Source organism: Pseudopodoces humilis, chromosome 5, assembly GCF_049639895.1.
Source record: "Pseudopodoces humilis isolate 2021_Gansu_Grassland_sample_001 chromosome 5, ASM4963989v1, whole genome shotgun sequence".
Lineage (NCBI taxonomy): Eukaryota > Metazoa > Chordata > Aves > Passeriformes > Paridae > Pseudopodoces > Pseudopodoces humilis.
The window spans coordinates 29,430,800-29,552,695 of record NC_142204.1 but is presented as its reverse complement, the minus strand read 5'-3'; the positions used below and the strand labels follow the sequence as shown (position 1 = coordinate 29,552,695).

General features: G+C 39.3%; 1 protein-coding gene across 2 annotated transcripts; it reads right to left on the bottom strand.

The window, feature by feature from the left end:
* Positions 1-273: 273 nt before the first annotated feature.
* Positions 274-90,062, bottom strand: TMCC3 (transmembrane and coiled-coil domain family 3). 2 transcript variants are annotated; one of them, XM_014249022.2, is made up of 4 exons: positions 89,989-90,062; positions 9,898-10,796; positions 8,263-8,398; positions 274-5,587 (listed from the first exon to the last, which is right to left on the bottom strand). In XM_014249022.2, the coding sequence occupies exons 1-4, from the start codon at positions 89,995-89,997 to the stop codon at positions 5,285-5,287; spliced, it is 1,347 nt and encodes a 448-aa protein (XP_014104497.1). In that variant the 5' UTR covers positions 89,998-90,062; the 3' UTR covers positions 274-5,284. The 2 variants fall into 2 exon arrangements, with proteins under 2 accessions (XP_014104497.1, XP_005519487.1); XM_005519430.3 differs by lacking the exon at positions 89,989-90,062 and adding an exon at positions 44,435-44,607.
* Between the last annotated feature and the right edge of the window lie 31,834 nt (positions 90,063-121,896).

Below are 121,896 nucleotides of genomic sequence, written 5' to 3'. Positions count from 1 at the left end.
ACAATAGCACAACATTTGCATAGCAAATTTCACACAGGCTTTGGATAAAAACAATGATGATACCTAGTTTGATGTTTGCAGTTTTGCCATGTCACAACTGTAATTGAAACTCAACAGGCTTTGGTCAAAATTGCAGCAGAGCAGAATGCTCAGATTTAACTGGGCCTTGTGCTCAACGGGTTAAATTTATCACTGTCAAATGAATAATTTGTTACTGAGAAAGGAAAACTGATAGGGGTTTGAATGATCAGACAGAAAGTTTAAGAGACAATATTCATCACCAAATAAATGTAAATATTTTTATTTTAAAAAATGTTAATGGCACCTTAGAGGCAGTCATGACTACACAACCAAATATACAAAAATTACATTTTCATAATTGAATCTTTCCACAGTGCTGCACAAAATGGAAACAGTATGAGAAACATTGCATGTCACACTCCAAGACAATTAACTTTAGTTCATAAAAGCAGACGATTTTTGGTACACCTCGATACTACCAGACCCAGGTTCCCTGGGTAAAAAGGAAAGGTGGCTTTGTGCAAAACTTTCCAACAACACTACAATTTAATATGCTAAACCTACAGCAAATCAACTGTACAAGACAAGTTGACTTGGTCTCATGCAGTCCTTATATACATCATCATCTCAATTGGGTTTTTCAGGGAGAATAAGCACTTTCATTGACTAAAATAAATATTTTCTAAACTCTTTCACTGTTGCAATGCAAAAATGTCTGATGCTTTGTGCAGAATTAGCATCAGAGAGATAATTCCAACTTTATCTGAAAACAAGCCCTTTATAATCTCTGGTACTTAAAGGCCATGTTCTGGCATGATAGTGAATGAAGAAAGCAGACATATATTTGGTTGATTAAAAATAGTGGAGAATAAATTTGCCTGAATGCTAGTCCTAGATGGACTTTCAGAAGGGATTAAATTCTGCTATCAAAATTAAAGTGTTTAATTACATTAATCTCTGTTTATCTTCTGTTGTATCATTGAATACAGCAGTAAAATGTCTCTATCACAGTGGAAAGGGATTTTGTTCCCCAAACAAAAACAACTAAACAAGAAAATTGGCTCTCGTACCTTCTAAATTAACTACAAGCTTCTGTGTTTTCTTGTTCCTTTCCTGGATTTCTTCAATGATTTTGATTTCAGAAAGCACTAGTTGTTAGTATACAGTTAACTTTGTATCAAACATAAGCCTGAACTAATTCAACTTCAAATGTTGGAGTCCTTGTTTATTATGTCACTCAGTAGCTAATAATTAGCTGGTAGCCCTTATGATTGCAAAACTGAACCTTATGCTTACACTGGATTTGTCTAGCTTCAGCTTCTGGTGAGTGGATCATGTATCTTTCCTACAGCAAATTGTCTTCACCTTTCACATTACTATTCCCCAGATAAGCAGTCATGATTTGTTTAAAGAAAAAGCCATTGGCTTTTAAATATCCTTCCCAGAGTGCAGACATCAGATCTATATTGATAGGTGTCCTGCAGCAGAGGTACTGCACAATACAAACATTTTGATATTAAACTAAAATGCAGTGAAATTTTTTAGTTCCTCTCTAAGAATTCAGAGAAAATAGACATCACAGGAGTGCAATAAAGTGAGAAGTTGCATGAATGCATATAACATAAACCAGAAAGAAGAAGGAATTTAAACTGGGTCTCGATCAGTCCTGCCGATCACTAATTGGACTTCCAACAATAATGGAGTTATAGCTGAAGCTAGCAAAGGGATCCATTAGACAATTTTTAGAGGAAACCTCATTTAGTCTTGAATGCTGAAATGGAGAAATCAGGAAAACTGTACTGACTTTCATAAGAAACTAAATCTCCAGAAACCTCGGAACAAAAAGCTGCCAAAAGCCTATAGAACAGGTTTTAACAACTGAAGGGCTTTTCCATCAGAGAATTACTACTGAAGTGAAGTGAAATACTTGCCTACCAGGTAGCACCAAGCAGAAAAGACACTGTCTGGCAACTTTTTGTTAAGTGGGAGTGTTTTAGAGGCTCATGATGAGTAGGTGTAAGAAGTATCCTAAGATTGTGTGGTGTGCTGTATGAGAATATAAAATGCTATCCTGACAGAAGACGGTTAATTGACTAAGAAGCTGAACAGAGTACTCATTAGGAGAACTGCAATTCTTTGGGTTGGCCTAGGCATACTTTCACAGGAAGCAGAGCTCAGACTGCAGGCCAGATACACACACTAATATGTAAAATACATAATCACAGTCTAAAGGGGAGAAGTGATGCCCATACTGAAGCTAATGGCAGAGGCATCAGCCCTGTCTAGCTCAGGCACCAGCCTTCTCTTGATCCCGAGTATAGACACAACTGGCTAGCCTGTCCCACCACATGCTGGGGCTGCTTGTATATATTCCTGTAGGAAAAAGATAGAAAGAACTTTTCTACACTGAAGCTGCCCCAATAATCTGCAAACCTGGAGCCCAGTTTTAGGGATAGCTAATGATTCAATGCAACAAGAAGAAAAAAGCTCATCTCCCTTAAAATCCCAGTTTCATACTCATGAGACCTTTTTACCAGCCCTTTAAGTCTAGATGTGGAGAACCATCTACCTCTTTCACCAGGTTTTTCTTCCAGTCTAGTGAGTTAACATGGCACATGGAAGACTTCACCACATACCAGTGTTAGCACAAGGTAGGAAATGAGAGGGTGAAGACCTCCCTCTTTGGGTGGCCTTCTACACGGCTCAGCTCCTAGCACTGCAGTCTCACTCTGTGCAAAATTACAAGTTTCACTCAAAAGCAGAATTTTGCCCTTCACTTTATATTTTTTATTATTTTTTTGACGTGTGTCACATCCTCCAGTGATTTAAGCCCAGCAGAGAAAATAACCTAAAAACCAATTAGGTTGTTTTAATTTACATAACTAACATTATGCAGCCTTTATAGCTTTTTCTGTGTCCTCTGCCAGAGATAAAGCAAATATGGAAATGCAAGACCTTCCTGTTTCCAATTTATAATTTAGGCCCAGTCAGATTCTATCAAGACAGTGAGCAATCTTTTGTAGAGCCATCGATTCTAAATCCTACCCTCATTTTGCACTGAGGTCATCTTCCAGAATTGTAATAGGATGCCCTTGGAACAGAAGCCTTCACATTCCCAGGTTGTACCACACCAACATCCTTCGTTGTAAAAAAAACACTAACTTTTTCCTGCCTGTCCTTGAGGCTACCTGATGTAACATTTCAACTACATAAAATAGCACTGGGACAATTATATAAATGTAAAATCATGCAATAGGCAAAGGAGTTTTTCTCAGGTAAACATTATTAACACCTTATTCCTCTCTTGCATGTCTACCCTTCTGAACCCATTTAACAAAATGCTAAACTGACTGTTTTCTCAAGAGGCCAATGCAGAAGTTGGCTGTGCCAGCTGAATAGAAGGAGATTATAAGAGAGATGGCAAGAAAACACCATGAAGAGTCACAACATTCTTAGGATCAGAAACAGTTGTTGGTCTTGTTTGGGTTCTTGTTTGTTTGCTTTTGGATTCCACTTGACTTCCCTCTTGAGATGAGGTAGGGCTGGGCTAGGATAACATGGGTGTGCCTGATCTGAGCCATTTACAGTGACTGCAAACCAGCACAGTCCTTCCTGATTCTCTGTTCAAAGACTTAGCACATATAAAGAATTCTTTAAATATTTGTAAGCATTTAAATTGAATTTTCTAAATGCTGAGTTATGTCATTATTTATTAAGTGAATTATGTCCTTTCTTCACTTCCTGAAGTTACAAATAGTAACTGTTTATCTGACTGTGGTAGAATGTCAAAGTTCTTCTCTGCCTTCCCCTCACCCACTCCCTTTCCTCACATTAAAGTCTTCACAACTTCTATACCAACTATTGCACTTGATTAAAAAGAAATATACACATCAAACTATGCCCTCCCTCCCACCCTCCCATAATACCAGCATAAAAAATACTGCAACTGAAAAGAAAATATGTCATGACAATTATTTTCACAGTTACTAACACTGAACATCAAATAATTGGAGACACTTTTTTCACTTCATGGAGAGTGGAGAAGAATTCTGTTTGTGGTGGTTTGTTTTGTGGTGTTTTTTGTTTGTTTATTTTTAATAAAGATCTTGTTTTACATCATGGCTGAAAGCCAAGCTGATTTCAAGTTATTTGCAGTTCTTAAATCACACAAAATAAATTCCAGTGGGAAAACAAACCCAACCCTGTCTCCTAGTAGTGGTACTGCATGTTAATCCATTATTTTCAGGAATGTTTGTTGAGAGTGTCTATAGTTCCTATATATACAGAAGTTTAACTCCCTGCTCCCCCTAAGAAGCTGTTCCCTCATGTTTCTGCCACATTCTTTAATCTGAAAGAAGAAAGAAATCCACTGTACCCAGGGTCCCACCACCTGTATGCTTTGCATTCAGTTAGAACACCCCAACAATTCAGTGCTAACAAAGGCTAACCTCCATGTTGCCTTTCTGTGTACTTCTTTCCCCTTGCAGGTTGCAGGGCTTGAACAAGTGAGTGCTTTGGTGTGGATGACAACTTTCTTACCAGTTACTTGCTTCTTAAGTCCTTTACAAAGTTGCCTGGGGATCTTATAATTCAATTCAATTCCTCTTTGGAAGTCTTACGCCACATGTATGTGTTTCCTGAATGTGATAAGGAACAGTGCCAGGACAGAACAACTGACTGGTCAATAGTCATGACTGGTCTTATTTACAAACAATAAATCCTGTGCAAAAAATTACTAGCAGAAGCATCAAGTTTTGTTAGTCTTGAAAACTCAAAATCTCATGTAATATTACGCATTGATTTAGAATTTAGAGCTACTGATACACACGACTGCATAGTTTGGCTTATCACTCTAGTTGGATTCAGAGAGAAAATTAACTATCAGTCCAACTAGCTGATACACATTATGGCACTCCCTCCTGATCACACTCTTTGCACTCCAGCCTAGTTAAAAGCACACCTGACCAGCAACTTGGAGTTGCTGGGATCCCTCCCAGACCATCATACCATCTTTTGTGGGTATGGGTTTGGAAAGTGGAAAACCTTTTGGATTAAGGCAGAAGACTGACTTAAGTGAGCAGTTCATCACGGATACAGCCAGTTAGACAAAATCGAATTGAACAGGCAACTGACTGCCAACAAGTATACTTTTATATATTTTCACCAGAATTTGTATACACATAGTGCATAAAAAACCGGGAGGGGAAGAAAAGAGGTGGGGGGGGAAAAAAGAAAAAGGAAAAAAACAGACAGTCCAACAGCTTCATCTTGGTATAATCATTCTTTCTATAGCACAAATGATATGATCCCAGTTTTTACAAAATATTGCCAGCAGCGTCACTGCAAAAAAAGTGCAAATGATATGAAAACGGCTCTTCATCATAGGAGCAATGAACTTCGCAATAGTAGAAACGCACACTAAGATGACAGTCATGAAGGCCAGGATAACATTTATGCATTTCCCCAGGAGCACTTTGGCATTGACTGTTTCAGACTGCTGTGCTTGCTGTTCTTGCTGATGGAGTTCCAGTTTGGAAACCCGGGTCTGGCATGATTCCAAGGCTTCCTGTAGACAGAAAACAAGAATTAGAGCAGCCATATTTCCATTCAACGTTTCTTCACATTTTAGCTGCTGAGCCATCCATCAGCTATATTAGAAGTGTAATTTATTATAGCCTGCTGAAATTTCAATGAACCACCAACTTTTAAAAAAATAAATGCACATGTATGTCTGCATGAGTGTGTCACTGTTTGCTCAGACATAATCAAGTCTAACAACACTGCCCAAAATGTAGGTTTGTTCTTTTTTCATGCTTGAGAAAAAGTATCATAACTTTAATGTTCATGACAGTTGTTTCCTATAGATACTGTTGATACAAAGTACTAGTGAAGCTGTTGCCATAGCAACTATCATTGCATCAAAACAGCAAGAAAATTAGTTTCTTTGCATATTCTATAGAAAACATTAGTGTGGGCTTGTTATGATAATAATTAAATCTACTTTGCAACATGTAGCATTTGGTTTACACTGCCTCTGTGGCCTACGTTAATTTTGCTCTCAAAGCTCCCCATCCTACAATGTTGGGCTTGAGTCCCCTGTGAGATCTGGCCTTCTCCCTCTGTCAGTGTGAAGATAGTGGAACAACCTGTGGAGATACTTTTATGGGATTCTCTCTCACATGATCTATTCCGGTTCACAATTTGTTTTAAAGAAATCAGACCTTTCTTTTTTATTTGAGAATGGAATAAAGGCGATCTTTGAGTAAAATGCTTCCTAAAGACACTATCTCCATGCTTAAGCCCTCACAAAGCAAAATACAGAAAAACTTCCAACTGCTTCACTTATTTTCCAAAATGCCAGCTTTTTGCTGGAGTTGGGATTTGGAAACCACTGTGTAACATGGTGCAAAGCTATCATTTAATGAGATTCAGCAACTTGACATAATCTTTTACCACTGTATGGCAAAGAAAACCAACACTCCAGCATCCCTACTTTCTTCTCCACTCTCAAACTCCAGATATTTTCCTTGCAATAGCAAGACTGCTCACCTGATCACACAGTAAGTTGTTTCAAACCAAACCTCTGTGTATAAACACCCAGAGAGCTAACAGCTTTCCCTTGCTGTGTCAGTTCTTCATTGTTTCAGCATGTTGAACTGGCTTACCAAGTGACTGGCCAGGCACCAAGGTCACCACAGAGAGTGTGGCACAGTGCCTTACACAAGACTGCTTCCTTTCACTGCTCTAGGAATTAATAATATAGAAGACAGTTCTTAATGTGTGGCACAAAAGTCTGTTATGGTTCAGGCATGTTCTCCACTACACACTAATGAACTTCCCTTGTCCTTCTTCTACTCTGACTGTAAGTTATCCTCAAATTGTCTTGTGCTGCTTTAGAGAAAGTCCAGCTGCAAAAGTCTGATACCTGCAGCTCTGCATTGAGAGGCTGAACATGTCTTTAAAACTATCTGCACACCCTTTAGCAACAGAGTTAGGCTGTTACTCAAAATATTCAGAGCTTAAATCCTTTTACTCTATTTTAGCTAATTTTCCAAAGCCCCAAAGAGATAGGTTTAAATGGGCCCAACTGTACAGATAAAAGAAGTAAGGTTGTATCAATATAACACTTCAATTAGGAGTCTCTGACACCCCTCCAGGAATCTTTTAAAAGTCTCTGACACCCTTCCAGGATTCTGCTAATGAGTTAGGAAATACTTCACAGTCCTTCTGTTGGACAACTCAGTTTCATTTTGTTTTTACATCCTCAAGATGCCTTCACAGAAAGGAGTCCTCTTTTCTTTAAATCTGTGATAGACCCCTCTTGTTTAAACCTACAACAAAACCTATGATATGCTTAGATTCAGTACTGTCCCTTTCCAACTCTGTTCCCAGGAGCTTCCTAACTCACATTTAGGAAACTGTGATCATTCTGCTGCCTGCACTCTCTCTGTTTAGAAATGTGAGCACAAGTGTATACAGGTCAGGTTTTAGGTTCTTTGCCCATCTGAGCCAATATGAAGATAGTCTTTGAGCATTCTTCACTTGTTCATGAATAGGTAAGGCATAACTGTGTTTTCACCATTTTTCACCACTTCCTCAGGCTTTGAGTGGAAATATTATGCATTATGTAAGTGCTTGTAATGTATATAAATATTCAAGTACATACAGTAACTATATTCAGGACATACTTGTAGATATTATTACTGGCATATGACTGAAATCAGACATGACTACAGCTGACCACTAAGGTGAACACACCCCACAGCTTTGATTACAGAGGTTGTTGTGACCATGGCTTAAAACTCTTTAATTATAACTGGCAAATCTACAAGTCGATTTATAAATCAGTTCTCTTTCTACCCTAAGCTCAATTTATAATTAACCTTGCCAGTAATGAAACTACATATTGGAGAAAGTCTGAGAAAGAAGTTTGTGTCAGGACATTGTCAGAAGCAACGCAATTCCTTCCTCCTCTGTGAAAGAAATTAAAACAGGCCATTCTTCAACCACAAGTGTGCCTAAGCCATATCATCAGTTCCAGCAGAAAAAATCCTGAATCCAGAGAAACAAATGGAGACAGTCACTGATTCAATGTGCTGGGTTTTCAACTTAAAACAGAGAAAACATGGGCTTAAATATTTTCACAGAATCCTTGTTTAAAAATGTGTAGAAAAATGCAAATGTTTCATGGTACAAGATTTCTATAACACATCTGAAAATTATGATAAGGAAAATAAGTACCTGAACATCTCGTGATCGCTCGTAGGCCTGATATGCCACCTTCTCCTCTATGCTGGCTAGCTCTTGTTTCAAGTTTGCTGTCTCATTTTGATGAAGGTCAGTGAGGTCATTTAACTGGTCTTCCAATCTTTCGTATCTTATTAGGAAAAGAAGTCTAGATTTAGTGCCTTCCATTCAAGTAATGTCAAATCACGAAAACAGTTGCACATTTTAAAAGGTAAAACATAAAAATTTCTCAGCATACAATGAATTCATCTGACTGGCACATATAGAAACCAGTAAAAACTTTGCAAACATTCCACTAACATTTATTCAGCAATCTGAAAGCCTTTTTTTAGTGTTTCTTGCTGGCAGTAGGTGCTAAAAAGCAAATATTTGTACATCATTGGCAAATTATATGAAATATAAACAGTGCCTAAGGATATCCAACTCACATCTTTCACTCTTCATTTAGCCAAGAAGATACGGCTTTATAAGTAAGTTTGAGCCAGTTAATAGCTTGCTAGTAATGACAGGAAAAATATGCTCTCTCTTGTACACAACTGCAGGGTTCTGCCATTTATGTACAGTCTGTTCTAGCATGCTTTTACATGGTAAAGCAGTTCAAGTAAATCACCAGCAAACTAGAATTTTTTTTGTGAGTTTGTCACTTAATTTAACACACAAAGAGGCAAACACTGCAGTCAGCACAAAAATGATGGGGGCAAAATTGTCTAGAAATGGGTAGCAGGAGGCTTGAGATTTTATTGGCAGAGAGCTGTCAGAAAAGGCCACTCTGCCTTCTCCTGAAACCAAGTCATGAGTTCAGTAGGCCACTTTCATTGCTCTTTCCTCCCTATATGACCACATGATATCAAGCCTTTCATTATATTTCAAGAACTATAAGCAAGAGAAATAGCAACATGAAATATTGCCCTTCATATCAAGATTTTGCCCACTGGCGCAGCAAAGGCTTCAAGAATTGACTGTCACTTTAACAGGCCATAGGAAAAATGGGATGCAGATACAGCAGGTGAAAGCCCTCTTAGATAGAACATATCATCCACTTCTTACAGAGGATGATAAAGGAATTGATTGTCAAGTAACAAATGCAAGATGAAGTTGTGCCACAGCACTTAAAACTACATCTCCCAGCTGTGTGTTGTACCAGGGTACAAGATGACATTGCATCCACTACATAGCACTGTGTGTGGGAAGTATTTGGACAAGGTACTCAGGAGTCAAGGGTATACTTATCAGCTGCCAGTCAGTTCTGCTACGCCACAGACTGATTAGCTTTTTTGAATCACATTAGATGAGAATCCTTCCACCAGCTACAAAACTATTGGCATCACCTACATGCAGTACTCACATAATTCATATAAAAATATGACAGAGGAGAGGGTTTTCTGATCAGCATTTGGCAAAGGCAAAGGGCACTACCCCATTTGATAGGAAATATAAATATTCTATAATAAATAGTCTATGTGTATTTTCAGTTGCTGGAACCAGATATTTTCATGTTGGTATCATATATTGATTGGAATTATTTTTATCTCTTGCTTCTGAAATTTCTCTCTCTCACACATACACACTTTCCAAATAGTTTCTATATCCATTCAAAAGTCTTTCCAAGAGAACAGTTAAAAAAAATACCTATATCTTTCCTCTTGTAGCATCTGAGAAATAAAGCCATAGTCTCTTTTAAATTGGGTTTTTAAATTCTCAATATCATCAGCTAATTGGGACTGTGTCTCCTTGATTTCCCTTAGTTCTTCCAAAATCATGGAAAGCTTTCCTTGGCTGTCCAGGGTACTTGCCACAGCAGGACTAAAGGAGGTATTCCCGTTGCTATCTGCTGATCCAGAGGTCCCACTTGAGCATTCATCATCACTAACGTATTTTGGTTTGGCAACAATGGTGGCACTTCCCCCATAGGTTCTAGAACTCGTTTCTGGCCGAAATTCATCCAGAGTATTTTTGAGATGAGCAATGTTGTCCGCACTACCAAATTTGTTTCGGATCAAGTTGGCAAACTCTCTGGACTTGCTGAAAACAAAGACAGGTGGTGTCAAAGATACACCCGGCACACCCGACTTGCTGCTCTCCGTTCCGTGCCCAGTGCTACGAGACTTTCCATGTTGAACATCTTTCAAGTTATCTTTGGAAGTATCCTTGGTAGCTTTGGAAGATCCATTTTGTTCAATATCCTTGAGCTTTTTGTGATACTGTTCCAATTTCTTCTGCAGCTGGGCAATGGAGTGGGCAGATTTCTGGTTCTTTTTCTCAAAGACTTGCTTAATGCGCCCAGCCTGTTGCTTGTCTGCACTGTTGACCAGTTTCAAATACTCAGCCACGTTTCCATCTCGAGCTGTTTGTTCAACCTTGATTTGCTCCGTAACCTTGAGGATTTTCTGTTTCAAGCTATCTGCATTGAGTTTGACTTTGTGAAATTCTAGGACCCCATCTGGTACATCAAAGTTCAGGTTGGTATCAGAACCTCCACGGCGGATGTTAAGTGGTAAACTCAGGGTATTCATGTCATGTCTTTCCACCTGAGAGAAAAGAAAAAGAGGGAAATAGAATTTGAATTCTGTTTTTTTAAATCAAACATCCAGTTTACTTTTCCACATATATCAAGTACACAGTATAAAGTAGCTCTTATTAGTAAAGCATAATAAGCTTTTCTTTGAAATTAAGCAGCATTTTTCTTGAATTCTGCAGGTTAATAAACAGTCTAAGGAGCTGCTTGTCTCTCTTAAAGATGAATTACAGAGAAGATTATTCAGAATAGCTTACAGAATCACTGTAAGCTTTTCAGAATCACTTCCAGTTTTCCACAAAATAAGAATAACGCCTAGTTAGAAAAGGTTCCTAAATATATTGTTTATTATTAAGAGTTTCAAAGAGATCATGGCTGATAATCACTCAGATTTTTCTCTTAGAAGTTGTCAAACATCAATGGAGATGTAAGCAGATTTTTCCCTCTACAGCAGTGCTATACTGTTCACTATATTTTCCCTGGTTTAATGCCTTTTTTGATACATCCCATTCAAATTCCTCCCACAATTCAAAGGTTTTGCAAAACTATCTCAAAGAAAGCTCTTGAAAATTTTGTGTATGTAGCAAGCTGGAAGCATTTTGGGTTTTTTTTTGAAGCAGAGAGCATAGAGAAAGAATTGGCCTGTATTTGACTTTCCAGCTTGATGAAGGTGCTCAACAACTTGATCTGCTGTGCTAATTCTATTTTAATAGGAGGTTCACTGAATGAGATTTACAGAAAGAAACTCGGGAAAGAAAACTGCATTCAGTTAAGCATAGGATCTGGACACCTTAAATGCACTCTGGAAGCACAACAAAAATAATTAGGCAACTCAGTCACAACACTGACCACAACAGATCATTTTATCTTTCTCAACAGAAAGGCAAGATAGTCTGATACAAAACATTAAAAGTGTTTCCCTATATAAAGTCAAAGTTATGGGGGAGGCATAAGAAGAATGATCTAAACAAAATGGCTTCATCCCTATTATCATCTTGGTTTAGCCTGTGTGACAAACAAAGTGGATTTTGTTGCAACTGCCACAGTGACATGTCTGTAGAGACTGCTTAACAAATGCTCTAGCCATAGCGGGTTTTCAGAGCTTTAATACATGGGGGAACCAATATAATTCCTCAGGCAAGACTATTGCAGATACAAGGCAGAAACTATATTAAAGTATCTCTTAAAGATGCATTTGTGAAATGCTTTAACTACTTTTTTCTTCAAAATGTCTGAGATACTATGTTAAAAGTTTGATTTCCAAATAGAGTGTTTATTATTATGTATAATACTGAAGATCATGCAGCCGGACCTATATGTACATGTCCAGTGATCACCATTCAATCTTTTTCTTGAGTAAAAAATCATAAGCCCATCCTTGTACAGTTTTGGCAGGTTTTTTGGAAATTCACTCCAGGATTCTTGTATTGTCCTTAAAATACAAGCTCAGTAACCAGATAAAGTGTCCTACTGTTAATGCCATGCATTGTGCACAGCTTGATCAGGAGAACTACTCTGTCTCTACCATGCTGGGGTACAAACACAGAGTGGGTGATGCACCTATAAATCTGGATCTGACCATCTCAGAGACAAGATCATCTCTGCTACTTTATATGGTTTTCCTTATAGATTACCAAGGATTACAGCGGGGATTTTTCTTGATTTTTCTTTTGCTACTGCACCACTCAGGGCACAAACCCGGTAACATAAAAATTCACATTCACCAATACCTAAAAAAAAGGCACTTAAAAAATGCATACCAAAAGAGTTCTGGAGTCGACAATTTCTTTTGGAGAATATTGGTCAATGATGGTTAATGCTTTAAGATTCAGACTCTATCCTGGGCTGTGACCTAATAGATCTACACTTTACCAGTTTGTTAAAAGCTATTGATATTGATCCAAATGCTCAGTGCAAAACAATAATTTATTGAAACAACCTATGATATTTTTTAATTAGCTTTGGCACAAAAATGATACTGTAATTAGTCACAGAATTGTATACACACACAAAACAGATCCATCATTGAAGTCACTCAGGACAAGCTGTACATAACTTTCAGGAATGGGTGGGTCTATATCTAACCTTTACACAGCAGTAAGTGTTTACTTCCTCAGTAAAAAATAGTCTAGAAATGTATTGTAATAATTGGATACAAGCCCAAACCAGATCCCCTCTCCCTTATGTCCTCTCCCTCACTGGGCTCTTTATTGGTCAGATTTCTCTGCCTTCCTGAAACCTCAAGGTCACAAAAGCAATACAGATAAAAAGAACAATAGCATTGAAGAAATACATCTGCTGAATGCTGCTGTGCTTTTGGCCATGAGGAAATCTGTTAGCATGGGACAAATCTGCTCCTGAATAAAACCAATCAGAGTCAGTTCAAATTCAGTAAAATTTATAAAATAATTGTGTTTAAGTTCCCAAAGCACTGCTAACAGTAGGATTTTTTACTTGCTGGATTGAGACCTCACTAATGGACAAAAAAATCACATATTTCTCTGTCTGATTGTATTTGGACAAAAATGGCAGGCATCCTCTGCCATCATGTTGCAAGGCTGGGTCAAGCAACATGATGGTTCTTGAAATCCTCTGCTGATGTATTACACCTTTTAGTTGGGAGGGGATGTGTAGTGTGGGGTGGAGTTACTCCTTTTTTAGATGGGGGGGTGGTTGGTTGGGTGTTGTGGGGTTTAGGTTTATTGGGGATTTTTGGTTTGGTTATTTTAAATCAGAAGCAAGCAGACAGTGTGGGAGTCAGGTATGTCTAGACAAGTGGTCTGTCACCTTCCTTCTACCTTGATGATCCATTTGTGACCGGTTTATAGCTCAGCACTAATGCTGATGAGCTGATGCCCCAAGACATCAGATTTCCATCTTCAAATCCTACCCCAAACTCTTCTTGCTGTAAGTCTCATCTCATGATGAGAAGAATTAGGTTCAGTTCCTGCTGTATCGAATGTCTCATTCTTTATACTGAGTACAAGGCTGCCAGTAGGAGTCTGAGATGCTTCCTCGTCCCTGCAGGGACTAGTGCCCTCTCCTGGGATGCAGGCTGAAATCCTCCCAGTGCACGAGACTGAATGCACATCTCCTTCTAAGTGTGTGAGTGCTCTTCCATCTATGCTATAGGAAGAAATTAGGAATGCCATCCATGCCTTCCTTTTGGAAGCACTTTAAGAAAAAAGAGTCATCATACCTATCTTATATTATGGTAATTAATAGGGAGCTGGGCAATAGCAGTAGATAGCAAGCAGCAGTCCTGAGACATGTGGTACCACCACGTAAACAGGAAGTCAAAGCACTAGCTCACAGCCTGAGGAAATACCAGAGACATGCCCTCAATCTATCTTCTAGGAAAAAACAGGGAAAAAACCAATTTGCATATGGTCCTGGGATAGCTGTAGCTGATGTTAGCCTGAAGAAAGAAACCTGGGCCTTGGAGAGACCACTGCACTTTATGCAGCAATTCACATACACACTTTGCTACAACCCAGTTGAGAACTAATAGTAATGTTTGTGCTGCAGAAATACAAGCTTCTAAGAACTGTGATTTAGGCAAGTAGAGCAATCCAGGCTCCCTGCCAGCATCAGAGCCTAGTACCACAGACGACTAGGTAACTCACAGAGATAAAGCCCCAGTCCCCATTTTTCCAAGAAGCCAAGCAGATGTCCAGCTGCCTGACCATGCTATCCATGCAACCCATCCCAAGCCAAAGGCCAGAGCTTCAGAATGGGCAGGAAAATCACTGCTTGGTGCAATGAGCACAGGTGCTCTGCTAGGAGCCCTTCACTGCACATGAATTGTCAGGTTAACTTTCTGTGTTAAATGTAAAGTGGAAGGCTGGGTAACAGGCAGCCTGCCATTCCAAAAGAAGCATTCAGAGCACAACAGTGATTTGAAAACCCGATCATGGGAGCAAGGATAGGGATTTCATTGGCATCATAATAATGCAAATGTTTCTTCACTTACTGTCTGCAAAAGCAGCACAAAGGTCAGACTTGCAGGCCATGCTATCAATGATCCCAGAGCACAGTAGGACCCACGTTCCCCAGTGCCACAGGCAAGACTACTGGAAAGGGATTCCACATGGACAGAATCTGCTGAACAGGTGAAAATATGTTTAATGGCCTATAGAGATTGGTCATTGTATCCTCTTATTGGAAAATATAAAGCAGACCTAGAAGACCTCATTTCTTCCCCAAAGAGTCTGGGTGGGATCCATCTGGGAGAAAAAAATCCATAGTGAAAAGAGCACAAAGGGCAAGCAGCCCACCCTAGTGCAACCCACATCCTACAGGAATTACATCCTGTGTTCCACTGATTGTGCCAATGGCTCTCCACTGACAAGTGAGAATAAGCCCCCTGTGTTTAAGGTATCAAACTGAGATCTACTCTTTAGGTCACAGATTTCTTTTCAGTTCTTTTAGAAAGTATCTAGCATAGAGAAAAAAGCATTTACAAGACAGATGCATATATGCAACAGGCTCCAGAAAGCCCACACCTTTGGGTTGCCTCACTAACAGAAAGAAATCATGAAGACATGAAATGATCTACTTATTTAAATAGGCTCAGTTTACAGGTGTTTCCTTATTTTTCTTTCTCTAAACAACCTCATTACCATCACCAGTCATAGCTGTGCAAGTTAAACAAAAGCTTATGATGACAATTTAAGTCTATCTTGAAAGAGTTTCTGATGAATGCTTAGAAACAGAATCCTATAAGGAACATACAAAATAGGATTAAGGCAGCTTTAAATCTCTTAGAATTTGGTAATAACAACAAAAATCAATAGGAACAATTATCTTTTTATCAGAAATATGCATATGCCAGAAGCACAGGTGTTCCAATGGGTAAAAGAATATGCAGAGGGGGTTTTAATAAGTTTTCAGTATAGCCAAAGCAGAAATGTACTTTGAGAGAGACTTTTACCATGCCTTTCAAGTTCACTGTTCCTTCTAAAATCCACATGAGAATCCTTCATGGAAGTTTTAAAATAGAGCTAAATCATCATAAAACTTTTTAAGTTATGTAAAATTACAACATTTTTGTGCAGTATATTACAGCAAAACACCTTCAGCTTGCATCCTTTTACAGAGCTACTTAATATCTAGAAATACTTATACTCAGAATACCATGCTAATAATCATGCAGAGGGTTGAGAGTATACAGGAATGGAGGAAGTCAGCAAAACTTGTTTCTGCTTTTTACTGGGGTAATGGAAGATCCTGGGTGATTTGTCTGAGATCACCTGGCAAATACTGATGGAGTCAAATAACTGAAGGTTTTTCTTTCACCATCAACAATTCCTCTATTACCTATAAACTTTCCGCTTCCCCTCAAAAAATCAATGAAGCTGTAAGGCATCTCACTAGCACACATTAGGTGTTTATTCCAGGTAGGTGTCAAAGGTAATCCCAGATGCCCTTTGGCAAGTATCTGCTCTACAATATTCAAAGGCTGGAAAACTTCAAGGCTGTTCCATGAGTAAGGCATCATACAGGGGCAAAGTAGGCTGCAGAGATTTGAATCCTTTTGCAAATTTTCTGCATTATGCCAACATGGTCTGGTAGTTATAAAAATTCAGTTGTTCTACTAAGCAACTCCAGCAAGTTATCAGATATAGACTAAACTACTAAGCATACTAGGCAAGACATCAGATGTTGAATCCAGTCCCTCTCAGGGTCAGTTTGATCACCTATCTTTCCCTCCATTTTAATTCATTAGCACCACAGAGCTGAGACTGTAATCACAGCCACCTTAAGGATGAACTTGCAATTTTAGTTTAATTTAAAAAAACTCCCAAAATGAAAAGAAAAACACCTAAAGTTGAAAATGCTATAAAACAAACTGTGTAGAAAGCAATTGCAAGAAAGCACATGCACTGAAGCTCTGGTGTGACACGAAATACAGCTTTTACTCTCTTGATCTAATCTGGTCAAGGCTGAATACTCATGCATAACCTGTGACCCAAACAGTCAACTTCACACCAAAGTTGTTTTGTCTCAAATCCTATAGGCATGCTCAGTTCAAACCAGAAATACCCCAGAAAGAACCTTTTCCCTAGTTTCTATTTCAAGGACTGAACTAAAGCCAAATTTTCTAGGTCACAGCTTGTATGTAAATAAGTATTTAGGTATGGTACTATTTCAAATTAGATCAATGGGAGAAAAGAACAATGTGGGAAAGAGGCAGTTTTCTCCTTCACTTGTAACACCAGCTCCTTCAGAACCCAAGAACATCCCCTGAAAAGTCTCCAATGTCATAACTCACACTCAGCCCAGTTCTAAGTTTTGACATAAGCAAACAATACAAACACAAACACAAAATGCCTGGACACTGAAATCTGAAAACAACTCTATAAAAGTAAGCAAGTTACTTTCCATTTACTGTTCAGCAGTCAAGTGAAGAAAAAAAGAATAAAAATCACTGTCCTGGCTAGAGAAAAAATGCAGTGATGAGCTAATACTCACATTAACTAAGCTTCAGTTTCTTAAGCAGGCAAAAGGTAGATTCCACACCCCTTGGTTAAACATTTTGCTTCAGATAAGTCCTCCTCTTTAGATAAGCACCAATAATTAAAAACAAGTAAATAAAATACCTTCTCCTTACTCAGATCAAAATAAATGTAACTCACGTGCATGTTCCTTCTGTCTCAGGTGTACACAGCAACATAAGGAAACTAAGGAGCTCCAGGTGCTAAATGGGTGGTTCCATCAAGCAGTGCTTTTAAGAAGCCTGCATTCTTATTCCCCATGAAGGAGAGTGCCTTTCCCATGACACAAATCCCTCAAAGTACTAACACTATGAAACAGTGTGGGGGTAAAATAGTTTTGAAGAGTGATGCCAAACATTTTGTACCCCTTCTAGATTAATTGTTCAAATTACTTTCAGTGTTTCTAATAAGTGCTCTCCCTTCTTCCTTCCCAGCTTTTACGGATTTTTCTTCTCCTTCCATTCAGTAATAAGCTTTCTTTTACTAAAGATGTCCAAATAGATAGCAGTAATGAAATTTTCCAGACTACAGTGAAACGTTCTGTGAAAAGTCAGCCTGCTACACATTTTCAATTACTAAATCTTTTTCCATGAATGAGAATTTGATAAAAAGCCAGCTACATACCTTCTATGACTAATCACTTCTCATAGTTACAGCATATGCTTCTGATCTCTCGCCACTTGTGATTTAGAGTATGATTTCCTTTGTTTCACTGATTTGTATAACTTCTCATCACAAACTATTCCACACTGATAAAGTTGCAGCAGGTCACCTTCTCCTTCTACCTGGTTCTTTCTGTTTCACAGTCAACTCTTAATTGCATTGCGATTCAGATAGTCTAAACATTTTCTGAAATCCCAGCTCCTGGAACTATACAATCATATAAGAGAATTCCAGGAAATATTACAAAGTTTCTTGCCTTCAGTTACAGAGAAATAACTGTCACATCAAACTTCATAGTCAACAATTAACCAAGTCCTCCTTGCCCTGAAACAAAGATAACTTTAAGGAAATTTTAAATATGTCATTTACAGACCTACAAAAATCAACCCCACAGCTCAGTGATGATTTTAGTCTAATTAATGACTTTTATTGCTTTGAGCTGGCAACATTACATAAAATCTATTTTGTAACAGGAACATTAAGTAGCACGGAATTTTGAAAGTATTACTACCACTGCGAGACAAAACACTCTAAATCCATATAGACTGGCCATCACTTGCAAAAGACTCAAGACTTGGGGATTTTGTTTGTTTAAACCATGGCAAAACTTCTGTCTATAAACAAGAGAACAATAGCTCCATCAGGCATAGGATCTTTTCATTTGCGTTAATGCTGCAGCCGCACATCCTGAGCATATAAACAATCACATCTTGTCCTGTACGTGAACTGAGTCGCTTACTTAAAAGAGCCTGCCTGCTTCTTCCTTTGCCCCTTGCCCTGCATCTCTCAGTGCTGGGCTGAAAAAGTCAAATCTCAAAAATACATATCTGTTATACCAGTAGTTCTGCCTATACTGAGGAGTTTTAGTTAATTTTTTTAAATAAAAAATCTTTTGATTTTTTAATCAAAAGATGGGGTCTGCTTTACTACATGACATGACTAAGCAGCTTATTTACCTCTCCACAATAACTTGGACATCTCTTGACAAAGCACCTTTATTTTATCAAACTTTCATTACTTACATACACAAGTACACTTTCACTATTTGCCACATTACAAATATGAGTGCATGTTTTGGCTCCACACCTGATATCCAAGGCTTGTATTTGTACACAAATCACAAATAACCCCAAAGGCAGATAAATGCATGAAGACTGAGCCACCAAAAATCAAAAACTTCGGCCATACTTCATGATCTACAAAAACTGAAAGAAACAGAACAAAACAAAATACAACAACAAAAAAAGAAGCCCAGACAAGAGAGAGGAAGCACTTTATTTGAAAGACTACTTAAAAAAACCCCTTATTTCATTGGGCAAAATAAAGACAATTAAAATTTGAATCACACAGATGCATATTATGCAGGTCATTTGTTATTCAATACCACTGCTGCAACAGTGATATTTTAAGCCACTATACACAACTGATTAACACTGCTCTGACTTAACTCTGGAGAAAACATCCTAATTGCAGTGCATTAAGAACCAAAATTCTCTGCAGAGTCAATAGTTTTAATTTCCTGTGGATCACAACAACACAACTTTAAAGCATTTTATTATTTAAATTTATGTTTTAAATAGCAAAAATATTTTCCTTTCTTTTATCTGAAGGGGCAACAAAAAGCATTAGGTAGCAGAACCACAGTTTCCTGCTCTTTGCATATCTTCCTCCTGGAAGAAAATGTAATGTTTCCCCCAAGTTAATATAAATAATGTTGTTTTGAAAAGCAGAAACTATGCTGTGACTATGACATTAAAGTGGGTCACAAGTGATGCTTCCCATTTATGAATAGATCTAGAGTTGTCCTCATTGTGGAGAAAGTCTTCAAATATTATTTGTATATTCACTATGTTGTTATTTACATAAATATACAAGTGTAAAGATACACTTTGAAAGGTATTTTGTAAAATATACATAAAGTTATTGTTATTATAACTGAGTATTAGCCCACAGAAAATCTCATATCCATGCAGTGTTTCAGCTGCTGTGCACCTTCTGGTGAACCTGCTCTTGCCGTGGTATTTTAAGGTTACACCCTAACAATCAACTTAAATAGTTACAATCAAATCTGATTTCACAAAAAAAGATAACTTCTCCAGTAAAAAGACCCAAATAGAACACTTTATGAAGATGAGTGGGCCTCTACAAGCAGATGTCCCTGAATCCTCCTTAAAGAGGCTCCATGTGCACATTATAACAATACATCAAAGTAGCACTTCAGCCAGTGCTTTGTGCACCCTCTAGAAAAATATTCTCTTGTGCACACGATGCTGAAGTTTCCCATATAACCTTTCTAAATGTTTATGAGGTGGTACTAGCATGAATCACTCATTGGAAGTATGTCTTTTAAAAAATATAAGAAACTTTTCTGTCAGTCTATTCTCTCTGAACAAAATTCAGCTAAGACTGTTGTATTGATTTTATAGAATTAATCCACTATTTAGTAGTAGTCATGAGTCATCTTTATATTCCATTTTTCCTTTCAATTTTTTGTATACACTGTACACTTCAAACACTAATACACATCACACAAATATCTCAACCCATAAAACTCTGTTGTAGAGAAGTTCTGTAAGTAACATAACATGTATTAACCAAAAACCCAGACTTCGAAAGGCTTGTCTAACTGAAAAGAACATCAATGAGATTCACCCAATTAGTGAGAAATAAAGCCCTACAGTAAAATTTTTATCTAGTCTTCAAAATATTCCTATTCCGAGTACACACTTCCCCAGTTAGTGAGTTTTATTAAACTGAATTACTTTGAGAAACCAATTCAGATGATTTTGGAAGACAAATTAGGTTAAATTACTATTCTTATGTCAACATATTACATGTAATGAGAGTGTTAAATCACATTTTTTAAAATTTTATGGATAAAGAAAAGAACTATTTTTAGACAACTGCCTTTAATGAGGAGTCACTAAATTTTTACTGTATGGTACAAATCCTCTGATGTAATTTTGAAGATGCCTGTGTAGCAGCCATTATGTTTTGCCACAGTAGTACTAGCAAATGAAAGCAGACTTTTCCCCTAAGAGATGTTTACAAAACTGAAAATACATTTATTTCTGTTTTGCCAGAACTAAAATGTCAAGGATAGAATGAACTCCTGCAGAAGGAAGTCCTGCTGATTGTAAAAGCTCATTACAAAGCTCACTGCCCTCTACTCTTAACTACAGGGCACATTTGGTGAATATCTCCTCATGTAGTGTAAATATATAGGAGAATGTGTATTATGCATAAAATCTTAGTCATAAATTCAGTTCTTATAAGCTGAATAAATAAACAAAATAATCCAAAATGAAATAAAACCCCCACTCCTTTCTCTCTGCCATCCAACACAAAAACCATTCTCAAAGCCAGGACTGCAAGATGAGAAGCACAGGCAAGACACAGTAGTGACTTTGTTTAGCAGGCTAATGGAAAGTGCTCAGAAACTGTACAGTTGCACAGCACATTAAATTGCTTAAAATATAATAGATTCAGTAGGAAAAATTGTTTTCAATTTGATATTTCCTAATCTGTTAAAACAATGTTGCTAATATAAAAGTAATTTAATGCAGGAAAATTAAGCCTGCTTCTGTTGCCTGCTATCTGTTGTAATTGAGAGGCTATATAAAATATTATAGACCAACTTCATGTAACTTCTTTGCTTCACTAATATGTTTATGCAAAATTTAATTCAATTTGGAACAGATATAGTAAAGACCTATCTCAGGAGATAGCAGGGCTGAAAAGGCAACACCAACAATGCACCAGCAACAGTAAGACTCACATAAGAAAATGGTAATAAAAGACGGCTTTGCAGCCTGTGTTGCTCCAACTGCATTTTCTTGCCTTTGGATAAGTATCCTTCATATCCAAGGCTCTTAGGGTTTTTGATTTTGTTCAAATTCTCCCTAGGAGGACAGAGGGGATTAAAACCTTTATAATGCTTTTAGAGTCACAATTTAATTTGGATCTTAACATCATTATCTTAGGCCTTTCATTCTAGCACTACAAAGGATGCGATGGTGTCACAGGGATTATTTATTTAATTGCATAGGGCAATATAAAAGATGTTTGATGGGGATAATGCCTCACAGGAAATTATAAAATTACTCTTCAAATAACATTTGTAGAAACATGATTAAGTGGTTTATTTGACCAAGATGTTTGTATGGCCAGATGCCACAATTTAGACTAAAGACAAAATATGTAAATTCTTCTCATTAAGAACCACTAAGATTTTTTTGTGAGAGGAAACCTTAATATTTTCATCAGAATATTGTAGTACAGTTAACTTTACATAAACAAAAACATGCATAGCTTGCTACAGAAATAGTATCTACATTAATAATTATGTGCTTATTCATACTCTTTGCACTTTTTTCTTTTTTGTATCTTTCCTCTTTTTGCAATTGCTCAACTAACAGTAGCAACTGCATCTTTTAATCTTAAATTGGTTTGATCATGTTTTTTTATCTGGGGTATATTTTACCTGGTAGAATACTTGCCATGATTTGCAGAAATTGTCAATCTGTGTATTAATACAGCTTAATTTCATGTGTCTCCTTCTATAAGGCTCTTAAGGCTATCCCAGAACAATTTTTCTTTTTAAATAATAGTGATAATTTATATTACATGACACAAACAATGACTGTTTAGTCTGGATACTGTGAACTCTAAAGCACATGATTTTATGGAATCGATACATTTCAGTTTACATGGATACTTGACACAACAACTGATAATGCTTAATTATTAAAATACAATCTTAGAACTGCTACATCTTCAGTAACATCCGTTATTAAATCCATAATGATGATAAACCAACTGCTATAAACACATAAGATAAACCCCACCATCCTCAAGTTAGGTATTAATACACACCTGTTTTACTCAAGAATCTCAGCACTGCTGGCAAGATTCATATGCTATGAAGAAACATAAAGCTACTTATATGGTCTGAACAGAGATGGTAATGGAAGTAATTCATGTCATATCTAACAAAAACTTCATTAAGCCCATAGGTATTTCAGATTCTTATACAGCTGTAATCCATAATAGCTACACCAGGGCAGCATTTCTGAAACAGGAGCTCACGCTACTGCTTTTCTGCTTGGTCAAGCTGTCACACACTCACCATCCGTGCCTGAAGTGTCCTGCAAGCTGAGTCACAGAGCTCACGCGCCAACTTCCGTGCCAAGTGTATGAAAACAATAGATGTTTCAGAGCATTTTTAAGAGTTATTTTCAGCTTGTTGAAAGCCATTGCCTCTCTTACCTAACCACAGGGAAATGGGAGAGCCTCTATCAAGCCATGGTCAAACTGTTGCTCTTATCTCTTTGTAAATTTTTTGTATGAAGCAACAGGCTGCCCAACCTAAGTCAGTTTGTTCCCCATGTTCTTTGGCCATTACAGCACAACAAAACTATTTAAAGCAGAATACAGAAGTTCCCCATATAATTTTATTACACCATAATACAACAATATTACAATAATTACAACAATATTACAATAATTACAACAATAAACCTGATGGTCTTTTTAAAGCACCTTGTAATCTTAATTCAGAGTGTTTAAAAAAATTATCAACAGAAAATGGCATTTGTTGATCTTACATTCAAGCTAAACAAACAGTTTCTTCAGAAGTACAGACATAAATGCTAGTTGCCAATTTTCTCTTAATGCCAGTTCCTACATATTAAACTCATATTAGATTTTTCTATTTTTAGAGTTGTGGTGATGTTAGAGGCCTATTCACCAATATGATTTGATTAGAATGAAACTGAAATCAATATTCTGCTCCTAGTCTGCCTGCCTGCCTCCCTCCCTCCCTCCCTCTCCTTTGAACTTTATAAATTGATTCTTTTTTTTTTTCCTCTCTTAAGTTTCTATTGAAATAGTCAAGAGGATATGCTATATCACATGGTTGGGTGTAAAAGACTTATAAACATATTACCATATTCAGTCATAGCAACAGCACAGATAAAAAGGAACAAAGCAGAATTCAGTAGGAAAGGAAGCAGATAAGAGTCATGCTGTCCTTGGAGTCCAACCATGGTTACTGGCTCTGCCCTGAGCAGGGAGCTGTGTTTGGCTACGGGCTCCAGAATCCTGTTGTAAACAACCTAACATTCGACACAAGAGATCTCATTCCATGACAGTGGAAAGGCAAAGCAAAACCCAAACCACAGTACTCATTTTGATCAAGGCATTAGAAAATTGTCTAAATAATTTTTCCCTTTATCTCCCTCAGTCATATACTTAGAATAATTTTAACCTAAATAAAATACCATTAATAAATCTGATTTTTGGAGGTCACAACAGACAGATGAAGATCTATATCCATTATTAAACCCTCAAAAACATACCCTTTGTGAGATTACGCCAAATGATCTTAGCCTAATTACACACAGCAAATTAATATTCTAAACAGTGTTACGTGTTGAAAAATCATTTTCCAGACTCTCTTCCTAAAGAAACAGACTGAGAAATACTCTCACTTTCTGCAGTCAGTTACTTGACAGGTTTGAGAAACAAACAAATCACTTCAAGAAATCATAATGCAAACTGCAAAGAAAATTACTTTAGCTTAAGTCCACTAGGTCTTGGTTTTTATGTTACAAAGTAGTCCGCCTGCAGGTAAGCAAGTGGAAGAAACACATAAATTTGGGCAGAAATTGACCTTAAAAATTAGCTCCTGTAGACTTAACTTTACTAATAATAAAACAAAAGTTTGAGGGGGGGTGGAAAAAGCAGGTAGTAAACTAAAGCCAAAATTACCTAATTTTTCTGCAACTCAAAATGGCCTGAATGTCTTTTATTCTATTTCAGCTAGAGAAGAAGTCATTAGATATGCACACATTCAATGAATGCTCTGGGAAACTTTAATGAATTGCAGTGATTTGCACTGGACAAAAACCTTCCATGCAAATATGACTATATGGAACTCTGACCTCTCTGAACTGGAAGAGTAAATCACAGCTTTTATCGCTCTGCTCTCCGGATTCAGATTTTAAGTCTGTCCCTATATATGCTTCTGGTACTAACCAGGAAACACTGCAACATTTTAACTTTATGGAATAAAATGACATACTTCCTTATTCATCCCATTTGGTCTGTAGGCTTTTGACGTGCTTTTTATTATCTTTCTTGTTTATTTACTGCTTTAACAAGAGTGTTATAAAAATAAAGGTCAGTACAGAAATAAATGCACCAGGTGTTATGTTCCTCTGCACAATTTAAAAATATTTAGACAATAGTCATATAGTCAGAAAGCTGTATGTTATAAGATATTGAAAAAGCCTGTTAGGGCTGTTTGTTACCTGAAAGCCAGAGATTCACCAAAATAAATCCATATTTATTCAAACATTTTCAGATGCTTAGCCACAGATACTGGGACCACTGTAGGGTAGTACATCCATGTAACAACTCATAAGCAAATTGAAAAGTTAAAAACACTACTAAAAGTAATTAAAAATAGACTAGTAAAACAGACTGAAAATTGACTAGTAAAGCCAATGATTTGTTATTTATTTGGCTTTTCACTGAAAAGCTGGTTTAGGTCCCTTTAATGTGATAAAAGTGATATTTAGTTTCTGGTACTAATTTCCCAATACAGGTCTGAAAAGAGTCATGCACAATGCTCTGAATGCCTCCTTGTTTAGAGTGCAGAGCTGGTGTGGGGGTTAGTAGCATGTAAATAACTGAAAATACTTATGATGTGGTATAATAAAAATTTCATACCATTTTAACACTGGTTTTTCAAATTCTTTAAATGGCTTCTGGGTCACATAAGGTAGTAGATAATAGAAGTTCTTACTATGTTTAAACTATCACAATATTGTGATATTTGACTATCTAATGTATGAAACTTGTGTCAGAACTGATCACAAGTTTCATAAAGTATTACTGTTATCTGTAGGGAAAAGAAAGGAATTATCCTGGAAGTACTTACTGGAAAGAGCATTGTTTCAGAAGGTTTATAGTTTCCTTGTACATAGCAACAACCAGGGAAATTAAGTTACTGCCTTGAATCCTGAGACCCAGCTACAAGCAGTTGTCTTGCTGTCAGACAAAATCTCACAGTGTAACTCAAAGACAATGCAAGGGATTCAGTAGATTCACTAACAGACTGGTCTTCTAACAGACTACTACATATGAATGTACATAAAATCACTCCCACAGACTTGGCAGCCTGCCAGTATTACAGTGAACAAGTCTAGCAAGGTCAAAATATTTTTAGAGTAGTATTTTCAGAGTTGGGGTATTTTGAGTCTATTATCTCCTTTTGAAGAGTTAACATAGTTCCCAGTGGAATTTAAAAGTAATAACTGGTAGTTCTAGATACCTGTCTCTGGCACAATGATTTGAGTTGTACTTCTGTGCTGCAAAAAGGTAAATCCTAGAAAAACTCTACTAGTTGCAAGAGAAGCTCCAGTGAAAAACTGTCTCAAAGCCTGCATTGAGAAAATCATGCCAGGTGTATTCAATGATCTGTTCCACAGAAAACTGACTTTCTCCCCACCGCCAAAGCATGTAGACACACAGACAGGCAATATGAGCTAGAGATGAAATAACAAAATCAAATCATCACATTGGTTACTTCAAACCAATTATGAGTTCTAAGTATTAGAACATGATTTACTTATTTCCCTTTTGGTCAGTGTTTCCTCCTGAACATGCTTTGAGGGTGGGGAGAGAGTCCAAATCAGCATAAATTCTTAAGATGAAGACTTTGCGATCACCTGTCCACAGAATAGCAAGTTCCACAACTTCTTCCATGTTGAAACATCCAAAGACTCATGATGGGTCAAAAGTAAGCAGTGTGTCTTTGACAACCACAGATACTTGATCTGTGTTTACATTTAGATACCACATAGCTCATGCAGCCACTTCAGGTGAAATTTCATCCCCAGTCTGATACCACAGCAATCTAACACCTTGCATATAACGATTCTGCTACCTAAAAATCATAACCTATTCTCTTATGTCTTCACTGTATCTTATGCATGACACAGCTGGCATCCATCAGTGATGATGGTAGCCACTTTGATAGGTGAAAGCTGAACTAGTCACTATTTTGGGTGAAGCAGGAAGGCTTCACCCAAATTTTTCTAAGTGTTAAGATCAGGGAGGACACTGTAGGACCTGTTATGCTCCTTCTTTAAGGATGGAAGGATGCCACATACAGGGACTTTGCTTCAAATCACGGCTTATTGGCTAAATAAAAGGCTTTGAATTTTATTCATGTGAGCAGAAGTTCATGTGAGATTTTGCCTCACATGAGTTCAGGCTTTCCCCTTACCCTTTCCCTCCCTTCCTCTAACTCTCTACCTTTTTGTGAACTCTTCAGTTCTCAGTTCCTTCTCTGCAACTGCTTGCCTCTCATTTTTCTATTAACATACCTTGTAATAGGTGAGTACCTTCCCCTCACCCAGAACTTCTGTACAATCTACTTACACCCAAAAATTTCTTGACTCAATTTAGATTTTTCTCACCTCAGAGACAAGGGGTTTTGAAGATAGGATCTAATGTTCTAGCAGAACCATGTAATTTCTCATTAGTGGTAAAACTTCCTGTAAATCATATCACTATCCATTGACATTGGGAAATTTGAAGAAAAGAATCTCCCTATCCAAGCACAATCTTTCTAGTAGGTCATTCTTAGTCTCTCAAAAGATGCCTTATCAAATGTAAAGACACACTTTAGGTTACACAACTTTACAAGGAAAGGAAGAGCAGCTCTAGGAGTCTAACACTAAGTTAACTGCAGCAATGCAATGCAGCTGCAGGAATATTAGCCAATGCAAAAGCAGAACAAGCACCTCCAAAAGCTGTGTAACAAGCTCTGCCACTCAGCAATCCTCACAAGCCTGGGAGAAACTTTCCTCTCTAAGCTCTTGTGTCTGTGCCTTTGCTTCTCAGAAACACATAAAAGTATGAAAGGGATCATATATAAAACCAAAACAAACCCCAAACAAACACAGGCCAGTACTGAAAGCTGAAGTGCTAAATTATTATCAGACACAATCTACTTTTGAGGCTATCCAGGCTGCCACTTGCCTGTCAAGCAAAAACAGCATCTGCTTTAAGTTACCACTGCACCATGCTATAGACACTGAGGGACAGGGATGTTATTGTACTATATATAAAATATACTTCCCTCTTTTTCTGGCCAAACGTTTAACTTGTTTTTAGGTTTACAGAAGTTAATAGAATAAATTAAAGGACTGTGATACCTATATAATGAAAAAAATTACCAACATCTTTTTTTGTCTCTCTTTTGTGACACTCAAATAACAAAGATTGGAAAGATGGTAAGTCATACTTCAAAAGCATTTTTAGCTGATTGAAACAGAACCATGATTCTAAACAACCTACAAGAGAACTACCACAGGTAGTCTGAAGACTTTGTACTAAAATAAATGTCACTTTGCCAAGTGAGATGCATTTAGTAATTTCCTGATTTATTTTTCCTCTATTTCACATATTTTAAAATGTGTGTTCCTGAATAATTTGTTCCTTTCCTCCAGAGATTCCTTTGCAATGACTCCATAATACTCCACTAATAAGGGCACTGGTACCACAGTCTCTCGCCAGGTCAATCAATTCAGATGCAAAATGTATCTTAACTTCACTGCAGAAATCAGTGGAGAAGAAATACTTATTCACAGATGAATTACATGTTCAGCTGTATGTGCAAAAGGCATGGGGGAAGTAGATTTACTTATCAGCCGAGATTGTCCATCAGGAAATGAACAGTTGGATTCTAGGTTCTCTTCAGCTGAAGATACATCCAAACTCACAGCCCCAAGGCAGACATGCCAACCACAAAACTGACAGCTATGACAATGACATTCCTCTGCTTCTCCAGAAGAATTAGGGCCCCTGGACCCCGAGATTTGTGGAGAGATTACAAAAGATAGTAAGACAGCAAGGACGTGCCCCAGGAAGGGGAAAGCTGTCCTCACACCACCAGATGTGTTTTGAAGAAATGCAGGAGGACACACTAGCATGTTGCCTTGCATCCTCGGGCTTGCTTTTTTTTATTCTTCAGCAGTGAACTTGCTGCCCTGATCCCATACAGTGCTGAGGCCAACTGGCCTAAGGAGGGACAGAGGCCTCAGTCAAATTTCCACACTTCAGAAATGCAGGTTCCCATGGAGCTCAGCAAACAAGATGGTACAGAATACTCAAGGTCCAACAGACTCCTTTCCTTTAATTCAGCAGCAGCTTACTTATGCTGCAGCACTTCCATGACACATGTTAAGTCTAGTTTTTGTCCTATTCCTGCAAAAAATTAATTTTTTCCGTACATTATTTATCAGCAGTGTCCAAGCCACACATCTCTCCCATTAAAAGAGCAACTTTCTGTAATATTCCACCAGCCATGATCTGAATGGAGCTTATAAAAAAAAAATCTATAACTACTCAATATTGACAATAACCTGGAAAACAGTCCTGCATGCAAACTAGAGCATTTAAATGGACTGCAGCCACAACCTGCTTTTCATATGTTGTTCTTACATCTTTAGCAAACATATAATAGAACCAATGCCATCTAGTTACCTCTAAAATCATGGTAGACTGAACTGGTTTATATACCTGAATAATTTAGCACTGAAGAGAGGTGATGGCCAGTTTGACTAGTTTGAAATCAAGCCATGAGAGCCTGTAACTGCTGAGATTCTCTGGGTATGTCCAGACATTTAAGAACTTGAGCTTTGGTTACAACAATTTTAACTGTTCTGGTTGAACACTTTCTTTTATGACTCTACTGATTTTTTTTTCCTATTAAATATACTCATGAAAGAGATTTTCAGCAACTAGACAGAGCACAGCAAGTAACTGCACGATATAGGTTACATCCTTTGGTACATCTTATTGGACAAGCCTGCTATGTATTGGAAAAGTTAATAGGAAAATTCTCAAAAAAATATTCCTAATTCATCTGCAGCTTCAGTTCTTCTGGTTATGAATCTTAATATGGAAGTCTAAAGTTTGGCAAGCAAAAAATGAAATAGAGCTAAAAAATCACCTGCAGTATCCAGCCTTGTATGCAGCAAAGTCCAATATGTATTCAGTTGTATTTTATTTTTTTAATTGAAAATGCATGAAGTATAGGCAAGCCATTAAAACACCTAATATTTGGTAAGATACTACACAACAATCCATTAAAAAAAAAAAAAGCAAAATTTTTTATTTTTTATGAAGGTCATGATTTTCTTGTTTCAGTGGTCATGAAAATGAAGTATTAATGTCATGCACAGGAATGAAAACTCTGCCAAGACCTCTAGATCAAGAGTTTCAGAAGCAGCAACCAGAGTTACTTCAGTAAAGGCCATTCTTCCACACCGTGTGGCAGCTAAGCAGTGCAAAAAGTGATTTCAAATATTTGACCAACATCAATTGCTGTTTGTGTTCACAAGCATGGATGAATCCAGATTCTCAAAAAAATTATCAGGAACATCACTATACTATGCACCTGAAGATACTGAAACACTGTCAAACAGAATTAAGTGCATCTACTGCCAGAAAAAAAAAACCCAAATCAAACAAATCACTAGGCAGCAATGAATACAATGTATTCTTGGATAGAGAATTTAAAATATAGATTGACAAGAATTTTCCATTTATCCCCCTACAAGATGAAACGTTTGCCCAAATTTAGTTAACTCTAGTCTTCTGTGATTCTTAAATTAGCTCATGAAACATGGATGGAGAAAATGAAGACGAGCAATTGTTTAAAACTAAAGACTAAGGTTTTAGTTTCAAATAAGAAACGCTACCATGGAAATGGTCAAAAAGACAAAAATAAAGACAAAAAAAAAGAAAGAAAAAAAAAAAAGGAACTAATCCAACTAAAATTTCAAAGATGCAGTCTATGTGTATCCACACAAGCACTTCCTACAGCTCTTGTTCTCAATGAAGAGAGCAATGACTTGGTAAGAAAAGAGGCACATCAAAATGGAGTGGATACAGGATTAACTCTGCACATCAATTGTGGCAGGAAGCACTTTGAGTAACACCAAGCACCACACCAGAACAAAGCGCTCTGCTGTCAATATCCGCTTCTTCACTTGACACGTTATGCCTTCCCAAAGGCACAAATGTCTCATTCTGAAGGCACCTACAGTGCTTTCACAGTGCTTTCTCTGGCCACCTGTTTGCTGCAAAGAGCACAAGAGTTGGTTGGGATATTATATTCATATCAAAATTGCCTTCCCTATGTTCCTAAGGAATTCTCTTTCTTTCCACACTCCAGCATGAGATGCTAAGGGTGCTAGAACACCTTCACCCATGCACTTTGGGAAGATCATTAATCAAGTTTTCACTATTAATATATTTTTGTCAATTCATCACTACCTTGATGATATGGAAGTTTCATTCAAATTAAGAGTATAAAGCTGTCTTTTGTGCCAGAGCTCCATGGCACAGACAGAGACCCTATCAGGCAATTCAGGGCCAGGCTGCACAGGGCATTGAGCAACCTGGGCTAGTGAAAGGTTCCCTGCCCATGGCAGGAGGGTTGGAAGTAGGTGATCTTCAATGTCCCTTCCAAACCAAGCCAATCTATGATTCTGTGATCAGAGGGCACACATTACACCTGGTCAGTGGCTGAACAGATCTTACTTAGAGATCTGAGCCTTAGCCCAGCCTGAACAGCAGAATAGAGCAATTGCTGTAGTCCCTTGGACACATGTGAATTGCTAAAGAAGAGGCAGGGACAGTCTCCTGTAATCTCTCACAAACCCACAGAAACATTAGTTCAGCAAAAACAATGGAATGTGGTAACATATGGCCCTTGGATTTATTTCTTAAAGCAACAAAACCAGCAGCACCTTCTCAGATCTCCTCACCTCACCCCTCAGATTCTTTTATGCCCTTAAAACACTATAGAGTATTTTCTGCTTGCTCCAGTGCTCTTAATTGTCCTTTATAATGGCTTCAACTTCAATAGTGTCCCTCACAAAACCTTTCTGGCCCAACAAATGGGCAAGAAAGCATATTCTCTGGATAATCGTAAATTCCCTATGGGAATGGAGAGGTTCCTGGTGAGAACACATGAGTATCATTTTCATAACATGTCTGGGCTCATAGCCATTGAAGCCCCTACTCTCCTGTCATATTTACTAGGCAGAATATAATTCACTTAAAAGAATCTGAATGAGAAAAAAGCCTCAGGAAACATGTAAAAAAATTTCCAAGAGAGAAACAAAGGACTTAAAGGAAATTCCTTCCTCCTAACATTGAATTACATTCATAAACTTAATAGGCTTCCTTTTACAAAGCAGTAATGTGTTTTTGCTGTTCCTCAAGTTTGGAAAGTAATTTGAAAATAACCATGAATAAAAATTTTATCTTCATTTATTCTCTTTACCTGCAGTTAGATCTTTGTCTTCTACACCCAACTGCTCCTCCTTGTTATTGGCACATAGGTGATATACATTACGAACATACAAAATATTTATATCCTTTCCATATTTTATTTCTATGCAACTTTTATTTTCGTTTTACAAAAATGAGCACAAACAGAAAGGAAGGATGAATACTGTATTTATCTCAGAAAATCTAACTAATCTTTTCCTCCAATATTTTGTTTGTGGGAAAAAAATATTGCTAAATTATACCACGTGAAATATGTAGAATGCTGTTCTTTTTCTTTTTCTCTGGGACCTACATTTCATACCAGTCCCTGCAGTTTTCCATCTCTGGGCAAATTTTTACAGCTATTTGTAGTTTATCAACATCATCATGAAAGGACAAAATTGGCAGAACAGAGATAAGGGCTATGAAGATTAGGAAGTCGCTGCTAGTAATTCTTCATCTATGAGCTACCACATTGATACTGGCTCAGGACATATCCCCTCTTTTGGGATTTAATGACCAGTGTGTATTACAATAGTAACATGTATTATTTTTATTCAAAATGTTAGTATTTCAGTGGCTAAAGGGATTCTACTCCTGCATGATTTTAGCCAGAAGTCTTATAAATTGAATTGCCTACGGTGCTTGCAGTGCTGGCAGTAGAAAGCTGAGCATAGTGTTAGCCTAAGGAATACTTCTGAGCATTCACCATACATAAAAAACAAGCACATCTGTTGTGAAAATGCCAAGGGATTTTTACATTTGGAAATGAGCTGTTGAGTGGACAACGCTTTGTACCTTTGTTAACATGACAGTCTCCTAAATCTTATTGCTGTTGCAAAGATAATGACAACAGGTAGACCTGTCTTCTCCAGGAATAAAAAACATTTAGAGAGCAATGCAAGTTTATCACAGAAGCCTTAGAACTGGATCTTGATAATATGTTAAAAACAACAGTGAATGGTACGAGGCATTACACTCTAAAATCAAAGCTTCCCCAAATTTAGCAAAGAGTAATTATTACAGTTATTAAAGATATGGCTTCATGTGTTGGCTAGTAAAATACATGGGAAGTTCACTGCTCCTTACATTGGAATTTCAGAAGCTCAGTTAAAATAGAATATTTCCAAGGTGCTCTGCAACCTTAAACCACACTGATACAATGGCTCAGTATATTATGACATGAGACTGATCAAAATAATACTGGAAGGAGAATTTCTTTCCATTTTCAATTCACCAACCCTATCTTCACTAAAGGATGTATTTATCAGTCCATCAGACTGCTAGTCACCAAAACAGCCACATCATAGGCAACATATTTGGCCCTAGATAGAAACACACAGTGATAAATTTTAAATAAGAATTCAGACACAGCTATTAAAATTTTGTCTCACTAAACCATGAGGAGTTCACAGCTCTAAAATTAGCAAATTATACTGGATGAAATCAGAGAAAAAAATTTCCTCTTAAAAACAGAAATTAAGGCACTTATTGCAATATGCAAGGGATATAAATAAAGTGAATTTAACTCTATGTGACTGTGCTGGTTTTGGCTGGGGTAATTTTCTTCCCAGTTGGCTGGTATGGGGCTGTATTTTGGGTTTGTGCTGAACACAGGGTCGATAATGTGGAGATGTTTTTGTTATTGCTGAGCGGGGCTTACACAGAGCCAAGGCCTTTTCTGCTTTTTGCACTGGCAACGAGGCTGGGGTTGCACGAGAAATTGGAAGGAGATACAGCAAGGACAGCTGTCCCCAGCTGACCACAGGGATATTCCATTCCACATGGCATCATACTCGCTATGTAAAGGGGGGGGAAGAAGGCTGAAGAGGGGAGACATTCAGAGGGATGGTATTTGTCTTCCCAAGTAACTAGTAGGGCTCTGCTCTCCTGAAGATGGTTGAACACCTGTCTGTCAACTGGAAGCAGTGAATTAATTCCTTGCTCTATTTTGCCTGTGGGCAGCTTTTGCTTTCCCTATTGAACTGTCTTTATCTCAATCCATGAGTTTTCCAGCTTTTTTACCCTTCCAGTTCTCTCCCCAGTTCCACTGGAGGAGGAGTGAACAAGTGGCTGCCTGGGGTTAAGCCACAACAGAGATATTTTTAAGTCATTATATATATTATATATATAGTATCTTATCAGAGAGTCTACAAAACAATCATAGGCTTTTCTTTTCTTAAAATCAGACATCCTTGCAGTAACAATAAGGTAAATTTAAGAGTCTTCTCATTTTTTCCAAATCACATATCAGTATTTTTTCACCTTTCTTCCTTTATACATAAAAAAGCAATGGGAAGGGAAAGGTAACATCCTGTACTGCCAAATTTCTGAGCAGAGACCAATGATTTTTTTGCATAATGGCAAAGCTGGCAAAAAGACAGTGTTGGGTTTTTTTTTAAGTTTTCCTAAACAATTATGCATAAGTGAAATGAAAAATCAGTAATATTAAGAATGCACTATGTAAGAGGGAGAGCCAGAAAGTTCTTTCACTTTTCTGCCTAATAAAAAGAGTCTAAAGTCCCACTCAAAAGTAATTTGGCACAGATGTATAGATATTCAGTACACACATCCAGTTCTATAATGCATGAAAAATAGTTCCTTGGAGGAAAAAAACAAAACTATGGGTGCACAATTTTTTAAATTAAATTTATGCTGCAAGACATAATGATGTCCCTGAGACAGAAAAGCATTGAAACCAGTTTTTTAAATATCAGCAACAGAAATTTTTCTCAATAGGATTTCTTTTTGCACTAGAGAGAGGATAACATAGGAGTTAACACTGGAAAGACACAAAGGAATAACCTGATAATGACACATATACTTTTACGACTAGCAATAAGCATCTACCTCTTACAGGCAGTAATGCTCCTTCGTACTTCCCAAGACAAATTACTCATAACCACATGCATACAGTTTATGGGAACAAAATATGCAAGAGCCAACAAGTGCAGCCTCAGAATTTCTTCACACAGCTATTGGCAACCATAGGAGAAGCTCTCACTGATCATCAAACTTTTCACTGTCTTCACTATTATCCTTTTCTTAAATCTTTCTCAGGTCTTGTTCATAAATGCTCTCTCTCATCCCCAGTCTTCCCATGCCTCTGGTACTAAAGCCCACTAAATCCAAACCATCTGCACGTGACAGAAGGAGCATAACCCTTGTACAGACCACAGGCCCTCACCAGAACCAGCAACACCTGCTTGTGATGATGCCGTGTATCACATGGGCCTCAGTCACCCATCGCATTAATTCACATTGATTCAAAGAAGAAAGGGTTCCACTGTAGAGATCTGCACAGAAAGCTGATCAGAACAATAACCTAAGAGTATGGCAAACTTGCTGTAAGCCTTCTGTGGACACATTTTAGCAGACCAGAATCCTGGCAGCTTGAATCAGCCTGCTGACACTTACTATCTGGCTTTAAAAGAGACGACCAAGATATCCTTTTAACTCTTATTATAGGAGAAGGCTGTAATTCTTCTTTTTTCCATCAAGGTGAAACTTTAATTTGCTCCAAAAAAGGATTGGATACGGGTGACAAGATGTAGCCAGATTTCTTCCCTATGCTATGGCAGGAGAGGAGAATGAAAAAAGATAGCCTCTTTCCCTGGATATGGCAGGGATGGGAGAAGAAAGAAATTAGAAACCTGATAAAGTGAAGAGATACTTTACTGTTCTGACAAAACATACCAGGGACAACCACGACACAGGATTATGTTACTCCCGCCAAAAGCTCTAGTAAAATGAGGATTCCTAACATAGGAAGAGCCACACAATCCCATATTATGCACGTGTATCAATAGCTGCAGTAATACCAAATACTGAAACATTTTGTTTTGAAGTCATCTGTGTGACCTAAGAAGAGGAAAAAGAAAATTACACCTGGCCTTTGGAGGGGGTTCTGTTCTGGGCAGTGACTCCATTTTAGGCTGAGCACATTAAATCCCACCTCTATTCCTCTCTTCATCATGTTTCCCTGCTATCTCTCCATTCCTTGCTATTGCCCTGAACATGTCCCAAGCTGCTGAGAGCTGCCCAGTCACACCCACACTTCCCCTGCCCCTCAGACCCAGTACAGCGAGTGAGGGAGCATGGCCCTGGGCCGGGTGCAGTATCTGTAAGCACAGTACGACCTCAGGGAGGGTGAAGGAGCCCCTAGGGTGTCCCTAATGGACTTGGCACAAGACAGCTCTGAGCAGCTTGAGAAAAGCTGTCAGGGCAAAGGCAGCACCCTGCAGTGCTGCCGACTAGAGAAGCAGCCATGAATGAGTGAAAAGTCAAGTCTTTGGTCTTTCTTGGGTAAGAAAGGTCCTCACACCTGACCTATTAATTTAATTCTTCTAACACTATAATGTCTCTTTCAGATTAGTACTGGGTTTGATCCTACTAGGTTCCAAAGCTTCTACCTGTCCTTGCAAGCTTCAACCAAAGCTTCTTGTCTACAATAATCCAAAACTCAGTCAATGGCCATTGGAGTCCCACAGCCAGCTCCCATTTCATATGAATTAATTTCCTAGGAAGTGAGGGTGAAGCAGTGAATCTTAGTAAGTCCTCAGCACACCCAAAGTACAGTATGCCACTAAGCTGTACTGCCCTGAATTCGAAAAATGTTAAGAGTCAGTTGTAATTGCCCTGTCAGTTTGATCTTTGTACATCACTCACCTGTACAGACATGCTGGTATAAAGCAGCACATTTTCTGCATATTTATATCATTTTGCATTTGAACAATGAGCACTAGCTGAATTCTAATTTTTGTATTACATGTACTGGAATAACTTGGAATGAAGGGAGTGAATGCTGTAAAACCAGAGAAACCTGCCACATCAACTTACCCTAACAAGGCTTCTCTTCTTGCAAGAGCAATTCTTGTAGTCTATCACTTAAAGCCCACTTAGAAATTCCCTTATATTTAATAATCCCAAGACCCCAAAACCCTGACTCTTCATATTTCCTGTAAGCTGTGTTACTTGCTTTTTAGGTGGCCACAGGCAATATCAGGTTTGGTTTGTTTATTTAAGAATAGAAGTCTTGTACTTCCAGTAGCTCTACTTAGTGCTTTTCCTAAAATCAACACCTCTTCTTGTACATAAACTAAGTCCAGAGCATTGCCATCCTCCCTATCTTTAAAACACCAACTTTCATCATAATGCTTCATCTTCAACTGTAAAGGCTTGCTTTAAACAGGAGGAGCAAATCAATTAAAAAACAAAAATCTTGCTTAGTGCTTGAGAAGCCAGTCACGTCACAGCCTCTTTGAAAGCCAGATTTCTATTAACTTTAACAAAAAAACGAAACAAAAACAAACAAAAAACAACCAAAAAAATCACATTACATTAATAATTAGAGTGAATTACAGTGTTTAATTGCTGCTGTCCTTAGATGAACACACAGTGACTGCTCTTTTTATGACAGTCTTTGCCAGGAAACTAAATAGGTTTCCATACATTTTTAGCCAAACCCACTAAAAGACCATTTATTTACTTAGCAAAAACAAAGTTAAAAACCTACCTACACCATCCTGGCTTAATATCAACTGGAAGCAGCATCTTCCATCCTGTAAAGAACACTTATATAGAAAAGTTTCCATAAGTCTGTTCTAATTCATCTCAGATTTGTTCCATATGCCCCTGCTGTTAATCAAAAGTTTCCAATTAATTCAGCACTACCTGAATCACATTTTCATTTTAATTCAATAGCAGAGTGTCAATTCTTCACATCCCTAGCATAACTACTTCATCCAGAGATACTGAAACAAATATTTACAAAGGAAGGCAACTGTTACCTAAGCTGCACACAAAGGAAAAGCCAAGGAAAAGATGCCTACTATAGCAAAGGTTAACTGAGACTTATCAAGAATTGATGCTAAATACTTTATATCAAAGGTCCATTGAAATACGCTGTCCAATACAGAGGTAAGCAAGAAAATATTAGTACCAGTGGTTTCTGAAACTTCTGCCCTCTGGAATTTTATCCAGTTGCAACCCCTAAACAGAAAAATAATGAAGTGAGCAAGCTCTCAAGATTAAGCTTTTCCATAATTTTTTTGAAAACAAAAGGCCTCATTTCAGCTTTCTACAGTAACAGCATCACAGTTCACAATTTTTAGGTATTCTTTATACATCATCCGGTAGAGACATCCCTCCAGTCTCCTTGTCCCTAAATTAAAGCTTAGATTATGTATGATGCTATTAAAAAAATGTTTTAGAGGAGTTCTCACTTGATGAGTGTCTGGTAAGGTTCAAGGCATTCCAGTACATACTTGGTCTCGTATGTGAAGGCTTTAGATCAGCAGGTTAATTTTTGGCTTTGCATATTAATCCTCCCTCTTTCAGACTAAGGGAAGATCAGAAAACTTTCAGTAGTAAATACTGCAATGCTCTTTTGTGAAGTTTGTCCACCTGGATACATAAGTGAAAAGGGAGAATTTATGTTCCACCATTCCCCAGTGCTACACAGAAATTCATCGCCCACACAAGTCTTTCCCAAAATCATACTTACTGTGGGGGTAAAGATGAAAGCTGCACATTTGTTAATGTTCCCAAAAGAACCAAAATGGGACGATGTGCAGTGGGAATCTTTTTAGCTTGGACAAGATTCGATGTCAAATCCACCAAAACCTTGAAGGCTCAGCCTCTGTGCAGACCTTGTGCTCAGTGGTGCCTAGGGAAAGCCTTACCTATGGAGATGATGACAACAAGCAAGGCAGGGATCTAAAGCTCTTGCTATCCCCCAGCATCACTGCTGGCAATTTGACAGAAGAACAATTGCACGTCCTTCCAAAGGAAAGTAAATCAGAAGGCTGGCAATTTTCCCCCAGTGACTTTTTTCTACACATATACGTAACATTTAAAAGGTGATAAGAATTCCCCAGTCCTGTAAGCAATACAGGATGGATCAACAGCACAGCAAAGGAAAGAAGACTCTACAGTCTTCAGAGATGTGAATTTTCCTGGTGAAAACCAAAAATTATGAAAGGACTAAGATTCCAAACTTAAAATCAGTTTAAACCTTAAAAAGAGGATGCATCCCCCATTCTACTTATTGCTTAAAACTGTCTTCTTGGGTTAGGGAAAAGATGAATTGTGTGAGAACGTAACCTTATAGCCTACAAGTCTACCAAAGATGTTCACCTCCCAGGATCAGGGGAGTACAACAATGCTAAATTAAGCTGTACAGAAACAACTTCCCCTTTTGTTTCATTTTACCTAACCTTGCCTTTTAGCTTTTAGTTGTATTTAATCCCAAAACTAAAAAGAAAAAAAAAAAAAAAAGATACCAACTTTGGACACTTCCTAATATTCCTTTCTGGCACTAGGGAATAAAAAGTAAGAAGTTTTTTAAACAGTTCTAAATGGACAAAATAATCAATAGTTTACTGTTTTAAATGAACAACCAGGCTTTTATTCAGTTCTAACAAACTAGTCAGTCTTTTTGGGTTAATATTATAATTATGGCTTCTTTCTCTTATTTTCAATACCCCTGGATCATGCAGGTAACTCTTCAACAGGTCTCACACATCTCTAATTACACTGTGGATTTAAAACCAAAGCTTGGAGGTCCTAGCAAAACAGTCTCATCACATTACTTTTGTCTTATGTCCAAACCTGAGGGAACTGTGGGGAAAAGTGTGTGTAAGCTCTTAGAGCACAAAATATTGGGAGGTTTGGTTACAGTAGCCCAGAACAGGCATGTGTTCCACAGTGTATTTAAAAGAACACCAGGAGATTAAATCTCCCTGTCTCCTAAAACTGTGGGTGGAGTGTTTTTTTGTTTTGGTTAGACTTGGTGTGTTTTGTTGTTTGATTTGTTTGCTTTGGTGGGGTATTCTGTTTGGGGTTTTTATTTGTTTGTTTTTAATCCTTTTAGGTACCTTTATGTCATTTCCTTGAAACCTACTAAAGATTGTAGGAAATAAAGGGAATTCAAGGACAGATGATGAAAGCGATTAGAGGCTTAGAAAGACACACATATGAGGAGTGATTATTAAAGTCTGCCTTGCTTGTAGACGAGATGAATGGGAGGGATCATAAGATAGATACGGAAAATGAGAAGAGGCATTCCACAGAATGTTTTTTCATCAATAGAAAGCAAGTGAATTTCTGTTTGTTTTGTTTGGCTTTTTTTTATAGTGTAAACCTTTTGTATGTGAAAACATGAAAATTAAATCATCCAAAAAACTACTGATTCTGCTGCTAGTCTCACTAAGGCTGAAAGAACAAGAAGACTGAAATTAAGCTTCTCTATTAATTTTTAAATAAACTCCACCTGTTCCAGGTAAAGTTTTTGTGTTTGTTTGAAAAAGAAGGGATAGTAAGAAGATAGTAAGGGATAGAAGGATTCTTACTATTCTAAGTATGTTTTCCACTAATACAGAGAAAGTTCTGAATAGGCTCCAATGTCCAAGAAATCAACTGGGACTTCCTGTGTCTCTAATGCATCTGGTACTTGTTAAAAGCAAGCAGACTTCTACGTAGACTTCAGATGGGATGCAGTAAAGGAATTTGTGCTTTAGCTGTACTGGAAAAAGATTCTTCTCTTCCAAAGCCATACATATAAATTTATAATCCTGACAAAATACAAAGGATTCTTGTTCAGTAATGGGAAAGACATCAAGAGTAAAGAGCAATGTCCTGATCAGCAGATTAAAAAAGATAGCTTTAATAGACCCTTATAGAGCCTCGAAAGGCAGTCCTGACACAGTGCTCTTGAAGCAAAAGTCAACACAGCGAGGCATAGGTCAGCATAGCCAGGCTAGTTTGAGTATGAGGAAAGTTAACTATTGCAATTACATAGACTTCTGCTGGGATTTACTGAGCAAGAAATACAGTGTAGCCAGAACCTGAACATGCTAATCTTTCACAATGCTTACTGCAAAACCAAGTCCCTGAAGAAAGCACTATGACCCTTTTTAAACTATCATGCAAGCTACATTCCAGCAAGAGCAGTACTTTGTTCATGACAACTAAAAATGCAACTCCTGTTCCCAAATCTTGTCCTACTTCATATTTTACGTCCTGATTTTGAATGTTTTTCAAAGATTTGTATTTGAAGTGTTGCAGGAATCAGCTAGTAGTGGATGTTAAGCACAGTGAAGCTGCAGTAACTGCCATTAGCAAAGAGGACCAGAAACATTTTACATGGCTGCACTGTCCATGGATTCTACCAGCACCACTGGAGCAATTTGCAGTAATACAGATTATAATGAGCAGGTACTATTGGCAAGGAGAGGCAGGCAAAGTCTCCCAGATTAGCACCCCTCTTAAATCTGGAGATGGATGATTTTCCACAACTAAGGCAACCACATAGCTATTAATCTATACCCACCACGTAAAAGCACAACTGTAAGGCACTAATTCCACTACACTCCAAGTAATAGTGTTTTCATGCCCCACTTAGTACTGCCATACACATCATAGCTGGACTCTCTAGAGATTCATCCAAGGAAGAGAATATCTAAGAAGAGAGAACAGCCTCTCCCTCAAAATATTTGGCCTTCAGCAGCAGCAGTGACTTCCCTAAATTAAGAATACCTCAACTGTACTTCAATAAAGTATTTTCTCTCTTTCAGCCACTGGGCTGGACTTTCACACAAAAGGTGACATATGGAGAGTTATTAGCAAAACCCACAATATCTTATACTTCCAATGGCCTCAAAGGAGAAGGCATTAAACAGACCTGTTGCTGTACACTGAAGAAGCTTTTTGGCTGCAGCAAAAATGTTTAAATCCCCTCAGACTCTAGCATTTACAAACTCCAAAGGCTATATTCACAGCAAATGGTTCTAGCACTTCTGCAAACTGAATTTAATGATGCCTTCCTACAGTATATACAGTAGCACATTTAGAACTGTCATTTTACCTGTCCAGAAAAATGGTGTTGCTGTCTCACAAAGAAAATCCTTACATGGGCTTGAAAGACACATACAGTAACCTATAGGCTGGAGAATTCCTTTAAAACCCACCCACCTGAAAACTGGACTCTACCCTATGTTATACAGACTAGAAGATCCAGCTTCTACTTTGACACCTCTCTTCTCCCCAGACTTTATTAAATGGATCTCACTTTACTTATAACATGTCCTATGCTGCTACCAAATCCAGCTCCAAAGCATTCCTCATACAGCAGGTCTCCCTAGTCTGCTCAGGCTCTTGAGAACGCCCCTACCACTTCTATATTGTTGTGTTCATGCACTGCATTGTTCTTCTCCATCCATATTTGGGAATGGCAGCTTTAACTTCAGCTGCTTTGATGATTTTTATTCAGTCTAAATAAAAAACAGCATTATAATTTCTTGCCTTTTTTTTTGCATAATACTGCCGGTTCTTGCTGCTCTGGTGTGTGACCATTTCTACCCCTACAGCTAGGCAGTAAGAAAAATGTTGAAGTTGTCCAGGCAATTTACTCAGGAAAAATTCCAATTTGTCTAGACTAAGCACAAATAGATTTACTACAAGGTCTTACCATCACCTGGAACATACAACATGCTGCTACCATACCTAGCAATTATACTACAAGTTCTGTGATATCTGACACAACTTGTAAAGCCCACACCCTGGAGCATCACAATTACATACAACTCTAAACTTGTACAGAGTTGTATTTCTAGTCCTCATGGTCACAGGAAGGGAAGATGACACTAATTCTGATTAAAAAAAATCCAAAATCAGACAGAAGGTCAATGCTTTTATAAAATTAAAACATAAGATTATTTTTTTTAATTGTCAATACACAAGTACAATAAGCAACACAGCATTAGCCACAATACTTTATACTTTTAAGCAAATCAACTAGACGACAGAGTAGTGTTTAACCCTTAAATATGCCCAAAATTATGAAGATATGCAACTTTTCTCCATGGCCACACTTAGGTAGGTAGTACACTATTCTCACAGCAAGATCAGTGAAGGAGAAACTAATCAGTTCAACTTTCAACAGAGAAGAATAAAGGAAATGCATAAGATTGTTAACTCCAATATGACTAGCATGTGTGTCCATTTTATAGTGTGAAGAGCTTTAGTAGTAATGCTACAAATGGGTTACCCATTTTTAAAACATTTCATTATTCTGAAGCAATCTGAATCACACCAACTCATTTTCATCACTATGGGCTGGAGAGATGGAGAATACTGTTAATGCACAGTACAGGAAAAGAAAATCCCCAAACTCCAAAACCTTTACCTGAGTCAACCCCTAAAAAAGATCTTCCCTCACAAATAGTTGATCCTTACACCTCTCAAACCATAAAGTTAATTTGTTGTCAGACCCAAGATCTCAGCACAGAAAACAGTATTTCTGCCAATATCCCAAGTCAGCTAGAGCAACCTCATTTTTCCTTTCCTGCAGTGCCTGGGAAGAAAGGGCCACTTTTTTACACGTCTTTGAGCTGAGCATTTAGGTAAGAATTTTAAAGTAAAAAGCAAAGTGCCTTCATCAACAGAACACTTACCATAAAAGCCACTAAATACATGAAAGGATCACAAGCTTTGCCTATACATGTTTATGTTTATAAATATATATATGAAATAAACATAAAGAAAGATGAACTTGCCAGGAAAATAAAAACGATTTCATAAAGCCATACATCACAGATATATAATATATTCTTACTTTATCTCTGGAAACACACAGGTATACTTTTTCCGTCAAGTTCCATTCCTGCCACAGCCCTCTTTTAACTTCATAAAAGGAACCATAACAATTCTCTGCTGCCAGGTACAATCACCTGCTCCAGAGTTTATTAAACAAACCTTGAGAAACAGAACCAAACCCTAGGATTCACCACTATGATCGAGACAGAGTCATGGCATTAAATCATCGGCGCTGTTGACTCTGGTGAGTAAGTGTTCTATTACACTTGTATCCCTCTAGTTTCGATTGAGGGGATTCCTCGAACATTGGTTTCTATGAAGTCAATATCCAGCTTCATTTCATTTTCCTATACCATAAAGCGTTCAGAGTATGAACGTGAAAGAATCACGTAGGAGAAAACCTTCCCTTTAGATCGTCAGCCTAGCAAACGCGGAGACCTCACGGGGAACGTGCTGCAGGTTGGCGGCTGCCTGTCAGAGCTCGGGACCCAAATGGCCCGGGCAGCCCCCGCGGGCCGCCTGCTCTCACACGCCTTACCCTGGTCTTGCGGCGCCGGTGCCGCTCCGGGTCCGAGTACGTCCTGTCCACGGCGAGCGCCGTGTCGCTGCCCGGCATGCTTGTGCTTGTGCTGCTGCCCCGCGCCGGGCGCGGTGCCGCCCAGGGCCGCCCAAGCACCAGCCCTGCGGCCGCGGGACTGAGCGGGATCGGGATCGGGATCGGGAGCGGGATCGGGATCGGGATCGCGGCCGCCGCTCGGGAGCGCCGGGCACGCCCCGCCCGCACGGCCCCGCCCGCGGCGCGGCCGCTCCCCAGCCCGCACACACCCGGATCGGCCCCTCCGCGCTCCGGGTCCCGCCGCACGGACCCTGAGGGCGCCGCGGCTGGGGTGCCCCCTCCTTCCAAAAAGGAAGGACGCCTGAGACGGGATGAAGCGGGGAGAGCTTAGCCAGAGGGACTGGGCCAGACGTCCCTTCGTGTGTTTTATTTTCAAGGCCGTCGTCTCTGAGAGGAGAGCGGGAGCTGGGACACGATGATCACACGATGACACAGAGGAATGGCTGGACAGAGGGATGACAGTTCCTCCTGCTGACCGCCGCTGGTTTGGGTCCGATCCAGGTATTGGAGAGAGCTACAATCAATCAATCAAGCAAGCAATCTCCGCTTGCCTTAAAACAAACCTAGACCGTGTGGCTACAGTGAAACCTCACAAAGCACAGTATATTCTAAAGGTTCAGAAGTCCAAAGGGGAAAGAAAGGAAGAAAGCAGAAGTATTGTGTTGTCAGTTTTGGGCAGATACACTTGTAAGGTTTTGACTTCGGTAGTGTAAGGTACCCTGGACATAACTGAGTACTGCTGCTTGAAAGCCCTTGATACCTAGAGGTTTTCACGATAAAATGGTATAAACATTCTGTCAAACCAACTAAGTAATTAGGGCTTGCATTTAACAAAGTGGTCAGTGGAGCACAGCAACTAATTCAGCCCCTTTTTCTTCATTCTACAGATGTGAGATAAATCCTTCAAGATCTTGCCCAAGGGAGCTTCAAGTGATACTTCAGAACTATCAAGGATAACTTGTTTTCCAGAGCAGGCCAGGCAGGTGCATGCCAATGTATTTAAATTCCTAGGAGCTGAGTGGAGTTTCTGACTGATTTTCACATTCATTCTCAGACTTTCTATAGTGAGGAATGCATTTAAGTGACACTTAACACATTTTAACCCACTGAAAAGTGAAATATTGTTTTATAATCACAAAGTTGTAGAGGAAATGTACTTCTTTTCCTTTAGAAAAAAAACCAGACTAGTTGAGTTACCACCTCTAATTATTACACAAGGAAATCTTGAGTTCCTTCAGGCCAACTCCCTTGTAAGAGTAACAGGACTTTACCTTTTAAGTACAGTTGTTATCATGCTCATGCACAAATCACACTGCTTTTCTTCTCTAGTTGAGACAACAGTCCCAAGGCATGTGGGTATATAAACATACTTAAATATCAACATAGCTAACTATCCTAGAAGGACCTTGTAGCTTTAAAAAATATTTCCCTGTCACCATTTGTTTAGGTTTTTTTTATTGGAATCATATGTTCCAAGATAACTACTCTCAGAGGTTAATTATCTGACATAAGATCCTCCTTGGTGTTTTCAACTAATGTCTTCATAAATGAAAGACCTGGAATTCTAAAATAAAAATAAATACTACACCTCACCTTCTTGGCAGGTGTTTCTTCTTCAACTGTAACACCAGGTTTAACAAAGTTACCCCAAAGTAAACAATGAGTGGGTTTACTAAAGGAACGACTATTTTCCTAAAGCAGTATTCAAAGTACCAAGCTAACACTAGATACTGCACACAGATGGCAACTTGCCACCCTTCCTATACCTCTTATGAAGCGGAATGAGTTGGCTGAAGTTAAAAGGCTGCTGGGAGAAAAAAAAAACCAAAACCAGAACAGAAATGGAAACTTTTTTCAGTCCTTCAGCTCAGACATGAACATTAATTCATGTGCCAGAGGGTAAGGAAGTCTGGAGGTAAAGGTGAGTAAAAAATTAAATAGGCAAATTCTGTGGGGCTTGGGGTTTTCACTGAAGAAATAATTGCACATTTCCAAACAGGAATGTGTGGTTTTCAGCACCTAGGATGAAACACCCTTATTTCCTCAGAAACTTTCAGAGTTTTTTTTAAGACTTGCCAGATGCAGTTGATCAAAGCATAGAAAGGGTAAGCAGTTGGAATAGGGACACATAAAACACCGCAACTGCTTGATGTTTTAGTCATAGAAGACTTATTATAAATCACACTTTATTCAAAAGTTTAAGAGTTTTATTTACATATCAGTCTCATTTAAATAGCACCAGCAGACTAGCCACAAAATGGCGAAACTTCCAGATAAAGACAGGCAAGAATATGCAGTACATATTTAGAGGTAGTATCAACATACATACTACTATATTTACAAAGAAAGCTCTGTCCTAATGTAGCCTCTAAGAAGAGAACATGATATAGCTGATCTCGTAAGACCCCAGTGTTGCATGAGTCACACCTTCCAACCAAGCCTGTAGATCTGTTGCTTGGGCACTGCTCTCAGCAGTGCATACCACAAACAGCTCCCGGCTCCTGCGCCAGCAGTGCAAGCCCTGGCACTGGGATGTTCCTGGAGGAACTGTGACCACAGGACAGCAGGCCAGTCAATTAGGAACAAGTGCTGCAAGTTAGAACGGAGGAGAAATGGCTGCTTGGGCAGAGGCATCTGTCCCACAGGTCACGAGAGTCCTTCCACACAAGCTGAATTAGAAGCCATTGTAATTTTGATGACAACTGCCACATCTCAAGAAATGGTTCTTTTCATATTTGGACTTAAATAATCTGCATCTTCAGCATTTATGACAAACTGTGGTGCAATGCAATTCTCTGACCAAAGGCTGCTCTTTTCCCCCTCTATCTTTCCTTCTCACATATGTGCCACTAGGTCCTTCCTGAGCTGGAATGTGCCATTCTTATCCTATGGCACATTTGCAGAATGCATTTCATTTGGCTTGGCTGAACAAAGACCATCTGCCCTCCTCTTGCACACACAGCTGGTTTGTACAGCTCTCCTTCCTCACTCCAAAACAGAGACATGACACCCTGAACATGACAGAATACTGCCCAGCACAGTACTACTGAGAGCTTCACTGGGTACTTCTCTCACTGTTATTTTCAAAAGCCCACAAGAGTTTAAATAAATGTTCTTCCCACACACTGCACCTCCTCTCAACTGAACCTTAACTCCACTGAAGTAAATTCTTCCAGATAGAGGCAGGAGCATGAGGCTGGACTCACAGTGACATAGACAGAAATAGTAGTCCATAGATTCATTCTCTCATCCTTTGTTCTTCTCAAAAATTATTTTTAAAATTAATTTCTATGTCTTAAATGAATGATAAAATGTTAAATCATTTTTGGCCATCCATTCTGCCAGTTTTAAAGGTCAAATACGTCAAAATCTCTCACTTAGTGCCCAGCTGACAGTACCCATTCTTTTCCAGTCCTTTCCCTCACGTCAGCATGCTGGCATGATCCACAATGCTTAACTCTTGGTATTTACATTATTTTGCCTACCTTTTTTAAGTGATCTTTTAAAGAATGATACCTGTTAGGTCTAATTAGACTTAAGATCATAGCACAAGAGTAGCATTCACCACTGTATTTGATTTTCAGAGGGACAGACATCAATATTGCGTTTGCCTGTATTGCCATGTTTTAAGAAAATCAAATCTCTGGAGGTGCAGCAGAGGCACTGTCCAAAGGACGCCTGTTAGCTGGAGCCTGAGCTTTCTAGAGATGATTCCTGTCTCTCTTCCCATCAGGAACTGCATCTTTGCCATCCATTTTTTGTCCCATGACCATGTGTAATACTTGCACAGCAGACACAGCACTCCCACCTGCAAGCCATAAATTATCCATACTGACTTATGCAGAGGCCACTGAGGGAGCAGAAGTGCCAGTGCACTTGTGGGATTGCCTAACAAAACCCAGCTCCCACACAATGCAATCTCCTAGATGGTGTCATGCACCCACACTGGGAAGTAACAAAAAATCTCTAAATAAACCTTTATAGAGGTGGAAAACATGGAAACTTTCATTTGGAGGCTGGCTCAAGGTTTGACCCCATTCTCTTTCCAGTTTTATTATGAATTGATCTTGGCAATTTACTTTACTTCTTTGGACTTCTACCCTATCTGTAAAAGGAGAAGCAGAGCACGTCTTTGCCACTGTGTAGAACCTTGAGCTCCTCCAGAATTAAATGTGCTATTATTAAATGTTGTGTTCTGATGTTCAGGGGAACGAATTAAATATCTGATGTCAAAGGTATGTTGGCAAAGATACAATCAGGAAGAAGATGAAAGTCCCTTTTCTCATAATGGTAACATCTGTACTCTAAACAGGATGCTGGGGCTCCTTTTGAGAGACTTTTTAACTTGTCCTCCAAATCTTTTTCCAAAAGGTTTCATCAAGCAGCCTCTAGGGAAAGGGTCTACGTGAAAAGAGACTGTTAGTCATTTCCAAGTCTGAAGGCAAGTGGGATAGTGCCGAGTGGCACTGGTCTTGCAGTTAGCCCTGAGTGCATTGTCACAGTTCTCAGTTCCTCTGCCAAAGCATGAGCCTTTCACATCCACAGCAAAGGAGATATTCTGCTTATTTGTACCCAGCACAAACTACCATGGGATCACGCTAAGACTTGCAGATTGTATTGCCAAGCTGTGACAAGGATTCAGAAGATGTTTATAAACATTCAGATATCAAACTAAAATTTTAAATTAACCCCTCTCCTCTCCTGATTAAGAAATGTTTTATGTGCTTTCACAATAGAATAGCTCTGGACACTCTGTGAGTATGCCTTTTCCACACAGTAAAAAACTGCAAAACAAAACTTTCATGTATTAGTGAAATGCACTTACAGGGAGTGAAGTATAAAAAGCAGGTGAAAAATGCCAGTTCAGGGTAACAGAAGTTCTCCTTCCTTTTCCCTGCATACTATTGTGTGTCCCTTGCCGTGTGACGAGAGGCAATTTCAAGGCCTTTCACCATTCTCATACAACCTAGGAAAATCAAGGCACATAATTCCTCACTGCTGCTGCTGAGTGACAGCAATAGTGCAAACAGTACCTACAGGATGGTGGCAGTGTTTTGCATTTCAAATGTGTGAATAAGAGCCACCTTTCTAGCAGACTGAAATGCCAACTGTTCTGTATACACAAGAACTCACCTGGAGCACAGCTATGTACATTAAAGACAGTCCATGTTGCAGAGGCAAGTAGAGAATTCTCCCTCTAGCAACATGAATGGTTGCTGCTCATCAGCTTACAAATTTTCTTCTGCCTCATAGTATGTGATTTGTGGCTGCCTGAGAATGAATGTATACAGCCTCTTTATCCCAAATCAGCACTTTGACATTGTCACAAGGCATGCAGGACCAACAGCTGCAGCCTGCTGGCACACAAAGGTGTACCCCCTTCCAAAACACAAATATGAACTTGCATCCAAACCATTCAGGCTGTTGCCAGAAGACAAACAGCCTGAATCTCCTATTACTTCATATTCTGGTGGTTATATCAGGGCAACATTTTTTATTCTCAAATTAAAACAAGCACACTAGACATGGCCCATGAGCATAAAAATTGCTCTTGGAATGTGCCACCCTAACCCACTCTGCGAGCAGCAGTGCCTGCAATCCCCCTGAGGTGGCATGTAGCTGGGTAGCTGACATCTGAGCTTCTAAAGGCTCTGTAAGGTAATACACTACAGCTTTCACCCTACTGCTCTATGGCCATAGCTGCACAGAATCCCAGCTCAGTCTGTGGCTGAGGGCTGCACACAGAGATAGCAGACGGTGCTGGATGGGAACCTGTCAATTTTATTTATCTATGAAGTACATTGCATGGTGGTGGCTCTGTATATTTTATGTCATGCTAAATGTGCAACATCAATTATTTCCATATGAATTGACAATGTCAAATGCAGAATTAGGACTCTCTTGCCAGTCAACCAGAAAACACAGATGGGTTATGAGAGGACAGAAAAATTAATCATTATACAAGTAATCCTACACCTTGTCCTGGTGAGAGTTGTTGCAACATACGCTTTTGAGTTTTATTACAGTGACTATCTTCAGGGATGCAAGTTACAGGGACATGAAGCTCAAATTCCCTTACTAATGTAAAAGATAATCACCTACAATTCATCTGACTGGAAATTTTCCAAATGCCTGATTTTAACAACAAATACTTTAAGGGCAAGAAATTGCCAACAAAAAACCCCAAAGCATAGCATAGATATTTCTATTATGCTAAGTACATGGGTATCAACCATTTTTTAATAACTATCCAGCAACACACTCCCTTTACATATCTAAATATAGTAATATGTCAGGAAGCCACTTCTGGGTTATTACTATATAATTTTACAGGACAGCTTTCAATGAATAAAGTATTTGCTGTATTAGCTTCCTTTTTCTATTTTTATTGCTAAAAATATTATTTTTAATTGCTATATTGTAACAGATATTACATTTTACTTTCATATTATAATGGTTTTACAGCAAAGAGACAGGTCCATTGATCAAAGTCTTGCTAATAGCTTCAATATGCAAGGCCTTTATAACATATTTCTGCATGCTACACAGCAGATCTACTCACTACTACTGTTCCAAAGACAGGAGCAGAGCTTTATAACTTCTTGCATGTTAATATTAATTCTTAACAATATTAAAACTGCAACACCTATATGCTTTAGTTCCTGTACATGACTATACAATTTTGAGTATTGGAATCATGTTTTAGATTGGAATTTAGATTTAGTGAATTTAGACATGAAGCTATTTGACCAGAGACCAGCCATAAGATATAACACGACTGTTATTTTTTACTGTCTGGGTGTTATCAGATGCTTTAGAATAGTCTATAAGACATTTAAGCAGAAAAAAAAACCCACAAATAAATGTGGTTTTTAAACAATATTCATAATGATTCTTTGGGACATTTAAAATCATTATTTAGTAAGGTATTATTCATTACAAAATTTGGGGGACAGTTTTTGACAGGTTGAAGTCTTCTGCTTCATTCTTTTACAACCAATGAATCATATGAGATATCACATACCACAGTACCTTTTTCTTATCCTTGGGACCCGAGTTTAGCAGGAATAGATACACAGCAGCTTATTTTGCAATGTTTTTGGAAACTGTATCAACACAGCTAGAGTCCTAGTATTTTAGGGGGAGATTCCCCTGAACTTACATTACTGGAAAATGTTACAGCATGAAATCACTAGAAAACAGAACAGCAAAGACACAACATTTCTCAATAAAAATTCATATTCTGCTATATAACAATGCAATTTTCTGGAACAAAATTAATGCCTTCACCATAGCATCAACTGCCAGCATAACTGTAACCAGTATTTTCTTCCTAGGATTATATGTATGAAGGGCAAGATTTATTTTTCCTTACCAATACAGCTACAGCATCTTGACGAAGCATCTATACATAAAGCAATCCTAAGGTAACAGAAGCAAAGAGAACCTCAGTGTTCATAGACCTGACAGGACAGGAGAAGACGTCCTGCAGCAGAGAGGCTGCTCTGGGCATGGAATAAACTGAAACCCTCTTCCCTTTCAGTGCCCACCAATGTACTCATCACCAGCTGGCACTGAAAAATGAAGCTGCCCCTCTTCTTGCCTTAAAAAAAACCAAAATAAAACCAGTTTTGGCAGCAGGGTTTGGGTTGGCCTGATATGGAGGGCTGAATAGTAGTTGCCTCTGCTTGAGCTATGAGTAGCTCCCCCACTTCTGTTTTGTAACCACCTCAGGCTAACTATTTTACAGGTATCAGAATTTCCAAGCCCAGACAGAATAAAGGCATGATGTTATCAGCAAGAATTTCAAAGAAAAACACTCATATATCCAAAGAGAGGAAAAAACTGTTATAGGCCTACCAGTGTTCATTTACAAGGTTCCCTTAAATTTATTTGTGTTTGTGTGTGTATATCTCACACATATACACAGCCTTATCAACAACTTTATTTTTAGTATTGTAAGGGGAGAAATTTAATGTTCCAGCTTGTTCATTCCGCTAACACATATTATTTCATGTAGATTTTGAAACATTTGTAAATTAGGAGTCTCAGTAAAAAGTATTGGTGCAATATATAAACTAACAGCAGCATAAAGACCATAAAGGCAACAAGGCGTATATCAATAGTAATCAAGAGTTCTAGGGCACAGGCACACAAAAGTTACAACACAGTAACACAGCACATTACATAGTCCTATTGCATAAATTAAGACAAACCCTTCAGAAAAAAGTGGTATCACAAACACATGGAACATACTTTGCAACCTGACCCTCGCCAATTCCAATAATTTTCCACATTTCAATCACAGAGGTCTGATACAACTACAGAACAACTGAGTATATTCATTTATTCTTCATTCTCACCAAAATCTGGCATTTCTTACAATGAAAGGTTGTCTTTTTTTCTAAACAGTATATTTTCCCACATTTTCTGTCCTTTGAGATATCATATCATAAACCTTACCCAGTCTGAAAACTTAACAAGAAAATGTTTCTAAAAATTATTTTTCATTTCTACCACAAGTTTTCACAAAAATAACCTAACATTTTTCAGCAGTTCCATTTCGTTACACTGAACTGGCCAGTTGGTAATGTCAGTGTGGAAGCAACCCATGCAAGCTGTCCACAGGCAGTAACTTGGGCACAGTATTCAGACTATATGTTTAAACTGCAACAAAAACCACTGATTGCTTGGTTGACACAGCTTCAGAGTTACTATGCAGAACTGATGGCTGGTAGCCTGTATTGCTACCTGACTATGTATAATCACCACAGAGAGATGTATCTTTAATGCTTGTGTTTAGTCTAGAATATTATCCTTTAAAGTTGGCTTGTAATTTAGATTCAACAATAGTGAGCTGCTCTGACAGCTGGTCCAGGTGAGAGCTATTTCTGTCAAAACAAAATAAATTATTACACCGTGAAAATACACGTCTGAGTTTTATTAGCTCATCTTCTACTGGCACATCTACTCAAGCTGTGGTGTTGACTCAGGAAAGTGGGCAGGGAACCATGCCTCAGGGCAGAAGGCAGAACATAGCAGACGTCAGAAGTAAAAACTAAAGCTGATCATGCAATTACATTCTTAGCTGACAAATACTTAATTGTGTCATAGCATATCAGGTACGTGTGTATCCAAAGACTCTTAACGTAAAAGACATGAAGTCAAATCTTAAGTCAAGTGTGACTTATGGAAATTTGTAAAATCATGGGCACCCCAAAATGAACTATTAAACTTTTAAAATGAACTATTAAACTTTTAAAATGAACTATTTAACTATTTTCACTTTTTTTATTTTTTTTTTTTTTTTTGGTAATAGAACTTCAATGACAGCTTGAATCAGTTAGGCTTTGGAAAAATAAGAAACAGCTTCATCCAAGCAAAAACCTAGCAGGAAGCTTCAGTGTGAATTTTCTGGTAGAGCTGAAATCAGCAGTTATATCTGAATATCATAATACCAGCTGCTGAAACTAAGATGAGGGAAAGATGAAAACTAGCAGAACTGCTTGAAGGACCAAAAATGCAAATGTGGCATTAGAACATCTGTGTAGATAAAGCATCATACATAAACAATTATGTGGTTTTCAAGAAAAGAGAAAAAACCTTTCTATATAACTAAATCGCTGACCCAGCAGAAATATGCTCATCTTCTCCAAAAATGAGTCATCTCCAGGAGATGCTTCACTAAATCTCTACAAACTTTCCCCTTTGGTACTGGTAAGTTTGCTACTGATAAGTTTCCTTTAGTTATCTGGATTTCATATGGTCCAAAACTGTAATGCATTTATTTTTCTAAGGCACCCAACAGTATGAAATGAGGGTGCATGTATACACAACTCAGCTTCATCGATGGAGAAAAGAAGTAGGTAAGTTCAACTAAATCAGCAGGGAATTCTTGTTTCCTCTGTAGTGAATGGAGACAGCAGCAAATAAACATTAAAAAGTTAAACAATGTCCCTAGGCATTCAAATAGCTTGAAGTGAATCCTCTTCTTAAGATGAGAATAAAAAAAACCAAATGTTCAGTAACTCTCAGCATGACATCTTCAGCCATCTCTCAAAATTATACAGCAATTTAAAACCAGAAGAGATTAATGGACGCCACATCATCAGGTTTTCTCCCCACAAGGTATGCTCTATATTCACAGATAGTTTTTTATGTTCTCTTTGCATGCACAGAGCTGAACTTGCTGCAGCTTGTTTGCATTGCAACAAACCTTTTTTTGACTTGATTCCCCCAGAACTTCTCAACATAACCCTCCTGACCCCGAGATTAGCTCAGTTGTCAGAGTGTGATGGTAATAATGACAATGTCACAGGTGAGATCCCCATATGGGCCATCCAGTTCAGAGCTGGACTCCATGAGCCTTGTGGATCCCTTCCAACTCAGAACGTTCTGTGACTTTGTTTCCTTTTGTAACTTCTAGACCTGCATGCATACAAATGTGTGTTGGCAAATACATGCACGTGAGTATTTCCCACTCTCCTAGTTTCCCAATACTCCCCAGCAGCTGTGAATGACACTTCAGCAAACAAATCCCTTCATCCCTATCATCAACATTCTCATATTGCCCTGCAAGCTCAGAAAGAATAACACTAGACAGAAAACTGAGGTTAAAAATATACTGCTCAAGCTCCCTTCTCTTTGTTCATTAGATATTCTGCAGACATGCATATGTATAAACACACATTATTAATTTATGCCTCCCCAGTGCTTACAGCATTTCACAGGCAGAGTGAGCAGTCTACACAGTGGGCACAGGGAATACCTACATCATGCAGCCCTGACTTCAGTCTTCCAAAAGGCTGAGCAATTGTCAGCTGGGCACTCTGCTGGATGGACAGTAAAACAGGGAAGAGAGCACAGAGTTCCTTTGAGAAAGGATGTACCAATCTTGGTACATTTCTACCCCAAAAAGAAAAAAGTAAGTGGACTTGTTCTGCTTGTTACTGGTTGATTGGAGAGGTTTCCGATCTCATCTTTAGTAATCAATTCTTGCAAAAGATATTTAAAATGAAGTTGTGATAAACCTTTCGATTTTTGTGAGCATTATCAATTTTTAACAACTAAGGACCCTTTCAAATCACTTCTGGTATGGCCAAAGGGTTTTAATTCTATAAATTGTGGGCAGGCATTAAAGCAAGGAAAAAACAGTCTGGTAATTGGAATGAGCAAGTGCTTCTAGTGCTCTGCAGAACCATTCAAAGAAGTCACAGCACATTGGTCTCTCTAGTTTACTACAGTCCTGCTACAGATGTGCATTAAAATTCTGGTTTCAACCACTAGTAAATTTGAAATGCTTTTCACTACAAGTTCCATGGCACTTGGATACCTCTGAATGTTAGAAATGGAGCTCTCAGTTACACTTACTTGTGTGTATCAAGCTAGAATTTATATACATAAATCATATATCATAAATCACATGCACATATACACACCAATACATATACAGATAGTTACATACAAAATAAAGAATATTCAATAGCATCAGTTATTGAATCAGAAATATGAAGTCTTGCAGTTTTAAGACTGAGCAGATGATATGTTTTCATATTACTAGCTGGGCTGTAAACTCACAGGAGCACTTCTATCAGAACAGTGTCTCAGGAGGCGGGAAGAAATACATAATTTGTTCTAGCTGGCTTTTCCTAATTCCATTTAGTAGGATTTAATTGAATAAGTGCAGAAAATCTACCCATGATGACTGTTTGTTCCCTGTAAGAAATTTCAGAAATATGTCTCTAGGTTTCTGTATGTGTGTTATTTTCCTGGTTCAAATTTAACCACAGTAATTAAACTGATTTTGATCATCCAGTATTTGATCAGAGTATAGTGCCAGTGCTTTGACAAACAGGGATTTCTACCCCTGACACATCACAATTTAGTTAGACCTTTTAGATTATGCTGTCAGTACTGGTGCATCAGTCTCTGAAGCAGCTAAGGCAGAACTTAGTGCATAGGTAAGATATCTGCTGCAATGGATACTCAGGACTAATTTTTTGGACTTCAAATTTCATGCAGATTTGCAAAGACACCAATGTATTTATGCGAGTACTGACTACACAACAGGTAAGATTGGATGTGACCAATGGAAGTTATCCAGTCCATGCTCCCTGCTCAACCAGAGGCCACTAAAGCACAGTACTCATGAGTGTGTTGTAATGGCTTCTGAATATCTCCATAGAAGAAGACTCCACAGCCTCTCTGGGCAGCCTGTTCCAGTGCCCAGTCACATACACAGTGAAGAAGTTCTTCTCTTTTCAGGTGGAATTTCCTGTGCATCAGTTTCTGCCCCTTGCCTCTCATCCTATTGCTTGGCACCACTGAGAAGAGCCTGGCTTCATCCTCTTGACACCCTCCATTCAGACACTTACACACTGAAGAATCTGATGACCTTCTCAGATCATGTGGAACATGGGTAGAACATGGAAACTATTTCCAAGAATTTAGGAATGCACACATATAAGTCATTGACTTAGTTTATGGCCAGTGGCTCTTTCATAAGGTTATTTCAAAGGCACACTGATATTTTACTAAATTATCCACCACTCAGGGCTATAGTACAAGCACCATTTGTTAAAACTTAACTTTTCCAGGAAAATCTACTTGGTCTTTTCACTTCATTTTTAATCTGCCTTTCCTCAAGAGAGATCTGGAGAGTATCAGGGTGAGGCACTAGCAAAATAATAGAAAAAAACCCATCAGAATAAACTTTCAGACACGGTCCCAGTACTAACACAATAAACAGGGAGCTTGAAAGGCCTACCCCTCCTGCTGCAACCTTTTATTAACATTCAACCTCAATCTTTCTACACCCTTGGATTTTGTGGTTTACTTGAAGACACATACAGAATCAACCATATCAAACATACATTTGATGCATACAGAAATTTCTCAAAGTCTGAAGGATATTTCTTATTTTATATATATAAATTCTTTGAAGCAGTTGTGCTTTAGTATAAACCAAACAAATACATTTAAGTGATACTGCTAAGCATACCTGCAATCATACTCTCCTTGGAGCAGAAACTCTTGAGCACTGTGTTGGGCTCCATACCACCACCAGGTGTATTGTCACGTGTTTTTGCACTGTCAGAACAGGGTGAATTTCACTCCTCAGACAATTTACAACTAATCTCACTTCTGTCAACTTCTCTAAAAGATGGAAGACAGTGGATGGATGCCTGAGACAGCTGAATTTGAAATAAATTGCAAGAAAGATAAGTGTTGTTAACTGGATTCTTCTGCTGAAGGCTGATACCTCAGCTGTGTACTGATGGAAATCCTTTGTCAGCCCAGATTGGTTTTGGCCATGCTATGTCATTCAAATGTTAGAATAACAGAAATGGGGTTATTTTGTGGCAGCAGCCACTTTTCAAGGGAACTTAAAAGCATGTGAGCATTGAGGAAGTTATAACTGATGCTAAACATGGGAACAAATCTAAGCAATCTGCTGTGTAGGTGATACTGCAAGACACAAAAGCTTACCTGAAATAATCCACCCCAGCTGTTGGCATGCTGTAAAGGTGTCATGTTTTAAATTTGCTCTGAGATTAAAAGACTCTACGTAAACAATCTGCTTATATTTGTGAAAATTTATTTCTCAATGTATATCAATCACTGGCAGCCTAAAAAATTAAAACCAGTGCATAGTGCACATTTTGGCTGCAGTGCTGGCAAAAAACCCTGTGCTTTTTTATCCCAGATGAGGGACAGCAAACTTTCAGTTTGACATGGCTTCATTTGCTCTGGAGTTATACATCTTATCTTTCTGCCAGCAAGAGCAGAAGATGAGGGGGGCTGGGGTGGCAAATGTCACCTACCATGTACTGAGGGAGTTGACCTGCAGGTGCACATCCTGCTTTGTCCAATCATGGAGTGGGTAAAAACAGTGTCTGAGAGACACTGTTGCCTGCACTGATAAAACATGATAAATTTTTAAGGAGTTTTTTTTCTGTTTAAATCTGCCTGCAGACTTATTTTCTAACACCAGCTACCCTGGATATATGCCCAGCAAGAACTGCTTTACACCAGTTAATCTCAGGGGGGAAAATAGGTACACCACAGGTAGTTCCCCCTTACTGTTGCTATGTTTTTCAAACACTTTCACATTACAGGACCCCAGGGACTGTCACAATAGCTATCTGGGCACATACAATTTGATGATGCTTCTCCAGGTGTATTTTGACAAAATGGACACAAGGATGGTGACAGAGGAACCAGCTCAGCATGAGACTTCCTTGGGAGCCTTTACACAAAAGCAGAGATGAATCCTATGTAAGCACCCGACAGACAAAACAGGGGAGCATGTGGTACTTGGCATCTGCTTTTGTGCACGGGGAAACAAGAACGGAAGAAGGTATCTAAAACACTTTTCTGCTTCACAGGCAGCCTCCTGAAATAACTGCTACCTCCACCTTCATCTACACTTCCCAACAATGAAAATAAAATGCATAGCAACAGGAAAGGAAATCTTCAGTAACCTTTCCACTCCTAAGCAACGGGAGTATGCATGAACACTGTATTATGCCTTAAATTTTTTATTTAATTTGAAACGTCTATGTAGCCTGCAACAGGTCATTTACCTCACAAAAATCTCTAATCCCTTTATAGCTAGAGACATTATTATAAAACTGTGAATCAGAAAACCGTTCTATTGGTTTTTGTTTACATTACCTTCCATTGTTGCAAACATGTTTCTCCTCTGGAAGACTTTATTTTTAATCCATGTCTTGTACAATCATCTGGAAGTATGGGGAGGAGAAAGTGATAGGATGTGGAATAGCACAGGGGAGGCAGCAGCAGTATGGGAAGAGCAAGAGAAGAAGGAAGGAAAATTCGAGCAGTGACTCTATGCTTGCACTCCTCAGAGCAAAATGCACACTGTTCTTTAAGTACACAACCATCACTGTTTTGAGCTCCCTGCGGTAGAGCTCCTGTTTGGAGCTGGCTGGGCTGCTGGGAGGAGCCCATAAAACATGGCAGCAGCCTGTGGCACACGCAGCATGGAGCATGCAGCGGCACCAAGTGTGACTTTTGGCTGCCCTGCAAAGGCAGCAGCCTCTGGGGGTGGCAGTGGGACTGCCACACTGGCACTCAGGAGGCTGTCGGCTCCATCAGCGCCATATCTGGAGGATGGATCAGATGGAGAGGTGGTAACTGAGTGGCCATGTCACAGGCTGGTTAGCTCTGCCAGCGGACTGTGCCATCTTCCCAACAGCTGAAACAATCTCCTGATCCTTCCCTTAGATAACCTGGAGCACAGCAAAAGACAGACGCTTGTCATGGAGAAAGCTTGAGGCAACACCTCCTAGTGTGCTTGTCCTGGGCACAGTGCCCACCACAGCCCAGGAAGGAGCATCTCTCCGAGAGCTGCAGGAAACAAGCTGGAATGTGGAAGCACAGCAAACACAGAGGTCTGTAACTTGCTGGAAGATGTTCTGATGTCCCCTATGAACCCTTTAGCTTATGTGAATGATCAGCCCATGCTGTAAAACTGAGAAGGCACAATGAGTTTTGAGAACATTACTGCTGGCCTGTAAACCATTTATCTACATTGTAAAGCACAATTTGCATGGGTTGGGGGCACTCATTTTAAACTGTCTCATGGCATTTTGAAGTCATCATATTAAAAACTCCACAAACACAATAGCACAGATCTGAATCATGCTCATGCAGACACGCAGAGAAGTCAGCCTCAGCTTCTAAATAACCCAGTAATTCCTTGCCCAGCAATGACAGCAAAGGCAGTGTTTCTCAGACTCTCCCTTTTTTATGATCATTATGCAACAAAGTAATTGAGGACAGCTGAGGTCATAGTTCTATAACTGAATTCAAACCTTGACAACAGAAACTGGTGTCTGATCTTTGGTTCACAGTGAGGTTTTTAACCTCATTTCCACCCACCACTACTGTTAGAAAATTCCTCTTGTGTGTGTTGGCTGCTCATTTGTCTTAACCTTTGGAGGCTATAACGTGGTTACTTCATGAGGCTGAACTCTAAGTCTTCCAAGAAGGCCTATGGTACAAAGTACCTCAGGTAATTTAGGATCAAAAAATTAAATAAAAGACCTATAGGCTTAGTCTTTGCTAGATTTTTCCTTACATGACTACTGAATTCAACTGTCGCCCTGAAAACTCAGCTTCTGAACTTGCTGACGTAGTTTTCTAAGACTTTCCCAAGACAGTAACTGTAAACATAGAGATAGGTATACATTCCTTCTGTTAAATGTCTTGTGATGGACATCTCTCATAAGCAGTACAGTGAGAAAGTGTTATCCTGACCATCCAATCCCTGGCCGTGGTCAGAAACCTATAAATCCTGGGAAGAAAAATAAACTCTTCTCTTCCTTTCACCACACCTCAACCTGCGTCCGTGTGATCTATTCATCTTCAGCGGCAACATTCAACTACCATAAAAGTTTTCTTAAACTATTTCCTGAACTATTTAAGGCTGTAGAACAAAAATAATTGAAAAAACAGGGATGAAATATGTCAAGGATAACAATTTGTTAACCTTACAGAACAACAAGTCTAGTCAGGTATAGTGAATCACAGCATGAGAAATCACAGATGTGCTTGAAATAGACTTTGTTTTACTATGACCTGGGTAATAATACCAACAGATGTGGAATTTTGGGGTTTGGCTTCTGGGATGACTAATACTGACAGATCAGAGAAGCAAAGTAGGTCACAGAGTCCCCACCTCACCTGCTGCTCCCAGCATCACAACAGGCTGACTCTCCTTCGCTTTGATTTCACATGTTAGTTTGGCACTTGGAACTATTTCTTTTTTTTAAGTAACTCTCTTACATTTTACATAGAGTTTATTTTTCAAACATTTTAGTCAGTGGATTCAGGTGCACAACAAATGGTCCCTGGATTTACCCTGATAAGCAGAAGAGCTGTAATTAATATAACAGTTAAAACGGTAGCATGATTAAAGGGACAATTTTCTCTGAGCAATGGGCATTCACAACCAAATGTAATGATTAAATTTCTGCCAAAAATGTCCAGTTAGCATTGCCTCATCTAAGGCAAACTACTTGTGTCAAAGAAAGACCTTATTTAATTTTCAGTGGGCCCAAGTAATATAATAACCCAAGTAATAATGAAGCAGAAGAAAAACTGTGATAGACTGTAAATTAAGAACCGTTTATTACTTAGCGCAGTTGTTCACAATGTTTCTGTAATCCTAGCTGGTCTTTATCCACTGCAGTGAGAAATCCAGTGTATCATAGTGCAATGACCAAATGAAGTAGCTACTTCTGGCACTTTAGCTGTGCTCCCAGTCAAGAAGAGAATTGATAAAGGCATTGTGCCACCCACTGAATGCCAAGTAAACACCTGGCATGCTCCTCCAAATCCATTAGCTGTGGACCCAGCTGCATCTCCAAGAGCATTTCCAGAAATTCTATGTTTCAGCAGCCCATATATTAGATGCCTAAGGTCTGTCCTGAGCATACCTGAAACACACAGCGTGTGAGCCCACAAGCAGCTAGCCCCAGCAGGGTGCCTCATGCTGCTGCTCATGCTCACAGCACCCCTTCTCCCTCACCTGCCCTCAAAGCTGCACAGGTACCATTACACTCTCCAGATTCCTGTTATCTGTCAGCACCATCAGTTCATCTCAGAAAAGCAAGTGCAGGCTAGAACTTGGGTGTTTTTATTTTGGATACACACCACATTCTATCCTTCAAATTCATTGGAACCATCTGTAATTTGTGACTATTGTTATAGCTTCTTGTACTGCACATTAACATCATGCTAATAGTACAAATGTCACAGTACTGTCATTAGAAATCCATGTCTACACTCAGTGGCTCAAAATCAATAAATATATAGTTACATAGACAAACACTGAAATTTTGAAAGCCATTCATGACTTTGCCTAAGGTAGATGCTGCTGGTGGTGTGGAGAATCTGACACTCAGATTTGCAGTCAGACATTAGGGACCACACTGCCCCAAGTCTACAGCATCAGTAAAGCAGCTTATTGAAGCAGAATTGCAGAAAGCTAACTTGAAAAATTAACTTGATGGTAACCTATCCATTAAAACCCTCACATGGCATATGGCTACAGCTTCAGTACTATTGCCACCTACAGATATTCTTTTTATCCTTCATTACAGAAAAATGAAAGGGAAAAAAGCTATGAAACATGCTGTCCTGGCATTATACTCTGATAAATTCAATCACCACCATGTAATTCACTGATGATTAACATTAATTCTCTGGGTAAAAGCTACAGCTGAACATCTACTCATTTTAATGCAGAAAAAATGTTAATAAATTCAGTGGTAGAAAGACTAAAAATATAAATTCTGCTTTGTTAGGGAAAAAGAATGGAAAAAAAGACTTGTCCTGTATGATCAGACACTGTCTTAGATATTTTCTGCAGAAGGTAAAAAGCTGTGGAGGACACGTTCAATAGTAGAGCCCAGGCAATGAAGCATGTCAGTGTCCAGGTTTGTCTGGGGCAGCAAAAACCCTGTAGCCAAAGCTAGCTGAGGTCTTTGCTGAATAACTTGGCAAGTTAGTGGGTTTGGTCACCCCATGCTGCATCTGAGAACACAAAGTGCAAGGATGTGGCTATCTTTCTTTGCTTAAGACAGGGAGCAATGACCTTAATTTTTCTAAAGTACAGTGAGAAGTGACTTCCAAGCAACCTCTCTAAACTTAGAAGGTTTTTATCTTCATTTGAAAACGTACTTTTTTTTTTCTTTAAAAAACAAAAGGTAATTTTATCATAGTTTTTGGGGGTGACTACAATACTTGTTGCTCAGATTATCACCTATGTATGAGTCAATGGCAAATGTTTCCAAATGAAGTACTTAAGCTTATTTGAATTCCTATTTTAGTTACTTGCACTACAATTTTCAGACCAAATTGTTAGCAAAATAGTCAGAATAATGAAACAAACTGCTTTTGGCACATTTCAGTCCTACCAAGCACAGTACTGAATAGCACTGAAAGCATTAGTACATCAGGATGTATGAGCATGGGTGTGGCACACAAAAGCTCAGAAAAGTAGATAATATAACAGTTTCAATTAAAAAAAAATACTGAAAACAAGGATCTGATTTTAATAGTGTTTCCCAGTTTTACTGAGGTGTACGGGTTCAAATACTGACAAAAAGATGAATGTTGCTGTCTGGAAAGGTGAATAATCTGCACAGCCACAGATTTATCTTCACCACTGCTGCCCCACACCACATTAATAGTCTATATATTCACAACACTTCTGGCAGAGCTAAATCGCTGCAAGTAATAATTCAGCTATAGCTGAGATTTGTAATTATTTCAGAATCAGGAAGCCATAATATACCCACTCTGAAAACACAATTATTTAGCATGTGCATGAATACAAATTATGTTGATATATCTTAGTCTTTCACATTAATGGATCATTTCAATCCAAATGTGGATATTTCTTTTGGCATGCCTTTCACCATGCTTATGTGCATAAAAAATTATGAGTTGATAAATGAAACGCAGACACCACTTAAATACAGCATACCAGATAAACCCAACTGGATGTGAAGCTCCATGCAATAAGGTACAAACCAGGCATAAATTACTACTGGACAAATCCAAAATCCGATCTATTTGGGAGAAGCAGGTTCACACTACACAAAGAGAAATTATAGAAATTCCTTCTAGAAGTACCTTTTTTTCAGTGTTCCATTTCTATAGTAAATGACCAAGTTTGAACTTTACCAGGCTCAGGACCCTTTAATAGATGTCAAAAAGGTAGTGAAAAAACTATTTGCTTTTCCTCATTTTCTCACACTTTCATTTGACAACATTTGTGCACGATTGATTTCTAGCTATGTCTCCTTGTTGTACGGGGTCCTTCCATGGCAAAACAAAGAACAGGTTGTATCTCAACAGCTGAACTAGGGAGAAAGAAAAACACTGAAAAAAATTATTCATGCAAGCATCATCTTTGAAGCAATTACCTGTGTTTCTGTATTTAACTACATTTAACCTAATGATATCTAATTAATCAGATATTTCTACTGAGTAATCAGGAAATGTCTCAGAGCACAAAACATACAGCATTTTAACAGATACAAGCAGCATGAAAAGCACCATCTGAAATCCAAAGATGTTCACAAATCCCTGTAAATCTCACAGCTGGGATAGCACAGCAGCTAAAGTGGGCCAAAACAGCATTACAGCCAAAACCGCTATTGACCATTACATCCCTAGAAAACAACATCTTCCCAATTCCTTCTCAGTCTTGGAGACGGCAAGTTTAGATAAGGCATCAGGAAGAAATTCTTTACAATGAGGGTGGTGAGATACTGGAACAGGTTGCCCAGAGAAGTTGTGGACTCCCCATCCACATCCTTCATCCCTGGAAGAGACAAGGCTGGACGAGGCTCTGAGAATCCAGGTCTAATAGAAGATGTCCCTGTCCACAGCAAGAGGGTTGGATGGAACCAGATAATTTTTAAGATCCCTTCCAACCCAAACCATTCTGTGATCTTTCTGAACTGGAACGAAGGCACTGACCTTAACTAAGTGTTAAAAGAGTCACAGTTTCTGTCCTCTGCACCACAAGAGAGGGGCTGTGCAACAGGAGTGAGGGATGGCAAGAACAGCTGGGACCCAAGGGTTATGCTGATAGTGCCACCAGCTGGAAGGTCTGAGATGATATCACAAAAAAGACCCAGCACTTCAAAGACAAGTGAAAAAGGCCTTTTAATGTGACCTTTTTGAGAACAAGCAAGAAGCTGCAGCTTGTAGGCAAGGAGCTCCAAGGTCCTCCCCCACAGGATCTAACATATATTAGTTTTGGCTTTGATATTAATACACATAAGAGAAACAACCAGTGTATCTTCAGATGCTGAATAATCCAAGCTAATAAACCCACATTATTCAAGCAATAACATCTCCAGTGGTGTTTACAGGCTTATGCTAGTAGAATGACTCTTTCCTCACATATGTGGGAGATTTTCTGGCATTTTGTCCTAAAAGAAAGAACTAGAATTATTTTGCAAAGAACTAATATATGCTTAAACTCACCAGGTAAAGTCTGATTTCACTAAACTATGCAAGAGTTTTCCCTCCGACTTAAATTACATTTTCACCCATTTTCCCCAGCACTGTAATAGGAATCTTCCTTATCTTTTACGCAGATAAAATCTACCTGTGGCCTGTGTCAACATAAAATGAAAGCAGAAGTGTGGTAAAATTTTGCTAAAAGTTTCACTTCCATGTTTGTCCAAAAATGTGAAGTGTTTAACCCTTAAAGTCCTTTTGATTATAAATATGAAGTGAAAACAGTACATTCACTCAAGAGTATGCACATTTTTTGACTGAAGTTTTTTTTTACAGATAGTGTCTGAGTTTTATCAAATTTTTAATGGAAGGGTTTTGGGTCCAAACCTGCAAAGTCTGAGTGATTCAGCAGGTTCAGTCCTACCATCAAAATAACTTGAGTATTTTTAAGAATTTAGCCCTTAACTGCTTAAGTACAAAACACTCTCAGATTATCTGTTTAATTCATTGGGAATTAAAGCTCTGACTCATTAGTAGATATAGATGAGCTTAAAAAAGCTTAAAATAATTTTCTGTTCTAGCAATCTGCCCATTTAAATGCCTGTCTCCCTCCTTACAGGACTGGGTCAGCTTCTAGGGAAGATGGTGCTGTATCATTGTGGCAAATTAATGTAAACTGTCACCAGTTCTGGTCTTTCCTAGGAATGATGTGGTCTTTCCAGCTATGATTTAAGCAGATCTGCAACTGCCGCATGATTAGTCAAGCAATCCTAGCAGCAGGGGCAGAAATCTTTGAAGAACACAGTAAAAAGCTTAGGGCCAGAATTGCTACAGCAGATTTAACATAAGCTGTCCCTATTTATGAGCCAAAATTTTGAGCATTGAAAAGGAACCTGAGTTCAAATGCAATTAACAAACTCTCTTTAGTATCTTTTTTAAAAGAAGAACATTAAGAACAGGTGAAAAAAAGCTAACCATCTTGTTGGCAAATGCAGACATGACCTGTACTTTTAATTCACTGTTGTTTGTCTTGCAAGAGGTCATTATTCTCATTAATTGCTAAGCTGCTGGCAGATTCCTTGACATTTTGGATGAAAGATCAATCTGGATTTAATAAAGTGATGAAGAGGAAAGAGGTTATAATTCTCTAGGTTAAAAGTCTGCCAAATCAATGGCATTGTGCAGACTGACATCATGATAGGCGGTAGCTAATTGATACAGGAGTCCATTTTTTAATCATGGTGACAATGCAGTTATTGTCTGGCCTGACATATAATTGCATCATACATGGCCAGGATTTACTGTAAATCTAATACAGTGTCTCTCCTCATTCCTCCTACTTAGAAGTTCAAGGTCGGCAGGTAGGCAGGAAGGTGTGAGAGGATTTACCCAGGTGTGTTTTCATCTGTGAACAAAGAAATTCTGTTACTGGATTGAAGGGTACATTAGGGTACCCTAGGCAAGGGTAGTCTAGCAGCACTATCCATGATACAAGGACATTTAGGTTCATGGGGTTCTAGCTTTTCAGTCACCATCATTCAGAACTACTAAGAAATTTGACTAGTATCAGATCTGAGCATACAGATATGCTTTTCCAGAGGCTCTCACTAGGAACAGCCTTTGACATTTGAGCAGAGCAAGGGGCTCAGACACTTCTCCAGCTCTGAAATGAGACATGCTAACCAGAGTGTTTTAGACTAAGTGCAATTAGCTTTTTCAAACAATGATTATTTTTTTACAGGTAATTTAACCAGGAGAAATATAAACAAATCTTGTTTACTCCAAAGCACAAATCCCATGGCAGAAACATCAGACAACAGACATTCAGGCTGAACTGAAAATAAAACCTGACAGGAGGATTGAAGGAATAATGGTAACATGCTCTGTGTCAGCTCTGGGTGAGTAGGAATTTTTCTTATAGAGACAGGATTTCAGCACAGTGCAATGAACGCTGAAACACTTAAGTACGTGCAAGGAGAAGGAAATGCCCCAAACTCCTTCTGACAGTACATGCTTCCCGTGTGACACCCCTTGAAAAGTGAAGTTTTACTAAATCAGGTAACTGGATTCTGCCAGGCTGCAGAAGTATCATCAATCATGTATTAGTATAGGGAACTGATTATTTCTAGAAAATTAAATTTAAAAGGCAACACAGCAGATTGATAGATTTAGAATCCTAATGGCATTCACACTGGAGTATATTGAATATTTTAAAATTTTGGAGCTGAGAAGGATTTTGTAGAAATCCCTGCTAAAATTGCACATTTGAAGATGCAGCAAGATACATTAGGAATTAGCAGCATGAAATTGTCTCACAAAGGAAATCACTTCTATCAAACAGTGATAAGCAGGGGAGGAAAATTAAAGATAATGATCAGCATTTTTGTGCTACTTTCTACAGACTGCTCTGTCACTTGTTCTAAGTAAATGAATAAGGAACTTTCCTCCAGCCAGTGAAACCAAGAATAAGGAAAATCCTGGGTTATCCTAGTTCACAGTGTCTTGATAAATGCAGAGATGAAGCACATACCATTATGGGGTATAGCTGAACTGGCAAATAAGGTACTTACTTTGGAGAAAGGCTCTCTGCATCTCTGTGATACCTGCAAAAGGTGACCCATTGCCTGAGCAGTCAGTCAACCAATCAAGTCCCTCTTCCACCAGTCAAGAAAGCTCCCTGCTGAGTATGGCATATACTGTTTTTTAAACTTCCACCCCTGCTTACTGAGTAGAGCTCTCAGTCCTCAACTGCTTGATATGGGACAATTGCTCTGGTATAGTGGGGATTTACTACATTAACTGTGTGCTGTGGTTTTCAGGATAAAGTCTGAATATCTGAGGAACATCTGAACTACTGAGACAGATGAGCTAAAGTCAATTCACTCAATTCAACAGTTAATAAGTGGGTCAGATGAGAGTATGTGGAAAGTTACACACAGTAATAACTGGAAAACTATTCTATATAGAGAACTTAGAATAAAAGCTTGATTTGGGGCAGTGGAATCTTTAGGGCTGGAAATATTGTTAAATAATGCTAATTAGCCATTAAAAAGCATGCTACACCTGCAAACAGCTCTTCAATGGTTAGATACAGTAAGTATTTCTACTCAATATCCTTGTGTTATTCTGCATTAGTCTCATTTTTTAGCACTGAAAAATTAGGTCTTTAGATGAGGCACCCCAAATTACAGACAATTATCTTATTTGCAGATGGATTATCAATAGGCATGTGATGAGTCAATGACAAAATTCAGCTGCAAGTCTTTGAGTCTGTGACTTGGGTTCTTGTCTAGTAAAAACTCCCTCCCAGGCAGAAGGAAAGGCAGAAATAGACTGATAGATTTTAGCTGATCTGCAGAAGGCTGGAGTCTACAAAGCAGTCCTTTGCAAACAGCGGATTTATAAGGCTCCTCACCCAGATGTCAAAACTCTTACATACACAAAGGGATTTTCTTTACCTGAACTGCCACCAAAAAAAAAAAAAAAAGGCAGATACAGATAGAAATCTGTGGGGAGCTGAAAGATTACATCTACCTCAGTTCTATCTGATCATCCTTCAGAAGCAGCCAAATGGCTGCTACAAGGGGTTCCACACCAGCTAAACTTGCCTTCAGCCTCTTCTCAGTTGTTTCCTCAGGTATCTCAAAGCCCACTGGTTATCTCCTGCTACTTCTGTGCCACATGCTGGGGATTGCTACTACAAGAGGAAGGTTTACCACCAGAGCAGCCCGGTACCACCTGTTACCAAAACTCTGACACATACACAAAGCACCTCTCCGATGTAGATCACCATGTCACACTCAGACATGAATTATTCCAGTCATAACTGGAATCTGCATTGCTGAAATGTGTGTTGTCACCAGCTTACCAATTGCCTGAGTCTTTAAATTAGGCATGGCTATGGAGACGGCCAGCATCCTTCACCTGACTGTCATATCCCAGTTTTTCCCCAGTATTTTCATGTGATGAAAACTGTAAATGAGTATTTGCCCTTCTAGAAAAATAACCAGCTTCAAGAGGGGTTGGCTTGCACTCAACATGAACAAATCAGATCCACAAGGAGAAATGCATAAGTATTTTCCCATTTCTTCAAGGGAAAGAAATTGTTACACTGTCATTGGCTATACCTACTTCTGAGAAAAACTTAGAGAATACAGAGACCAGAACTTTGCCAGACCCTTTAAAAATAATCCATGTCAGATAAACATCAAAAATAAACAGTTACCTGTAACCCATTAGGTATGGGATTCCTCATTTTACTTGAAGATACCTAATTTCTTAAAAGAGAAAAAGCCGGCTTCATTCAGATTGATAAATCTCTCATTATTTTGTCCAATTCTCCCCTTTTCCCTTCGACTTTCTTTAATCTTCTCAGATTCAGCTATCTACTCCAAGCATTCCTACTGGATCCAATATGAAGAACAGACAATTCACCACAAAAATATCTTTCATATATAAAATATCTTCCCATATATAAAAATATACTAAATATGATACCTCCTGCAACTCTCATCAGAGGCTCAGATCTTCTTGGTTTCTTGGTAATATTAAAGCTTTCATTACTCTACTTATCTAGTAGTGTTGAAAAAAAAAAAAAAGTAGCATCTAAGCAGGCGCATCTGACAGCACAGAAGCAGAAGCCAATGATCAGCCTCTTCCCTTCAAGCCCTTTTTGCATGTCAAGTGCAACTTGTGCCTCTTCTCCTTGACATCCTTCCCTCTAGGCAACCCACTTCCACAAATACCACACAGTAGCTGGTTGCTGGCATGCAGAGTGGCAAAGGAGAGTTGTAGGAACAGCACATACCTTGTGCAGAAGTGAGAGAGCTGATATGTAGCTAAAGTGTCATTGAGGGTGGGGAAATCAAACTTTCTGAATAGTCAAACACATCTGAGCCTAAATGCTCATTTCTCAACTTCTCCTAATTCCAGAACACAGGTTGTGGACTCCACATGCCTGATAGACTAAAGAGCACATCATAATCAAAATGCTTAAACTGACAGATACCTGGCTGTTGGGGCTGTGTTTTTTTAGTACATGTCACTAAGTCTTATCTTTGTTGATTGAAGAGAATACATTTGAGTTCTGCACACAATGCCGACTATTTCCACTCATATGCATCTAAATTAAGGAAGTGAGCCTGCAATACCAATAAAGGAAATGGCTTTATCATACACATGCTCTTTAGGCAACTGCCTTCACATTTCCCCCAGGGTAGGAGCACCCTGCACAGCATTAAACTACAGAGAAGACGTTCAGCAATGTGTCAGGCTGAGTAAAGTAACTTAATGTAAAACTGTCAGGATCCACAAAAACTGGATATAGACTGAAGTTCAGCATCAAAGTCTGTGGCAGAGTTCTTGCATATACTGATAATGCTAGAGTAGAGAGATTGCATGAGTTTCTAATGTATGCCATTCCTCATCCTTAGTCTAATGACTTTTCAGCAGAACACAGGCAGCTCCTGAACCATGTGTCATTCAAATGATGCACAGCTCTTTCTTGGGATAAAATACTCAGGTATTTAAAATCAGAAAAGAATATTCACAGCCTACTTAAATCGTGTTAGAAAATACCAATTTCAAATGCGATGCAAACATGGAAATTAAAAAGACAACATTCTACTTTATTTCTGTGGAATGCAAGAGTAATTTTTCTCTTGACATTTTCTCTAATCAATCACTCAATCAATCATTCTCTTATTTGGCCATTGCATAAGAATTATACAATGTTAACAGCATCCCTTTGGTTTTAATTTCTTATTGTAGGCAGCTATGAAAACTTGAGTGGGTCAAAATGTGCAACTACAAACCACTATTACTAATTTTAGATTTTATTCTTGTGCCCCCATAACTCAGACTGCAGTCACTTCAACAAGCAGGTGAGAACTCTCTGAATGCCACCAGGAGCTCTGTCTTGTTAACAGAGTTTTCCTAACATTGCACATTTCTCCATGAAGAACAAGTAAATCCCTATGCTCGCTACCATAGAGGACATTCAGGTACTACTTTCTTGTTTTCTTCAAGGACAGATAAACACTGCACTTCTGTCCAGACAAAGGTTAGGTCAGACCATGACCTTTCCTACACCTAGAGTAAGAGTCCTCATGGCACCAGCTGTCTCTACAGTGCAGCTGCACATGGACTAAGTAATCCATTTTTGGCAGAGATTTGTAATATCTTTTTCTTTGCCTCCTTTGGGCTGAATTCTCTGTGGATACAACTTTTCTCTAGTCTCTCAGCCTCCTTTGGGCTGAATTCTCCTGGGATCCTCCCTCGTGGGGAGTTCCACTTATCTCAGTCCTCATGATTCGATGAAAACTCCCGAGCTCATTAGAATCTTGTTTCTTGTGTTTATTGAAGGATCCTTACAAAACTTAACAGGTCTCTCCAGGCTGGTTACAAGGTTAGTCTTTGCAATTTGGCACATTTCTTTCTTCTGATGGTACAAACAAGGCCTTGGGGCTCACTTCGTGTCTGATGCACAAAATGGCCCCGAACTACGTAGTTCTTTTATCTTTATACCTGTTTTTACCCAATTAACAGTAGACACGCATATTATTTTTCTTAATGACCCAATGACCCATCACCTCTGTGATGCACTGCGGCATTTTCTATCCAATCACTTACTATTACCCAAAAACCTCTAGGAGAAGAACATGAAGAAGAAAGAAGAAGGGACAAGGGACAACACCCTAAATCCTCCATCTTGTCTCCATCTGTTCTCTAAACTAACTTTTTCACCCAGTGATTAAAAAAACTTTCTAATCTACACACACTTTTAGCTTTTTTCATCTAACTTTAATATTTGTTTTCATGTATCACCATATTATATGAAATTCAGTGTTTTTTTTGAATCCTATAACTAAGTATTAAAAACAAGGGCATACACTCTGTATCTCAGACTCCAACAGGATTGTGTACAGCTGAGAAGTAGGCAGCTTCCTCAACTCCCCCTCCATGGACAGCTAACTACTAGAGAGATATGAGTAAGCAGTGGCTGGGATCCCACACAGCCTTTCCTAGGGGACCATGCTCATGGTGTGTGTCTCCTTAGTGTCATTTACTTGTCTGTCACTTCTGGCTTGTGCCCTCTTGTGTTCTTAAGTCAGTAGGCCTTAATCACTTGACAGACTTTGATCTCTTGATATCACTAGGAAAGGTGTGTAAGCCTTCCTGTAGGCCTGCACATAGAACCAAGGGAGGGCTTTACTGTCCCATCACAGCCCTAGCAACTACCATGATTTTAGCCAAATTTCCTGACATTTAGTGCTTCTCAAAGCTCCCAGTCCTGCAATGATAAAACCAAGTGATATTGTCATCTTCTATATTCTTTAAGTGTAAATTTGTGATTACAAAGCTAAAAACTGTCATGAATATCATCTGACACCTCATAAAACAGAGGGCAAGGAGAAAAAAGCCACTGTTTTTAATCTCATTACTTAGGAAGGTCTGATTCATGGCTGCTATGTACAAAAATTGGCAGAGAAGACATAACACAGCTAAACGCTGGATTGAAGAAGTTGTACATCCTGCCCCCAAGCTTTGATATAGCTAAAAATTAATTGATATTTTGGAGTATCTTGGCAGAAACAACTCACTCAAATCAAAAAGTTCAACTACGGCAGGAACTGAACTCTCTCTATAGCAGCCCAAGATACCATTGCCTCAGCACAGGCTGAACATGACCAATAGATGATGCTTTTCAAAAGCAAACCAACTTGATTGCTTACATATTTTCTGGCTCTGATTCTGGTAAAAAATAAAAAAATAAAAAAAATCAGTGGAGCTGATGGAAACAAAACAGTTGACAAAGTCAAGCCCTAAGAGGTCATCAGTCACAGACATTATTATTATTATTATTATTATTACAACTGCATGTCTAGTTCCCCAGCACTCCCCTGCTCCCAGCCATTAGGTAGAAACAACTTGCACAAAAATCTATTTAGAGAATTCATTAGTAGCAGTCCAAGTTAATTGTGACATGAATACAGATCAACGTTAAGCTTCTAACTAAAATATGCCAAATCTAACTAGATCCTTGAAATATCTTTAGGTTATATGAATGTGTCTAGGGTATGTATTAATGGCAGATTTTTGGTTTGGTTTTGGTTTTCTTGCTCTCCGGTCATTATACAAATTGCCTCATTTAAGGCCATTTAAATGAAAATAGCTTTTAGCAACACCATAACAGACACTAGAAAATATATTTAGCAAAGATGGAAGCATACTCTTGTATATTTATGAAAAATAGTTATATAAGACACTGTAAGACACAGTTCTATTCTAAAATATTTCTAAAGGGATTCATCTACAAGATATCCCTGTCTGGGAAATAACATCCATCTCTTCTACCAGTCAGGAAAGAGCAGGGGGGAAATGGAAATACAAAGTGTGCTGAAGTTTATTTAACCTTTCAGTGAATTTCTAATGAGTGTCCACAAATCTCCTGTTTTAACAAATAATACTCAACCTTTCTAATAAAACCAGACCTCTGACAGATGCACATACTTTTCATGTTTCCAGAGTAGTCTCCATAATAGTGATGAGAAATGGATAAAATTAATATTTTTTTTTATCAATTGATAACCTGAAAAGTTTTTATTGAATTTAATAGAGTCAGGTGTTTGTAAAGCATTAGCTTAAAGCATTTATGGCTGCAAGTGGCAATCTTCCAGATAAATTTAGAAGAAACTTCTACACTTTCCACATAACCAGTGGGAGGACAGTAGTATCACTTCTCTCTATGAGCAAGTAGTTAATCTCCCAGGAGGATTAAAAGAAAACCCAGAAAATCCAAAATTCACATCAATGTAAAAGAACATGAAGGAGGCTAAAGTGACACAGTGCTCCCCTGGGGACCTGCAAACTTGACAGATGTTTGTTGACAGAGATGCATGTATTCATCCCTCCTCCCACTGCAGACTGGGGAAGGCCAGAGACTGTTGAATGGTAAAGATCTGCAGAAAAATGCTTTGGCCAGAAATGTTTGTATGAGTGATAGCCCAGCACGGAATTCTGGAGGGGTGGCTTGCACCTCTCCAGCTGTGCACCGAGAAACCCTGAGCACAGCTGAACAAGTGCAACAGGAGGTGACAGAAGCAGCTTTCAGAGGAAGCATTGGGGAGTCACCCAGTGTTGGGTGTGTGAGCAAGGACACTGCCCTGGGTTACTGCTTACTGATACAATTCTGTTTATTTTCAAGAATCTACAAAAATACCTGATTCCACTGCATTTTTTTTCCCTCCTAGCTGGACTAGTTGAAGTGCACAGCCTCTACAGTGCATCCAGGCTCATCTCTTGCAGAGATGCCTTCCTGCATGGCACATGTTTCAACACATTGCTGGTATCTATTGACATCTGTGTAAAGAGAGACCTGATGCATTGAGAAAATGCACGAGAAGCTCATGACCTCTGTGTTCAGCTGTTGAATGGTCTGGACAAGGTCAAAGCACCTCAGAGCCTGTTAAATTCACTTGGATGATGTGATATGCCAACACTGCATTGTGAACTCCTGACTCTCACAGGTAGTGCAGCAAGGACTGGTGAACATGAGCTGGCAAGAAAATGTTCACCGGAGACTCGTGGATTTCCCACAGAGTAACAGGCAGCAAAGGCATTTCCACTCAGCCCGAGTCATTCTGTCATTTGACAGGATTATATTCTGAGAATACAAAACTCACAAAGAAGTTTCCCTCCTGCCCAGTTTGTTATTTGGTATCTTTGCTATGCTATGTTGGCTCTATTTACTCTTAGGTTTCTTGCAGGGTCTTGTTGTGTCCCAAGGACATTTCGCCTTCCCTTCACAGATATTTCTTGAGCATCCTATATCTGTCACAGTTCCCTGGGGATCAGCTGCCAGCTGAAGCCCACCCACATGGTCAGAACCTAAACTGCAGGGTTAGGAAATAGCTCCATACAGGGGAATGAGCAGGAAACAAATGATTCTGTATGAGAACAATCCAGAAACAATAACAGCTTATAAACACAAAATTTGAAAGTAATATTAAAAAGTACATCCTCAGCATTGGAGAGGGAAAGGGGAGCAGGCAGAAAATATTAAGAAGCTTATTTTTGTGGAGACAAGTTATGAAGTACACTCTGTGCTGTATATGTTACTATACTTTTTTTCTGATGCCCTTAGCTGTGATCATAAGTAGAATTAGTGAACTACCAGTGTGATCCAAACTGATAACTCCTATATGCCTTTAAGGAGTCTGCTTCCTTCATTAAATACAAGTAAAAAATACAGAAACAAAAAGCAAAAAACCAGAAACAAACCCAAACCAAAACAAAAACCAAAACCAACTAAGAGCCAGTAAACCCCAGAAATATCTGCAGACAGCAGTGTTATTTATTGATATGCTGTGAGTGCCTCAGACAGTAATTCAATTCTTTTAAAACAGACCAACCACCCTACTGAGTGTCATGTAACCTCGTACTTGACTGGAAACCACATATAACTATAAGGAGACTTGCAACAATGCCAGTGAAATTTATTCTTTGATTCTATCATGGTAAGAACTCTGTAAAAATGAAATCAGGGAAGAATTAAGCATTTTAAAATATTTGCTCAGAATAAGGGCGAAGTTTAATGTACATAAGAATTAATAAATACTCAAAGTCCAAAGTATTGTAAAAGGTAAGTTCTGTGTCATGGTTCTGCTTTAGCCAAGGGAAACTAAGATAAAGAATGTTAACTTTCCATTTCTGTACAGGAAGTCCTGATACTTGCCATTATGCCAATGCGTCCAGTTAAAACAAGGATACCAAAAGTCACAAGTGTAATGAAGTACTTTTCTAATCTAGCAAGCAGCAGATTATTGAAGCCAGAAGACAAAAGGTTGTGTGGCAGTGGTGAGCAGCCTCACTGATATCTGGATCTCATCGCACACTATCCTGCTCTAGCCACTGCAAGCAAATGGTCCAGCAGATCCAGACAGTTGTTCTCTTGAACAATAAAAACAATGAGCTTGAGCCCATTTATGTTTTGTCTGTGGCAATATGGCCTGAGAGAGGATTTCTCTCTCATTGTGCGATCCTAGTCCATTTAGGGTTAACATCAGTATTTTAAAAACCTAATGAAGAGACAAGATCCTTCAGTAAGAAGCAAAACACAGTATAATATGACTGAAGTGAGATGCTCCATTTGACAGTGTTGTACATTGCTTAGTCCTTAGTGGAACAACTAAGGGGCAACTCAGAATACAATTCATTGCAAACATCTCTAATGTGGAAATAACAGCAAATGGTAGCAAATGAACTCAAATTGTTGAGGCTTTTGCAGGTGTGCTTAGCTTACAGCCTCTTTACAGAGCATGCTGACCCTAACAGTAGACTGCCAAAGAAAACAAGGTGATAAGTATTCCTGCTTGTTGAGCAAGAACAAGGATCAAACAAAGGTCTGCAAGCATCTAGTAATTTGCTTTAAGATAAGGATAGTAACGCATTTAGAGAAGAACGAAAACAGTGTTATAAACTAGAGCTATAAGTTTGTATTCTATTTTTAGATGCTTGGCAAAAACTATGTAAGTAATGCAAGAGCAAAAAATAAAGGTCTCAGTTCCACATCACATTGGTGTGCTGTCTGATTCCTGCCTTGATTGGACTTAACATCAAATGAAATAAATACATAAATGAGCAGATCCTGATTCTTTGCCATATTTCAGAGTTTAACTGAGGCCCCAAGTGGCCTGTGAGTGCAGCCACTGCTTTCATATAAATGGGACAAGCGTATTCAATATATTTTTCCCAAGCCTTTTTTATCTGCACTGAGAATTAGCCAACACACTACTTTCTAGTCTTGACAGGATACTGAAGAACTTGCACAGCTGCATATTAGCCATAAGAAATAGGAAGAAGATATGTCTGACACATCTCTTAACGAAGAAATAAAAAAAGAAGTGAAAACCCATTTAGAGAACTGAAATGCACATATATCACACAAGACCATGGGGAAGGGAAACAATTTCCCAGCTCCCTCCTCAGGATCTCTTCATAGATTAGTAGTTTGCTTGCAGGAGTCCTATCCATTTCCCAATAATCCCTCAAGAGAGGCTGTACGAAGGGCAGATACACTCGCTGGGAAGAACAGATGGGTAATAGATCTCTATGCACCATTAGAAAAAGAGAATATTAATCAGTGCAACTAGTAATACAACTGTATCACATCCAGGCAGCTAGACAGATGGGCTCCTAGTAAGGAAATTAGAAGCAGCTGGAGTTGTCTCTCTGCACAATATTAATCCCCAAAATGTATTTTGTCACAGAACAAAGGTAGACTGACTTGCCATACCCAGTACTCAATTCTGGAGCTTAGAGGACCCCAACAGGAGTCACCTGTCTTTCATTTTCTAAAACACTGCAGTAGGCTCTTGGTTTCCTCATACACAGCACCTTCTCATGGTGTCCAAGAATATTCAAGAAAGCCAAGACCCCAAAATGCAAGATCTGGCACAAAATTACTTTGAATGCTCAAAGCAGAGCCACAGCAGGAATGTGTCAGGAGAGGTCTCTGCCCTGTGCACCTTCTCACACAGGTGGAAGCAGAGGACATGGGCCAGTGAGAGGAAGGACAGGATGCCCATGTGATACCTGTGAAGTCCTTCTCCTTCTGCCCTCCCAAGCACACTCAAGAAGATCAAAGGGAACAAAGGCACTCACTGTATCACAGAATCATAGAGTTATTTGGGTTAGAAAAAACCTTTAATATAACATCCAACCACTGAACTAAAACTGCAAGTGCACCACTAAACCCTGTCCCAAAGTGTCACATCTACATGCCTTCTAAATACCTCCAGGGATTGCAACTCGACAATTTCCCTGAGCAGGTTGTTCCAGTGTTTGACAACCCTTTCATTGAAGAAATTTTTTGTAATATCCAATCTAAACCTCCTCTGGTGCAACTTGAGGTTGTTTCTTCTCAACCTGTTACTTCTTACATTGAAGAAGTCAGTCCCCACCTGGCTACATCCTCCTTTCAGGTAGTCTTAAGAAGCAATAAGGTGTCCCCTGAGCCTCCTTTACTCCAGACTAAACAATCCCAGCTCCCTCAGCCACTTCACGTGATATTTGCACTCAGACTCTTCACAGCTCCATTGCCTTTCTCTGGACATGCCCAGCACCTCAATGTCCTTGCAGAGAGGAGCCCAGAACTGGACATAGGATTTGAGGTATGGCCTCACCAGTGTCAAGTACAAGGGACAATCAGTGTCCTCGTCCTGCTGGCCACACTATTGCTGATACAGGCCCTAATCAGCTGCAATGTGAGCTGGGGATGAGGTAGCATGAGGTATAGAAATACCTGACAGCTGGGATACATATACATTGTCTGCATAGATATACAAATACTCTAGCTGGTGTACATGAATTCCAGAAATTTGGAAAGAAGCTGGTAGATTCACCATACATCAGATAAGCAGGCTGTGCAGTAGGGGAAATGAGAAGTTATACTAATTACCGAGATATCTCACTGAGGCCTAGAAAATTCACATTTATGCCATTTAGAAATGAAGCACTAAAAGGAGATTAAGATCTGCAGCAGTATTTCCTAACAAGGTTAATAGTAACAACTTATTTATTTCCCTAAAGCTAAGAGATATTTCCAAAACTAATTCAAAAAAGCCCCTACACCTCAATTTATCTATTAGCCAAATTTTGTAGGAGGGTTTCTCTTCTGCTTTCCTATGGAGGGCAGAGAGTTCAACAATCAGAGTGGAAAACTCACCTCATAAAGCTTTCTGTTCTGTTAGCTGCAGTTCCTTGCTGAAGAAAGACAGTTTTTCATTCTGATGAACAACCACATCAGTATTTCAGGCCTCTGCATGAGTGATCATAGGATACTCTCATCAGTGGTACAAATGTCTCATTTACCCATGGAGGAGGCTCAGGTCCACACCCAGAGAAATGAGACTATGACTGCTGTAACTGGAGGTGCTCAGAAGTGTCCTGCCTGCATTTTCACCAGATGTCTTAGAATATGTTTGGCTTTTACGAGTCAACGTCACAATGTTCAGCCATAAATACTGACTAACTGGTATCTTTCTAAATCTGCACTAAAGGTTCTAAAAAACAGCTTTTCACATGAATGAATTAAGCTTCATAATACTCCTGAGATTTAAGCAAAAATTAGCCAGCCAGTATAGCTGAAAAAATAACACATTTCACAGAAAAAAACCTCCTCATTTATTGTTGACACCTCCGAATGCTATCAAATAGTTAAAAGAATTAAAATTAATTGCAACATCATAACTGGTTAACACCATGCTCTCACTCCCAGAATTTTTTCAAGATAAAACATTTCAAGCATTTCTCTTTCCATGAAAATTTCTCCCCAGATTGAGCTTTATTTTAGGGTTAATTCCCATTTGTTTTCTGATCCTGTTTCTATCCTACTTGCTTAATATGCCCAGGCAACAAATATCCATATTGTAGGTAGCCTCCTGATTTCTGTTTTCCTAGTTCTGCGCCCTGATCCTTTTCTTTCTTATGTAAGTATTTTCTAAGATTCTAAAATCGCAGATGAAAACTGCCAGAGTTTCTAATTTAGATTTAATTACCTCTCATTCAACCTGCATCTATAAGTAGACTGGTCTGCTCTCTAGGATTTTAAAGTACTAAAAGTTTCTTCTTCAGAATCAAGGACTGTATCTTCAATAGATACATGTTTTTTCTTCACCTGGCTCAGTGAATTCTTACACCTAGAGGTGTAAAAGAAAGCAAATTTTAATGATAGCGCTGAGAAAGAAAAAGACAAACCGGCTTCATTTGTGAAAAAAAACAACTTAATGGCATTCAAAGAAGATCTTTGAAATATGAAGCCGCCACATACTTAGAAAGGCTGCACAACCTGTGATTAACATTAGCTGTGGCTCAATGATACTACTGCCACCACAGGGCTAAAGTTGTACTGTTCTAAGAGAAGATACAATTTGAGAGAACTCAGACATTAGCTGTATGGTTGAGACACAGCACATGTCCTAGTTTCTACCCAAATTTTCATTAAATCAAGCTTCTTGTTGACCCTCCATAAGGCATAAGCTTGGCTCTTTCTCAGTCAGACTTTAATAGTATTTAATTTACTGACAAAGAGCTCACAGTTTCCATTATGGTGGGTGCTCCCTACGTGACTTGTTTGCATGCTGAGTATCTGATTTTGCTGCAGGTTAAGTGTAAATCCACTCCTTGGCCCACAGGCATGGCAGGAACTTAGCATTTCAAGCTACCAGAAGGAGATAACAAGCAGAGCCCTTCAGCCTGGGACTGGACCACAGCCTCCACCTAAAGATAAGTTTGTGTAATTACTGGCTAACTGGTATCTCCGTAAGCCTACACTAACTGTTCTAAAAAACAGCATTATTTTATACTTCAGCATCCTCCTGACTGATGAGAGAAATAAGCCATGCAATAAAAACCTGAACAATGTCATATCTAAAAATAGCCAGCAGTTCAGACCAGTGCAGTAATAGCACTGTAATATTGGTACTAATTACAGACCAACAGATTGCAGACCAATTGCAGACCTTGAAGCTAAGAGCAGATTTCTGAAATGAGCCAGAACAAGATGTACTCAGAAAGACAAAACACCCTTGGATACTATCAAGAGGATAGCTGCATCAGATCAGCCTCATACTGAGATGCAAGGAGAACCTCTTAAACCATTAGTAAAGCTGCAGTGCCTAATTATTTTTAATAGCCCTTGATATGAACACCAGTGCCAAAGTACTTATAAATAAGACTACTCAGTAATTTTTAGGGGCCAGCACTGGGCTCCAGTGCTAGACTTTCATTTACAGGATCAGGCAGGCTAAAACAAAAGCACAGTTAATAACTCATAGTACAGATTCACCTGCCACATCAAGGATCATCTTCCCAGAGCTGCTCATTAACTACCAACCGAACTTCAGCAAGCACAGGTCAGAGTGCTCCATAATTACCACAAAGCTGCATCACCATGCACTGAATCATGGTGACACAGCATGCAGAGACAAAAGGTTTAAAAGTGCCCTATAGCACTCTTTGCACAGGGGATGAAGGAAACAGAGCTGGGAATACCATGGGCAGGCAGAGACCCTGCAAGGGTGGAGTGGGAGTGAAAAGAGAGGCTTGAATAGACCTTGGAGGGCAATCAAAGATAGGAAAGAATGGCCAAGTGCATTTGCCAGGAAACTAGGGAAAGAGGGTGTGCCTGAAACACAAGAGTGGTCAGCCCTCTCAGAGGAGGAGCAAGAGGAAAATCAAAGGGTGAGAAGGAAGCACATCCTGGAATACATATTTTTTCTGGCTGCCCACACTTCTCCCTGCCATCCTCACTCTCAGGAGTAGTAAGATAAAATTTGTGTTGAAAAGCCACTTGCTTTTGCCTAGGTGAGCAGGACCTGCCATGCCCTACCATGCTTTCCAGGATAAAAAAAACACATCCTGGACTTCTACTTACTCTTGCACAGAACTTGGTCAGAGGATATCACCAAAACAGTATTTTTGGTGGATGCTGAAGGATATGGAAAAAAAGGACAACGGTTAAAAAAAATATTGCAGTCACCTGAATGAAGAAAATGGCACTTGCCATTGCTATCTGTCTAACATTCCAGCTGTATTTTTCTTATTTTATAATGTCACTTTCTAGCCCCTGTACCCTGTATTTCTGCAAGGGCATTACTATTGGATCATCAGAACCCCACAGTTATCAAGCTTTTCTAAAGTTATTGTAAATGCATTAGAAAATTGCAGGGTATGATTTTAGAGGAGGGGAGATGAGATACACAAATAACAGTGTCATATTCACCAATTTTGGTTTCATTTTGCACAGAACTTCATACTTTCATAGCACTTGATACATTCAAAATGCATCTTTAATCAATATGTTTTCCAGTTGGATCACTCAGTTCTTCTATACAAATTTTCTAATGAGACAAAGTTCTCTGGAAAGCAGGAGTAGTCTGGCCTACTGAATTCCCATGTCTTATATTTGGGAAGTCTTGGTGATTGTCAGCTCTCACCCAAGTTGTTCAAACCTTTTTTTACGCTTAAGCTTTTCCCAGAATTAAGGCTTCCACCCATCTCCCTTTTGCATTCAAACCTGGTCTAGACGTAACTGCATGCCCAAAGAAAAGGGCAACGCTGTCACCCTGAAAACTCAGCTTCTGAGCTTGCTGACATAGTTTTCTGAAGACTTTCCCAGGACAGTAACTGTAAACATAGATATGTGTACATTCTTTCTGTTACACATCTTGTGATGGACATCTCTCACGGCCAGTGCAGTGAGAAAGTGTTATCCTGACCATCCAATCTCTGGCCGTTGTCAGAAACCTATAAATCCTGGGAGAAGAAATAAACTCTCTCTTCCTTTCACCACACCTTGAGCTGTGTCTGTGTGACCTATTCATCTTCAGTGGCAACACAACATCATTTGGACTGGTGATCAAAGTTACACGTTTGCCCTCCCCTCCCAGGCTAGGCACACTAGCACAGCACGCTGTGTCTCTCGGTGCCAGAATCACATGCCTAGCTGCCCCCATAGGAACAGACACTCACCAGCACTAGATGGGTAATTTCTTAACATATAGGCCAGCAAAGGACAAGGGGTGAATGGATATTTGTTAAATGAAATGAATGAAATGTGAAATGAAATGAATTTCTGGATTCATGTTTTTAGAGCAGAGGGGAGTCTGAAGGCAGATTTGGGAGCCAAATCCCCTTCCCTGAGCCTGTCAGATAGGAGGCAAAACAGTCACGTGCCACATCCTTCATTCCTTTCAAGAATAAAAACTACTTTTTTCATGCATTACAGAAAGTTTTATCCTTTTTCCTCAAAAGACACCAGGTCCTAGCTGCCCACCAGCCTGCTGTCAAAGTCCAGCAAACAGAGAGGACCAAACAGTTTGCATTAATCTTGCCCTCAAAACAGATTAACCCTTTTTCCCCCCTTAAATTCTAGACAAACAATTCAACCCAACACAGATATCCAGAATTACCATCTCTACTCAGACACTTAGAGGGTTGTAAACTTATTATTATAAATCCTTCCAACACACTATTCCAACTCTCATAACTTCTGGGCCAGTATCCAGATCAGTGTCATCAGATGACCATATCACCTGTCAGCAGAAAAATAACAGTGCCAAACTTGAAAGTTTTTAGCTCTCCTAGAGAAAATGTGAAATGGGATCTCAGCACATCCAACAGCTCAAGAATCAATAGAAGATGAATGAGGAAAGCGATTTTCTTTGGATCAGTATCAGTTTTCAAACAGTTGACATCAGCAATGCTGCTATTTGCCCCAAAATATCAACTGTACAGAATGTAACTACACCTGCACTCTAAAAAATTAGAAAATAAATAGAGTACAGTTGGACCTACTCATAAATATGAAAAAGTAGATACATAATGAAGAAATGCTAACCTTACCCCCTTCCTGTGCCCACTAAAATTTGAAATATGCCTAGTGGTCCTTTCTGTATTATATTTAATAGGCCTTTTTCCATTACATGAATTTAAAATAATACATTTGAATTCTGCTCGTGGAAAATTCTCTCCCCTCATTGAGCACAATGGCATATATTAAAAACAAAACCAGAACTTGGCAGTGAAAGTCACGCTTCAATTAAAGCCTTTCTTTTTTTATAAAGTAGGATATTTCCATCTTGTAAGTGGAGCCAGAGTAATTTTCCTTTTGAGCCATTTCCATGGCCTAATGCCTGATCCTACTGCTGCTCTTTAAAACATGCAAGTAAAAGTTATATTAAAATTAACAAAGATAACAGCAGCAGTTATTTCTACTGTCAGAAGGAATACAGGTCATTTAGTTTGGGAGTGCAATCCCTTCTTCTCCTCTCTGTGCTGCTAGGAGTTCACCCTGCCTAGAAGATGGAAATACAAGAGGAAAGAATCATAGCTGGTGTGCAGGTTTTCACTTCTGGCAAGTATTGCTGAAAAAACAAAGCAGAACTCACCCTCTCCCCAGTGCACAAGGCAGCTGCTTTTTTTAAATGGCAAGGGCAGACCTTGACCTGTGCTAACCTGAGAACGGGAAGGGGATAAAACTTAGAAACAAACTCCATGGAGAAGCAACAATATCATGTCCTCAAAGGTCAGCTCAGGTTTTCCAAATGAAATGTAGTAAAATCTGTCAGCACAGGATGTAACTAAGAGTGAGGGTTCCAACTGAGAGAGGGAGCATAAGTCTTGGGGAAGAAAGCTCTACCAAAATGTGGGACACTTTCCTTAGGCAGCTGATGAGGGTTCCTTTGCTGAAGCAACATGAAAAGAATCACAAATACCGCTGGAAAATTCACAGTGAACTCACAGTGATGAAGAATATGATCCAGCAGGCTTTCTCTATCTCTTAACATCTCTAACCTAAAACCTACCAGTTTGTAGAAAGGATCATGAAGTGGAATCCAGTCTAGAAAAGACATAAGAAAGTAACCAAAATGTTTTAATCTTAGTTCCAAATTTTGAAAACAAATTATTCTTTTTTTCCCCTCAGGCAATGTATACTACTATTTTTTCCATGTCAAGTACTTGTGTGTAACTTTCAGCTTAGCAGTGCATGAAAGCAAGGGTGTGTGGCAGAAGTTTGTTTTTGGAGGTAATGATACCCAACCCACACCACTACAGAGACACACCTATCTCTAAAAGGAATAGTCATAAAACTGAGAAAAAACAGGAAGTAAGTCACTTTATATAGTTTGCTATTTAAAAGAAAAAGATCTAATGAAATTTCTTCAAGGTTTTGGGTACCTTCATGAGCTACCACAGATAAAAAAAACAAAGTAAACAAAAACCCCATAATCTGAGACTACTCTAGAAACAGGAGATTTTGAATGAAGCCTGAACACTTTGATAGCATCTGTCATATTGATAAATTATAAGTGCATACAGTTACCACTACCTTTCTAGAAATTGTTAATCTAGAAGACACAAAAGGATCAAAGCACTGTGAGGATGGATGGTCTGGAAGGATCACAAGTACCCATACTTTCCTGTTTCCATTATTTCAAATAATGAGAACTGCAGAAATTTTTTTTTCAGGAACAAGAAAAGCAAAAAATCACTATTATTAGCAATATCAACTAAATCCCATTTCTCCAAAAGGTGGACTCCATTCCTCTTACAAACTTCTCTCTTTCTGGCTCCCTGTTTAATAAGTGGTAAAATCAGTTGGCCAAGTCATCTCAACTACATGTAACACTGCCTGAAGCCTCTAATCAGAAAACAAGAAGAAAGCAGTGTTTTTTACAGTTTAGGACTGGTGTAAATTCACAAGGCCTAAATGGTGGACACCATTAGGTTTTTCATTTTCCAGAAGACAGACACATATGCAAGTGGGTGTCAGAGGTAGAAACTTCATCATTTCCGTCTTATCTACTTCTTTCCTGTCCTAACAGGAAAAAAAGAGCATTTTTTCCCTCAGTAGTGCCAGATCATCTCACCCAATTCTCTCTGTCAGGAAGACACCACCAGCTAGAACACAGTCATGCAGAGGTATTTCTCTACACATACTCAAAGTAGCCAACAATGAAGTCAGTAAGAAACTGCTGTGGTGAAAGCCCTGTTTAAGCATTCACATTTATCTGCCAGTGGATTCCTTTCCTTTTCTCAAGTATTTTCTGACAAGGCTAAAAATAGTTTAGTGATGGAAGCCATTAATAATGGAGTGAACTGTACTGTGGGATTCGGTGTCACATTAACTGTATAAAGAAATAACAGCACAACAAAGGTCTAGTTAATACTGCATTCCCTGCTCAGCTCAACACCTAATTAACACAACAAGGGTTTGTGTTAAACTGGGTACTGAGGCAGTCCATTGGCCTTTCTGATAAACAACTGCTCCATTTTTTGGTGTTTTCCCATTCACTGGAGCACAGATATTTTAGGTCAGTGAACACCACAACATACAGCTCTGATCTCCTGCACCATATGGGACACAGAAGTCATTCAGGAATCCCTGCTGTGGAGAGATGACTTCTGAGCCTCATGAACAAACACTGACCTCAGGAGTTTATAGAAGAAGCAAATCCCAGGCTTGGTTATGATTTGCAGTAAGATTGGCCTTCATTCAGGATTTTTTTATCCCACTAGGATAGACTGAAGATGCAAGAATCAAGTCTCATCCTTCCCAGGCAGGCAGTTCATGCTTTGTGTCCCAACATCTTACTCTCTTAAATGTAATTCGCTCTTCAACATAGATTCTCCAAGGGGCGTAAATTCAAGGAGAAGGTAAAATTTCCAGTATGCTGCTATTTGTGACTTGAATCATTACATGAATCTCAATTTTGAGTAGTAGATGGTTAGCGAATAACCCAGCATATCTCTGTCTCCCACAAAGGTATGAACAGATGTATAGTTTCATGAACAAGGCTCCAAAGCCAGATGAGAGACTGACAAAACTTAACTGGAAGTAAATGCTACAGTCTCAGTGTTCTCAAGAGTAACCATGTTAAGTCAGAGGAAGATAAGAGCAACTGCTCACTAGTATTTGCTACTGCATTTTTCACTATTATGGTTAATGATCCGTTTTTGTGGATTTGAGACACTGTTTCTTACATCTCCTACAAAGAAAACAAATGGATGACTTAAGAAAGAACTGAAACCTTGCAGCATTCCTTCTTGCAGGGCAGATGTAGGAGAGCACTAGCACATCATCCACGATGCTGGATAAAGACCCCTTACTACAGGTGTGGTGCACAACCTCTACTCTTAGAATCATAGGCTCATTTTGGTTGGAAAAGACCTCCAAGATTATCAAGTCAAATCATTACCCTGACACTGCCAGGTCCACCACTGAACCCTGTCCCTAAGAGCCACATCTACACATTTGTCTAAATACCTTCAGGGACGGTGAGTCAACCACTTCCCCGGGCAGCACTGTGCCAGTGTCTGACAACCCTGATGCAACTTGAGCCAATTTCTCTTGTCCCAAGATCCTAATACAGATGAGGAGCTACATATTCATGAGTGGATGAAACATGGAAGGCAAGCCCAAGTCTCACTGTGTTCCAGCCCATTGGCACACACAGAGAAAACTACTACAAGTTAAACCACAGCCATCTTCTGGAACTGACTTTCCAGGTTATTCCTACCTGATACACTGAATAAGAATGAAAGCCACCTGAACAGGAACTGGCTTAAGATACTGAAGCCCATGCATTTAATCCCTGAGTGGCTATCTTTAAAACAAGACCATGATGGCATATCGTTTTGTGGAACCTAAGCTTTCCACAGTCTTCTGACAGGATCTCAAGACACTGTCCTGTGTGGCACCATAGGAGAGCTGCATTTGAAGAAACAGAAGTGCAGGAAAAAGTGCAATATACCATCACAGTGTGCTCAACAAACACAACAGTCATGAAATACCACAGTTTATTAAAGAGGATAGATGAACCAACAAAATGAGTTTGCCTAGGGTCTGTCTCTGAGCAGGTACAGATCCCACCAGACTCCAAACTGTATGGACACTGTACAGCCCCAGACTGCCAGGAGAAACACATATTTTGCCAACATATTGACACAGACTAATAACAGCAATATCTAACAGGGAGGAAATGTTCCCTGGAGATCCCACCATGGAGCAGAGAAGAGAGGGCACAGTTAAAGCATTAGCAGGAGGCCTTCTTTCAAAGTACCCCTGAGATGCCTGAGGTTTTCACCAACAAGCTGGAGCCTGATATGTTTAGATACCAATAAGAAAAATATCTTGCAGTCCCAGAAGAAAACCAGTCATACACATCCCCTTTACCTCATCATCTGAGCTACCTTGTGTGTGTTTTTCTACGCAATTTAAAGGCTATAAATCATCTTCTTTTAAACAGGCTGTAAATTGTCTTATTTACATCACTACTTGGTGGCTTTTATATATTTAAAACCCTTTGGTTGCCATTGGCTATTAGGTGACTGACCTGGGCCGTTCCTTGCTTAAGATTCAGATACCTGTAGTTAGGCAAGGAGTTTCCTGGGCCAGGCAGTCAGTTCCAAAATACACCAAAATAGAGCAGTAATTCCCACTAGGTTGCCCAACTCCCAACATTGTGCTGCTCAGCACATTAAAAAACTAAAAAAACCCAACAAACAACATAAAAACCATAACTAAAAATACATTTTAAAAAATACATTGTGCTTGTCTGGTTGTTTTCTACTTCTGATATTGTTTCCCAATTCAGTCTTCCCAACTCTTACCCACATAATGTCAGCTCTTTTCTGTCCTCTCCATGCATATGCTACTCACGTAAACTCTTCCTATTCCTAATTAAGTTTGCTTTACAAAAATCAGCCTTCCCCTAGCCACAAAATATATTTGTTACAGTTAACCACACAGTCAGGATAATTATGAGAAATAAAACTTGTTCCACTTTCAGGTCATGTCTTCTATTCTGCAAAAGAACTGCACCATTGAAATGGCAGGTATTGCATTCTCAACTGCTATTCAGAATCTAAAGAGTCACTAAATCCAGAAGAAAGTTCTTGTTTTGAAGAAATCTTCTGTTGCCTTCTCTTACAGTCAATAGAATAAGAATACACTTAGCATAAGGAGTATCCTGGCTATTATATCAGAAAAGAAAACCATATGACTTTTAAAGAAAGGAAGATTACAACTTTTAGTGATTTAATTTGTTTTAAAAATTAATACTTGTTAAAACAGGCAAAGACTGAATTCTGTCTGTGGGCATTTGAGTCAGCAGCAGTGAAAGTGATCTCCTGGCCAACTTTTCACAAGCATATGATATTAAAGTCATAAGTTGAATCAACTGCTAACTTGTCCAATGAAAACTAAAACTAGCAAAACTAACTGCAAAACAGGAGATGAGTGAGAAACACGACAAACATATCTGGAACACTACAAATGCAAGTCTTTCCCTGTTTTTCCAAAACAAAGGATAATTGTAATTTATGTAGAATCACAGAATATCCAGCTAGAAGAGACCCAAAATGATCATTGAGTCCACCTCCCTGCTCTTTGCATGACTACTTAACACTAAATGACATGACTACAACAGTGGTTACAGAAAGAGCTGCAAACAAGAACTACAAAGATACTGATTAACCTATTTCTGATCTTTCATAAACTTCAAAAGTACAACAACTCCAGTAAATACTGATATTATCACATACAGCTCATGTCATCTAATTAATCACTGGTAGTTATTACTGCCAAACTCTTGACATTTAGGATACAAATACTCCATCCTACGTTAACAGTCACCTCTGCAGGCTGACTACTACTTGCTTAGCACATGCACAGCACTGCTTGCTGTTGTGGAAGTGAAGAGAGCAGAAGACATAATTCAAACTACAGTGCTTGAACATGCAGAGAACTCCTAGACTGCAACTATAGCTGACCACCTAGTCCTGGCTGGAAAAGCAAATAACAGCATTATCTAAATACAGTTAAGTTGTACTCAGGAAGCCAACCCTAAGCAAACCATACCGATAAATTTCTCCCAACAATGTGAGTAGGGTTAAGCAGGTACCATTAACATTGAGAGGTAGATGGTTTCTGCCTTCCTGTAGCAGCTGTAGGAGTTATCCCTGGAGAGAAGCGAAAGCGCGGACTAAGCAGCAAGGAACTCAACAACTGAAGACAGACTGGAAGGTTGTTTCTATTTCTATAAATGCGACCCAGCAGTTGTCTGTCTGCTAAAGATAGCCTGAGAACCTTCCTCAAAACTAGATGATGACTCCTCCTCTTGCATGAATGCAAAGCCTCTTGCACTGCATGAGCATGCACTCACCCTGTCTGTCTAGGATGAGCAGAAGGTGCAGGAGGGCTTGAGGTGCTTACAGTGTTTCTGAAGGCTGCTTTTTCTGACCAAAGACATGTGGGCAATGTTTCCAGGATGAATTTTAATAGCTGAATATTACTGAACAGGCTGGAGACTCTGCAGGAAGCAGAGACTGCAAGGAGGACCTAGGTTTGCTCTTTTTCCAATTATGTACTTTTTCTTTATAAACTACATTAAAATCCTATAAAAATATGCACACCTGTTTGACTTTTCATTGCAAGGTTACTAAGGCCAATGAAAGAAAAATAAAGCCTTTGTTCCTCCTCCCTACACAGTCACACACAATCAAGCTTAAAGTTGAACAGACAAGAGTGCTTGCAGATTGGACATGCCTAAAGCTCTCTCTCCCATTCGTTCCCAGGCTAGCAGAATGAGCAAAAGAATAAACCAAATAATTTTATTAATGCACATTTTTAATCAAACAAGAGAGTAAAGAAATCTTCATTGCTTCTGCACTGCAGAGCAAGCTTTGCTGAAGAAGTGCAACCACCAGCTCATCTTTTTTTCATTTTTTATAGTGCTAGTTTTCCAAAATATTCTAGATCTATTATTCACAGCCAGTTCATTCCTGCTCTCTGCATTAGCTGCATCCGAGAGGTGCTGTGGGTTCACGAGCCAAACCATGAGGACACAGCACTTGCTTGCTGCACTGAGTGCAAGGCTCATGCTGCCTCCTACCTCACACTCCTCTTTTGTCAGGACCCTCTGCCATGTTTAGCACTTGTACTGTACACAGCTCACTGGTGTGATACAGTCTCCTCAAGCCACCAAATCCAACACAAGAGGACGTGAGGCAGGAGAGGGGCTGCAGCGCTATCTTCTTGCTGAGGATATTTCAGATGACACTTCCCTCTCCTAGGTCCTACTACCTAACCCACAGATATGGGTTAGAGTTATGACTGTTCCCTATTTTCATCATCCCACACAAGTTGTCTCTCAACTGGGGAAAAACAATGCTGTGCTTCAACATAAGGTTTTTGACAGCCACTAGTACTTCCCATGCTCCCGTGTTTAGCTGTCCTTTATTCATGCAGCTTGCAGAGGCTTTTTAAAAAGGTATAAGTTTGTCCCCACCTACCTCCTCCTTCCTCACACCATGATCCAGGTAGATTTGGGTGACTCTGCTGTGGGAGTCAGTAGGAGGAGACACAGGAGGGAGTGTCTGTTTTCCTCCAGCATCACCTCTGCTCTCACAAAAGCAGGCACAGGCTGGGAAGGGAGATGTCCAGGCTACCCTCCAGAGAGTGGGGAGAATGGGGTCTCTTTTGTAGTCACACTTAAGGCAGTTAAACCCCTTGCCCCTCCTGAGGTAACTGTGAGTTCTTGCTTTTGATTTCCAGCATTTGGATCTTTGTTTAGGAAGGGTCAACTAGCTATTTTAACTAGCTATAGATAATCCACTCCTTTTTTGACACAAAATGGAAACCCTGGAGCACACATAAGAAGAGCCCTTTTTTATTTTTTTATTTAATACTGTCTAACTCAAAAGGAATTAGATAACAGCTATAATGGCTCCACCTACTCTTGATCCTCTCTGCTGCCAGAATGTTTTGTGTAATAAATCATGAGAGTGCTACATTATTCCAAAGCTAAAAATGGAGCAGAGTCAGGAGGCAGCACAGAGCTCTGAATACAGAATGCAGAGTCGTATTTGATAACATCTGCACTCGGTCTGATTTTAAGTTTCCTCAGGTTAGGATAATGAACTCAAATGAGAGGGGAAAGGTTCACAGGGTGATTACAGCACAGGCTGGCTTTTAAGCCATTTTTCTTTCAACTTCACTTTCACTACATTTTGATTTAGACTGGGTTAGCTCCTGGAAAGGGTTCTGCTTAACAGAACACACTGAAAGCATCCTTTACAGTTCCCCAAATCCAAGACAGTTGTTGAAGTGTGCTGAGAGAGTGCAGGTGAATAGCAGGATACGATTATAATTTTTCCTCAAATCAGAAAGATGAGATCAACTTTTTCAACTTTTTACGCCTAGAGACAGAACTTCTGAAAAAACAGTCCCACTAGCTGTACTGGGGCTAAAATACTGATTTAGACCTCAAAATGAGTAAAAAGCATTGATCACAGGAGTGGACTTGATGAGGCAGCTCATTCTAGCTAAAAGCAGATACATTATTCCAGCTGCCCATTGTTCCAAAGCCCATTCTCAAGCATCATCACGTAAGTAATGGCTATCCATACTAAGTAATCAGGCTAAATGCGACACCCACTGCCTTTGCCATGCTAACCTAAAGTGTCATCTGAACTCCTACTAGATTAGTGGTGGAATGCAACTCTCCAAAGGCTTATTCCTTAGAAGCGGTCTTAACATCTGCTAGGGAAAAGTCTGGTAACTGTCATGAGCAGAAATTGTAGTCTTTAGGCTTTAACAACAGTTTTAGTTAAAATAGCTGATTTTTTTAGACGGCTAAACACATACTTTGTAAGCTATCACTAGTTTAGATTGGATAAAACACTATGTTTCATCTATTGAAAAAAAATACTTTTGGGACAGATTTCAGGGAACGGAAAATAATAAATCAAACAAGAGTTTGTTTTTTTTTCCCAAGTAGTCCTAACATCTAGGAACTGAACTTCAGTGAGAGCTAAAATTCACAGGGAGCTAATGAAAGTACAGCTGCAGGCTGTTAGTCCAGGAAGTTTTAACACCCACTGCTGCTGGAAAGCACATGGACCAGCTTACAGATTTCTGGCAGATTTTTACTGCTGCACATTTACCCTGTCAATAACCTTCTGTGATGCAAAAACATCTTAAGGGTTCTTTCCATATCCAGATGGTGTTGTTCTTTCCAGGCCAGTCTGCTAGATATCTGATTTGAAGACGGCCCAGCAGGCTACTTAGATCTTCACATTTTCTTCTGTGACTGATTTACTGGAACCAGAAACAATAAAAAGCAAAACTCAAAATCGCTACTTGTGGATGTGCACAAACTGCAATCATACTGAGAAACCAAATGGAGCCACCTCACTAAGAACTGATCAAATACATGAGCACCTCTTCTAAAAAAGGAAGAGTAAAAAGAACAGATAATGACTGACATGATTTGAATAAATGAATATTAAGGCCAGCATATCATATTCATCAGCCAGTCTGAACTGCAAAATCGCAGCCAAAGTAAACCTCAGAACTTTTCTGTTTCTACTAAATCATTTTAAAGTCTATACACAGGCATTTATTAAGCATGTTCATTTAGTCCTTTTATCATCCTGCACACCATTCCAGTTTCATTATTTATTACAGATACAGCAAATGAGGAGGATTTTGTTGTCCCTTTCTCCGCATGCTTTAAAAGCAGATTTACAGATTTTTGATCTGCTTTCTGAAAGCACTACTTGGTATTCTGACCACAAACCTGCACCAAACCATAACCCCCTAATGAAGAAAATTTGAGGGACAGCTAAAACATACCAGTAGTGGTCAGCTCACCAGTACTTTCAATCTGTTTTCCACTTTAATAAATTTCCCTTTTTAGAAATAATTTTAGCTGTTTTTCCTGTAAATATATTCTCTGCACTGTCTTCTGTCAGGTGCATACTAACATTGCAGAACACTCTCTCAAACGCTTAACTGCCAGTTAATAGCAAACCATGGACCATCAATGATGGCATCATGGTCTTCAGTTCACTCATATAGAACTTATATCTGCATGTCCATCTATTACCTGTAGGCAAGAAAGAAAGAGGAAATGTAACTCAAAAAAACCCCACCCAAACATAAAACCTATCTTTACCTTAACATGAAGCAATATCCCTATATATCTAGCAAACCAGATTCATTAAACCCATGTCCTCCTTCAGTCACTGATAAGCCCAGGAGTAGTCCTTCAGTCTTAGACCCACTGGACTTGAAGCCAGAAAAAAATCTATTTTGAGCATGGAAGGGAAGAAAACTGCAGGGACTAGAAAAGTTCCATGAACAATGCCCTGGCTGCTAGGGTAGAAACAGGAGATGCAAACCCAAAATGATACTATAGGGGCTGATACTCTGCTCTTATCTCAGTTGCAGGCCGTTAAGCAGCCAAATACCATTTCTAATAAACACCACAGTCATGAAGACTGTATAAAGGCCCTGGAGATTCTGCAGGCTCCATTCACAGGGGCTAGAAGACCTCCACAGCCATTAAATCATGACAAAATGACCCAACAGAACAAATTCCCTAGCTGATCCCAAGTTTTACACACAGTTCTCATGGTAAAAATCGATACAAACGGTCAAGTTCTTGAGCTAGACTTAAAAAAAAAAAAAAAGTTACTGAGTTCTGGTACAGGAAGAACATCAGTCTATAAGAAAGATCTCTGCTAAGAGTGAAGGGTTGCTCCTAATTTTTTTACTGTCAGAAAGTATTGGGTTTTTAATGGATGGGATGGTTAAGAGGGTGGTAATGGTGCATGTGTGTTGAATCATGAACTCAGTCATGTACGTAAAATCCAGAGACAACAGAAAGATTAAACACTATCTCCATTAGGGCATCTTTTGCAAAATATATCCTTCAACCGAGGATATTTTTTTAATAAAATATTACTGTTACCTCCATGCTGTGGATATCCGGGCTTTTGTTCTAAAAATAATTGAACAGGTTCTCTCCAGTTCAGGAAATTTAATATTATTAAGTGACTGCAAAGCGATGTACAACATTCATAAACAAGTCAGGAAGGCTGCAGGCTAATACTGGCACTATCAACTTGTATAATAAAAGGAGAGATTAAGGTTGTTGCCTAAATTGCACTTGTGTAATCGATTTCTTTGGAATACTGAAGAATTGAACAAAATTATGCTTTCATTCAATTTAAACACTAACAAAAATTAACATTTGAACTTCTAGCTAAGCAGCCAGAAATTACTTCCCCTGCTTATAGTGCATTGCTCATACTCTTGCTATAAATAAGTAGCCTAATGACATCCAAACAATCTAATCAGTCAACACAGGGACACAAAATTAAAAAAACATTTTAATACTCTTGCCATTTTACCATGCCAAAAGTTAATTAGCAGTATTAACATTCAAGTTTTGAAGCCAAAAGTGAGGCTGGCTTTAATGGCTATAGAAAGTACAAGGCTGCAGAGCAAGGCTAGTCACAACAGAATTTCAGTATATTTAAAAACTAAGAATCCCCACGATTGAGACCTTGCTTTAGGAAAACAACCAGCAGATGTTAGATTGCATGCTTTTAAAGCTTTTTTCCTCTGGTTTATGGGTCTCAACACTAATATTATCCCAGAGACTGAGAAACTAAAAATGGTATTTAAATACAAGAAGCAAGTGTTACTTTTTCAAAAACAAGACCCTTTAAAACCAGCAGAGTGTAATGAGCATCCCTGTGAATGCATGCTGCTAGTAATACATGCAACTTGTTGAGCTAGTATTTTATTTAATATTCATATAATGTCTACCAAGGGAAAAAGATTTACTCTTTTAAGAAAGTTGCTGCATTTAATATTTCTCACAACATAATGCACGTGGTTTACTGACATATCTCCAGGAGGCTGTAAGAGGAAAAAAACCAGCCTCTATCCCTCCAAGTGTGAGCTGAAGTACTTCCAGATCCTAGCAGAGAAGGGAGGAGGCAGCTACCTGCCATCCCATCTCTTCAAAGTGGGCCCAGCCCCAAGAAATAAGGAGGGCAAATCTTGTAAAGAAGCAAGCCCTAGGGGGTCAGCAAAAAGAGAGTCACCTTTAATTCTAGTCCTATACCTTACTGTTCCTCTGGGCTTTTCTAGTCTCCTCAAACTGACTTTTGCAGCTCAGCAGAGAGGGAGGCCTGTGCCATGGCACACTTCAGTCCCAAACTTTGCTGGAAGGCTACAGGAGGTGATGTTCCCCCTCCTGCTTGCATGCAGACTGGCTTTCTACCAAATCAGTATCAAACATGTTCACAGAAGTGACACTGTGACTAGATCAAGGTAAAAAAACTCAGCAGCCAGATCAGACAGCTCCATGTCCACAAAAAGATCTGGTGCAACCTTCTTCACTGATCCAAAGGACCAGCCCTTAACAGCAAGCTCTGTAGCAGCCAACAAAGAAATCTAGCTAGCAAAACTGAATGGGAGATACAGTGGTCATGCTGAGACTGGGTTTTCCCCCTGTTTGAAAAATTCCAACAGGACCACTTTGTGTACATACCAGTCAAACCCTAACTGAAGCTATCAAAAAAAACCCTAGGTAGGATGGAGTACCTATTGCACATAAGGTCTCTCTAGAATGATGAGTGCCTACTTGTTCCTACAGGAAACCCAGGATACTTGTCCATCCACCGAGATCATGACAGTTTTTTAGAGCTGTTTTGGATGCCATCTGCTCAACAGAGATCTGTTGTGGCCACGCAATAGGACAGGATTTCCAGCAAGGCCATGGAACCTCCATCCTTGGAGATACTCAAAACCCAACACTGGCCTACTGCTCTAATAGGACCTGCTTTGAGCAGGAGGGGGAAACAGAGGCATCAGGGCACCTGAATCTCTGATTCATCTCTCCTCCAAAACTAGCAAGCTGAAATTGAGCAAGATATTAATGTGAAAAATAATGAAGGTAAAAGTAAAAATATGTTATATTTGGTCAGGCTCAGATACAGAAAAATCTTAAGCTGAAAATTTTGAGGAAAGATGAGAACAGGTTTCATTAACTGCTGCTCTGCTGTAATCAGACCAGCCATGTGCAGTTCACCATAGGCAGATACTTATTTAAGAAAAAGGCTTGAAATTTTTAAATGAAATAAAACTTGTAAACAGCAAGAAAAATATTTTCAAGTGTCTTGTGATTTAACTACTAGAGAGCATCCAAAGGAGAGCAATGAAGATGGTGAAGGGCCTTGAGGGTAAGCCATATGAGAAGTGGCTGAGATCACTTGGTCTGTTCAGCCTGGAGGAGACTAAAGGGAGACCTCATTATAGTCTGCAGCTTCCTCGTGAGGGGATTAGGAGGGACAGGCACTGGTCTCCTCTGTGGTGATCTGAGGGACTCCTGGAGGATCTGAGAGAATGGCCTGATGTTGTGTCAGGGGAGGATTAGGTTGGATATTTGAAAATGGTTCTTCCCCCAGAGGGTGTTTGGGCACTGAACAGGCTCCCCAGGGCAGTGATCACAGCACCAGCCTGACAGAACTCATGAAGATTTTGGACAATGCTCTCATGCACAGGGTTTGACTCTTGGGGATGGTCCTGTGTAGGGCCAGGAACTGGACATGATGATTCTCATGGGTCCCTTCCAATTCGGGATATTCTCTGATTCTGTGTTTAGTGAATTATTTTACCTATTAAAGTTCAGTTCAGCTCTCTTCAAGTTGCAGTCCATGCATTAATTTTAGTGCAGTTTGGATCACAACCTAAATTAGTTGTTTGCTCAACCTGTCTTTTAATCTCAGCATTTTGGGTATCACAATTGTAATCAAAAGAAGTCCTTCTCAGCCATTCCACTTTTAGTAAGGTCCCCATGTTTTTTGCAGGAGGTTAAGTGACTGCATCAATTCATGCAGTAAATCATTGATTTCAAAGTGCATTTACTTGCTCCCTGTTGCCCAAGTTCATCCAGCTGACTTGTTTTCTTTATTTGTGGCACCTAAATCGCTATCCCAGGCACTCCTTATATTCTGGAGAAAGAGAAATGAGTTGTCATTTAAAAGCTTCAAATTCTCTGCAGTGAATTTGGGCTGATGTATCTCAATCTCTCAGTAGTAACAGCTACAGGCAGTAGCAATGCTTTTGCATCAGAGATGGGACTTTGCTCTCAAACTCCCACTCTTTTGGAAAGTAGACGAACACAATTTCCACTGCCATAGTAATTCTCTAAATAAAGGACAGTATATTCAGCAGTGATTATTGAAAGGAAGTTTGACAGAAATTTTCCATCAAAAGTATAGATAGACAACACAATGTCTGTAAAAATGCTGTGAAAATAGAAATTAAATAGATGATAGTTACCTCCACATAAGAGACAGACTCTGGGAACTTCCATTCAGTGGAAAATTTTCTGTCTTTGTGAGAGCAACAAATAATGCTGACTGATCAGAGATTGCCTAGACCTGTTGAACTTTAGTTCACAGGAAACATGGAAACAGGAGAGGAAATGAGCTCTCTCTTTGCAATCACCCAGAAGATTATAGAGTGTTAAGAAAGAACTAATGTGAGTTTATCAGAGATAGATTGTGCCACTCTTCCTCCTATGACAGGATAAAAGGCCTTTCTGTAAGACAGGAGTAGGATATAGTCTACATCTTCAATGAATACACAGCTTTTTTATGCTCTTTCACAACAGAAAACCAGAATTCCCTTCTCAGAGGTTTGCTGCCAAATACAGAAAGGCTGTATTGTGTGATACTCACTTAGGGCTCGACTGAGACAGTGAGACAGAGAACATGCATTTTCTATGCACAGTACAGACAACCTCTGGAAGGGACTGCAAGTACATGGGAGGACAGACTTAGAAGTTTAAATTGACTGGAATGGGCTTGAAATAAGATCATACCATATGAACACACCATATGTGCGACACATCAGTTGCACAAATGCAACATCAAAAATGGGTAGATGTGGAGATTAGATAGTATCAGAAATACGTCTGTGTAATGCTGTTGGAAAAAAAAAAAGACGGACAAACAATGACTCTAAAACTCCACCTTGGAATCTATAGACATTTGCTTCACCTGTAGATATTGATGCTTCAACAAGAGTACTGCACCAAGCCTGGGAACTACACTTCTCTGAAAACACTACAGCAGGGTGAACAAAATAGAACTCTGACAATTAAATGTAATGAGAGAAATAATGAGTTGTTGCATTTAGTTCAGGATTTTTATGCATCACTTCTCTGCTACTGCTCAGGATCACTCACCATGTTACTTCTTCCATGTGATTTTCATTCACATTACTCATCCTGCATCACAGATGGGTCAGATGAGATTTTCCATATTGCAACATGGGAAATTTTGTTTTATAGAAATCCAAGTTCCTTTAACAACCACATAGCACTGCTCTTGTGCGGAAATGAAAGTTATAAATGGGACAGCCAGCATCAGAACTAGATCTGAGGTGCAGGGTTCAGATCACCCCACTAAAAGCACAGCTAGTTTCCTCCTTGCCTGCAGCCTTTATTTCAATGTATAAACAGAACAAAGGAGAGGCTGTAACCTTCAAGGCATTCTCTCTGTCCCACATAACTTGATTGATACAGAAAGGACAGAGCAGCATAGCAGTGGTTCAGTAACATTACAACTTCTACTGTAAAGTGACAGGGAGAAAAAAAAAACCAGTTAAGAGGGAAAAGGAGAGGCAAGAGTGGCATACTTACAGAGACAGAGCAAAAAAAGCCAGTGGCAGAAGAGTCCCTGCTAATTGAAGAACTCCTACTACCCGAGAGTCCTGGAGTCCAAGAGTGCTCATGAGCAACTCTAGCACCCAAAAGAGCTACAACAGAAATAAAAGCATGTATTTTCCTTTTGTGTTAGTATGAACCAAACATAAAAAAAAACCCAAAAATTTAAAGCAACAGATGTCTTGAAGCAGCATGGAAATTCACAGGGGCCCATGCTTGTTGGATTCAAGTAGTAAGTCAGAGACTTCAAAGATTCAGCAAATACCCACAGTATTTTCCTACTGGGTGATACTCCATATAGCAATGGTTTCAGCTCACTAAGTGCTTGGAAACACTGTCTCTTCAGAGGAAATGAGTTAGATTACTGTTTCAGGAACCTCAATTCCTCAGGCTTAGGGAATACTATGGAAATGTCTGAAGAAGATAAGTTTGTCTCTGAGCAGACAGCATAAATGCTATGATGACCAGATATGACGTTATGTCAATGCCAGTAGGAAGTTAAGGCCACTCTGCACAGTCTCAGGAAGTTTTTTAATTTACTGGAAGCAGGCAGAGTATGCCCTGCCCACAGTGCTCCCTGCGGCTGGTAGCAGTCTCCCTCCTCCCTCTCTGCCATCCCCTGCCTTACATAACCAAAGGTAACCCAGAGGTCACCACAATTTCTGTCTGAATACATGTCATACAAGATATCTCCTGGCTCAGGAGCCCTTTTTTGTTTGCTTCAGATACTGCTGCCTGATAAGAAAAGCAGAATCATTTTAGCTTGAGAATGGACTGTGCTTACAAAGGCATCCCCATCTCCAAGTCCTTAGCTGTCAACATGCTCAGGCTGGAGGACAAGCACAAGCCATATCTCCTCCTTCAATCTGCCAGGGAGGCCAAAGTAAAGGGTTTCAATATTCATCACAAACCAACATATTTAATATGTAGTTGTCAGCAGTAAATTTTTGATAAACTCAACAAAATGAATTAATTTCTGATTTTATGGCTACGGGCCGAATATTTGCTTCATTGGGCACAGGAGAAAGGGGAGACCACAAGGCTCCTCACTCCTTTTCTCCCTTGATCTCCTCCCCATTAATCAAATCATGCCCAGTCACCTGCATGTATGCTATGGTAGCTACATGACCAAAGAATCTTCTCCCATTTTGGATTTTTTCTCTGTCTGTGAGAGCCATTCTGCAACTCTCCAACAAAAGAAATCTCCCTCTCAAAAGAGAAAGACATCAATTACACACCAGTCTGTGCTTAGGAAGGAGAGTCTGAAAGACTACAAAACAGGAAAATCAAAGTACAAAATCTACAGGTGTTGAAAGAAACCCAGTAATAACCTGCTGGGAGCACACAGATTCACTGGAATGAGATTATGTGCTGTCAGTTTCCATCAGTCCTTTCAACCTGACTGCAGCATTTGATACATGCAAGCAAGATTCTCAGGCAATGGTAGATGAACACAACTCATTTTGTCCATCATTTGAAAGTCATTAGGATTAGAGCACTGCATGCACCATAAGCATCAAATTAAGCACCCATCACAGGATCAATCCCCGTTATCCCCTGGGTTTTTGCAGATGAACACTGCAAATTAAATATTATAGTGAAAGCACTTATAATTTGTTTTCTTGGTTAGCAATGATTTAATTGTGCTCATTTTTAAAATACAAGATAAAGTTTGTTTTCACACAGCTAACAAATCAGTATTTTACTCCTCTGTTACAATTGCAAAATTAGGATGTGAATGTAGAAACTACAATCCCGTTTTAAAATCATATCTTGTTTAGTTGCTATTAAATCTACTATTGTTTGCATTACTAAGGATTGCTTGAAACAGTAGGAAAGTAAAACTCACAAACAACCAGAAATAGCAGGAAAGTGGGAAAATGTAGCAGTACCAACTTTCAAATATTTTTATCCATCTGTATCATATGCAGATCAAGACATGCTCCAACTTCAGGCTCCCAGCCTGTCACAGCATTACATAGATTGCTAGATCGAGGCATTCAGAAGCACAGAATGGGCTGAACAAACTTTTATGATATTTTGATTTTTTGACCAAAGACACACAATCTTGAATACCAGGGCAGCACAAATATCACCAAGCACAGCACAAACAGGCTCTGTATGTTTGCCAAGTCACCTGACTGCTATAATCTTTAACGTGAAATGTAATATCTTGCTTTAGGCTTGCTGGATTCTTTACGAAGTAAAACAATTGACACTGGGAGAATAAATCCGGGGAATACATCCCCTCATCCAATATGCCTCAGAGAGATAGCAAAGCTATTCAAGGTGTTGCCATGTACGTGAAAATATACAGAACAACAAGCAGAAAAACACCCCACAGCATATGGTTTATGTAAATTGAAAGAATGAAGTCTGTATACAGAAAATGAGAACAAAATGTAATATTTATTGAGTTCTGTTCACTTGTAACATAAAGCTGGAATTATAATAACAGGTGTTCTCAGATACATGTTTGAATGCCAGGAAATTACTTCTCTACAATTTCTGTCTACTACAAAGTATATGCTAGCAATTTAGCCCAAAATTAGCATTTCTATGTCTCCCAAGACTGGGGTTTTTTTTAAATCCAGGCCAGTTTATCTTCTGCTACCATACTGTGTACACAGCATCTTTCACACAGTATTCATAAAAAAAACCCAAACAAACAAACAAAAAACATCCAACAAACTTTTAATAAAAATTTGTAAAAGTAAATCTTTCTAAACTGCAACATCCCCAGATGCTATTACAAATAACCACTACACATTACCCCACAAGTGAAAAAGGACAGAAGGCAGACTTAGACTTATGTATTTCCAAAAGGACCTATTACCTCAAAGGATTAAATTATTTTCTCTCTGTGAAAAATGTACACAAACACTACTGAAAATAGAACTATATGTTCTTAGCCCCTTCATACCCCATTCCATGCAAGCCACTTCAGAGCAGTGTGCCCCCTCTTTCACAGCTGTACACAATCTCCAAAGTAGCTGGTAAGCCGATAGACTCAAAATATTATTTCTGAAGTTCTTTTTGAACTTCTATCATACTGCAGAGCAGTTGTAGTTCCAATTCCACAAGCTGCTTTAGTCCCTAGTCCCAGCAGATCATTAAAATAAGGGAGGCACTTTATACACTTCATCTTTAATAAGTTAGAAGCTATGATTCTATACAAAAAGTCACCCTTGTGGCCCCTTCACAGGCCACATACACTGTCCTAATTACTTCAAGTAACTAAATCCAGTTGTGTAATTCTAAGCCAATTATTTTTTTCCCCAGGTAGGCAGTCAGGATTTTAATGGAAAATGTGCAGATGTGAATATCCAACTGTGTGCATTCTCTATGTATATCTTCACGCTTCATAAACTTTCTACCAAAATTTAATTTTCACTGGATCATAAATATCTGAGGAAAATTGAACTCAGAGGATTTTCACAGAGTAAACACTTTAAACCTCAGAGCTGGAATCTACTCCCTGCTGTTATGCAATGAGTGAAATACATTCTGGGGTTACCAAATACAGGACTTGTCACTTAGTGATTGATTTCTCCATCTTCCCAAACAGGCCACAGATATTTGTTTCAATCAAGGATTGCATATTCTTATCATCTTATCACATCATTATCACAGCCAATTCTTTTCCCTAGTCTGCAGGCAAGATACAAATCAAAATTCAAGACAAACACTCCATAGTGAATCAACGCCCACCAACCAAACACCTCTTTGAGAATGGTTAGGCAGCATATTTGCCATCTGATCTTCCCAGAGGAGTAAGGGACAGCTTTAATTCTGCTTTGCATCCCTTTAGAGCAAACTACTGAAATATTCAGGTAAACACAAACCCAGCCTTTTGCTCCCACCTCACCCTTTTACCAGCCAGGGCCGTCTCCCTCAGATAACTCTAGCAAAGGAAATTGTCACCTTTATGGCCAAATCACAAACTCCTGTGACAGAATTTAAAACTAGCAGAAACAGCTGTTAATAATCCCTTTATAACCTTGCAATGAATACAAGCCTGAATCTAATTCTGCAATCATTACTTCTGAAGCCACAGGACCTCTTCCTAAGGAGAAAGATCTTTAAAAATATCAGAAAAAGCAGTGTGACTGACTCATGAATTTAAGCTTCTTTCATTCCCAAGGTACTTTTGAGAAGTTTCTGTCTGTCCATGTGCTGTCCTAGGGGAAAAACAAATACAGCAATCTCAACAAAAATAACAGAAGAAATAAGTTTTTGTATTGACTGCAAAAGAATAGCCAAATTCATTTCAAGGACAGAACTAGGCTGGAAACTGACACAAGAACGTTTTTCCAGTGGAAAGAAGATGTTTTCACCCTGAGAAGAAGTCTGAAGCCAAAAACACCTCAGATAGGAATCTTCCTTCAACGAAGAGCCACTGCTAATTTCCCACACGGCTGTAAATCAGGATCACATAGATGCAATAAAAAGCAAAAAGCTCATATACCAGCAAACAAACAACAACAAAAAAACCCAATCAAAATTTATTCAAAAAGAATATGAAAATGGTATCATCTCTAAAAGAAGAAAGGCGTATTTGCATTCCAATTTACAATTCTTTAAATCATGCCTATTTTCCTCGTTATCTTGTTTTCAAATTATTATTTTCCCCAGTCTTCTCAAGAGCTACATCTTTGGGCCCTATGTGTAGCCAAGCAAAGTCAATCTGAGTACAAAAAATAGGTGACTACTTTAGTCTCTGAAAAACACAGGTGAAGAAATCTCTTCAGGAAGGGTGCAGACATTTCTGTACTTCTCACCTCTCTAGTGCTTACACACCTTGGTGTCAGCCTCAGGTAGCTTTCCAGACCTTCATCTGCCAGAGTATGTACAAGACACTGTAATAAAGAGACAGCTCTAAGCTTCTCACTTGCAGTCAGTGCAACTCCATGCGAAAGGCAGCGGAGCAGATGCCTCAGGCACCCTGCTGAAAGGAAATGAGTTTTCAGGAGCCAGGGAAGACAACCTCGACGTGCAAGGAAATTATGAAAAAAGCAAGAAGAAGCCTTTTTTGGGGGCTGTGATCAGGATCCTTTTTCCTCAGAGGTCTATGGGCTATCTCACCCCAGTAATCTGCTCCCACTATGAAGCCAAAGCAGATCTTGAGGATTGTTGTGCTACACTGGTGGGTGCATCTTAAGGCAGCTGGGGTGCCAGAGCAACATGCATGTGAGACAACACGTGCTGTTAAGAAAGCAACATGATGATCTCCTCCTCTCCCTTCCCATGCAGTATTGGGCACTGCTCATGGTCTGCACACACACAGGTGCAAACATGCTCATTCCTGCCCCGAGTTCTTCCCACACAGAGGCAGAAGTCTCCATGCTTGGTGCTTCCTTGCTGGTATGAGCAGAACCACACACAGGACTCCAGCTGAGGATATGGAAAAAGCTCCTTTATGAGCATAGGTAAGCAAGTAGGAAAAACGAGCAATGGATGAGAGGAATAAATGTGATGTGACACTGAAATGCTCTGAGATCTCAGACACGGAGATCTGTGTGAGGGCCCCTCAGTAGCATTTAAATCAATTCTTCCTAGCAGACATGGAACATGCAACATTAGGATTCCTGCGGGCCTAATTCAGTGCAGGTAGAACAATAGCTTTAACACCCAATTAAACAAACTTTTCTCCACCATCCACTTTGATCTGTTGCCTCTAACAACTGCCCCAGCTGCCTGTGGTTAAAAGCCACCCCTGTTGCATGGTCCAGTTTAACTGTGGTACTTGTTGGCCTGGAGGATCAAAGTATAAAGGGGCTAAAATGCAGAAACCTCATGGAGGCCGTGACAATCAGTAGCAAGTAAGAATGGCAGCTTCCATGTAGGTTTTGGCTCAGGACACTCTCCTAACCACACTGATGAGGGCTATAGCAGCAGCGACTCCTTTCTTATGTACCTATAACTGTACCTGTATATACACACCTGTGCAGCCTGATGCCTAAATTTGTGTTCTAGTATCTGATACTGATTGCCACAAGAGACTTACAGCGTGTCCTGGTATGGCCATTATTCTACCACAGACAGATAATCAATAGCATCTTTTCTCATGACTGCTGAGTGCCTAGGGGTGCTTTTTCAGCAGCAGATGCAGAATATACATATCCCCACGATGTCCCAGGCTGCTAACAGCCAGCTGGATCCAGCTGCATCAGTGATGTCCTGAGGCACGCTGCCACCTTGTTGTAGTTTAGAGAGATGACAGCAAGCACCCTTTACTCCAGCTTCTTTCACAGCAATGTTACCTGGCACCCAGAAAAGTGTTGCTGTGCTTGGTGTTGCAGAGGAGATGAAGTGATGAAGGTGCCAGCTATTTAGAGTAGAATCTGGGAGTTCTGCAGGACATGACAATTCAGTGTGGATGCATTAAAAAAAATACTTTCCCCCTTTCAGCCCCTATAGTACAAATGTACTTAAAAACATTTCATTTGGTGGGTTCTGGTTTGTCTAGAGCAATACAAGCTTGTCTAAAAACTGAAACAATGTTCCACAACAATCAGGATAACGCATCTAGACTGCCTAAGTCAGCCTAAGGACTTTCTCAAAATCTGGACTGTGTTGCTCTGGGTAAATTCAGTATGAAACACTGTCACTCACTACACACAGATGTGCAAAAACACCAACCTATAGGAGGCAAAGGAATGAGGAATTTTAAGAATTAAAGTGAATTTGGTCTGTTGACATATCTGCCTGTTCAGAATATCCTCTGCGCACATCTTGGAGCTTATACACATATACAAGTTTAATGGGTTCAGCTTAAAATAGCCAGTTTTAAGAGCTGTATTTTTACCCACATAACCCTGGATTAAAATGGCTTAAAAGTATACAGTCACGTAGCTTTATCTCCAGTGATACAGAAACGTTCCTGAAATTAACACTGCCCGTTATCATGGTCAGTCTCCCACAGAGGTCCTCTCCAAGGTACAGGTTGGGCTGCTTATTATTTCCTGAGGTGCTTGTAGAATTTATACCAAGAATCTGGGAGCAATTACCATAAGGAAGACAAAGCAAGAGGGCAAGTTAACTAGTTAAAGAACATAAAATTTAAATCAAACAGCCTTGTTTCTGTGCCTCGGGATAGGATTCCAGATGTTTTGTAAGGAAACAGAAGACAAGACAGTAAGACATAAGAAAATACATCTTAGCAGTAATGACTTGAAAGCTCTATTCTTGTAAAACAGAGTGATACAGTTCAAAAGAATGGTGTTCAAAAAGGTTTTAGAAAAAATAAAGGCTACAGGTGAACTAATTTTTTTTTAGTTTTAATAATTTAAAATGCTAAGAGGATTTATTTAAGAAGACAATATGTTCTGTTCAGACATTTCCTGATATCTTTTATTTTCTGCTGTCAGCAAGAATAAAATGTTACCTTATGTCATACAGTCTATTGCTGAGAGACTTGATGGTGCTGTTCATCCCATCCTTTCTTTCCTTCACATTAATTAGAATTGAAGACTGAAATCGTGTGACTCTCAACACTCAGGAGATATGTAAATTACAAGGGGAAAACAGCTAAGGGCTTGCCTGCATGTGTTGCACCCCAGATAAGGCAATACTCTTTCCTTCCCCTTTGCTATTACGGCGTTTCCACTGCAGCATGTTTGGCCACAATAAGATATACAATACTACAAGAGCTATTTATGAGCTCTCCTATCAGTGTACACACAATGGTAACAATACAAGACTGCAATAACCAGGAACATTTTGATATGACATTTTTCTAAAGGAAACCTTATTCCCTTGATTTCTGCAGGAAAGGGAGAAGCTGCTCCTGAGCTTCGGGCCTGTGGTTAAAGCACTGATAGAAGATCAGAGTTCTACCTTTGAAGATGAAATGTCATTTTGGATGCTCATTTAAAATTAGTTTTAATCAATTCCCTTGCATAACAAAGACAGTAGTTTCTGAAAAGTGCTCACCAAAAGGAAATGAAACCGCTGACACAATGTGAAGAGCTGAAAACAAAGTGATGCAGCTAACACACTTATCTCAGGGACATGGTGCATCTTGATTTTCTTAGATGGTTTCTGCCTAATGCTACCATGCAAAGGCTCTTCAGAAACCCAGGGATGATTTTCAAAACATCCAGTTCTGGACACTGATACTGAAAGACACTGAGAGACTTCACCTGTCACAGAATTCTCTAAAATTTGTTCCTGTATCAGCTTTTGCTGTTTGAGCAAGATAATAAGAAGAATAATCACTTCCATAGCACTTGATGGCCTTGGTAAGTGAAAAATCGATCAGTATTTTTCTTTTCTCCCACCCCCAAGAGAATTTACAAAGCAAAACCAAGCATTTTCTAAATTCCTAGCAAAACAAAAAATTCAAAGTATTCTCAACGAAATCATACATTATTGTTTAAAACTTTATTTTTAATTAAAATAAAACAAAATAAGGTGACTCAAAAATCCAAAAAAATATCTTGGATTTTCAGACCAAAAAATCTGACTAATGTCTCATTCGTATGGAATGTGATAGGGACGCCAAGTCCGCTTTATCTCTCAGAAGAAAATCTGTTCCATTTTATATCTTTAAAGATTTAACTTAACTTTCTGTTTTATTCCACAAAGGAATTAAACTAAGGTAAACTGGCAGTAGATAATCAGAGGTAGCACCAATACTCAGCAATAACTTGAGCTGATGTGCATTCCTGGTGTTATGAGGAAAGATGCTACTCCACTGCAACATACCCTTCTCTTCTCTTTCCCCCAATCTTATGTTTTTATTTGACCCCTTGTTGTGGACTGATAAAGTTGCATATTTTGTAAAACTAGTTCTTGTGCTTGTAAATGGAAATAATATTTCATCTGGTATAAAAAACCATGCTGAGGTACATCCTGCAATTTTATTTTCTTCCTATATTTTTGTGTTGAATAGTGTGCTGTATCTTCAGGGGTTTGAGCTCTTACTTCTAGATCATTTGATATAACAAACCAAATAAACAGTCCCCAGATAAACACATGAATGGAAGCTATCACCTTTGCTATTAAAAAAAGGGCTATTTAAGTCATATAGTACAGAGAAATGTTTTGGCTCCTCTCAGACACCATTTGGTAAAGAAATATTGTGTTGATAAAAAAGTATAATGGTTTTACTTGCCACAGTTGTAGCAACTAGGTTTATTGGATTACAAGGTGCTAAAAAAAGTAGCAGAGCCTGTCAGTTTTTAAATTATTTTGTGCCTTTAATGGCAATTTTTATACAGCTGCTCTCAGAGCTTCCTCCTTCTTCACCAAATTGCTCTGAGAAATATCACAACAGGAAAAAGCAAGTCCTTTTAAAACCATACTATGAACATCACTATGAACCGCATCTTTAAATAAACTGCTGTCCTCTTTAGAAGGAAGTTCTGACTGTGAGTTATTCTAATGTGAAAGACAACATATGGGTTTTTTTTACTTGTATTTCTTGGGTCTTTACTAATGAGGGCAGCCTCCCAGCCCTCCTCCAAGGACAGTGGTTGTTTATTCTCCGGCTGTGGGGGAAGAGAGACAGTGAAACTACATGAGTGCCTTGTGGGTCACAGAGATAATCTGGGGTATAGGTGAGCTCAGCTCATGGTGCTCCCAGCTGTTAAATCCATCTTGTGAACCAAGCCCAGCAACCATTTCTTCCCAGAGAGACTGGTCACTGATGCTGCCCATAGTGAAATTCTTCAGCCAAACAAAAACTGGAGGGGAAGGGACAAATCTTCAACCCCTTTTTGCCCTTTTCTAGCTCTTTACCTTCTGAAGATCTTAAACACTTGATTATCAATGGTAAAAACAAGGAGACATATCAACTCCTCCACTTCATAACTAGCAGCATCCAAACAGGCACTGCACCATCACAACAGGAAGTTCTTCTTATGACTTGCCAATGTTATGACACAACAGGAACTTGATTCAGCAGGATCCTCCTCTTTCCAAATCATACAGAAACATCGTGAACTATAGAAATTTAAAATTGCTGCACACCTGTAACTCATCTGTGCCTCAGATGCTGAGCTGGCCGTGCTGTCCTGTAGTACAGGAAAAAAACATCTGGCAATGTACATATTGCCAAGTTGTTTATTACTGAATCATATTGCAACCATATGTATCCTAAGCAATCTGTTGCTAGGTGCTGATTTATTTAATAACTTAATGGACTTTGAATAGTTTCCAGAAAAGAATGCTGGACCTCAAGGTTGTATTGTTATTTTGTTTAAATGAAGCAACATTAGCTGAAAAAAACTCTCATGAGTCCTCAGCAGAGGTAGGAAAAAAATAATTCTGCATTGTGGCAGACCTTGAAATCAGATCAAACAGCAACTGTGAAGCACCTTCTTTTGAACTGCAAAAGTAGGCAAAAAGAACTATTTACCCTTATGCTCTTAAAGTGAGATTAGATCTACAGTTTGAAGAGACCGGTTCAGAAAAAATCATAATCAACAAATCTTTCACAAGATGTAAACTATTCAGTATACAATAAATATTTGAACTGGATGATCTTTGGAGATTTATTGTCACACCTTCAGTCCTGTAATTTTGCATCAAAGTGAAACTGAAATACCCAGTTTTAGCCTTAGCTAAATGCAAACAGATCTTCTATTTCCACAGACTGTTTTGCACTAGAATATGCCTAAATATCTTGCAGAGTCCATTAAAGTGGCATTCTTTTTTTGCAGGAGAGGAAGGGCAAATGATTCTCAGAAAACTGCAATGGCCCCCCTGGAAGTCACAAAGCCCTCAGGATGCTCTGTGGACTGGGGGCTGTGGTGACTGCAGACCACCAGCCCCTCTTCAGGATATAAAGACAAGACTTGAGGAGTGTGTTTCTTCTGATGAAGCAGACTTGTGGCTGGTGAGACTGCATGCAAGATAAAGTTTGTTATACCTCCCAAAGGCATACTTTGGAGTCTTCTTGTGTCCACACTAGTGTCCTCGCACTGCTTCAGGCAGCTGATGTTCCCCCAGGCACCTCCCTCCTGGACATGGGGATGGTGGAGCATGAGAGCGGAGAATCCCATTGCAAATTAATTTGCCACATGCACATTGGCACTTTGACACAGGGATGCCTGAAGGACCAAGCTGGGCATTTGGGCAGGCACTGGAGTCATGTGGCAGGCATGGTGGGTGATCATGAGGGTCACAGAGTCCTATTTAGCTGAGTAAGGTTTCCTGGTTGAGCAGGGAGCTCTGTCATCCAGCCCTTGCCAGCAGGGAGCACAGGGATCTAGCCCATGCAATCAACACACCAGCTTGTCACGGCAAGCTATACATGGGCACAGACATTTTAGAGATTTCAGAAGTTTTTTATGACCTACCGTATGTGTCTAAAGTCACCTCAATCTGGACTGAAATTACTTACCAGAAACTGCTCCAAATGTTGTAGTTATTTTATTTCCCAAATATTTATCATTTTGGTATTTAGTAGTTTGTGTCACACCAATAAATCCAACATGCGAATACACTGTTCAAAATGTTGATGCTGTTGAAAGATTGTATCAAGGGCACAGAGAAGCATGATTAAGTTCCATGTCAGTGAGTTCTCTCATTTTTGTATAACACATACTGTTTGATGAAAAAAGGCTTTATTACAATGAAAGGGAAATAGCAACTAAACAGAAATCATGTCAAGCAGAAGCATAAATCATAGGCAGGTCTGACAAACCAATACCATATATTAAAGTTGCTATGGATGCCCTGAGGCAGTTTTTTCAAGTGCTATGAAAATAGACAATTGAAGGTACATTGTAAATTTGTTCCAAAATGTGCTCACCTTCAGCTGGTGTTCAGCATGGTGCTGGCATTGAACCTGTCCCCAACAAAGCTGTAACCGTCTGTTCCCAAGGAAAACCTGACCCAAGTTTGCAAGTTCAGACATTTAGGAGTAAATGTTGCAGTATTCCTTGAATCATGGAAGGCAGTGATGGACAGGATTTCACACGGTTTTCCAAAGCCGCTCATGTAGCATCACCTGCATTTTTTGACTCTTTTTTTCTATCACCATATTCTTCCAGTTTTCAGGTTTTTTAGTTTACACTGGCTGTAATTTCCATACTTCTGACTTGATTTAGTTAGCCTAGCTCCCTATGAAAATCAGATTTCCAGGATCAGTCTGTTTATATGCATGTAATAAACTTCTAATGGTGATTTCAGGCCAATCAGACCAATACTAGAGATCAAATATGATGAGCTCTCTGTGTATTTTGTAAAACCAGAGTGAAAGATGCCAAGGTTTTGATTTTGTTGGCCAATTAGGTTGAATGAGGCAGCCTGCATGTAGCTGTCAAAATATTTGACAAAGGCTGTAAAAAAAGTATGGGAACTTTATAGGATACATGGTAAAACAGAAAATGGTAGTTTAAAACTGAATGAAAGGGCTCAAGACCACAGGAAACTGAGTTTCCACAGTATTCTCTGTAGCCATAGGACTTGACATACACACCTTTGTGAACAAGATAAATTTATAACAGCAGCAATATTTAAGCTAATATTAATGATGTGATTTTCATTACTAAATTGTCTTCTATAATAAATGGGATTGCTGCTGGAATTTAACAGTCATGCTGGACTGGCCATCTCTGCACAATGCTCAGTAAAGATGCTATGTAGTGTCTGTGTGCCTAAAAGAAAGAAGAACAGTCTCTATATGTATAAACTAGTCCAACAGAGAGAGTCAAAACCTAACTAATGGCTCCTGGTTGATTTTAAACCCATTGCAATCAGTGGTTGGCTAACATTGGCAGTGGTGATGGTTGTGTGAACTGCATGGAGCAGCAGAGCAATAACAGCTGAACATCAGTCCCAGCTGCTCCCAACACATCTATCCCTGTGTCATTTCTCATTCCAACTCAAATAGTAATTTCCACAAGAAACAGATTTCTCTGCTTTCAGCAGGGCAGCAAAGAAACCAGTATTTCTTAATACCACTTCTGGGACTTCTGCATCACAGTTGTTGGAAGAAACTGCTAGTTTTAAACCTAAAATTTAATTAAAGTATCTCCAGGATTTTCTCTCCTATAATTTAGTGACACTTATCTCACAGGCTAACCAGAATTATTTGCAAACTGTTATGGCTACTGCAGACAAAAGAGGTCACCAAGCTGCAGCAGTAGCTGTAATTAACACAGGAGCATACGTCAATACGTAATTGACTTCTCAGGGAATTCAGAGCAGCCACACAACCAAGCAGCTCTGACAAGCTTTTGGCATCTGGACAGCAGCTACTCCTGCCACAAGCTGGAACAAGAGTAGGAAGAGACAGAGAGGACCAGTTTTTTCTGCAAGGATTTTTCTAAGGTCATCTTCCCTGGATGCACAGTCACATTAGATCTATGAAACCCATCCTGCTTAGGGATCCTCAGTTTAGGTGAGCAGCAGTGACGGCAGAATTTCAAAGCTCTTGGCCAGTCAGCAATTAATTACCATGGCATGAATGAGAGGACTGCAGGACTAGGTATGATGAATATGGGCTGCAGCTACCAAGATGATAGATTGTGCCATTGGGTTGGAATGCAACATCTCAGCACGAACAGGAGCCTTAGGCAATCATACAAGGAATCTGGAAGGAATGGGCTTGGAGCACAACTTTTTGCCCGTGAGAGCAATGTACGGATAATCGTAGAGAAGGAACAGCTCTTCTTTGAGAAGCAAGCTAATAATTGTATTTTTTTCTCTGTAGTTAGTCTTGATAGTGAAAGGTATAGTCCACAACCCCCCGATCAGAAACATGGACAGTGACCATTTAAGAAAGTTAGAGAGCCCAGCAAGATGCATGTGGTGTTTTACAAGGGTGGGACACCAAACATCCCTCATCTGAAATGAACCATAAGGTGGCACTGCTTTAAAACATTACCTGAGAAGATTTTCCCTGACATTTTCTATGCTCTACAAAACCCCACAGTTTCCACTTTTAATTTAAGTGAATCAAATCATTCTACAGAAACCTCAGTGATACAGTGAGACTGCACATCATTGGTATAGGAATTTTCACACTAATTATTTTCTCAGAAATCGCTACATTTTGTTCTGAAAACCAAATGTCTCAGATACTTTTGTTCAAACACTGCAACATACATTTTAAAATTTATGTTTGTGTGTGTAACAGCCAGACCCATCTTCTCTTTATACAACCTCTGGCATCTAAGACCATAAAGATTTTGCTCTGTCTCAGTTGTGTGGCAACAGCCAACAAAGACATTTTTCTAGTTCACATCAAATGTGCAGGACAAACTGTCAGATAAAAACAGTCTTTGCAAGTGGAGTCACAGGAAGTTCCTAGTGGTTATGGTAAAATGAACTACAGAGGCACCCTGTCTATTGATTTGCTGTTAGGTTAGACCTGGCCACCATTTTAAATTAATGGTGAAAGGGACCTAAACCCACCTATAAAAAGGAGATTATGGAAGTCTGAGAGAGAATAGCAGAAGAGTGTGATTCTTAACAAAATTCCTGAAGAATCTCCAAATCCCATGGGCACAGAGAACCAGCTGTTGGTTTTGTGTTAGGGTACAGTGCCAGTTTTACATAGCACAAGAAAAGGAAATGGGTCAGAAAATAAATGCTCACCGACTGCAGAACCTTCTGTTGGGTTGTCATGTAAGAGCCTAACTGATCTGAAAATAACAAGGCCATGAGTTCAGGTCCCCCTTGATCTTCTATATCCAGCCAGTCTCCAGTGCCCTGTAAAGAACTCCTCGGCTTTCAGGCAGTCCTTTACTAAGAACAATGCAAGGTCGTCAGACCACTGTTATTTTTGCAGTCTCCACCACAAAGTATGGCTCACCCACCTCCAGCTACCACATGCTATGCAGAAGAACACATTAGGAAGAGATAGCAGAACAACCTGAGCTTAGGTTTAGATATTTTCTTTCTTACAGGTACTTTTGATCTATCTTTACATCTCAGTAGTGACCTTGCACTGGCACCCTTTCAACCAATGGACCAAAGTGTTCAAAAAGCCAGTGAGGTGATGAACAGCCCACAGACCCCCTTTCCAAGTTAACCGCATGGTAGAATGATGAACCATTGTCAGACTACAGCTGACTTCAGGATGTGCAATTGCCAGTGAATTGACCTAGGTTGTGTGTTGAAAGACAAACAACATCTATTCATTGATGCATCTCTTTGGATTCACCTATTCCCTCTGCCCACAGAGCAGAAGACATACTCAACACTCAGTCTCGCAGAATGCAAAGCAGTTAAGTGAAACAGCTGGAGAGACACCACAAGTGTCCACACCTATCTACGTGAGGATGTTCTCACTATTACCTTACTCATGTTTCAAATGGGAAAACAGGCTACCTCATACCAAGAATGTAAACACAGATCCCATCAGAGTCTAGTGATTCAGATGATTTTGAGTTGACCCCTACCATTCTGACAAGGTAATGGGAAGATTATTTCAACTGCAGTTAGCTGCAAAACCTTCCATGCCTTTAAAATCCAAAAGACAGTGATAGTGGGAGACAGGAGGATGGATGAACCTGTGAATATCAGCGTTCTGAGTTAATCAGATTCTACCAGTAAGATTCATATGATGAGTTTTAGTTTTTTGGGGTTTTTTTTTCCTATTTTGATCATCCAAGATAGTCTTTACTGCAAATATCACCATAGGAGCAGTAATTAATTCAAATGAAGTGGCGTTTTCTCTAAATGAGCAAGAAAAACATTCCAAAACATTCTGAGCTTCAAACCTTAACAAAAAAGGTTTTGTATTTATCTTTAAAATTTTAAAATACAACTTCTAGAGAAATCAAGACCTTTTTTTATTTTTAAGTCTGCAAGTACACTGTGGAAAGACGGAACACTGGCTCTCTTTAAGAAGTAGGCTACCAAATTCCCCTTTTCTGTCCCCCGTCATAGCTAATTGAAGACTACCAGTGGCAGTGAGAAGCTCTTGGACCTACTTGACTTTTACAGATCTTTTTGAGTTGGATGCTAACAGCAGTTACTAAACTGGAGCTCAAATATTAAATACTATTAAATCCTTTGAATCCAATACAGAAGCACTTCAATTATACAAGCTTTGTGTCATCCTAGATGAGGTCATGACTCTTAAGGCTCATCACATTGAATATTCCTGCCATATTTGGAAAGCTTGATTATCAAAATTATCCTTTGTCCTTTGTGTCTCATGGATAATTGAAGTTTATACATTTCATGCAAAACAGGTTTTGTACCTCATTAAACAGACTTGTCTGTATTTCCACAATGTAATTCCTGAACATAATCTGTGCAGTTTACATGCTCATGGCTGGACAGCATGATTAACGTAACTATAAGGTAAACTAGGCTTTAAGTCAGAAACTCCTAGAAACCCACATATCCAAGGCTCCAGCTTTGGAAGCAGATTGATTTTCTGTGGTCCAAACAGGCATGCAAAATGGCACCATTTTGTTACGTTACTCAAGCTGTTTAGCTGAACAACGTTTCGCTCATGTCTAACGTACAGTGAGCACTAATCATCACTTGATTTTAGCAAGAGGGAAAGTCCAGAAGGCAAATCATACACAGCTCAATTGGTTTAAACTAGTACTACAAAAATGTGACATGCAGATGCTAATTCTCAGTCTGTTATAGCAATGCAGGATACTTAAACCGAGTAAGTTCAACATGTGAGTTCACATACCTCCTTTTCTAGATACTGGCAAGGACTACACAAAAGTCCTCAATATGAATTCAACCCCATGTATTTAACCCGAACACAGAAGTACACAGCAGTACCTGTGAAGCAACACTCAGTATAAGACACACAACCAAAGTCTGAGGGAAAACCAAACATTTTACTCATTGACCAGACCATCTTGGGAATCACCCACAGAGTTCATAACTGTCAAAGCATCACAGGAGTCTTGTTCTTGGGCAGCAGCATGTATCCCTGGCTAACAGAAAATTCTCAAATATAGCGTCTGTGAAAACTGGGACATCACTTGCACCTTTGTTTTCACTAAAACAGAGGATACATTAATCTAATCCCGCACTTTGAGTAATTTTTGTCCCTCTTTCACACCTCATTATCTGAAGGGCATCCTAGAAATATAAGATAGTTGAGAGAAACCTGTACCCAAAGTCCTATTTGCAAGGCAATGAATACCATGCAAAGGTGATGGCTCTGAGGGGTTTTTCAGGAAAGAAGTGGGAAAGTGAGGAGCAGTGAAAGAGAGCAGGAAGAAAATATCTGATATCTGCCTCAGCCCACTGACTACAGAGAACATGGAGCAGCAGTGAAAGCCATAGAAGGGGACCAGAGAGTAAGCTATAAAGGAATTGGGACGAGCAACACAAACTTCACATAGCAGGAGATGGGGACCAGAGCTAAAGAAGCCAGTCATAGAGCCTGGAGGTAATTCTGAAAGGATGCAACACTGGTAGATGTACTCCAAGAGGACAGCAGTATGATTGAAGGTGGGAGGCAGCGTTTGTGGGAGCACTTCCTTTGGAAGGAGAGAAGAAAGGGAAATGACCACAGTAGTAGTAATTGTGAAGCTACCTAAGGTAATGGAAAAATGCCCTTTGTAGCTTCTGAAACAATGTTACTGCAAGTAAATTAACCTGATCAGCCTTCAAACAAACTGAAGTGTCATACTGTTCGGAGAAGTTGAGTAGAAATGTGCATCAGAATCAGCAGGGATACAGCTAATGAGTTTTATGCCATTTAAAACACCTCAGAAGGGTTGTTTCATGGATATTTCAATATGCAGATACTTAATTTGATCAGAAATGTAATTATCTGTGTCCTAGTTCTTCAGCATACCTAAGTATTTGTCTTACAAGATATTACTCCACATGAATCTCTAGATTTATATAAATACATATATAAAAGTCTTGAATCATGTTCACTGAAAGCTGATCAGAAAACATTAGTGCTACCAGTAAAAGAAATAGTTTACAGTTTTTGCATTAGTAATCCTGACTAGGTTTTCATTTTTACCTTAGCTTTTTATTCATGAAAGAAGATCCTGCCCTCCAAAGAGAGTTATTTTGTACAGCTAGAATTAGTTGACAGACTTCACTTGGTAAACTTAATTCATCATCCTGATTTCTACCCTTTAGTGGTCACTGTATTTCCACACATGCACTGCTCTAAACCATAAATCCAACTGTGGGAAGACAGTTTCCATAGGGGTGCCTGGTTGAAGTTGAGTTTAGCTCTTTGCAGGATTAAGCCCTATGAAGCAGAAGTAGTCTGCAATACAGCGGAGGTCAGAGTACAGTAATTCTCTACTTGAGACTGCAGATTATATCTCATGTGGCAGGTTGCCAAGGAGCTGCTAGGAGGAGAGAACAAATACAGATGGGAGGAGGTGGATGCAGCAAGGGTAGAATTACACTGAAATGGCATTGGCTGTGAAGTGTGACAATAACAAACAGTAGGAGAGGACAAAGACCAGGACCTACAGTGACCAGGAAAGGATGCTCCAGCAGAACTAGCAGAAGAGTCCCTGAAGGTCCCAGCAACACTTCCTCCAATTACTGAATTTTCACACCACAGCTCTATCAGGCATCCTCAGCCCCAAACCACCCCCCTTCAGCTACTGTCTCCTCCCAGCTATTGCCCAGAGACACAAGGCCCACTCCTCACATATTCTGAAGGTGCTATCCCTTTCCCTCTCCTCCATCCTGCTTTTCAAACTGAGTTACGGGGAAGGAGAACTCACATGAGAAAAGTCTGAAATTGCTAAACAAGCTATAAAAAAAGCCCCTTAGTAAGCTCAGTGATAGATATAAAAATTTCACAGCTTTTCCCAGCAGAATCACTCGGCTATTTCAAAGCTGCACTGATTTCCCAAGCACTAGTTAAGGAACATTTCTTTGTTCAGGAGAGCACTGATGCATGTGCCTACACAAATGTATGCTTTTACAACACAGCAACTTAGAAAAGCAATTTCCAGTTGTCTTGGATAAGACAGTCATTTAAAACTACAGGTTTTCCCCTTGGCTTCTGGCAATCTTTGCACCAGAAAATTTTCTCTCTTGCCCTCCCATGTACTGTAGTGATAATATATATTTACATCACTTCATGGTGGTGTCATGAGGATTCATTAAAGCTTACAAGCACTCTGAAGACGAGAAGTCCTACAAGCATTAAGTTATGTCAAGGTAAGGGCTTTTTAATGCACACTCAGCCATGTGGTGAGTATCTCTCCCACCCCCTTCGTTAGCATCTCTAAGCTGTTTGCAAAAATCCAAAAATCTGTCCTGTGGAGCAGCAGGACCGCTGTATAGGCCATGGGGACTGAACCATTCAAATGAGTAAGGTTAACAGTGATGGTCTCAAGCACAGCAAAAATACTAAGAACACACATATACTTTAAAAATTCCTAAGAAGCAGTGCCAAGGAAGAAAATGTGCTTATGAAATCAAAATGGACCCCAGAAGCAAGAAACAAGTGAATTGACTGGGGAAAGTATTACTTTTTCTTCATTTGATTCAATGCCATGATTCCCTCTGATTCAGTGATTTGTGTCTTCCATTTCTAAATTGTATTCTGTCTAAATATAGTTATCACAGAGAACAGAAAGCCCAGCCTGAACGCCTGGGCACTGGTTACAGGCAGGCTATTCTGGAGGTGGTGGATCAGCACACCAGAACCAGCATTCAAAAACCACCTCCAGTGTGCTCAGCATTGCTGAGAATAATGACACCAGCATCTGGTTCATCAGGAAGCTCCTCTTCCTCTCCCCTGTCCCACCTCACCCATTGAAACCTGGTCCACATACAGTCCCTAGACCTAGAGCTGGACACAGAAGCTCTCTGGTTGACTTCTCATGTACAGATAGTCTTTTTTCATATGTCCCCATAGTGCCACAGTCTGACAGTGATCCTACATTCTCATCTAAATTCACTGAGGAACCACAACTGGGAAACCAGAGCAGGCAGGGCAGGTTTCAATAAACTTGAGCCACCAGCTCTTGAGGACATATGATGTGAGACACAGCTACCCCCCACCCAAACAGCCATGGGTTTGTCCCCTGAGCATCAGGATCTACTCTGGCTCCACCAGCTGAGCACAAAGGAGGCACAAGCAGCCTCTGCAAATGCTATAGCCTGTGTTATTCTTACAGCAGCATTCTTATAGCACTGTTCCCTATGCCTAGCTTGTCAAAGCACCAGCTTGCCCTCTCTTGACAGCAGTTCTAAAGCTGTATACCCATACCTGAGAGGTTCTAGTGAAAGAATGTCATAGGAGATCCATAATTCAACATCAAGCAGCGCAAAAGCAGGTCAGGACACCTGCTGGCACTGCCCCGAGCCCAGCTGGTGTCAGGGCGACTGTGGTGTCAGGGACAAGGTTCAACCTGAGTGCAGCTGCCAAGGACTCCTGCAGGTAGCTGCTCTCCCTCCGTGCATGGGTCAGCAGCAAGAGTTGCACTTCTGTGCTCTCTGCCTTGCACTTCTGGATAATAGGGCCTAGGGAGAAAAAAGATTTTAGGCAGCAGTGTGGAATTCCAATGTATTTAAGAGCTGGCAAAGAGAATATGGCCACTTTTAAGTCTGAACACTAGTTTGCCACAGGAGGCTTTATATGATTTCTGCAATTCTAGGAAACTTTTCTTTAATGAAAACATTCTGTCACCACCTGTCAGGAATAAATTTAGGCAAAGAAAACAAGACAATATTGAACAAGAAGGCAGGATCTTGCAAAACATCAGAGCTGATTCATCCCTTCCCATTCCTCCCCCCCATCCTACTCCAGGCACCATGCCGAGAATACATTAACTTAACTTGCCTGGGGATTTACATTACATTACTATCCATTACCAGGGACTTCAGATTCCTTTATTCTCCACCAATGCCGTATTCCTGCAAGAGAGTACTGAATAAAAGTAACTTCATTTTTTCTTCAGTTATTCAGTTTCTGGAGTCTGGCAGCAGAGGTGCCAAGTACAAAAGCCTTGACTACTCAGTCCCACCCCTAGAACGGGAATACAAATGTATTAGGATATAAATCTGTTATTTTTGTCTCAACATGCATGAATTACCTGAGTATTATATATGAAGATACACATTATTGCTTACTAAATCTGCACTCCTTTTTAGTATCTGAAAACAGTAGTTGAAACAAGTCACCTGTTGCAGGACTAAGTTAAAAGCTACCCTTGGACAAAAAAACCCTCTTGAATCACACATTGAAAGAACAAATAATAAATAACTCTCAGAAAACTGAGGCTTCTCTTATCACCCAGGGCTAGGGATATTTTATTCTTCACACCCTCAACTCATTCTACACAGACATGCAATGACAGCACTCAGGATTGCAGCCTAGAAAGCTCTCTGGCTACACTTTTCCCCAGTAATTAAAAAAAATTGATATTTATTCATGTAATGTAACACTTATCACCCTTCAGAAGGACCTTTTCCCTACTAGTTTCCCTCATTCAGTTAGTCTCATGCTCAGCTGCTCTCCTGTGCAGGAGGAAAAAAAAGCACAAAAAGTACAGTTTGCGCAGACAAGTAGTTGACCTGGCAGCAGCAAGTGGCATTGAAAGCCTCGACAACCAGCCCTGCTTTCAACATCAGAGAAGGGAACAGAAAAAAGAAAAGGCCATTGAGTCCAACCTTTGACTAAACATCTCCATGCCAGCTTAGCTATATCACTAGTGCCATGTCCAGTTGTTTGTTGAACACCTCCAGGGATGGTGACTCCACCACTTCCCTGGGCAGTCCATTCCAATATTTGGCAACATTTTCAATGAAGATATTCTTCATGATACGCAACATGAACCTCCTCTGGTGCAGCTTGAGGCTCTGTCTTCTTGTCCTATCGCTCATTGCCTGGGAGAAGAGGCTGAGCCCCACCTGGCTACAGCCTCTTTTAGATGGTTGTAGAGAGTAATGAGGTTCCCTCTTTGAGCCTCCTTTCCTCCAGGGCAAACACCCCCAGCTCCCTCAGCCACTCATATGACTCACTCTCCTGACCTTTCACCAGCTCTGTTGCCTTCTCTGGGCACTTCAGCACCTTAGCATATTCCATATTCCAGAACTGGATACAAGATTTGAGGTGTGCCCCCACCAATGCTCAATACAGAGGGACAATCACTGTCCTTGCCCTGCTGGCCACACTATTTGTGAAACAGTCTCTAACCCTCAGGAAGATCCAAATAAATTGAATCTAAGTAGAAAAAAAGCAGTAGAAAATATGTATCTTCAGGCTTAAACATAAAAAACTGGCAAAAGGATAAAAAAAACTTTATTTTTGAGCAAGTCAATATTTATCATACATCTGTTCACACTCATTAACTCAAGTAGGCCAGTACCAAAGGTTTGCCACCAGGGGATATGTCCTTTTTA

Excerpts from the sequence above, each read along its gene's own strand:
- TMCC3 (XM_005519430.3), bottom strand. The coding sequence starts at position 44,512 with ATGCCGGGCAGCGACACGGCGCTCGCCGTGGACAGGACGTACTCGGAC. Across the intron at positions 8,399-9,897 it reads CTACAAGAGGAAAGATATAG|ATACGAAAGATTGGAAGACC; the intron begins GTATTTTTTTTA and ends TTTCCTAATAAG. Across the intron at positions 5,588-8,262 it reads AGCGATCACGAGATGTTCAG|GAAGCCTTGGAATCATGCCA; the intron begins GTACTTATTTTC and ends TTCTGTCTACAG.